We start from the raw sequence: 102,278 nt of genomic DNA, 5'->3' as shown, positions 1-102,278 counted from the left end.
ACAAAGGAGCCGCAGCCCGGGCTGGAGCAAGCGCGCGCGTGCTCGCTCGCTCTTTCCAGGCACACCTCCACCATGTTGGTAGGCTAGGCAGGACCCACCCTGGGCGGGGGCGGGAGGAGAGGCCGAGATGCCCCTGTAGCGCCCCCGCCTAGGCTTACTCATTATTTTACTCAAGGTTTTGCGCCCTTCCTGTCCCGCTTCTAGGGACGCTTTGGAACAGAATTGTGGTTCCTTCGGTTTTCCTAACGAGCATATCCACTAGAAAAGAACAGCCACGAGAGTCACGCCGCTCGAGCACCTTCCTTAAGAGGGGCAACTGAAATGCCTGCGGCTTTTTGAGGTCAGGAAAAAAATGAGGAGGAGAGACGTAAATACTAGACAGTGCGGGGGGAAGTAGATACCCCCCCCCATATTACATTTAAGGGTTACCCAATGAAGGGGTTGGCAGCAGATTCGGAGACAAACAAAAGAAAGTACTGCACGCAATGCAGAATTCACAGATGCTTCCACCAGATGTGGTGGTGATGGCTCCTAGCTCAGACATGACTGTATAGCTGCGACAAACCCGGTCCTTCGGATTCGTATAAAGCAGACGATGGAGGAAATGTGTAAAATGCAGCAGAGCTGAGCCTGTACAGCTTCATTATCTCCTACTGGGCCTCCCAGAAGCAATGGGCTAGGCACTGTTGGAAATAAGATGCTAAGCTAGATAGTACAGTGGTCTGACCCTCTTACGTTCATATTACTGTCAAAATGAAGTTGCTAGTGGTAGGGTGGGAAGGTTTGAACCCAGAACTGGGGCTTTCTCCTGTCCTGGATGGAGGTTTGTAGTTTGGGAGTGCTACTAGACACAAACCTCAGTTAAACAGGTGGCAGTGATGACCTGGGGCACCTTTCACCAGTTGTGGCTGCTGAGCCAGCTACAGCCCTCCCTGTACCAGAAAGATCTTGTAGCTGTGGTGCATGCCCTGATAACATATAGATTAGATTGCTGCAATGTGCTCTGCATGGGGCTGCCCTTGAAGAGTGTCTGGAAGCTGCAATAGGTACAGAATGCTGTGGTGAGACTGTTGACTGGAGTGGGTTGCAAGGACCATGTCACTTCAGTCTTACTCCATCCACACTGGCTCCCAATTTGCTTCTGGGCCCAGTTCAAGGTGCTGATACTGATCTTTAAAGCCCTATATGGCTTGGGGCTAGCATACTTTAAGAACTTCCTTCTCCTATATGAACCTACCCTTCAACTCCAGTCATCTTCAAAGGCCTTGCTTCTAGTTCCATCTGAGGCCAAACATGTAGTAACCTGAGAAAGGGCTGCCTTTGTTGAGACACCAAAATTTTCATACTCCCCTCTGTCCCCCCCTGTCCTTGTTTTCTGCCAGCAGGTCAAGACTTTTCTGTTTTGTTTGGCTTACCCCCAGTGAACACTTACTGGCCCTCCTGCCTGGTTGTGTTTGTTTCTATGTTGGGGTGTGTGTGTGTGCGTGTGCGTGTGCGTGTGCGTGCGCACGCGCTGTTTTAATGTTTTTAAAGCCCATAATGCCTTGATATTTGCTGCCTTGTGGACCCTATTTGGGGGAAAGGTGGCATAAAAATATTTTAAGTTGATTAATAGCTTAATAATTTGGGATTTGGAAGACTATGTATGTGGCATCATCGTCTTCAAATCAGACAGATGACTTTGAACCTGTAGACAATACTACTGTGCTATCTGTTGGTGTAGATGTGCTCCTACTGGGAGTTTTCGCACCATTTAGTATGTTCATGTCAAATTACTTATGTTTTGTTTCTGCAATGCTTCATATCTGTATTTGATTTTTTTAAATTTCTGCAATCCATACCCCATTGTATTTTTAATTGGATGTACCAGCCATTGATTGTATTGACTTACTGTGTAATCTGCCTTTAGTCTCAGTGGGAAAGTGAGACTATAAATAACAAATAAAATGGGATTTGAGAGAAAATTCCCATTGCCTCCGTGTGCGGAAATTATGCGTTTGCACGGCCTATTCTGTAGCATTCTGTGTCATCATTTCTGAGTAGGGAACACTGGGCCTGTCAGAAAGAAGTGTACTTAGCATCCACTAATATATTACAATATTATTTTTGAATAACTAAACTAAAATAAGGCATTTAGTAGTTGTTGGAATGCCTGGTGTATATTTTTATTTTTCTGTGTAATACCAGATCGAACAATGAAAAAGGACCCACAGCCCTTTTGGCCTCGGAAAACATAGTAAAGATGAAGGCATGAAGTTTTTGCAGCCCAGTCCTATTCTTGTTACTCATAAGAAACTTCTGCTGCATTCAGTGGGATTTACTCCCAAATAAGTGAACGTAAGATTACAGATTACCTCTCATCCATTGCCATGGGGAAAGGATACTATGAAAGTTCTGTTATAAGGCTGCTTTATATGCTACATTATATTGTTCTGCTTTGGAAATAATGTTTACGTTATTACATGTACTGATTGCACCTGCACATACTTATGTTATTGACATATGGGAGGAAGCTGTGGTAAACTGCACATGCACGCTATGTGTATATACAACAAAATGCATGTGAATGTCACTGCGAAGCCTGCATTTTATTTCCTGCACAAAACCAGTGCTTTCCATGTAGGAAAAGTATAAATTATGAAAAGAAACTGAGAAATCACTAAAAACAGATCTTCATTCCACAGCATCGGTCATCAATACCACGGCCCAACCCTGGAACATATACAGTAATAATGATTGTTGCATCTGAGTCTGTGCAGAAGGATCAAATGGCCATTACTGACCTATGAGGAGGTCAGGCTTCCATGCAGGTCTGTATTACCTATGCTGGGGAGTGTAACTGAGAGCATAAGCAACTGATGCTTTGAAAACTCGTTGATACTTTAAAGACCGTTAAAACTTCCTAAGAAGCAACTTTTGCATTTAATGTGTCGATTCCCTTTGTACTAGCCAAGTGGGAGAAGTAACCATCAGATTCTCTTGGGTCACAAGTACTGGGAAGGAGGAGAGGCTGATAATATTTTCAGGATTGCTTTACCTGCTTGTATGTACATGTTCATAGATTTTAGGGTTTTTCAAATTCAGTTCGGACATCGCACACACACATATTCTAAGAAAACGCCCATGGCACACCTTCTTTTCTGTCCCTCCCCTTAACCCACCCAATGCCTGGAGCACTGTGAGGCCTACCAACCCACCCTGTTCACCACAGGATAAACATCCTCTGCTATCAGATGTTTTAAAAATTGAGAATGTATTTTGAGACCTACCACGTTTCCATTAGGTGGGTTTGTTTCCCATTTGGGACCGAAGGCATGTTTTCCAGATGTCTTTATTTTATAGGACTTTCCATATGTCAGAGTCCAAAAAACAAACTGTTCAATAAATGGTCCCAAGAAATAGGCAATTCTGAAATTACTGTGGATATGAAACCTCATACTTCCAGCTCTATGGAGACACAAAGATTAAGCACACTATCTCCCCCCCACCAAACCACCACCACATTTGATCCTTTGGAGTCCTCATCTTTGATACTGGCCTAGATCCAACCACATTCCAAAAATGGAAGAGTACTTAAATCTTCTTAAACGAGGGTGGTAATTTCTGCTTACTCCCTCTTCCCACTACAGATCTCCACTATGCAGTTCCTAAAAGTCTATTGGCCCCTTCCTCAAAACAAAATTTCAAGGAGCTCAATGGGCTGCAGCAGGAAGAAGGAAGTGGTGGAAATCACTGCTCTCTAACGACACTGAATTCAAGCCAATAATTTTGAATGTATGGTTTTGCCATGTTAAAATTGAGTATAAAGAGACCACTGAATTTAAGCAGAAATTTAAGACTTAAGTTTATTTCCAGTGATCTTGCATTGCAGCGGTCAGTTGGACCTGGGCTTTTTAACAGTGCAGTCCTAAGCAGAGTTACTATCTAGAAGGGTGCTACTCTGTTTAGGATTGCACTGCAAGTTATGTATATCTTTAAGCACATTTACTTGGAAACATTCCCTTGATTGCACTAATTTCCAGCTGTGCATAAGATTATCCACCATGGAGGACTCCTAAAATTACAAGTAATCTCAAGAAGACTGCAGAGATCTGTTCCCAGGAGAAAATGGCAGAATCTTTGGCATTGCAACCCTGCTGAGCTCCCTCCCTTCCACAGACTCTGCGTTGCCCTTAAATGTCCAGGAATTTCCCATGCCACAGTTGGCAACCCTAGCTGTGCATCATCATAGACACTCAGGCAATCCAGTTGAATTTAAACCAATGGGTTAGTAGACCATGCTGATGAATCTGGAATTTGGCCAGTGGTATTTAGCTTCTAGCAGGCTTGCAATCCCCAAAAACTGAGGAGGAAAAGATCAGCTTTTGATTGAATTTTAAAGGAAATGGATTCTAATTTTCTGGATAATCACTAAATTACTTGTTTATATAGATTGCTAAAGTGCAGAATAATTCACGTCTTTTACACAAGAGCTTAAAAAAGACCTGTGGGATATGATCAGGGTTCTAACTCAGAGCACAGGGATTCCACTTAGTTGTCATGGCTAACAGCCATTAATGGATCGCGCCTCCATAGATTTGCTTAATATCGCCATCTCTAACAACATAGTCCTAAGCAGAGTTACATTCTTCTAACTGAAGTCAGTGGTCTTTGAAGGGTGTAACTATGCTTTGGACTGACTGGTCTCTACGTAAATGAGGAGAGCAGCCAAACCAGTCCACCTGCTGACAAGGGGGGGCTTTACATAATTGGATATCTATTCAGGTATACAGGAAATATAGTAAAAACCAACCTAATAAGAAGTGAAAATTGTTCCAGAAGCAATGGCATGTTTACAGATGCTGAACATCAGCAAAAGGGATGGAAGCAAGCAGCCTGCTTAAGTCCCTGAGAAATCATAGAGGGGATGAGACAGTCCTAGAATTGATTGTTTTGCTTCAGTATCTGTGCTATGTCTTGGATCCTTGCTAATGCTATGTCTTTAAACTTGTATATGTTTATCTTATGGTATTGTATTGAAATGTACTTACTTGATACTGATTGTATTAACCTCATACTGTGTAATCCGCCTTGAGTCTCAGTGAGAAAGGCGGTCTATAAATGACGTAAATAAATAAATAAATTGGGGAAGTGCAGGGGGAATTTCCACACTGTTTTCCCTTCTGGGTTTCCAGAGACTCCCAGCGTGTGCCCTTTTAAAACCATCTAAACCAGTGGCCACCACCACATTTTGTGGCAGCGAGTTCTGTATGTTAATCATGCCTTGTGCAAAGGAATGTTTTGTGTGTCCTCTCCAGTAAAAAAGTACAGAGACTCAGAGTGTAATATTATTTTTTTTTAAATCAGCAACAATAATAGACAACCTTTTATTTGGACTAACTAAACATTGTCAATGAGTGAGCAAAGCTTCTGAGTTCCCCAGAACTCTTTTACAAGCTAGATATTAAAAAAATAAAAGACTGGTGGTTTGGGTGCAATGGGAAAGCTCCATAGTCTGCAGTTTTTAACAGTCGTACGATTGAGTTACAAGAATTATGCACTTTATGGGTTGACTGTTAATATGTGATGATCGCTTTTTATAGAAGTGTGTATTAAGTACATTTGTAAAAAGCAATATTATAATTTTTAAAATTAATAGTTTAAAAATAAGATGAAGTACAGGAGGAGGAGTTATGCAGGCTTAATTAGTTTAGACTGTACTACTAAGTCCAAGACATGTTTCAGGTTGCACCAAGGGCATTTAGGACAGAGGAGCAAACAGTGGCTTTCTCCCTTTGGAGATGTATTGCAAGCAATAACTAAATCTACTGCCAAACAACGTCAGAGTTTTGACTGATTTCTAGTACCATGACATAGGAAGATCAATTTGAAAAAAATCTAATTCAACCAAGATGTAGATATCAAGGACTTGCTTCAACCAACTAGATTCTATTCTCTTTATATATGCCTGCATTTTTACCACCTGCCTTTATCTCATTCCTTAAGTCTTTTAAGTTTTCTGGTGAAGTTTGACTTCATCACTTTTTAAAGGCCTGAGTCCAACCACCTGTAAGAACTTGGTTTTTGAAATAGAAAAAGGAACCTACATCTGTTTTATGGATTTAATCTTATAGACGTATGCAGTTGGTTTCCATTCTCATAGGCTGAATCAAAAAGGTGCGGATTTTCATGTTGCAGGGCAAAGTCTTGTATTGGCACTGTGGTGGAATGTAGTGCAAACCTCCTGTTTGTAAATCATTAATAGATTTGTGAAATAAGTAGCCAAAATAAGCTCCAAGAGCCTTTGGTCACCTCCAAAGCAAGTAAGCCTGTCCTCTGGAACACTTTGACAGGTGCATTTATAAATGCTTTAGAAAAGAGCACTTCTAGCTAAGAGCATGCGAAGGAGACCTTATTTCACATCCTTCCCATGCTCTGGGGGTCCCTTAGCAAAGAAGTTGATAGACTAGCTTTAATGTAGAAGATTTTTACCTCTTTGTATTAGTATCGTTTCAGTTCTCCTTTCTGAATCAGTTGTCTGGGCCAGAAGACATAGCTTATCCTTCACAAGGCAAATGTGAACTGATTGAGACTGCGGGGCAAAAGAGTTCCCAAAGAATAAGACTCCGCCACCCCACCCATCCACAACTAATTAGCCATGGTACTATTCCATAAGCTCTTGAGACCCTCCCCATGTCATGTCGCAAACTTGAGTCATAGGTAGTGGTCCTCCTATCTATACTTTTTTGAGAAAAAAATCAATTGAAATCAACTAGTCTTCCTTTCAAGTAAAAAGAGCGTAGGGATCTTGTTGTGGATGCCTATTTCAGAAGTAGCTATGCTGTGAAGGTCAGTTTTGCATATCCCTTACCATAAAACAGACCGTAGCACCAGATCTTTAGTGTACCGATGAAGATAGTTTCAGGTGGATAGCTGTGTTGGTCTGTTGAAGAGCAAGATCCAGGTCCAACAGCACCGTAAAGGACAACTAGGTTTCCAAGGTATGAGCTTTCAAGAATCAAAGCTCCCTTTCCTCATATCTCTGAAATCTAGTTAGTCTTTAAGAAGCTAGTGTACCTGTAATTTTTCCTCAGTAGGGCCAAAAAGCAGGTGCGGGGACAGGGTTGACTTTGAAAGAGGAAAGGTGGTTAGTAGAAGGGAATGAATCTCTTCACACACTAGTCTTCTCCTGTAAATCATAGCTCCAGTAGCTACACATAACATATAGTTAGAATAGCTGTACTGAATACCAAGAGCAGCTAAGGGCCACCTGTTCTCTGGAAAGGGACACAGATCCAAGTTCTATAGACAAGAGACCATACAGTTCTTGTAGAACTCAAGAAGAGTTCTCAGGAAAAGGAGATATCAATGTGCCTGAATGACCACCATCACCATTTAAATTGTGCCAGTCTGTCTCACATATAGAACAGATCACCTTTCTATTACATTATCTCACAATTTCTCCACAAAGTCGAGCATAGAATCCGTGGCTCTCCCTTTCTCCATTTTATCTTCACACCAACCGTGTGAGGTAGGGTACAATGAAGGAGTGATTAGGCCAGGGTCACTCGATGAGTTTCATGACTGAGTGGCAATTTAAACTTAGCTCTCTCTCTCTCTCATCCTAGTTGTTTACTGTAACCTAAACCATGCAATCCAGTCAGTGAAGGCTGGAACACAATAGACAATCTCTCCATTTCTTCACATAATTGAGGGGTTGGAGAGTATGTTTGGCACAGAGAAGAGTGCCCCCTGCTGACTGAATTCCCTTGCAGTCTTTTATGCATCCCCCCCCTCCCCTCCCTATGCCAGCTCAGACATGAAGCTGTTTATCCTGAAATCTGCCATGGAAGCAGCTCATGGAATATTGCCAGCTATTTTACTGAGGCAAGTACAACTGCCAAAGTATGTCTGTCTCATATTTGTACACTGTTCTGTTATTATAGCTGAGCAGTGGTACAGGTATACTTTAAAGAAGGAAAACAATGCTCTTTAGAGTAGGGATGACTGAATAGAGGAAAATACAGCACAGTTTCAGCCTTTTTTTTAAATGATAGGAATGTCTGTGTTATCAGTTGACTAAGTGGTTTATGCTGCAATCCTAAGAACACTTTCCTGGAAGCAAACCTTATTCAATAAAATGGGACTTATTTCTGTGTAGAAGCGTTTAGGATTATTTCCTTTGTTACCACTGAATTGCGTCCACACTTCCCCAAATATAATCATTCCTTTCAAGAGAGTTTGCTAATGCCACATTATCTGGTGTTAATAGTTCTTGTCCAGCCGCCCACCCCCACCCCCATATAAGGACAGCATCAGAAATTACTTGCCTCCTCAACAAAGAATAGGGCTGAACCAGGGGCCTACAGTAGTTTGAGACAGAAAATCAGTCTTTAGCCCAGATAATGGTTAAGGTAGAAGATGTATTTCTACTAATGAAGACATGCAGATCTGGCTCCTTTAGCTGTCTCAGCAGAAGACTGCACAGGAACTGTATGTAAGCTGCTCTTTGGAGGAAAAGTGGGAGATAACAGTAATCAATGATCTGAACATGGAACAAGTAATCAGCTCAATTGTTTTTACTTTATATACCCAAACCTGCCTTCTTCTCCTTGTCTCTTTCCCTTCCCCACCAGTCTTTTTCTCCTCTTCCTCCCACGTCCCTCTCTTTCTCATCCCTCCAAAATAATTTGTGATGCCCTCATTGACCCATCTGGGCAAGATGACCCAGTTGAAGATCCAATGGGCTACAGCAGAGATGACCAACTTTAGTCTCAGAAACCAGAATCCCACCCATTGAGCTGTAAAGTCTTATTGTTGCAAGGAGAAAAGAAAATCAAAACACCTTGCAGCTGCTGTAAGACCTAGTTGCTGAGCCTCTGCCTCGTGCCTTTCTTGAAGAAAACCTCTTTTGGTTCTTAGCCTGAGGATCCTAACATAGAACTGTGAGGAAGAATTGTTGGCAGAGATGGAAAGACTATAAAACAGAAGCCTTTCCCCCCTCCTGTTTGTTTATTTACATTGTATTCTTGTATTGTAAGCTGGTTTGGGTCCTCATCTGGAACTCCAGATGTATATGTGATAGGGTTGCCAAGTCCAGGCTGTGAAATTCCTGGAGATTTGGGGGGTGAAGCCTGGAGAGGGTGGGGTTTGGGGAGGGGAGTGGCCTCAGTGGGGTATATTTCCATAGAGTCCACCCTTCAAAGCTGCCATTTTCTCCAGGGGAACTGATCTCTGCTGCCTGGAGATCAGTTGTAATTCCAGGAGATCTCCAGCTATCACCTGGAGGCTGGCAAACCTAATATTTGACCTAAAGAACCACTGCAAGAAGAGGCAATGTGGATCCAGACCATCGTGCTGGGAATGAGGATCAGTCACACACTCTCAGCCTAACCTACCTCACAGGGTTGTTGTGAGAATAAAATGGAGGAGAGGAGAACAATATCAACTGCTTTGTGCCCCCAACTAGGGAGAGAGCCAGGGTATAAATGAAGTAAAAAATAATAAAATAAAAATTTCTCTCCAGTTCCTTAGATGAAACTCTTCAGGTTCTGGAGTACGGGTCTCAGTTTCTGAACAGTTACAGAACATCATGGAGGTCAGGAGAGCCCCCACTCTCCTGGCTTTCTGCAAATGATGCAAAACCAGATTATTCAAAAAGGCTTTCTACTCAAACAGGAGAGCTGTATTGTAGGGAGGGGGTCTCAGATGCTTCACTAATGAGTTAGGGACCATAGGCTTCACCACTATGTTTCCTTGCATATTATCTGTTGCTTTAAATATGTACTATCTGTGCTTTATGTTGTTTAATGTCAGTCCTAGAATTGCTTATATTCTGTTTCAGCATTTCTTCAAGTCTTATTGGATTCTTGCTAATGCTATGTCTCTGTAAACCTGTTATTTATTTACCCGACGGCATTGTTTATGGAAATGTCCTTGACGCTGTATGGAAATGTCCTTGATACTGTATGGAAATGTCCTTGATACTGGTTGTACTAATCCCACACTGTGTAATCTGCCTTGAGTCTCAGGGAGAAAGGCTGACTATAAATAAATAAAATTAAGTAACACTAAATGCTGAATGGAAGTTTGCCAGCCTCTTTCCCACCCAATCTCTTCCTCTGTAGTTCGGCTGAATTCCCCTTTCCTCCATTCTTCTGTAGCATGAAACAAGAACATATGTGAAGGGGTGAGAGAATGAATGGACTATAGCAGTACCTCTTTGGGAAGAGGTCAGGGAATACTGTTTGGCACTCAATTTTCCCACCACAGGGCCCTCAAGGTATTAGATCATAAAAGATCAGTTAATGTACAGTCCCAGGAACAATGAGATAAGAGTAAATGCTAAGAAGTGGGGATTTTGACTGTTAAGGTTGGCATGTGGGGACTTTTTCATTACTTGACCTCTCTTCTGACCTTGTGGCTGCATCAACACAGTTCCCTCATTACCATTTCCCACGTTTTGTTTTACCTTTTCCAGCCTCCCTGTTTGCTATTTATACATTTTACAGCACCTTCTCAGTTTCATTCTCAGCTGAGAACAACCACCCAGAAGTATCAGCACTGAAACCAAGCAAATGTGCTTAAGGGTGGAGAGGATTTGGGAAGTATTCTCAAGGGATGAAGGGATCAAGAGAAAGAATGAGATTGAATGTCATTGTTTTTATGCTAGTGTGGTGAATCTAGGTTATGTAGGAGTATAAAATGTGTTAATTAAATACATCTATGAAACAATATAGGTTTTAAATGCTTCATGATCTAATAGACATTCTGTCCAGGATTCCAGTTTGATGTTGTATCTGGAAGCAGTGTAGGATAATGGTTAGACTATCAGAGTAGGGCTGGAAAGGCCCATGTTCAAGTTCTCATTCAGCCATGGAATCACTGAATAATCTCAAAACCAGACATTCTCTCTGCCTAACCTACATCACAAATTTGGCATAAGGATAACATGGAGGACAGGAAAAGCATGTATGCTTCCTTAGAGGAAGGGCAGGGTAAGATGTTATACGCGCATGATTGACAGATTATAACTTTTTACTCCTTCATGCTTGTAGAAGCTCTTTCATTAGGGAAGGCTAGATCCTGCAAAACAACTGAGCAAACAGCTGTGCATTTTCTTGTGCTTTAAAGTGATTTCTGGAAAGCCTGCAATAGCTCTGGGCTGGAAAGGACATAGTGTTGCCTATAAACTCCACCCAATAAATTGCCGAGGTATAAAGAATCATTCTGGTCCCAGTAGCTGAAAAGTCTGTGTTGCTTTGGACTATTTATGCAATTCTTGTAATACACAGAGACTGCTTGGTGGTACTCTTGGTTTTTGATTAAAGAATTGTTCTGCAAATTGAAGAAATGTGGATAGACGGCTCATTTTGCAAGTGAGCTGATATTGAGGCAAGACTAGATAACAGGAACAGGCCTACAATGTGGGTGAGAAGATGAAAAGTACCTGGCACAGCAACCCTCCACTTTGTTGTGCATTCTGGTCTGAAAAGAGACAGGTGATGAATTGCAAGTGGATAAATTAAAAAAAACCCTCTAATCATATACTCTTCTGGGAGTGGGAGAAGTACCTTACAGGCCTAGAAGTTACTACTGAATAGACTTTAAAAAGGAATGGCTTTGCCTTAATTTCTAATGGAAATGTTATGTTAAGTTTGAAGAGAGGCAACTGGCATGTTGGGAAGGAAGAGGCTTCAACAAACGGTATAAAATCTATTGTACAAGAGTTCAGAACATTACATGTTCTGAATGCTTACATTTCCATCAGGGCTCATTTCAAGGGGGAACGTGCAGGAACACAGTACCAGCAGTTCCCCAAAGAGGTCACATCAGGTGGCCCAGCCCACCTAACTCTCAGCCATTTGGGCCCGTTTCAGCCTGGATTGGGGCCGAAACAGCCCAGATTGGGCCTCTTAACAGGTGGTGGATCACTCTCCCACTCAGCAGCAGCCTGATCCTGACCATTTTGGGCCCCTTTTCAGCCATTTTCAGCCCCTTTTTGCCATTTTGGGCCCAATTTTGGCCCTGAATGGCCAGGATTGGGTCCAAAACAGCCAGGATAGGTGATGTCAGGGGGTGTGGCATATGCAAATCAGTTATGCTAATACACTTCTGGTGCTGTCAAGGGGCATGGCATATGCTAATGAGTTCCTCCAGCTCTTTTTCTACAAAATGACCCCTTGATATCATTGTAATAGGTCTATCATTGTAATAGAAACAGAGCTGGAAGGGATCCCAAGGGTCATCTAGTTCAACCCCCTGCACAATGCAGGAAATTCAGTTACTGCCCCACCCATCCCCAGTGACCCCTGCTCTATGCCCAGAGGAAGGCAAAACCCCTCCAGGATCCCTGGACCAGTCTGGCCTGGAGAAAAATTCCTTCCTAACCCCAAAGTGGTGATTGGCATTACCTTGGGCATATAAGAAATGGCCACGAGAGCCAAGCACTGGCTCATCCCTTCATGCCCTCCCATTCACAATCTGCCTAAATTCATACTGGGTCATAGAATCAGCATTGCTGTCAGATGACCATCTAGCCTCTTCTTTAAAACCTCCAGAGGACGAGAGCCTACCACCTCAGGAGAAAGCCTGTTCCACCGAGGACCCACTCTAACTGACAGGAAGTTCTTCCTAATGCTTAGCCAAAAACTTTTTTGATTTAATTTGAACCCATTGGTTCTCATCCTACCTTCTGGGGCAACAGAAAACAACAACACTCCATCCTCTATGTGACACCCCTTCAAATACTTGAAAATGGCTATCATACCACCTCTCAGTCATCTTCTATCAGCTCTTTCAACCTTTCTTCATAGGACTTGGTCTCCAGATCCCTCACCATCTTTGTTGCCCTTCTTTGAACGAGCTCCAGCTGTTCACATCCTTCTTGAACTGTGGTGCCTAAAAGTGAACACAGTACTCCAAGTGAGGTCTTACCTTCATGGCTGGTTGTATCATTTAAGCAAGCAAAAAATAAGGAAGATTTTGATCACAGGAAGTTTGGCTGTCCTGGGAAGTCCTGGGCTTAGAGCAGGCTGTCTACTGTAGGTAGTAAAGAAAGCAGGCCTGAGAGAAATTGGTTGTTGCTAAGAAGCAGTGAGGCAGCGTTTGTGATGTTTAGATAAGGAGCAATTGGAGCTCATTCATACCAGCTTGGGAGGACAGGCCAAGATGCACAATTGACTTGCCTGATATTTTAGTTAGAAAACATGTAGTTAACCTGAGAAAACACACACCTGTGTATTATCAAATTTATATGCAATTTCTTAAAGTGAAAAGAATAGAAATGTTGCTCTAATGTACATATGTCAGGAGCAGCAGTTAAATAAAAATAGCCGCATACAGAAAAGAAAATGGGGAAGTTCACTCACAAATGATCAAATCCAGACTGTATTTGGATTACTCTGTCAGCCACAACTCTTGAAGTCAAATTTTCCACAAAAACTAAAATGTCGTTATGGCTTCCACTAGTTCAGTGAATAAGAAGGCACCAGAATTCTGTTTGTGCTTCTTCCCACCTCCAATGCTTTCCCTACAATTCAACACATCTGTCAGCCATCATAAGACAGACTATGTTGTACCACTTTCATGGAAGTCTTCCTCTGCCTGCTACAAGTGTACGTAGTTAATATAAATGTGCACAAAATACCGCAAAGTTATATATCTCTGGAAATAGCTGCCTCTTTGTAGGGTTATAGGATAGCAAACAGATGTGCTTAGTGTAGCTGATTAGATGCAATGGCAGTAAGAGGGGGGTGGGTAAGAGAGAATCCTTGGCTGTGCTATTTACAAGAAACATGGAAACTATTGTACAAAGAGGAACGGAGAGTCAAAGGTGTTTTCTTTATTTTTTATTTTGGGACTTTTTGCATTGCTCTCTCTCCTCCAACTTACAGTCAAAACAACAACTTTTTGAGGTTAGGTTTGGCTGAGAGATTAAGACAGGCCCAGAGTCTCCTGATGAACTTCCATGGCAGAGCAGGGGTTCAAACCTGATCATCCCCGGTCCTAGTCCAACACTCTAACCACCACACTACACCTACTCACATGGGGACAGGGCTGTGTGATTTTCCCATTGCTGCTGCAGCTATTGATACAGGACAGCAGCAATGAGGCTTCCACATTTTCCCTGCTTCAGGCTCCCAGCAGCAGCTATTTCCCTATACCAGTAGGGCTTTTCCCCCAGTTTGTTTAATCAACAGTTTACTATAATTATATTGATATACAAATCTGTATACCAGGTTCTTTGAATTCCCAGCTTTCATTTTTTTAAAAAAAGTAAGTCTCTATCCTCTATCATTGCAGATATATGCCTTTCCTCTTATATCTCCACGACAAAAAGGGCTAGAGATTTACTTTTTCAAAATGAACTGGGAATTCCAATTATCTGATATACTTATTGTTATAAAGATAATGAATAGTCAATTTTCAAAAAGCCCCCTGGGAGAGGAGGAGGAGGGAAAATGGTTGCCATGTGGGCAGGAGTGAGAAAATCTGCATTTCTCACTCACACAGCAGCCAACCAGATTTTTCTGCAGTCTTTCCCAAAACTTCACAATAAAGCAGGATTGAGAAAAGCTGGGGAGACCCTGGGAGCCGGAGGGGTGCACAAATTCACCACAATGCTGTAGGTAAGTGGGTATAAGCCACTTCTCAACAGCATCAAACTCAGGGAAAATGTAGAAATGGCCATAGTCTCTTTCTTCCCCCTCCCCATCTGGTGCCTGCATGAACTATGGTAAAGTGGAGCTGCTACAGATCCCTGAAAATATGTTCACAATGCTGTTTTTGAATAGCTTGAAAGAAAGTTTTCTTACAAATTGTATGTGTCTTTGGCTCTACTTGGTATTCCTATCTTTGCAAATCAGTATATGAAGGTATCCACCTAAGTAATCTTACATTTTAATATTTTAAGCTGTTTGCCACCTTTAAAGAAAACCTATATAAAATGTTTTATAGGTGGTATGTGACATCAGAAAAATTAGCAAAGATGTATCCTGAAGTACCCAATAAGTGCTGGAAGAGTAAAGAGAAAATGGGCACCTTTTTCCATATATGGTAGCTATGTAAAAAAGCAAATAAATACTGGAAAGGGATACATGAATTGTTGCAAGAGGTGCTAGAAACAAATATACCCTTTAAACCGGAAATGCTCCTACTAAATATAATACCGGAGGAGTTAAATAGGGAAAACAGATATTTGATAATCCATATAATAACAGCAGCAAGAATAGTATACCGGGCTGGAACTAGGGTTGCCAGCGCCCAGGGCAACCCTTGTCCAAGACCCTCGCACGCGTGTGCAGAGCACTTGCGCTCCCGGTGCTGCGTGATGACATTTCGGTGACGTCATCATGCAGGGCAGAGTGGTGGAGGCAGCGTGCGGGGCTGGGAAGCCACCCGTGCCTTTCGCCTCCCCACAGGCAAATGGCACAGGAGGCCTCACAGCCCCCTGTACTGCCTTTCGCCTGCCCTGCAGGACAGGGGGCGGCCGGCTTGCCTCGCACCCCCTGTCCTACAGGGCAGGCAAAAGGCAGCACAGGCGTCCGCGCTGCCTTTTGCCTGCCCTGCAGGACAGGGGCGAATGGCACGGGCAGCTGCAGTGCCTTCTGCCTGCCCTGCAGGACAGGGGGCGCATGGCAAGCCGGCTGCCCCCTATCCTGCGAGGCAGGCGAAAGGCAGCGTGGGGGGCTGCGAGGCTGCCTGTGCTGCTGTCCGCTCACTCCCAGCAGCTGCAAGGCTGCCCGCACGCTCCGGGGGGGGGGCTGTGAGGCTGCCCGCGCTGCTGCCTGCGCGCTCCTGGCAGCTGCTCCCAGCGCCCCCTCCCTGGCAGCGTTGGGGGAAGACTACCCCCTGCCCCTCCCCTCGATCCAGCCCTGATAGTATATGCCAGATACTGGAAAAACACAGATATACCAACTAAAGAAGAATTGATAGAGAAAATCTTAGAGATGGCAGAAATGGACACACTGACAGAATTAATAAAAGAAAAAAACAGACTTGATGGGAAACAAAAATGGACCCCGTTTTATTGATGGGTTAAACAGAAGCATAAAATAGAGACACAACTATATGTTAGCAAAGCACAATCAAATGAATAAGGAGAGTAAAGAAGTATTAGAATTTTAAAAAGCAGACTTATAGTGATAATAGCTTAGTGGAAAATAATATAATTATGATGGAACTTGTAGAGATGAAATGAAATGTATAATATATAACATGTATCCAAAGAATGTAAGACGTTTGATCAACTTCATTATCAGAGCAAGATGGAACTAAAACAAATAAAAAATATATTAAAAATATATTTTAAGCTGTTCAGTTTGCTTTTGTACAACACACATTTATTTTAATACAAGTATTTCTGTTTGCAATGACAAACCACCGCGGCTTCTTACTTGTCATGAAAGTTTGTTGCTGTGGTCACCATAAGTTGGTTGTGACTTGATGGCATTTCTGTTTGCACCCATCTTTTCAAAAGATCCAGCCTCCATCACTTTCTAGAAGCCTGCTTCATGTTCAGATTACCTCAGGGAATTTAGAACTTTGAATAAGGCAGACGGGGGTGGGAGAGTGGGCCTTAATTTTTTTCCATATTACCTGCGTTAATTTTGTGGTTTCTCTGTTAGTTCTAAGCAGTTAGGTAATGAGAGTTAGGAAACATTAGCCCTTGTCAGTAAATTAAAATTGTCTACAGGCTTGGGTGAGTACTTTACTCTCACATACATATGTGTGGGAGGAGTATTAAAAGCTATCCAAACAATACCTCCCCCCACCCCCAAAAAACCAACCTATGCATGCTCCATCCAGGAAGGTGAACAATGTGGTTTACCTGGCTGTTCTAAAGCTGAGCTGTTCGTTCCTCCAGCTTTTACTTGGAAGTCTCTGCTCTGGATTTTCCAAAAGAGAAAAAGCTTCTACGTGGCTGCTGCGTGGCTTTCGGCAACAGGGTCCCAGATTTGTAACCCTTGACGATGAGTCTCGGGCAACACTCCAGGGTATCTTACCCCACACTTTGTGAACCTCCCCTTTACAGACACTTGTGGGTTTTTGTGTAAGCAAGGTCTCTGGGGAAATTGAGGGACTCTCCAAGTATCATTTTTGTGACAGTTTATGGTGCTGTGGATGACTTTTTTTTAATAAAACACAAGTAATTCAAAATATCAGTTTTCTAATAACTCTGCATTCCATTGCTGGACTAGTGTGAAGCCTGACTGGTCCTTTCAAAGGGAAAGAGCCATAGCCATGGGAGAGTAAACCCAGTGTACTGTAAGGAAGCAGGGGCTGAATGCAGAGCCTTTCCTGCTATTGGTACCAGGCTCTTGAAGGTATTTGGGCTTCCTTGCCCTATAATATTCCTGTTGTGACAGCAAAGTCTGGATTTGGCTGAGCAAAGAGTTCTTTCATTGCTCATTTGACAAACACGAAGCAGATATCCCGTTAAGTTGCAGGCAAATTCTGAAAATGATGAACACATAAAGGATGAACTGATGGGACACTGGAGCAGCTTACAAATAGTATTGAAATCAGGAACATCTGTGACAAGGGATAATAACACTGACTTTGTTCATCGCTCTGGGTGGGCACTAATCTTTCCAGAAGAGTGATATACAAATGACCTGTTGTTATTATTTTGTGGATTCACTGTATGATGATAACTACAACTATACAGGGGAAGGAGCCACTCACCTGCAGAATCCAGTCTGCCACATTTCCACATCTAATCATAAGTATAGGGTGGTTGTAAAGCTCATCTTGCCAGTTCACTGCATGACTAGTTAGTAACCTACAGCAAGTTGCAAAAACTAACACAGTAGATAGCCATTTATACCCGGTTACTACATAGCCTCTCTCTTGGAAAACAAAGCTATCACATAAGCCTGTTAAGGGGCATCCCTAAGCATCTTCATGGGAACTTCCGCTTGTCCTTACAAGCCTGCAATTGCAAGAGTTGCTTGCATTTATCCAGATGTAAAGTGCAATGTTCATATGCTTTATGCAAACACTCTGAGTGCTTAAATAGGGGGAGGGAGGCAAGGTAGAAGAGGGCTTCTGACAGAAGGCACTCTTACACTTGTAGAAAATAACAGGGGGTTGAAGATCAGTAGGATGCAATGGGGACTCTTAGGTCATGGCACTGGCTTTGCCTGAACCTCCAACCCAAATCCCTCCCTGCTGTAGTTGCTTCAAAGACAAAACCAGGTTGCCTTTCCCCTTCTTAACCACTTTCCACTGAAACACCATGGTGGGAGGGGGGGATTGGGCTCAAAGGAAGCTTTCCTTAGCCCAGCCTTCCTTCTACTTGTGGCAGGAGAGAAAGGGGGACAAACTGTTTGCCCCCTCCCCTTCCTTTGCCAGCTCCTTCTGGTTCCCAGTTGTATACTCTGACAGTTGCCTAGTCTTGAAGGAGGAACTGCACTCTTGCACAAGTTCCCTACTGCAGTGTTAATTGCTCATCTAATGAGGCCACTCATTTGTGCAGATTCTTTGCTTATTAGAACTTGGGAATTGTCAGAGTGAGAGTGACAGCTTAAAACAATTGGAAACAGAGCCAAAATTGACTGACCCGGCTGAAAAATATTGCTCCCACCAACCCCCAACCCCCAACAGATGTGCCAATGGTCCAAACATAGATTCCACTGACCACCACTACTGCATCTTGATGAGTGCTGATTCTAACCCTTCCTTCCCAGAAGAGGTGCAGAGAAGCATCTAGGCGCACATTTGACCTATTTCCTGAGCTGGATGAGGTTGGTGGGCAGCTCTGTGCTTCTGTGCAACTCTTGAGTTTGTGTTTAGTAAGCTCAGTAGAGGTTTTGATGGAATGTTCCCTTAAAATAAGGATATCTGGCAAGACTACTGAGATCAGGATTCTTTTTACGCTATGACACATTTGCCAACATGCGCGGCCTAACCCCACCCCAGTATGCACACAGGCACATCCACTGTGAAGGCACCAGGGCCATACAGGCCTCAGCAGGCCCTGGCAGCCAGCATCTCTCCCACCCCGAAACACATGTTGGCACACCCTTGGCTTGTTTCCCAAAGTCTGTCTCCTAGGGGCTACTGCCTACTCCACCTCCCAACAGACAGGCTTGTCAGGTGTGCCACTGTTGTCCGACAAGATGCTCCAACAGAGTCATGGCCCGTCAGCTGCCTAGTGCAGTCCGGCATCCTCAGATGACCTGAAATACAAGCATCAAGAAACACTCGTTCCCTGGATTATGGCAACAGCATTGCTGTTTGGAGTATCATACTGTTACATTGGCATTATATGTCTACAAAGATGTCACAGATAATGTAGCATCTCCCCCTCCCATGTCCTATCCTAAATCCAGTTTTGCATGATCCTGTCCTGTGTTTCATGAAACTCTCGTAGGCATGCAATCTAATTTAATCAGACTGCAGGGGGCAGAGAAAGTTAATCCCCTGGCATGGGGTTCGCATTCCCCAAAGGCTCTGTACCAGCCATGTGATATACACACCCCCGTCTAAAAGGTAAGAGGATTAAATGGCCCAGACATGTCCAATTAAAGCTCTATGAGCAGAGATGGAAAAGGTCTCCCAGAAGGCTGTAACCTGGATTGTTCCTTACGGGACAAACAGGACTGTAAAACCTCAAAGCCCAATACTCAGATCTTGACAAAACAAAAAAAAACCCTCTCTTCAACCTATTTTTTCCGAGTACTGCAAAAACAGACAGCATAGTGCCAGAGCTCTCTCCTTGGTTGGCTGTATTGCAATCTGCAAGTTGGATGAAAAAATTCTCCTTTCAGGACACTGACTCTGATGTTAATAAAGCATTTTATACACGCATATCCTCATTTCTTCTCTCCCACCCCTCCTTTGTACATACATCATTAAACTTTATTATGCTAGTTTAAAGCTTTGTAAGTTGTGATCACCAGCTCTTGCTGAAACTGGCTGACTTGTACAAGTTGTGCGGACAGGTAGCCACCCTGGTAGATGAACTTAAAGAGTTTTTACATGTATGAGTTGCCAGATTTCAATTATCTTTCCACCCTCTTTTTGTGTGTGTGGTCGGGGTATTAAATGCTTGCACACATTTATCATGTGTGAACAACCAGCCCTCTAAACCTAATCTGAGAGGAATTTGAAGGTCACCATATCCCTGTGGAGACAAAAGCGATCCTCTGGGAAGGTTCTGCAGTCCAGTTATACAGACTTCTATGAGTTAGAGAGAAAGGAGTGAATGAAGGACCTCCACCCAAAGGCCTCTTTGCATCCTTGCAAATGACAGCGCTTACCACTCAAGAAGCCATTAAGCAGCTTGTATATTTTTTTACAGTAGAACAGGTCAAAAAGTACATTTGTGTACTCAGTGCTTGTTAATTTGTATCTTGCTAATGTTGTGTCCTGCTAATGCTGTGGTTTTATTTTTAGAAGAAAGTCCCAGTACTAAGTTCATGGCTGAAAGCAAGCTCCTTTATGCACCTCCTTTATATGTCTCTCACCCCAAAATGTTATCTGGTTGGATTTATTTATTTAAAACATGTATCTTCTTAATTTTATTATTCAGTCACACAACAGATACATATTACTGTACATTAACAAAATGAAACATACAAAGAAAAACCAAAAAAGCAAATACAAATGAAATTTAAATAAAATAATTAAAAAGCAAAAAGGAACTAAATTAAAAATATTGTTAATATACAAATGTGTTGCCTAGCAACTCCCAAAATGGCCGAGATCTCAGAACATAGTTTCAGCAGGTGTTCTTTCCTCAAAGCTATGGGCATTTTTTTCTATTATTTTGGGAAGTTTCAATCCCTCAACTTTTTTTTTAAGATTTCACATTTTTCTGCAAGCTTGGGGCATCCTTCAAGTTCGTAGAGAAATTTCCCATCTGACCCTGGCTCCATTTGTGGATTTTTTGATCCACACACTGTGGCCCAGTTTGGCATTAGATATATGATCGTTTGTTTTATAGTTTTACTGTGATATTTTTGTAGCTTTATCAACTGTGTACGCAATATTTATTAAATCACATCTTTCTATAAATTTCTAGGACTAAGTAGATGATGAAAAGTTGTTTAGACTGGCAAAAGATATAAATGGATTCCAAACAGCATAAAAGGATCTGCAGCAACTCAATTAAAACATTTCTAAACTCATCATTTCTCCAATCTAGTCTGAAATCAAGTTGAGTAACAACGTAAAATTTAAAAAATAGATCAAAAACTAATACTTAAAAAAATCTACCAGAAACAAACTTTCAGAAAACCTAGAAGCAGGGAGTCTTCTAGGGTTCAGTCTCAAAAAATGCTGTGTGGCCTTAGTTTTCTTACGTACCGAGCCTCAAAGGGTTCTGGGCCTAGAATTAGGCAGTTCCATTGCTCCTCAGAAAACAGAGGCAGGCTGATAAAAGTCTTGATACAGGGACTTGAAGCACTGCTGTTACAAACCAAGTAAACAGAGAGAAGTTTGCTTGTTGCAGTTTATGGAGCAGCAGGACCAAACCCAACAGGCCACAAAAAGGTTCTGTAACCTAAGTTCTGGAGGATTTATACTGCCTGGTTGGGGATTTCGACCATGGATAATCACTCTCCCTGTAAAGAACTGCGAAGACCAGTTTACACAAGAGAGCCAGTGGGGGAAAACACTTTGAACTGCTGAACCCAACAATGGTTACTCATAGGGGAACAGTGTGTGTGCAATAGAGTTTCCAGCACAAGACTGGCAGCTGGTATGAGAGTAACCTATATTGCTGATGATGTACTGACACTCTAGCATTGACTAAACTCTGTGCTTTAACCATTTTGAATTTTGACAGAATGCTACAGCATTGCTGGCAACACAATAACAGCACTTCCAGGACACTGAGGATTGGGCTCCCTACCCCACCCACATTTTCCTCCTGCTGCCCAGCAGAGTAGTGGTAGAAATGACAAGCCGGGGGCAGGATGTCTCCTACCTGAAGCAGGAGCCTTATTGTGTGATTTGGGTTACTCTCACCCTGTAATCACAAATCTTTTTTCACTGTGGATAGTGTCCAGCTTATGAGATATAGCATATGAGATACAGTCACTTTCCCAAGGCCAGTTCCAAATGTCACCAAATTAATCTGTGTTCATGGCAGCAAAATGAGTGTTTCACAATAACCAAACTTGAAACACTATATTAGAAAACTAACATAGGTACCTTCCTATGATGAAGACAAAACTCTGTGGTTTTCTCATTGTGCTGTTCCTGTCAATTCAGAGCAGAACCACAAGTGACAAAAGGCACAGGTTGGACACTTGTCAGCTTCCCTCAAGTTTTGATGGGAAATGTAGGCATCCTAGTCTTGCAGCTTGGCTCTCTGACTGCTGTCCAATGGACTTTTCAACTGTCACTTGTCCAACATTCCGCCAAGCTGCCTACATTTCCCATCAAAACTTGAGGGAAGCTGACAAGTGTCCAATCTGTGCCTTTTGTCACTTGTGGTTCTGCTCTCAGTCAGGCAGCAATGGACCTTCCGCATTGCAGGTTTTCTTGTATCCCCCCCCCCCCGCTCTAGTCCTCTGTGGTGTCCATTCCCCCCTACACCACCATAGTTGTTTGTTTTTAAATCAGTAATTGATATAGCCCTATAACGATCTATCTCTGAGGTCTTCTGAATTCCCAGCTTTTTAAAAACTATGTCTCTAACCATTTCATTCCAAAGATTTCTCCACACTGAAAAGGAGTCTTTTTTTAATGAAAGCTGAGAATTCAGAGGTTGAGATACAGAATGTAACACTAAAATCAGTAACTGATAAATTGTTATAAAAACCCTGAAAACCCTCTAGTGACATAGGGAGGAAATGGATACCACAGGGGACTAGGGCAGGGGAAATAGCACCAATATTATTGGGACCCGGAAAGATCAAGACGTTTTCATCCATACAGCAGCCATCTTGGGTTTGCTGCAATCTTTCCTAAATTATCATAGTAGAGCAGGTTTTAGGGAAGATTTCAGGAAAGCTGGAAGGAGCATGAGAGTACCACAATATTTTGTGGAAGGGGGCAGCGGGGGCAGTGAGGAAGAAGCCTTAAATTGTAAAGGAAAACATCATTATTAATTATTAAAATGGTTGATATGTGGGAGTTACTTTTCTACACTAGTAGATATGCCTATGAGGAGGTAAATAGTCTCCTGAGAAATCTCATTATTTGTGCCATCCTATTGACAACTATAACACTTTACTTCAGTTCTTCCTTGGATCAGTTTTCCTTTGCAGAGATACATTTTTACCTCAGTATGTTAGATTGGCTGGGCTAAGAAGGTATCCCAATGGCAAAAATGAGCAGATTTCTAGATATATTTTTTTAAAATATACTTTTCTGTTTACAGGAAAATTGGTTACTAAAGTGCAGGTGACAATGTCCTAAAAGGACACAGTTGTTGAACCCCTTCTCTAAGCAAAAAACAAAAAAACTTGCAACCAGGCTGGAATTTCCCCCCAGCTTATTTCCAGAGAGATTTTTAATATTTTCCCTAGCTCCTGCACAACCTTTCTGTCAGGGAGGCTATTTTACATTTGGTACGTTTCCCTGTTCCATTTCTTTGCTGTAGCTTGCTTTCTGAGAGTGATTACATTCACAGGAGTAGCCATGTTTGTGTGTGTGTTATGTGCTGTCAAGTCGCCCCCAACCTATGGCAACCCTATGAATGAAAGATCTCCAAAACGTCCTATCATTAACACACTTGCTCAGATCTTGCCAACTGGAGGAGGTTGTTTCTTTTATTGAGTCAAGCCATCTCATTTTGCGTCTTCCTCTTTTCCTACGGCCTTCTACTTTTCCTAGCATTATTGACTTTTCCAGAGAATCTTGTCTTCTCGTGTTTTTACAATCTAAATATTGTAGTAGTCCAAAGACTAACCAGTTTATTGTGACATAATCTTGTGAAGGCCAGAGCCAACTTGATCATACACAAATGCACTCACCTAAGAGGTAGGTTTATATACTCTGTATTTCTCCTGTTGTTCAGCATTAAGGCCCCTAACTCTCTGAAATCAGGATTTATTTACCTACATGGCTGGTTCAAAAACAGACATGAAACAGATCACAGAACTCTGTCAATCTTAAAAGGCAAATTGTGTGCCCATGCATCTACAGTCTGGACATGGGCCACACAGGAAGGGAAGAGGGGGATCTAACCCTTCATTTCTAGCTTGATTTCACTAATAGAAACCAAAGTTTTCTGTTTTGTGATTGCCATTTTAAAGAGATTAGCTTTAAAAAGGCACATCATCACCCCCTTTGAAACCACTGAAAATGGTGTAGGGAGCCGTTTAGATTTGTGAAACTGAGCAGAGGTTGAAGGGATAAATCCCTTCTTATCTGCTTGTGCAGCCTTGCTGCAAATCGTGGCCATGTGTGCCGTTCCATTTTTGCAGACTGATGGTTATCTGACCTGTGCAATGTCTGTTTTGGTCCTTATGACAGCCCCTTCATGCATCTCCAAAAGTAAATTCTGTCCCACAAAACTGTATACCACAATAAATGGTACAATACAATATTTTGTATTGTATTGTATTTATGTATTGTATTACTTAAGAAAGTAATAGAAGAGTCAGTAGTTTAGAACAATTGGTGGTGGAAATTTTATTATCTCTGCTGCCACACAGTGGTAAACAGTGCTGTCAGCAGCAGGGGGGAAATTAACAAAGGAGGAACTAAAAAGACCAGGGAATGGTTGACGGAAGTAGATTAATAGCAGGCCTAAAGGAAAAGCAGAATTTTGCACTTTTCTTGAAGCATGATTATTCTTTAACCACAAAGAGCATTTTTAAAATGGACAAGGTATATTAAAGTAACTTCATGGACATTTCTTAGTATAGCCTTTCCCAGATGGTGCCGTATACCACAGAGGAACAACCCACTATATTCTTGCATTCATAACTGATGCAGACAATAAAAGAACTGTGTTCTTTGGGTGGAGATTGTCTACAAAAGGTTTTACAAAAGGCCACTAGTAGCCATGATGTCAAGGAGGAGCAGCCTAAATATAGGTTTAGAAAATCTCTTACCATCTTATTTGGGTATATTATCCCACTTCTTTCCAAGGTACCTTTTTTCCTTGAAACAACAGGTGTGGGCCATTAATAGGAAATGGACCCATCCTTGCATCCACTGCCAATCTTCAGGGTCAGGTGGCATAGTTCATTCTTCAGAACTGTCCAGAGGATTGGCTTGCAATGTCCCCAGGTGAGGACTGCAGATCTTGGCCTTGGCATCCTATCCAGGACCTCCGGAACCCCCTCCTCCACTACTCCTGAGTTGGAAATGCTTAAATGGCATAAATTGCAACAACAAAAAGAGTCTGTATTCAAATAGTGGTCATGCTACCTCCCACATCTAGAGTCATGGGGGGGGGGCATCCTTGATGCAAGTTGTATATTGCAAAACCTTTTCAACATTACTAATAAAAAGTTGGGAGCTAGAGACAACTGTATAATGCCAGCTAGAGTGCATTGTACTTACAAAGCAGGGTTTGACATCGTGGAGACCCTGTGCTACCCAATCAGGCTGCAAAGACTAGCAGCCTGTAGCTCATGAATAGCTGTTGCTCTATACAAAGTAGCTACTTTATTCCTCAGAGGTTACCTAGAGATGTCCCTCACCCATCCAAACACATTCCACATTCAAATCAACCACTGGATGGTATAATCAGCAACGAGGATACAAAACGGCTCCTCATTCTGCAGCAAGCTGTGAGAGTTGAAAGCTGCCATGTTTTTAATATATGCACATGCAAATCATATACAGGAGAATTTCCGGATCCTGCTATGACTTAAGTATCTGAAAGAAAACAGTAGAATAGTAGAATTCTTAAGATGAAGCTGTTCTGATGGTCCCTCCTTTAAAGCCTCAAGGGACTGAGCTAAGCCCCAGTATCAGCAAGCAGACCACTGGAACAACAGATTGGAAGGTGTCCCTTGTGTTTACTCTCTTGCTGCCTCGCAATTTCAAATGCCACACAAAGTCTCCAGAGTGAGACTCAATGACCTTATTTCCTTGTTGCCTTCTATGCAAACAGCAGTTGTGAGAATTATAGTGATAACATGAAGTACTTTGAACATTATAAAGCACTATATTAATTTTATTATCGTTTCTCCTTTTTTCTAGTATCTTAAGCATGGGTGTGCACACGCGCAGGCGCAAACACACTCAGCCACATTCGTCCAGGTTAATTAGCTGTCATGCTGGGTAATTGATGTTTGAATGGTAGGTACGTAAAGGTAGTCCCCTGTGCAAGCACAGAGTTATTACTGACCTATGGGGGGACGTCATATCATGTCACTTTCTTGGCAGACTTTTTACGGGGTGGTTTGCCATTGCCTTCCTCAGTCATCTACACTTTACCCTCAAGAAACTGGGTACTCATTTTACTGACCTTGGAAGGATGGAAGGCTGAGTCAGTCTTGAGCTGCCTACGTGAACCTGGCTTCCGCCAGGATCGAACTCAGGTCATGAGCAGAACTTGGGCTGCAGTACTGCAGCTTACCACTCTGCGCCACGGGGCTCCATGTCTGAATGGTATTTGCTTATTAATCACTTCACTAAACTAACAACAACAACAAAGGCTTGTCATGGGAAAATTTTGCAGTTCTCTGCATTTGAAAAAATCAGACTGGCATCTTGATGGCAAATGGTCAGTAGGGCTAAAACTAATGCAAAAAATGAGGGAGGGGAAACCAGTAGCCAGATGGAAGGCAAGGTCAGCAAGGAGGAAGGGGCACAAGTCAGGAGACAGGCACGAAAAGGCCTAAGGATTTGACCAATTCAAACCTCTGCAACGCTAGACCTCTTGTTTAAGGCAGGTCTTTACTCGACAAGAGATTTTGCTGTTGTTAAAATACATTATTTTCCAATGTGGTATCAGGGCTATTCCAGTTCCTACGTCTTCATTTGGTAGGACCCCACAAGACTACCATATATTCACTTAACTCAGGTTTAAACTTGGCAAACGGCAAGTGCACACACGCTCCAATTTTGACCGTATTAGGATAGTTTCTCCAACAGCAACAAAAATCTACTGGTTTATATTAAATGAACCACCCATGGAACAATATTTTCTCTGCATTTCTCCCCCTCCCACCCCCACCCCCACCCCCAGCAGTCCCTTTTGACCCCAGGAAGATTATTCTGAAGTTACAGGACCCAGCAGGGCATCCACGGGAGTCAGGTAGCGTGCTATGAGGATGGGGGGAAGGGGAGGAATGTGGAAAGAATCCATACACTTTCTGTCTGGTATTTCATTGGATACAAGCCTCTGTTCATTTGAAAATGAAGTTTAGATTTCTGGTATCTTTCATTGGTTCAAGGATCCTGATAAAGAAACAGAAGTTTGTGAGGGATTCATAAGGTTACTTCCACACAAGCCATTTATTCTGGAATTGTCATCATTTGTTCACTCAACAGAGAATGTAGACAGCACTGCTGGCGATCTGCTGTATTCCAGCGTTTTCTTTATAGTCTTCCTGGTTTCATAAATGATTTGTGGCAGTTTTTTTTACATACACAATTGTAGGTTTGGATTATCCAATGAGGACAAAACACTACTCAGGTTTCTCAGAGTTAATGAACACATTAAAATTTTCCTCCTGCTTCCAGCTTAATTAATTCTCTCCAAGCATGGCATTCATTATTAATTATCGGTCCTGTTTGAGCGACAGTGCTTCTCCCTGATGGGGACCTAAAGCACCTTGCATCAGCCTCCTCTCCTCTATTTTATCCTCACAACAACCCTGTGAGGTAAGTTAGGCTGAGAGTAGCTTCCCTGGCACAGCAGGGATTTGAACCTGGGTTTTCCAGATCCTAGTCTGACACTCTAACCACTACATCACACTGAATCTCTGCTTTTCACCTTGCTGGGGGAAAAACATTATTTTTAAAAAAAGTATGGAATTATAATGAAAACACTTGCAATTGAATTGACTGATAAAAGTGAAAAGCCCGTTCTTAAAGCCCCTCCCTCCAAAACAAGAACTGATTCAGGGTGGTGCAGGCAGGCAAAGTACTTAATGAGGCTGTAATCAAAGCAGTAAAAGGAAAATTGCAGATAGAATGGAAGTTTCACTGAGAGAGTTACTTCTAAGAATGCATATAGTCCCATCTTCCTCATAGGAACAGATGCTGGATTTTTATCGGAAATACAGAACTAATATTGTGCCATTCTGTTTGCACTGAATGTGGAAAAAGATTAACTGGTGAAGGTCCCCAGTGTGAAAGCAGTGCAATCTTATGCAGTTACACTAGTTAAGCTAATGGACTTAGGCCTCAGTAACTCTACATAAGATTGGCACCGTCAGCACAACTTCAGTCTTTTGTAGGGGTAATAGTAATGTAACTTTTTCAATATTGCATCTGGCTTATAAAATCTTTAAAGCCCTGGAGTTCCTTAGAAGCGTATCAGAGGCCCCTCAATAAAAGTCTGGAGAAATGAAGGACAAAATCCCCGAAAACAAAGCTCGTCCACTACTGTCAACTTTCCACTCCAAAGTTCAGGTGCAGAGGATATATCTGGAACTGTGGCTGGTGTGTTCTGGGCTCATGTGGAACAGCAGCAAAGCTAGGAAGGCCTGGCCAGCACTGCACATGAACTGTGCATGTGTGCTTTCGTTCTCATGATGAGTCAAAGATGTGAAAAAGACCATCTGAAGGAAAGGATCTAAAGACCACCAACACAGATTGCACAGGCCTGTCCATCCATCTCAGCAATCCGCACTTGGTTCTTTTCTGAATTCCACTTGCATATAGTGGAATATTTGTTTACATTTTTCATATAACAGTCCCAGCCCCAATGTTTGAATAAATCGATAAAATAAAACAAATGACACATGGAGGAAGCAGAGGCCGTTTCCTTATTAGCTATGTTTATTATGCCGCGGCTCAAGCCGCTCTGTACACAAAGCACCCAGCTGCTTTAAAGCTACTTGGTATACACTGGATTTTTTTTTTAAAAAAAGTTTTAAAATGAGCTAGAAATGGTCCTTCTATGGCCGAGGGGTGACTGACATAGGGCCACTCCCCTACTATGCTACACAGCATGGGAAGGGAGGAGGGAGCAGCACTCCACACGGGACCAAGGTCCTGCGCCTAGCCGCTGCTCCCAACTGCAGTATTTACAGCCAGGAATAGCTGGAATGTACAGGGGATGGGGGGAGAGGCAGGGAGTGAGGAAAGTAGGTAGTTGACTGCTGGGCCAGAAGTCTTGGGCAGAACAACAGGAGAAATATTTTGCATTCTCTCAGTACCTTTCATGCCAAAACAAGACACTTGGTGTCGGTGGCTGCCCCCAAGAACCCATAGTACCACAGGGCAAGGAACTTGCCATACAGGAAACACAGCTAACCTAAGCTGAATGTAGATTCAGAACAGAGAGAATATAGGTAGGGGCCAGGCATGAAAACACACACACACACACACACACACACGCACACAAAGTGGCTCAGAATACCCTGGAGACTGGAAAATCCCCATGACCATGGCTAGCATTAGCTGAAGCAACTCCCCAAATGTAGGAGTTCAAGGGGACTTGGAGGAAGGGGAATGCTGAAGAATTTAAGATGAATAAATTAACCTGGAATGTGATGAAGTGCCAAGTGTGGAGGGGGGGGCGAGGGGCACGTTTAGGGCTCAGCCCTCTGCATGGCAGTGCCAGTCTGGGCTAATGCTGCGTACCCAGTACACAAATACAATGAGCAGAATCCCACCCCAACATGGTGATGGGGAAGCAGGTGCTCGACCCAAGAGGCAGCCCCATGCAGAGGGAGGAGCAAGGGATGCAGTTCTCTCTCTGGTCCTCACTGCTCAAGACCCACCGAGAGAGGAGTGGCACAAGGCATGACATTGAATACATTGTAAAAAATAAAGCGTTTGGAGTAAATGCAAAGTTTATACAAAACTGATTTACTTTTATTTATTTATTTTTTTAAAAAACTCCCCAGAAACCTAGTTGCCAGGGCACTAGGGGTCGGGGCAGAGAGCCGGCCTGGACTCTGTGGCAGTGAGGGAATGGGGAGGCCATGCCTTCCCCCTCCCAGAGCAGGCACGTTTTTTTAAAAAAATCTTTTTACACTTAAGTTTTTTCTTATAAAAACACAATTTGGGGAACAACAGATCCCCTGAGGCAGGCACAGGCCCCAATGGGGGCCACAGAGGGACACAGGCCCTGGGATCTGCTCCACCATCCAGCTTCTCATGCAAACACTTGCATCTTAGTGGATGTCTCAGCCGCAGGAAGCTGGGTGTGGCTGGGCCCCAGCACAGAAGGGCTGGGTGTAGATTCTGACCAATCAGATAAGGAGTGAGGAGAGGGGCTGCTCCACTGCTCTGGCGACTCTGGAGAGGGAGTCAGGTAGGGGTGCTCGCTAGGCGGGTGGAGGAAGTGCTTGGGTGTTGCATCTTGCCCCTGTGTGTAACTATGTTGAGAAGGTGGGGTTGGGTAATCCTCCACCCCTGCTGCTTTTAAGTACTGTGGGGGCCCTGCACGTGGTGCCCCCTGGCCCTGGCCCTCCTGGGGTGAGACAGGTTGGTTGGTACGCATGGTGGTTGATGGTGGGGGCATGGGTTGGGTTGGCTCCTTGGTTGGTGCAGGAGGCGGGTTGGGCAATCCCTGGGAGCTGTGCCCCATGGCCATATGGCTAGGCAAAATAAGGCCTGGTGGGAAAGCCTGGCCTGGCTGGTGCAAGTTGGGATGAGAGGCAGCAGGATGCACTACTCCAATGATTGGCTGGCACTGGGAAGTGGGCACACGGGCATGCCAGTCAAACGGCATTGCCACAGGGCTTACCATCCCCAGGCTGAGCCCCATGCGGCCAGGTGGCACCGAGAGGCGGTTCATGGAGAGAAGAGTGCCATCTCCTAGATCACTGAGGCGTGCCAAACTGACAGCAAAGGGTGCCTCCATCATGCCATGGACCATGGGAGTGGAGGGCACTGACAATGAGGCACTGGCCGTGTGGAAGACCCCGGGCGAGGCAGGATTGGGCACATATGGGGAGTCCAGTGAGTCAACAGGGGACAAGGTGACAGAGCTCTCCAGGAGAGTACCTTGGCACTCGAGGTTGAGCTTCTTGCCACGTGCCTTGGCCTCTTTGCTCTCTCGTGCCAGGCTGGCACTGCTGCCTGCTGCTGCATTCTTGGCGCTAGGCCGTCGGCTCTTCTTGCCCTGGGGAGTGGGCTTGAGACTGGGTAAAAAGCTATTAGGAGGGCACATGAGAGGGGAGAGGGTGTGACCAGTAGGTAGTGCCCCCTGTGGGCTGCGCACAGTGTTGTAGTCATCCAACAGCCGGACAATGTCATGGTGCAGGCGCTCCTGAGCTACGTCACGTGGCAGCCGATCCATGTGGTCAGTGATCTCACGGTTGGCAAAGTGATCCAGCAGAATTTTGGCTGCCTCATAGCTGCCTTCACGAGCCGCCAGGAACAGTGGTGTTTCCTCCTATTGCAAAGACGACAGATTGATGGGCACATACCACAAGTGTTCTAGAGCAGGGGAAGTGACGGAGCTTGTACAGCTTGCCCTTCTTCCCCAAAACCTTACCATTAGGGCTAGCGGGAACACATTCACAACCATAGAAAGAACCCGTCCTAAGGGCAGGAACAAGCAGGGCTCTCCTAGCTACTGGGGGCACTCGAAGGTGGGAAGGGAATGAGTGCAATCAAGAACTTACTTTGCTGTCCTGCATATCCTTGTTGGCCCCATTCTTCAACAGTGCAATTGTGGCCTCTACATTGTTGACTGCTGCCGCCCAGTGCAGGGCTGATTTACCTGAGATAGAAAGAACATGGTAACTAGTTCCTTGCTGATGATTCTCAAACCCCACCAGAAGCCTTCAACTCTCCTAACACTCCTCACTCTTAAATTACTACCTCCCTCCCTTTTTTCATGCCAAATAGTCTCCTTCCATGCCTCCCATCAACATCAGATCTTCTCCAGACTAGAATCACCTTCCCAACAAATCAACTGTCCTACCATTGAGAGACATATCCAAGCAAACCTCAAGCAGTTACCAAGTTCCCAGCAGCAGCAAGAGGACCAGGCCCAAAGGATCCTGCACATTACGGCTTCCTAGTATGAGCCTCCTAGCCTAGAAGCCTATCCAATTAACTGAACATGAAATACCAAGTCATTATGTAACAAAAAAAAAATTCCATGTTGCCCTCCTGCCTCCTGTGGGGATGTACATAGGGCCTGTCAACCACAGTGGCTGTGGCCAAGCAGGACCCTCACTATCGCCCAAATACACCAAAGCAAGAAGCAGATAATGGTCAAGTAAATTCCTGCTGTGGACTAGGGAGCTACGATTGGATCTAGATTGTTTTCTGCTACCTGAATTTCCCACTAATTCTCTCTTCTGGCTGCAGGCCTCCAATCTGCCTATCATGCTGTTCCTGAGAGTCCCCTGACCCCCAGGAGCAGCATTTCAAGGACATAAATGGGCTACAGCAGGAAGGGGGAGTAGGAGCCGTGTTCTGCTAACAGAAGAAGTGCCTTGCATGAGTGGAGATTCTGGTCGAGCTCTAATTGCTAGGAAATAAGTTTGGGTGCATGAAAGTATGGCATCACTGGGACAGAAGCCTGTTGTAGCAAATGTAGTTCAGAGGAGGTCTCCTGAAAGCTTATAGTAGAAGATGTTAATATAGAACAGCCAAGCAAAGGGCTGTGTCTGATTGCTATCCAGGCTCTGGAATAAGCCATTTTACATACCCAACTCATCCACAGCGTTGACATCAGCGTGGCAGGCAATCAACTCCTCCACCATGCCTTCTACAGCCAGTCTGGCTGCCAGGATCAGTGCAGTTGAACCATCCCCCATCCGGGCATCCAAGTCTGTAGATCGATTCCGAATCAAGATCTGGCAACAACAGTGAGGCATTAGATAGGAGAGGTGCTAAAATATCCCCTCAAGGGGATGCAACCATGCACACACATGCTGAGTGCTATTAGCCCCACTACAATTCAGATCTCCTCAGCTGCTCTCGCAGTAAGAAGTACAGCCTCTCATTTTCTGTGGGGCCCACAGAAAAAAAAACCGATGGGTGACACAGAAAACAACTCCAAGGTGTTAGCAAGACAGGCAAAGTAATGAGAGAGAGATAAATCCCAGACTTAAGCCCCCTCTGATCCAGAGTGTGGAAAGGATATAGTGCAAGGATGGCTCACCTGGAAAACTCCCTGGGCATCAGCAGTCACAGCGGCATGCAGCGGTGTACGCCCAGTGTTGTCCTGCGCATTGGTATCGGCACCAGCATCAAGCAAACGCTTGGCAGCATCTGCCCGTGCATATCTGGCAGCCAAATGTAGTGCAGTCTCGCCTGTGCGATCAGTCTGAGCACTCAGGTTAGCCCCCTGGCAAATTAGGTCGGAGATTATATTGGCAGAGGAGTCATCTGCTTCTTCTTCTTCAGCCAGGTCACTCTCCATGCCGCCACCACAAAAGGAGGCCAACATAAGAGGGGTGAAACCATCTGAAAAAGGAGATCTCAATAAGGGGATGTGGGGAAAAGGAGACCCACACTCTTCTTCCTACAATATTATATATCTAGTCTGGAGCAATTCATGCTGGACTTCTTGCACAAGCAAGGAAGTCAAGCCTATTATATATCCTCTACAAAGACTACATTCCTCAGCGCTTCACACCAATTGCAGTGCAAACTGTACCTTGTGGTCTCATGCTACACCTGCTGTTCCCAATTACCTGGCCCGCGAACATTGACATCCATGCAATCTGTATCGAACTCGCCCTGGGGCGGTGTTAGGGCCATAGAAGGTGGCATGCGGATGTCTGCTGCTACTAAGTGGTGCTGTGTCCACTGACGGCAGTCCACTGGGTCTTCACAATCCATGGCTGGTTCTTCCACCTGGCAGGAAAGAACACAGGTATCCATTTGCCATGGAAAGGCTTCTATTCACCTGCTGCATCAAACTACTTGTGCCGTCCTCAAATAAGCCTGGTCCAAGGCAGCACGCTGAAAGGAACAGTAAAAATGCTAGTGCATGGACGAGAACAGGAAAAGAGAAGCGGGCCAGCTCCAAAGATGAACTGGAATCCCTTTGTGATTCATATTTTCAGTCCAAAATAGGCAATACCTTCAGTCGCTTGACCTCAGGGCATTCTGCTTCTAGCCAGTCTTCTGAGTTATCCCCTATTAGGTTCTCCTCTTTGCCAATATTCCTGAAGGGGAAAGAGGATACCGAATGAACCCGAGCAGTTCAGGACATACACTGGGGAATTTTGGTCTACACCTCCTTCCAAGATTCCACCCATGGATTGGAGGGGAACAGTTCTCGCACCACTACAATAAAAGAAAGCTGTGGCTATCTGTTCTTTGAACACTGGATGCCATCTTATACCAAGCCACACCACCGGTCCACCAAGGTCAGTACTGCCTACTCTGGCAACAGCACTCCAGAGCCTCAGGCAGAGCTCTTTCCCATCACCTACTACCTCATTTTAACTTGAGCTGCCAGGGTCTGGAACTGGGACCTTCTGCAGGCAAAGCAGATATTCTACCACAGCCCCTCCCCAAAGCCCATGCAAACCACCCGAGTGACCATGGAGAGATTTTGGGCAGCACCTCAGTATATAAGAGCTCCTTACTTCATGCCCAAGGCATCCTGGCCCACAGGTTCACGCCGGTTCTTGTTGCTACTCTCTTTCTTCAGGCCGAAACCCTCAGGAAACCAAAGGGTGCTGTGCTCTCTTTTGCGCCGTGCCACCAACACACCCAGCACAAGGATCACCAGGAGGATGAGAGCTGCTACCACCAACAATGGCACTAGCTTGACAGAATCATCCTCGACTGGCAGCCTTTCACCTGCAGCAATAATTTCACCAAATTAAAAGAATGTCAACCGCTTGCTATAACTTCCACTGGGTATCCCATTTTCAACTCAGGGCAGAAGGATCCAACACTAGACTCACCGTGAGGGTTTCTTCTCACCTGCGGATTGGAAGGTATCTTTGAATGGGCTATGTCTCCTACCTACTCTATATACAGGGTTAATGCCAACTTAATTGCAAAGATTTCCACATTCAGCTGGAGGCAGACCCCCAGTTCATGGCTTGTTAAGTTGTTAAGGTATATACACTGAAGAAAAAAAACCCTCAGTGCGATAGTAGACATGACACTGGAAGAAGCCAACACCGTTATAGAAAGCAAGAAGTGTTAAGTGAAAGGCATGTAAAGAAGTCTGTAAATAACCCCTCATCTGAACACCTGATAGTCTGACAGTTGAAAAGCAGGAGGGAAAGGTTACCTCCCAATCCACTAATGAGAAGAAACACTCACAATGAGATCAATGTTTTGTTCTCCATTAGCAGAAGGTATCCTTGAACGGGATGTTGAAAAACTGTTTCTTCCCAGGTAGGAGCCATCAAAGGACTACGGGGTGAAACTGGTTGGAGTACATATCTGCCAAAGGCAGGTTTACTAGAAACACAAAAATCTGACATGTAATGCCTCATGAAAGCTGAAGTAGATGCCCAGGTAGCTGTCTACATATCTCCCCCAGAGGTGCATTTATGAAAAGGGTAGCTGAAGCAGCGGCTTCCATACCAGAATGTGAGATAATTCTTAAAGGAGACAAAATGGTAAGTTTTGAGAAAAATTCTCATCATGCCAGTAGGACTGTAGGAGACAAAATGAGTGTTCTTCTGAAAGGAACTGTACACCCTAAGTTAATTTTGAAGGCCTGTTGACTGGAATTTGAACAACTTCTGCTTTTGAAGTGTGGGAATATATCTTGGTTTCTGTGGAACCAAGACTTTACTTTTTGGGATGGAAGTTGGATCGGTTCCTAGATTGAGTCCTTTAAGAAGACACAAAGCTCTTTCCTTGCTGAGAGAGCATCCAGCTTTGATGTCCTCTTAGGTATAGTGAGGTGGATCCTACCCCAATCCTACCACTCCACTGAACAAAGTTCATTAAAATATTTATAACCCTACCTTTCCTTTTGGTACAAGTTTGAAACCTTCCTTCAATATAAGAAGCTTAACTCCAAATTAAGTGGTTCTTCAATTGGAGTAAGAACCACTTAATTTGGAAGAAGACTCCTTAGGCAGGAGAAAGGCTACATGGAACATGGTTGGCCCCACCCTATTGATAGCCATTAGGAATGCCACCTTGAGGGACAGTATTCCTTTTTTTTTTTTTAATTAAAGGCTGTTTAACTTCAACTCCTACCTATGGACTCTGAGCAAGATTCAGAGACTAAATCCCCCTGATGTCCACTAGGGGCAAAGCTACTGGAACAAGTCTCCACAATATGGCGATTCATGGAACCTTAGGGAGGGGGGGGGGCTGGCACAATAAAAACAAGATGAGTGAAGTGTCTTCTGGAGCCCCTGCTGTGTGCAGTGGCTGGGGGCAGTGATGTGGGTTTTCTGGGAAAATCTGAACAGGAAAACTTTTCAACGTGCCCTAGTTTTTTGTTAGCTTTTTGTTGTTGTTTGCATTGTTTTCCGATTTTGTAATCTTAATTCTACTCCATTGTTTACTGAGGGTCTTTGCTACATAATTTTTTTTTTAAAAAAATTGTAAGCCTCCTTCAATTTCAGGAAGTAAATAAAATAAATCTGATCTAGCATGTTTATTCTGATTTATGTTTAACAAACAGAATTTAAAAGTTTTCCCTATACTGATTTGATGCCCCTAAACTTGAACAGAAATATCTGATTAGGAAAAAAATTAATCAAGTATGGTTAGGGTTAGCTGTGCGAAAAAGTGTGCTTTAAACACCCTATTCAAACATATTTAAAGCTTTATGTGGAAAATATTTTACTGGAATAATGCTTGTAAAAAAATTAAGGCACCATAGCATGTTCTTTCCTTACATTATTTACAGTTAAGAAAATAAGCAGGGAACTCACAAGGATTTGTTGGGGTCATTTCATTTTCTCCAGTATTCTCTTCCTTCTACTATGTTATTTTTCTCTCCTCCTGGTACCCCTATATCCTCTCCCTTTTCCTTGAGTCTTTCTCTCCTTGCTACTTACCAGCCAACCTTTATTTTATCTCCTGCCCCAGTCTTCAGTTTTATTTATTATTTATTTCATTTATACACTGCCTTTCTCCCCACTGGGAACCCAAAGCAACCTACATAATTCTCTTCTCCTCTACTTTATCCTCACAACAACCTTGTGAGGTAGATTAGGTTGAGAGAGAGTGACTGGCCCAAGGTCACCCAGTGACCTTCCATGGCAAAATGGGGATCTGAAGCGGAGTCTCCTACATTCTAGTTTGACACATTAACCATTATAACACACTGACTCTTAAGCTTTCCCTTCTTCCCTCCCCCTGGCAGTTTCTCTCTGGGACAAGTCTGGCCATGGTGCAAAAGCAGCAAGTCCCTCAGGTGAGTTAAGGTGTAGCCTCTGCCAGGCCCAGCCAAATTGCAGAAGTTGTAGAGGCGGCAGTTGCGTGGCATCAAGTTGTCTGGTAGCCACTGCTGCACTTGGGTGAGTTGCGCAAATTGCTTGGTTCAAGTTGCTGGCTGCAATGAATCCTCAAGACCAGGAGTAGACTGGGAGGTCAAAACAGTCCTGGAAAAGCCCTTCTGTTGACTAACAGGAACCAAGGATTGATGGTTGGTGATACTGTTGTGCTTGGCAAACTTCATGTCTTATAGATACAGGTACATTGTGGGGTGTTTTAACCCCCAATGCATCATTTTATTTCAGATTCTTCTGCAAATCTGCAGCTTTTCTCAGGTTTGTAGAAAGACCTGTCCTGTCGGTTCATGGCTCTAGTCACCTGATTTAAGTATCCACAGATGCGGACACATTAAGTTATATTGATGAAAGCAGTAAAACTACTGACACACAAATTTCAGCACAACCCAAGAATTGTGCATGATATGCCATGGACATGGTTGTCTTCTCATCTATTTCAACAAAATGTAACTCTTCCACAGAAGCCACTGGGGCACTTCAACACTTCCATTAGTTTCATATCAGATATAAATCTGATCCAGACCTTTTTGAACCACATTCTCTTTCACCAAACAGTGGTTTTATCAGCAAGCCTACGGGCACAGGAAACTTATCAAATTCTGGGTTTTTTCGCTAATTGTGCTTGTGACTGATTCTCCAGAAGCAAGAGAGTTTGAGAAACAGAAACAAGCTTAGCAGCAGAGTCATTTGTTAATCTGTTACTCCTTTTTGTTGTCTCAATTGAGCTGAAAGCCTTCCAGTTCCATTCACAAGTGTCTTATGCATACCCGTCCAACTTCCACAGCTCAAGAAAGGAACACTGCTATGTCCATGCGGAAAGTGAAACAAAAATTAACCAAATTAAAATTTGGTTTGCTTTCACTGGTAGATAGGGATGCCAAGCTGTTGCCTGGCACCACTTGGGAGCTTTGGGGACGAGGGTGGGGTGGACACAATGTCACACTACATGCCGGTGTCACGACGAGGTGAAAATCCAGATATGACATCAGTGCATTGGCCAAAACCCTGGTTTTCACCCAGATGTGATAATGGCACATAGTGTGACATCATGGCTACCCCCTGTTCTTTCTCTCTTCAACCCAAAAGGCAAGGGAGGGTGTGGGGCCATCCACAGAAGAATGTCCACCCAAAGCTTGCACTTGGCATCCCTAACTGTAGATAAAACAAGAATTTTAACTTTGGTTTTGATTTGACCTGCACAGCCAATCAGGTGAATTCATAAATGGATTTTTATTAGGATCATTTTATGTATCTGTGGGTTTATCCCCCTCCATTTTACAAATCAATAAAACGTGCACACACAGTTTCACACATTTCCTAGGGATAACTGCCTGAAAAAAGTTAACTATAACTTTGCAACAGCATAAAACAATGAATCTTTAGACATGGAAATTTTCTATGGAAAAATTTCCGTGGAAAAATTAAGCACCCACATATCTGGCTAGGGATACAGAGAATGTTCGTCAGACTCTATAAAGGAATGGGGTCAAGACTAATGGGACCTCCCAGAACCCCTCCTATGCTCATTAAGACCTGAGAGGAGAGAAGGATGAAGACAACTTTTCTCGCTGCCTTATCTTTTGTTGCTTCTCTTAGTGCCTTTTTTCTGTTAAAATCCTCTTTTCCATCCTTAACAACTGCTCGCTTTATCCGGATGAATAAATTAGGGTCAAGAGAAGCCCTATCAAAAATAATGGAACAGACTGGGAGGAGAAAAGGGAGATGGGATTGCAGCTGGACCTCTCTCTGGAAAGATTCACTGACTGCCCCATGGGGTCCAACAGTGACTATTCACTGCAGCTAATGAAGATCTTATTTCTGCTTTGCCACATGCTCTCAAGTCCACCAAAGCCTTGTTTGTGCCTAGGAGTGACACATTCAGGCCCTGACATTGCCAGAGTGTCAGTCTATGGAAGACAGGATACGTTGAAGCTGACTCTAAACCCTTGCAGCAAGAAATCCAGGCTCTTGGGTTTTATTTAGGTATCTTGGCTTCGCCATACATATGTCCATAGGATACACAGAAGCAAACTAAAAGCGTCTGGCTGTACACAGGCTCCTTGTTAAGAATGACGCATTGAGTACATGATACATTATATCTACCCCTCTACATGTTCCCCACCCTCGTAGCCCATCCAGCAGAACCTAATCAGTAGCGGGACGGAAGGAGCTGTCCCAAGGCTGCTGCGGCGAGCCATCCGAGATAAGCGCTCTGTCGTACTGGAATCTGGAAGGCAACAAGGGAACAGGTGCACGAGGCTATTGCAACATATATCTAAAGCTGAGTAACAGTATGGAGGGACTGTGGGCAATGGACCTGACACAGAGCCTTGGTGGTGGGGGGAGTAGACTCAGTACCTATTGCCACTGAGGAACAGAGAAAGAGCCCCCAGAGGAAAAAGGATCTCTGCTTACAACACCAACCCATGGCATTGGAGAGTGAGAGGGTGGTACCATCTAGCTGTGACCTGCACAGCAGTTAGTGCTTCACAAAAGCCACTGGGAAGAGCGCTTGTAGTGTTTCACCATCCTAGAGGCAGACAAGACAGGAGAAGAGAAAGAGACAGGAGGTCTAAGTAACAGCAAGCTCTGGAAGAAAGTTCATGTCACGGAGCAGACAGGATATGCAATTAAATTTGCAATATGCTATCTGTGGAAAGAGTAGAGGGCATAACCCATTCAAGGCATAACCCATTCAAGAGATCCCCTTGTAAAGATACTGCTTTCTCCAACTGTCCCACCCACCCACCAGAAAGTAATTTCACCTTTCACAGACTTGAGGGGATATGGGAACTCCAGGCGCTCGACAGCTGAGAGGGCAGCAAGGTAGTCAGCAGCACTGACTGCATCAGGGAAGCACTTGTCTGAAGCCCGGTAGCAGAGGCGGTTATCGATCTCCAAAGTAACCACAGACCTGGGGGGGGGGCAGTAAATGTTATATGAACTTCCTCTTTGAGCTTCACACTTCTTTGAGCTTTTAGCCACCTCAACAAAATCAACATTCCCAATTCAGCCCCTATTTCACTGAGGTCTAGCTTTTCGCATTGATGTTTATTAAGACTTTTTAAGTAAAAGGTTCTTAAGGGGAAATTTTAAATAGCATATCACAGAAAAGATTACTTATCTCAGATTTATCAATCACTTTTAAAGCTCCACTGAATGTGTGTGTCATGATTTCCCATTGCAAAAAGCTTGTTGAGGCTTCCTTTAACTTATTAGAGGTATCCCATTCATTCTAACTACGCTTGCAATGCAGTTGCTTGGCTTTAATTCCAGGTTTTGCGGCTTCCACTGATTACAGAACATCTCAGGAACACCCCCCCACACTTTTTTTTTTAAATGGAGTACTCCAGTATCACTGCCTCCAGTATCCTATGAAGGCGATGAATTACACACAATGAAAAGTACTTGGGTGATATCATATCAGAGTTCTTTGAGAATTTGTGGTTCAAAACCCATCTCATTTTGGCAATTTCTCTCTTTCTAACCCCCCTATTTAATCCTAAAATCTCTTTTTTAATTACAAATTTATTAAAATAAACAGGTTACAATCCTAAAACCTCTTCTGTGGTCACTTTTGATTTGTGGCATTTCCTCTGGAATGTCAGATAAATAGCTCAATTCTGTCCTTTCACAGGTATCTTCTTTTGTGAAGACAACTAAAAATAATTTAACTAGACCCCCAAGCCCAATTGCCTTGCGTTGCCACTGAAGGCCCTCCACAAATCCTTCTTGGTGTTTGTTCTTTGAGCCTAAAGAAGAAGACATCACAGCAGCTTGCCTGGTCACCTCTCAAAATGTGTCCTTAAACCTTTGGCTCATCTGTTTTACTCACCCAATAATCTCTCGCTCCAGCTCCCGGCGGTGTCGACCACCTGACCCATAGTACGGCTTAATCATGTAGTTGCCATTCTCATCAAGGCGGAAGCGCAAGGAAGTTCTCAAGATGGCACTAAGCTTCTGGAGGAAGATGGTGCTTGTGCGCAGCAGCTGGTCAGGGTGTAGCAGCACAGTGATGACCAACACACCATTAGCCAAGTTCTCAGGCACTTCCTTGGCACAGTCTAACCCATCCCAGCCACATTCTTCGTTGTTACAGCCCTGGTCACAACGCCCATCAGCAAAGTGGTCCGAGCAATATTTCTCATAAACGGGGCTGTGGAAGAGAAAGATGGAAATGTATCACTCCTGAGCCAAAGCTATCCTGTCCTAAGCCACAGTACAGTCCGCTTGTGCATTGTCTGTGAGGCGGCACAACAAGACACTGTGGGTCTGCAAAAGGAGTCCTTCTACAAAAATTCCACAAAGCTAACTACAGAAACTCAACCGTTTTTTAGTTGAGAGTTGAGTCTCAAGAAACATCAGTGACTTCCCAGAAGGAAATCAGGCTTGTGTACTACACCCCCAAAACACATATAAAGAGTGTGTCCCATTTTGTTAACCAAAGGTAAGACCCAACATTCTATGGCAATTCTTTACTTAAGCTACATAGGTACAATATATACAGCCAGGGCCTTCCCCATCTCAGGCTAGAGAGCAGTAACTCACTTGCAAGTGTGATAACGTGTCTTGCAGTCAAAGTTGTCATAGAGGCACTCAACACTATTGCAGAGCTCATCACACTGGCTGTTGTTGAAGAACTGCCAACACTGACGAATCTTGCACTGCTTCCAGGGGTCATCAACCAACAAAGAACAGTCGCCCCCATCCCAGTGACAGGCTGGGGTGTTGCACATTTTGTCACAATAGGAATCCCCAGCCCTTGCAGCACATTCCTCCAGGGGGCAATGGGGTTCAGGGGGCATGCGTGGACTCTGGCAACGGGAGCCAGTGAAGTCACCGATACAAATGCACTGGAAGTAGGGAGGCCTAGAAATCTCATGGCAGGCAGCCCCATTTTGGCAGGGCAAGCCAGCACAGCTACTGTTGGCACGGAGGCGGCAGTCAGGTCCAGCCCACCCAGGAGAGCAGAAGCAGCGAGCACCCAGCTGTGTGGTCCGGCAGCTGCCACCATTGAAGCAGAAGAGTTCCCGGCAGGAGAGCATGCTGCGTTCACAGTTGATACCTGAATAGCTCTGGGGAAGGACAATGCTTAGGGTTAAAACAGGAAGCCAGTCAAGCTCAAAAACCTCTTCCATCACTGACCTAGCAACAGAAATTGCTAACATAACCTTCTTACAATGGTCAGCCTGGTAAGAAAACTCTTCTTTCCTCAACAAGCCCTTGCACCTGTGTCTTAGTTCAGAAAGGAGAACTTATATTCCCAGCACTTATAAACGGGATTCTTCTTCTAGGCTCACCAGCATAGTATCTCTTTATCCCTTTAGAAATGCCATTTTTGCTGCCTTTTGTAAGGAACTGTTGTGTAGAGCGCAAATACACCAGCCCTTCTGCTTCTATTTGCATGCTCGAAGAGTAGCAAGACAGTAAGATGAGGTCATAATGTAGACAAAGCTGGTCCATGGCTCTGATCCTTAATTTATTCCTCATATGTTATACCTCCCAGTACTCTATTTCTGTATCTTGTCACCAGCTCTCCAGATCTGCTGCCCATAATCCTGCCCTTGAGACTGGTGAGGTTATAACTCTAGCTCCCCTCTTCCTATCACATGACTTCCTGTTATATAGGTTGCAGCTCAATGGTTCCCATGCTCAGTGGATCCCAGATCTTGAATGATCTTCCAAGCAGGTACTGAAAACTATTAACCTTGCATCAAATCTGCTATGTGGGTCCCCCACGAACCTTGTCATTATTACCCTGGCCTAACTCCATAAATTAACGTCTTGTGATGAACTGATCTCTTGTTCTGCATACTTGTGCTACATGACACTTACCGGGAGGCAGTGGCAGGTATATCCTAGAGGCAAATTAACTGCCAGTTTACACTGCCCACCATTCTGGCAAGGCTGAGACTCACACACATTCACAATGTTCTTGCAGTGGCGGCCTGAGGAGAAGAAATACAGAGCATCAATGGTGGAGACTTGCCAATAAACTCTCTTTCCTTCTGCACACACTACATCAAAAGCATGGCAAAGAACACCACCACCTTGCCATGCTGCATCTTAATACCCACTCTTGTAGTTGGCAGATTCTCCTTTCACATAATGGCCAAAGTCCACCTTTTCTTACATTTATTACCCTCTTGCATATTCTTCTCATATGAAGCCCAACTTAAGTCACACATTCAAGACCAAGGGGACAATTCCTTTGCTCCTTGTCCAGCTTGTACAAACACAGCTGAACAGCCATACTCTCTTGCCTGACCTACCTATTACAAGGTTACCTGGTTATATGAAGAAAGGCTCCCCTAATTGTAATGACCATAAGAATATAGTTACGGACAACTGTAAAACACACTAAGCGAGATTCTAGATGAAAACAGATAAGCTGAAGCTGTGAATAACGTTGCAATGCTGTAATAATTATGTTAGTTTATTTATTTTATTTATTTATTCCAAATTTCTATTCCTCCCTCCCTACGAGCGGGCTCAGGGCGGATAACAACATATTAAAATACAATAAAAATTCATCTACATTAAAACATCAGTGTATTTCTATTAACACACATTTAAAACAGGATAGTGGACAGTTGCAAAAAATGTTTTAAAAAGTATAGCAAGTTGAATTCCTACCCAGGACAAAGAATGCAATGCATCCATTGCAAGAAGATTAACAGGATGGCATACAATATCATTTTGGTGCTATGGACCAGTTTTATTATAAGAGACAGACTAAATGGAAAAGCAAATAAACCACACAGGATGTGCAAAGATCAAAGAAACTTCGGTTTTACAGTAATTCATTTCACAGAAGCAGTAGCTGGTCATGAAAAATATGAAAGGCAGAACAATTCAAATAGCATCTTCCAAGCAGACACATATGTTAATCTCCTTCCATTATACTGAGATAAACGGGTCACACTCAAAGCCTTGTCTAGGCAACCAAGTCATAGCTGGCATCCTGGTATGATTCAGTCAGTTGCTGCAACAATTAAACTCTAGAGTAACAAGAACTTTATTCTACCACGGTTCACTTAACAGAAAACCCAGATACTCGTTCTGGAGCTGCTTGCTAAACCAAATCTGTTTTTTTTTTAAAAAAAAGATTACAGACAGTAATAAGTATAGATGCAGAGGAGTTAGCCGTGTTAGTCTGTGGTAGCAAAATCAAAAAGAGTCCAGTAGCACCTTTAAGACTAACCAATTTTATTGTAGCATAAGCTTTCGAGAATCAAGTTCTCTTCATCAGATGCATGGTTCAGAGACTGGTCAGTCTCTGAACTATGCATCTGACGAAGAGAACTTGATTCTCGAAAGCTTATGCTACAATAAAATTGGTTAGTCTTAAAGGTGCTACTGGACTCTTTTTGATTTTGCTACCACAGACTAACACGGCTAATAAGTATGCCACAGCTTAAGAATAATCGCCATAAAGTCTTCACAAACGTAACGATTTTACCCAATATATACTCTTCCTCCTACCACGCTCACCATTGTAGTCCACCTCACATTTTCTTCCCTGAATCCTGCACATATTACACCTCATTTGCACATTTCAATTTTTCATATACTCACCAGTATAACCTGGCTTGCAAATGCACTGGTAATCACTGGCCTCCTGTACACAGTCAAGTGTATTGCGTGGGAGGCAGTGGTTTGACTGGCACTCATTTATGTCCCCCTCACAGCGCTCGCCCGTAAAGCCTGGGGGGCAGCTGCATCCGTAGCCACCCACTCGGTCCACGCACGTCCCATTGTTGAGGCATTTGGGGACCCGGCTGCTAGGATTCACAGCGCAATCATCCTCATTTATTTCACACAGGACACCTAGGATGACAATAAAGTCATCACACCAAAATCTTACAATCTAGAAAGCCCAAGCCATTTCCTCCCATCCAACTGCCTCCCTGGAAAGGCAGACAAACCAAAACAAACCAACCCCATCCCTTTATGAATGGATTACAGATTCTTCTTCCACTACCTGCCCTACAAGAACTAATTCTGAGACTGTATCCCTTCAGAAGTTGCCTTGGGCAAGCCCGTTTTCTCTAACCTGTGCCTTAAGGGAAAATCCAGAGCTCTTCCCCCTGATAACTCAAGAAGAACGTCTACTCAGAACCTAACTAGAAGAGACACTGGGAAATATGTCATCAGATCTTCCCAGAATGTTTTTCTTAAGTCAGGCAGTATCTATGCTGGGCCCCATCTCAGATGGAAGTAGTGGTGGCGGCTTTCATGTTTGCAAAGCATTGCAGATCAAAACCAACAGCCACCGCCATCCACTCCCACACACATTGTTATTAACCCTGAAATAGAAGAAAGACAGGTAAAGAAAGGATGCCTTCCAAGGCAAACAACTGCAGGAGGAGGGATTTGTTTTGACTGACGATACCATTAATCCCTCTCTTAGCCTGAGCCACTGGATTTGAATATTGTGTTTATTTATTTAGACATTTATACTCCTTCTATCCAATGGGACTCACAGCTGTTTACAACATTGTTCTTCCCACTGCTATTTTCTCCACACAACTACCACCTTGTGAATGAGGTTAGGTTGAGAGAGGGTGTTGATCCCAGGGCAATGCAGCAAGTGTCCCTGGAAGAGTGGGGATTTGAATCTGGGTCTCCCAGATCCCAGTCTGGCACTATAACCACTACACTACACTGGCTTTCTACTCTAGGAACATCTGATCAAAGATCTCCCGTTTAGAGTTTAACAATGCCTTCATTCCAAACTGCATCAGTAGAATCCAAAGCTGCTTCCCTTATTCTGGCACTGTCCTAAAATGCGGAATAAAAAATACACACTTTCCATAGCAGAGATCTCCTTACTTAGGTGCCAGTAAGCACTTACCCAGAGTCCCTGGAGGGCAAGAACAAATGTAGCGGCCAATAAGGTCAATGCAAGTCCCGCCATTCTGACAGGGGTGTGACTGGCACTCATCAATATCATATTCACAATTTTCCCCTTTAAAGCCGAGTGGGCACTGGGGTAAAAGAGAAAGAGACAAGTGAAAAAGACAAGTAGGACTCTGAAGTCAGATTTCTGAAAGGAATCTATTAAAATAACGTTTCTTCAAAATACTTAAGAACAGGTAAAAATAATACTAATTCATAAGGTTAGGAAAGATCTTTCAAGTCTTATCCTGTTTCTTTAATAAATTTATGCTTATTCAGGTTAAAATAAAATCATACCAAGGTATGTGTATACTGGTCTACTTTTATAAAGGCAAGGAAAAGATCAAATTCCATAGAGAAAACATTAAAATCTTTTTGAATGCGGTACCGATTTCTTTAATTTTAGCTACAACTTTAAAAAATGAGTGAGTATCCATCCCCCTTTGGTGAGAAGTTTTCCTCAGTGGCTTAAAATAGGAAAAACTTGTTATGACTACAAGATGGAACTGTTTGCAAGTACCACTTGTATTTGTTCCAGTAACAGAATTTCTGGCAAGAGCAAGAAGGCCATTTTGAGTAAAAGGGGATTCGGATGAAGAAAATATCAAAACAATCCATTACATAGATGACATCATGATTTTCGCTATCAACTCATTAAAATCTACAGAGAGATTACTGCATATAACTGCAGCTTATAGCATGGTTTCAAGAAATAAGGTAAAAAACAATAAATTAGAACAATTAAGAATTCAAAATCCAAAACGAAGTGCACATATACTACTAGAGGACCACAGAAGAGATGAATAAAAACCTCATTCATTGTTTTAACACTGCCCTGGATTAAGAAGGGAAATATTGGACTTGGATCCTTCAACCCAGATACAATTTTTTTTGTCTTAATGAATTGTTCTTTTTTAAGGTGAAAAAAATGTTTTTAACCATCCAAGAAAAGATGACAGAATGCTAGATAACACTGAAATCTGTGAGAAAGAGGATGGCCAACAGTCCCTGTTTTGCTAATAACTGCATTAATGTCTCCTTTTCCAACAGAAATTCAAGCGTATTTAAGAATTGTTATTACAATTTGATCTGGAGATGTAAAAAGCACAACTAGCCCAATTTATCATTTATTTGAAGGGATTTTACCCATGTTTTACAACGTTGTTATGAGTCTGAATGTCCAAGTACAGCTGTACAAAGCTAAAACAATATTGTATTTTGATAGTGAGTTGCCAAAGATATGAAATTATGAAAGGGTTTTAACCGAGAGAAACCTAGCAAGCAAATGAGTCTCTTTAATCTTAGATTAAGTGTTTCTTATCTCTTATGCAGATTGAATTGGTTTTAAACAAGAAAAATATGTTTATCATGTAAATGAGAATGATTGTAAGCATATTGGTCCAATCCAGATTGCAGCAGGGACAGAAAAATTGAGAAAAATAAAGGTATCGTATCACTGGTGTTTGACTCAATGAAAGAAATGGCCAAATAATTGTATTACTGAAAAAACAGAGAAATGAAATATTGCCAATTTAAAACTCCCCTCTCCCCACACAAATGTATCATTTTTCATTGGCCAGCCTGCAAATTGGAACAATTATAATAGTGAAACAAGGCCAATGAACCTAACTCCCCTTCTAGCACTTTGGCAAGAAGCCAGGAGCCCTGGCCTATTACAGCCCCGTGAGTCCTTCCTTACCTCACAAACGTAGCCTCCAACAAAACTGCGACAGGTGCCCCCATTCCGACACAGGCTGTGTTGGCAGTGATTAACTTCACTCTCACAGTAGCTTCCCGTGTAGCTCTTTTTGCAAATGCAATAGTGAGTATTACCAGCATCCACACAACGGCCACCATAATGACACACCTGCTCCTTGGTCACACCTATCCCACAGAAAAGAGAATTACACACTTCATGTCCAACCACATACTTTGCACTTTGCTTCCACAGAAATAATGGAATAGGTCACTAAGAACAGGCTGGAAGGAGACAAGCAGTACGGTAAGCTGCAGGGGGAAATACCCCGTCTCTTGCTGCAAGTCCTTTGTCCTCAGTACTATAAACAATTCCCTATCCAAAGTAAAACGAAAAGAAATTATTTCCTTCAGTAAATGTTTCCCAGGCTTCAATGCAGAGACTATTCTCTGTATACTTCTTGCTGCTGTGAATGCAGAAGCATTCATGGGGCAAGAGAGCAGCCGCACAGCAGATTTTCCAAACTGTTCTTTGCCTCAGGCCTGTGTGGCTGAGCATTTGGGCATTTTTTAAAAATATTATTAGAGGACTAAAGACTCAAGAGCACTGACCCACCATCACCAAAGGCACAATCAGTGTTGCTTCCTATCTTGTTCACCTCTACAAGAGGGTGCAAACTGATGATGGTAGAGGGGAAGGGGGGGAGACTCTGGGTAGATCCACATGTTCAAGCTTGCTGCATACAGGGAACCCAAGGAAAGATTAACATGCAGGAGACCTTTTTAGCAAAGGCCTTTGATTTTATTCGCCCAAGAGCAGAGGGCACTCTTACCTCTGTTTCTAGCCACTACTTCACAAGAAACATTTGGGATGTCACAGTAACGACCAGTCCAGCCTCCCGGGCAGTCACAAGACAACATAGTGCCTCTCTGTATGCAGCGGCCTCCATTCTGACAAGGGGAAGGACTACACAAATCAAGCAGAGTCTGGGGTAGCAGGAGAAAGCAAGAGAGTCAGGGGCAGAACCCATGGTAAAAAAAACCCACCCTGCCCCTACCATTAGAGAAACTCAGGCCCCTTCCCACTCCATCCACACTGCAGGCTTCTGTACTATGTCTCCCATGCTCCCCCACGATTGGGACCACAGCCCATCCAGCCCAAAGAGACCAGGGTGTCTTAAAGATGTTAAAGTAAAACAAGAAAGACCCTGACATTCTAAATAACCTGCATCCCCTTCCAATGAAGCTTGTTACAGTCACCTGACACTGAGGACCTGTGTAGCCCTGAGGGCAGACACAGCGATAGGACTGCACACCATCCTGGCACACGCCACCATTGAGGCAAGGCTGAGACTGGCATTCATTGATCTCATGCTGGCAGTGGGAGCCTGTAAAGCCAGCAAGGCAGTGGCACGTGTACGAATTCACTCCATCCTTGCATGTGCCACCATTGAAACAGGAGCTGCCAATACATGGACAAGAAAATCAGAAGTCAAGAAAACAATGAGACTACCCACCTTGGCCTTCATCTATCACAGGCTAACATATCCCCGCTAGCAAGTGTTTAGCTAAACACACTATGTAGTGATTATCACTAAGAACTATCTTAGGGAAGTTTTGATCTGAAAGTGGCAACTGTTGGAAGAACCCTTTAACATCGCCCATCTCACATCCCCTGAAACTCCTATAGATTGTTTTCCATGATCGGTCACCACACAGACACCCCAGCTTGCTCAATACAGGGGCATTATTTCCAACCGGACTGTTTGGTCAAAACTGATAGCCAGCATAACTTTCAATCTGCATCTCGGTATTCTTTTAGTATCTAATGGCACTGCAGACTCAGGACATGCCTACATAAACACTTAATTCAGTATAGTTACCTTGTGCTGTTTTTGCTAAAAGAGGCATAAAAAAGAGGAAACGATAGAAGTATAAACTTTTTTTTAAAAAAGAGGTCTTTATATACTCCGGACTCATTTCTTTACACATATATTACTAGAATGGGGCCCACTCCACCTCTTGCCACAGTGTCATTGTCCCCAAGTTCCTTTTTTTCTTAAATATCATGTTTCTTACCTCTGTCTCCACATGACTTCATTAAACTCAATGCTCCTTAAGAGAGACATGTGGGGAATGCACACTTGCATCCAAAGCATGAGAACAGTGCAACGTAACCCCCACAAGGTACTTTGTGGCTCTGTCCTTTGGAATGGTCCTTGTGCCATTCTGCCAGTTGGCCCTGCTAAGCAACCTACCAGGGCACAGAACAAGCCACTTTCCCAGGCTGCGCTTGCAATGCACTCAGGGCCACCTGGTCCCGTGTGAACCTACTCGACCGTCCTCAGGGGCCCTGCTTTGGGTGCCCCCACCATCTGAGATTAGGCACGTGTGGCAACCTGGGAAAGGGCATTCTCAGCTGTGACATCGAACCTTTGGAGCTCCCTCCCAGGGAGATTCACCTGTGTCCCTCTATCGTTGTCTTCCACCAGCAGGTGAAGACTTGTTTGTTTTGTTTGGCATTTCCTCACTAACTCTTATTAATCTTCTTCCCTGTTCAGGTGTCTTTCTGTGTTTATATTTTTATCATATTATGTTTAATATATGCTATATATGTGCTTTTTAATGTCTGAAGAGTTTTAATGTTCAGCACCTCAGGGACTCCAAACTGAGGGGGAAGGTGGCATAGAAATGTTTTAAATAAATAAGACTAACCAAGTTTATTGTAGCATAAGCTTTCAAGAACCACAGCTCTCTTCGTCAGATGCCTCTGTGGTTCTCGAAAGCTTATGCTACAATAAAATTGGTTAGTTTAAAGGTGCTACTGGACTCTTTACTATTTTGCAACTACAGACTAACATGGCTAACTCTTCTGGTTAAATAAATAAATCATCTCGGTGCAGTTTGGCTCACCTGTCAGTGCAGTCCTGCACATTGTGCTCACAGTGTAAACCAGCCCAGCCTGGTGCACAAGTACAAGTGTAGCTGTTGACATAATCTGTACAGGTGGCCTCATTGTGGCAAGGGTTGCTCAGGCACTCGTTGATCTCACTGGCACAGTGCAGGCCTGTGAAGCCGGGCAGGCAGGTGCACTTGAAGGAGCTGATGCCGTCCTGGCAGGAGCCTCCGTTCAAGCAAGGATCTGTTGGCAGGGGAAAGCATATTCAAAGTGATCTGGGTAAGCTGTCTACAAGCAACTCCTAATACAAACAAGTTAAGTTCTTTGTCTCTGGCAATTCTATACATTAAAAATTACATACACAAAGAGAGTCTGGAAGTCAAGAGTGAGGAGGCAAGCTACTGAAATCCCATAAGCAATGAGCACAGAACATAAAAAGACATTTCCAAATTTCATTTAAATTAATAGTATATGACATTTAAGCCCCAATGTGACTTACACCCGCCTAACCTATTCTTCATCGCAGGCTCTCTCAACAAATCTCACAACCATACCATTTCTAGCCAAAATAAAATCCAAAACTTGTAACCAGTTCATGCTTGTACAAAATAAACAAGCTTGCGCAAAATCTTACTAGTTTATAACCATTTAACTTTAATTAAAATTCAACTACAACCAACCAACGCACAGACCAGAAGAAAACAATCTTTTGCAAGATTAATAGACTTGGAATCCAGCTTGGAAAGTCAGATGACTGTATTTCCCATCCCATTAATTTTGGCACAACATTTCCTACTGAACTACTGCCCAGTTTTCCTTGCAATATAGTCTTAACAAAATAGTCAGCAGTAGCTTCAACAGTAGTTCTCAATCCAATGTCCCCTCTTGTTCCTCAGTGAACTCACTAGGTGTGCAGTCATCAACATCTATCTCGCAGTTGGTGCCAGTGTAGCCAGGTCGGCATGCACATCTGTAACTGCCAAGTGTGTTGGTGCAAGTGCCCCGGTTTCGACACGGGTTCTGGTCACACTCGTTAATGTCTTTGTGGCATCGCTGCCCTATTGAGATAAGGAAAAAAATTACAGTTTTTTTAATTTTACTTCTGCAACTTCTGTACCACAATTCCATCCAGTGCCAGCCCAGATAGTATATACAATTTGAGGTTTCATTGCTATAAGTGATGCACAAAAACTACCACTATTATTACAAAACTAAAATATTGAACAAGTATGTAGACAAATAGAGTTGAACTCCCAAATATGGAGGAGGGAAAGAGGAAAGGGGTGCACACTTTACAGCACCTTGCCAGCCTGGTGCACAACCGCAGGTAAAACCCTCATAGTCAGGTGTGTGGTCACAGACACCATTGTTCTCACATGGATTGGGGAAACAGGGAGCCAGCACATTCTCGCAGTTCCGGCCTGTAGGGAGAAAGACAGGCCCACTATGTAATATAGGTTTCCACTTGCCCATCAGCCAGAACCAAATATTCCCAGTTAGTAATATTCATTCAAAAGTACATACATATGAAGTTCAACAGCACAAAACCTAGCCGCATGCTAGTATCAACAGGAATTCTGCTTTGACACAATTCAAGGGCTTTTCCAAACAGTTTATAGAGCAATAAATGCTAAATTGTTGTACAAGATCCAAATGCCTTTCCTCAATTAAGCACTTCCATTTGTGCCACATTTTCCCCAGCACACAAACAACAATAGACTGCTCCTTGGAAAATGCAGCTCTTTCCTCATCAGTGGATGCCACTGTAATCTGCAATATAATGTTGCCAAATGACACAGAAACGTATTGAATGGTCTGTGACGTCATTGATGGGAATGGGTGATTCAGGGTTCTGCCGCATCCCTGTTGCAGTCAGCACTCAGCCTGAACAGAGAACGGACCTTTATCGCTCATTTACTCTCAACATGATTCTTGAGACTTTGCTTTGATGCTAGTTAGTTTCAGTTTCTCTCTGAGCACTTCCCCTCTCAGACACCTGAACACACATTAACCTTGATGGGAAAAGAAACAGCAGCACAAGTACTTTCTCTTCTCTCTTATGAGAAGCCCTGTTCTCACAGCACTGCCTTTCAGTCAGAACCTGCAGAACTAACCCACAAATGGCAAAAACGCCAGAATACCAGCAAAGGCCCTGCAAAATAGCCATCCATATAGAATGGTCGCCGTTCATCGGTTCTCCCTTTCCCACTTACAGTTCTGGAAGGAGGCCACCTACCCAGCCAAGGTGGGCTTGGTTCCTTTGCTTGTTTACCTTCCTTCAAGGTTCTTTTTTATTTCAACAGGTTAGTCACAGGTTATACTGAACAAATATGAAAAATCTCTCACGTTAAGAAAGTCAACTGTCCTAACTTCTAGCAACACAATGATATAATTACAATAAAATCTATGAACAGACCCATCGCAGTTACAACAGAGACCACTAACTTATTGTTACGACACAACTGTTCATAATAAAGTTTAGCTACAAAGAGAGCAAAATACGGTGCTCCACGCATGAGTTTTAAATTGCATTTTGTTTGGTTTTGCTTAGATCAACATTTAAATCACGATTCAGCATGAAGAATGGATCCACTTTTCAGGCAGGGTTTTTTATTGATACCACTACACTGGAATTTTTTTTTTTTAGCAAACCCCAGGCACATCCCACCTGACCACCAACTCCACCACAGGAAACTTTCACTTACCAGTGTAAGGCAAGTCACAGAGGCAGGCATAGTTGGCAATACCATCAATGCAGGTACCCTTATTGAGACAGGGGTTGGAGGCACAGTCATTTATGTTGGTTTGGCAATAAGTCCCTACAGAAGAGAGGGAGAAAAATCTTAGGGCCCCAGTAAGCACAGAGAGCCAAGGTCAGGGGCGTTCCACCAGCTTTTGATGCAGAAAAAGCTGAAATCTTTACAAAAAATACACTGGTGGGGTTAAACCCTCCCAATTGACAGAAGCAGCACCTGTCGCTTTAAGAAAGGAATTTGCACAATGGCTGTTACTAAGCAATCACAACAGCATTGCCAGCCTTCAAGCCTGATTTCTGTCAATAAAAGGCAGGGGGAGTAGGGACAGGGAGGGCTCATTGGGGCCAGGCCTGACAGCAACCACCCAGTCATTTGCTACCATGGATCTTGCATAACTCAACCAAGCCTGGCTGCTTGGCTACTGTTCAGCAGCAACCAACCCATGATAGCCGGAATGGTATAGTGGTTAGAGTTTCAGATTAGGATCTGGAGAGGCTACGCTGGTTTTCAGGAACAGGAAAGAGAAAATAGTGGGGGAGGAAGAAATGAGTTGCCCCCTAATCCCATGTAAAAAATGTGAACACAAAATTCAAAGTGCAAATGCCTGCCATTCATTTTAGAACTAAATAATGATCAAACATGCAGGGCTATGAATGTTAAAGGGATGGCATAGTTACGAACAGCAGGCCAAGTATGAACCAGAAGGGTTGGGATCATCACATGGGTAGTAGTAGTAGTAGTACCCTGGAGTAGAAGAACCACTAGATGGAACTTAGGTGTGACATAAGGTTCAGGAATAGGCATGAAAGATGCAGGTGAGCATACCCTGGAAGCCCTCTTTACACTTGCAACGATAGCCATTGACATAGTCAGTGCAAGTGCCTCCATGCTGGCATGGATTTGATTCGCACTCGTTGCGGTTCACGTCACAGTTGGTGCCTGCCCAGCCTGGCTCACACTCACATCTGTAGCTATAAAGAAAGGCAGGAGAAAGCACAGGACTGAAATTTCTTATAAATTCCAAAAATCTCTACCTACTGTTTACCCAAGCCCATTTGACTGGCCTATAAGGACTGGCTTAACAATCTCTTGTCTTCACAGCTGTTTCAAGATAACAGCAGGAGATCATCCTGCCTACTGCAGGTCCAGCAGCCCATCTGAAAGTCATCCTGCTGTGAAACACACTCTGGGGACCAGCCTTACCCATTGATGTCATCGTGGCACATGCCATGCACACAGGGGCTGCTGCTGCACTCGTCCACTTCTGAATAGCAATGTGGATCGTGGAAACCCTCAGGGCAGAGACAAGAGAAGCCATCTTCACCATCCACACAGGTGCCACCATTCTTGCAGGGATTGGATGCACATTCATTGATCTCTACGTTGCACAAGGGACCTAAAGGAGATTGGGGACTGCTCAGCCATGGAACAGCCAAGGGCGACTTTCTCTGCTCTGAAGGCAGTTGGACCAGCATAACTTTGCCTCTTACGCCAGACCTATGCTCGGTTCCCATTTGAGCAGCACCACCTCGAGTTCTGCCTTACATGCAAGTTCAAATATGACACTGCTTCTTGAGCAAGCGCTGCAAATGTTGAACCACGCTCTCCTCTCTGCTTCCTCTCTCCACCCCCATCAATAAACTCTAACCAGCCATCACCTGTGAAGCCTGGCTTGCAGATGCAGTCATAACGGTTGATGCCGTCACGGCAGATGCCATAATCACAGGGGTTGCTGGCACAGTCGTCGAAGTTCATCTCACAGTTCACACCTTAGGGAGAAAGACACATCAGAAGCCTGGGCAACACTACAGGCACATCATCAGAATCCTCCACGGGAGAGAGGGAACTCCTTCCTGCAAGGTGTGCTGAGCTGACCATGGAAGAGAACACTAGGAAGGGGAGGTTGCCATGGCTCATCATCTACCGCCTGGCAATGCGGCACGTACTGCAATGATCCGCAACAGATAGGACACAACCAAAAAGAAGAAACGATGTCCTACCTGAGGTTCCTGGCTGGCAGTGGCACAAGTATTTATTGACCAAATCAATGCACTTGCCACCGTGCTGACAGGGATTGCTGTGGCATTCATTGATCTGGTTCTCACAACGGTAACCGGTGTAACCAGCTGCACATATGCAGGTGAAGCTTGCGATACCATCCACACACAAGCCATGGTGACAGGGATCTGGTGAGCAGTCATCGATGTTCCTCTCACACAGAGGCCCCTCAAAACCTGCGCAGGGAAAGCAGCATCAGTATGGTTCAAAGCAATCTGCACACCCAGGACACCAGGAAAGGTCCGCTCCTCCATTTTTCAAAAGACAAGATCCACTGATCCACATAATCCCAAAGTCTGCTATTTCAGATGCTGCCTCTCTGAAAAGATGTGTCCAAACACCTAAATTGAGTCCGCCAAATGTATGTCTTCTTTCTAATAATTTTTTGTCCTGGATTACTTTACAAACTTTTTGTTAAGAGACTTGAAGTTTCCAAAGATTGATAGCAAATTGTTGGACAAAAAGCAAAACAGATACTGATCTATAACTTGTCAGATAAAAGAAACTCTTCACTCTTATCAAACCAGTCAGGAAGAGTAATTAAGAAACTTGTCTGAAACACTACCTCAGTCACTGAACAGTCTTGTCAACACCCTTAGCTTTCCCTCCCCTCAAGGGTACATTCAGACATACATAGTTTCTATGGACCCATACCCTCACCTTTTTGTCCAGACTTGTAATCTTCTTCAGAGAGAGGTGCTCAAAATCAACCATTTTTCCTGCTTCCAGGAGAAGCCAGACATGCAAACTGGTTGTTTTAACTTGTGACAACCCCCTCCCCCACATCTGTACATATCCCTAAACTGTGGTTGCATGTAGGGTTTTTTTACAGTCAGTTCGATAATATTACTATGCAGAATTCTGCCTTCTAACCTTGAACTGAACTTGGATATGGAAAAGAAAATGGAAAGCCTGCAAGTACTAACTTGCTCATCCTTGGGATCAGGAATACAGAAGCCTCACCCAGTGCCGAAACCAAATAAAAGAGATGAATGGTCATGAATCAGGCCCTGCCCACCTACTACTTTCCCTCATGCTTCAGATATCCTTCCCTGAAAAGTACTCAAGCAAAGGCTTGGGAAAGGATCATGGCCGACAAAGCCTGAGCTTTTTATGGCTAGACCAAGCATGCCTTTTAAGAAAGTCAGGTGTTAAAGAGGATTTAGGCAAAGCTTCCCATTGCTGTGTCAGGATCTAACAGTTCTTGGACACACATCACCACACAATTTTCTCCTTCGAATCAGCTTCATTCCACCAGTACAGGAGGAGATTGCCAGACACGTGGTTTGACACATAAAGCTGCCTTATAGAGAGTCAAACCACTGATTCGTATAGCTCACTCTTGTTTGCTCTGACTGTCAGAGGTTTTCCAGGGCCTTCGGCAGAGGATCCAAAAACTTGTTACCTGAGATATTTTAGTAGGAGATGCTGGAGATTATGCAAAGAAGCTTCTGCATGCAAAGCATGTGCTCTATCACTGGGCTCTAGCACCATCCCTAAGCTACAGTCCTGTCTTCGTGTATCAAATACCATAAATTACTACACCCCCAAGTCACCTTCTGTACAACGGCACTCATAGGCATTGGGCCGATCCACGCACTTGGCACCGTTCTGGCAGGGTGTACTGGCGCACTCATCAATGTCAATCTGGCACATAGAACCAGAGAAGCCTGAATTCAGAGAGAGAAAAGAGGAATAAACATATAAAATGGACCAATGAAACAACAAATGTGCACCAATTCTGACAAGGTTTACATACATACCCCACCTAGCCCAATACGGGGGGTGGAAACAGCCTGCTGACAAGTGTGGAAACACTGCTACTATTTATCCACTTTGATACACAAAATCCAGAACCATCTGTACCATATGTACAAAGGAGCTGCTGAGTGGGTCAGTACTGTTCTAGAAATACTGCCTCTATAGCTATCCCTGTTTCCCCAGCTGGGCTCCTCATAGGACTATGTAAGAAAAACCAATGAACTCAGAAGCCCCCAGCTGTTACCAAAAGAGAAAAGCAGTTTGAAGACGAGACAAGTACAGTCTGGGGGGAAAAAACCTAACTAGGCTGGCAAAAGGGCTGGTGCTTGTCCAGGCAAAGAGTGTCCAAAATAGGTATGTGGCTAGATCAAGCCTGGCATAAAATTGACACTTTGGGCTGGAACCTCCAGCTACAGGGAAGAAAAGTGGGCTCACACTGGCAGGAAGAATTCTGTGGAACAGATAACCCCTCAAGCTCCAGCTGGCTTGCACAGCTCAGCCCTACCACCAGAGCCCATAGCAAGGGCTGTCAATGCTCCCTCCCCACTCTCCACAGGGGGCTTTGCGGTGTCTGCCCCACATGTAAATTGGGTTCAGGGGCCTGTGTGACAGCCTGGGGAACAAAGATGCCATTGTCCTGGCTCCCACACAGCACGCTATAGGCCTGTCTGTCAATCAACCCTAGAAGCTAGTGAATGGAGGACAGGGCCCCCCACCCGCTCAGTAGCAGAGAGGCTGGGCAGGGCCTGGGGAATGAACTGAATGCACCTCCTAAGGCCTCGGCTGTGTCCCAAACACCAACAACTGCACGCCAGACTCCTAGCTCTGCAAACGACTCCTCAGCAAACTTCCCCACAATGCAAGGGATGAGAGGAAGCACAAGGGGCAGTGTGAGCATATGAAAACGACTTCACAAGTCTGCTACGAGGCTCAGATTCAGCACACCCTGCTGAGTTCATGCCAGAGGCAGACACACCCTGACTTCAAGAGAAAAAAAATGGGTGGGAAGAAAGAATAGAAATTAGGCTCCCTACAAAAGGGCAGATCTTTCCCGACCTTCTAAAAGTGAAGACTGGATGAGCTTCAGGTGTGTATACACCCTGCCTTATACACATGCACAACACACACGCATACACACACAAAACACAACACTTTCAGGCAAGTAGGGTTCAAGCTTACCCAAGGGCATCTCTAGTGCTATGGGGTCCCGATTCTTTTCCTGGCCAAAAGATGAATGTCCTGTTGGCAAAATGCCTAGGCTTACCTGAGGGACAGGTGCAGCTGAATCCATTGACAATATCCTTGCAGACACCCCCATTGACACAGGGGTTACTCTCACATTCGTTGATGTTGATTTCACAGTAGGTTCCACTGAAACCTGCAGTCCGAAGAAACCGTGTTACAAAGCCCAGCCCCATCCCGACTGGGACTCTTCCAGCCTACGCCATACACGTGGCATGTCTACTGCACACAGCAACAATGCTGCAAGGGCCCAGCCGTCCTGGCAGGGTCATGGCCAGGAACACTAGCTTACCACATGAATACAGGTGCACCCCAAACTGTGACAATTTACTTCCAGTGCAAAACCCAAGGCATGCATTAAATCCTGGAAAAATCTACGTATTCCTCCCCCCTACCCCCGCAGAGCAATGGTTAACCCTCATGATTCCCAAGACAAGTTTTAAAAGGTGAATACAGTTTTCACCATTAGAAGGTTATGAATATAAATGGGCAGAAACACTGTTCCCATTTTACCTAATTCCCTGACCTTATCTACGACTTCCCAATTCCATCTTCCCCATCACTATCTTCTCTGCTCCTGTGCTCTGTCTTCTCCTCTAGGCTATCACCATGTCTCCATTTTGTAATCAGGGCACATTTAACTGAACAGAACTGTGTCAAGGAAGCTGTTGCCACTTTTACTGACGATGAATGGAGCTTCCATCATTATATTTGTCCAATTAATTTCTAAGAGCCTGCATAATCTATGTCACTGCTTTGTTTATTCTGGATTTTAGTTTCAGACTTGCACTAAAACAAAGGTCCTGTTGATGCTCCTTCAATGAGAGAACCAATCAAAGAACAGAAGGCACAACCTTCTGTTCAGTGATAGAAAAGGAAACTAGCAGTGCCATGCTAGAAAGTTATACTTTTAAGCCCATCGGCTTCAGTGGGCTTAGAAAGGTGTAACTCTGTTTGGATGGCACAGTAAAAAAACAGTATCTTCTATCTCACACATACTGAACATTATACACATGCATTTCATATGTCTTGTACTGAATCAGACTACGGTAGTTCGCATTGTCTATTCTAATTACCTTCTAGCTCTCAAAGGTCATCTCTCTGTCATCCATTTCTAACTGGAGAAGACTGAACATGCAAGCAAAGCATGTATGCTAATGACCTACTGACATGCTTCCTTCTGAAGAGGCAACAAGATGCTATGGAGATGACAAAGGCAACTGCAGTCCAAAAGGGGCAAATCACAAGAGAGAGACTCTAGACGTCCAATACATTAGGACAGCACGGGAGAAGTGAGGGCCTCACTACAGAAGAACGGAAGCCTTATGCCCAGGTTGTGTTGCTAAACTTGTCCACCTGCTTGTTTCTTCTTATACCAGGCAGGACCGTTCCAAAGTGACAAGTGCTGCTTTAAGGCCCAGCGATACATCTCAAGCTTTGACCTTCCTAGATAGCATAAAAACATTATGTATATTTCTGTTTTGAGTCCCAACCAGGGAGAAAAGCAGAAGACAAAGTAATAAATTAAAATAAATAGGAAGAGTCTGCTGCTAAGCAGTACTGCAGGCATCTATTGAGATACAATCATTTTCCTTGGATACTTGAGACGGATCATGGCTGATAACAGTCTTGTAATATCAATCTCAGCTTCTGTGTGGGGCACACTCACACACCCATGTACACTTCTTTCCATGTTTAGGACTATCAAAGTGAAGTTACAGAATCTTCTCACTTGGAAAATGGGTAAAGATTGCACTGAGATGCACAAAGCTTGCTCAAAAATTACAGCCATTAAAATGCTGCATTCTTCGGCTATTCCCTCAGAGACTGATATATGACCTGGCTTCTAGGGCCACTGTATGCATTATTTTTTTCCAACCTGAGATGCTCTCATGCAAGAAAAAACAAACAAATCAATACCATACATAGTGCCAATATTTGAAGTTAAAACTTTTGCTATAGTTATACATACCTAGAAACTCATGTGCAGAACAGCTTCCAAACATGGGATGAGAACAAATTAAATGTTCTGGCTTACCTCCAAACATGATAATGTATGTACTTCTTTCTCACTTGGATTTAGTGAATTAAAAATTGCACAATATATACTCCCGATTTGCACAAGATATACTCCTGAATAGCACAAACAGCAGCCCCATTCCACCTGTTCTAGACTATCAGAGCCATGTTCCCCAAAGTCCAAAAACCTAAATGATGGTGATATAATGTCACTACATAGCATGTAATCTGTAATCCCACAGCCTAGAATCTTCTTGATGAGAACACCTACTTGCACACACTCCCTGCCCTTTCCGGAGGCATTTGGAAGAGTGAATGAGATAGAAAGAGAAGCCCCTGGGCAACTTCTCAGCGACTTCCCCCATTGACAAAATAACCAGAGCTGGGAATTGTGTCAGAGGTTGCAGTGACCACAGGAGGGAGGCAGGAGGTGAGTCCTAAAGGGTCATACAGGTCTAGGGTTTGCATCAGTGAAAACAGGGGAGAAGGGGCCAAATAGAGGAGCTTGGGACAGACGGGTGACATTTTTGTTTGTCTTGATTAACAGAGTTGAGATTTCAGACAGATAGAGGAGAGAACAAGTGGAACTGCAGGGACCTGCAGACTGTGAGGACCGTAGTTCACACCACAGGAGACTGAGACTCAAAGACAAGGCACTAATGCATGTGGATTCAAGAAATCAGGAGTATATTCACAAGGATATATGGTTTGAGAAAAGTGCTGCAACAGGAACAGTGCAATCCTATACAGACTTGCTCCAATCAAGCCCACTGATTTCAAAAAGTTCAGGCTGGAATAACACCGCTAATGCCTCAGTCAAAAACCTCTCAGCTTATGGCTGCAGGAAAGGATTTGCTAGGAGAGAACACTGTGATGTTCTTGCCTATCAGCTCCTCATTTCTTAAGCCTCTTGTCAAGGATCTAGACCAAGCGCGCCAAATCTACCACTGCATTCTAATCAGATCAGTTTGCAGGGCTGACTCCCAGCAGAAAAGCTACGCTAAACCAAATTTCCTAACCCCCTAGTCCAAAGCCATTCCCAGTGAGAAGGACCCTCCCCTCCCCCAGGTTTTCACAAAACAGCAAGCATTAGCCAATGAGTGAGCAAGCAAGGAGAATGTTCCTCCCCATATGGGGTAACGGAAGCACAAAGCACAGCCAATTCACAGTGCCCGCCAGGCCAGCCCTACCATTAATATTCCAGGCACAATGCTGCACTCCCACTGTCTGTACGAACACTGCACTGATTTGCACAGCACCCCAGTCCTACCGCACAGCCACAATGGGGACAGCCATTCAGCCATCCCTCACTTTCCAAGAATTCCTTCGTATAGTTCTGAATACTTGCCTCAGCTCCATAACCGCACCTGAGGATCTCTGAAAGGCTGTGAGGCTAAGGTCAGGACAAGTATCACAACAACTGGTACAGTGGAGGGAAACAGAATGCCAGCAGTATATTCATCCCAAGCTCTATGTGAATAGCTCAGTATTCACCATGCTAGTTTCCTCCATGACACAGCCCTTCCGCACAGACTACATTTTCCATCTAAACTGGAAGTGCTAACCAACCTGCACTGTTTTCCCAATAACAGCAAACACAAGCATACGAAGGAGCTGAAGAGACTCAGGTTAGACCATTTCTAATCACCATAGCCATCACCATGACAATCTAGCCATCGACCCTGTTTCAGTTATGTCCCCAAAGGTTGGGAATCTTACTGAAAAGTAAGATTCTGAAAAGGCTGTGGAACTGAAAAGTATCCAGCTCTGAGCTAGGAAGGAGAAGCAGTATGCTCTAAAAAATGCTCTAATTATATACACCAAAAGAAGCAACAGGCACAGCTAGTGTGACTCAGGAGTGCCAGTTTCCAAAAAACATACCTGTTCCATTACCTGAAATGAGTGAAAAACAAAAGATAGTTCTTCAAATAATCAGAGATGAGACCTCTTGGTATCTCAGTGTACATTACTAGAGCATGCCTATAGAAAGCAGCCAACTACCTGGGCAAAGAGTGTCAGTTACTGTATATCATTTTACAAAGCACATTTAGGCAGCTAGTCTGCCTCCAGCAGGGATCTGACCCCCAGACTTCCACACCCACGTTCAGCTACCTGCCCATCCTTTCCACCCATATTGTTCCTCCCTCCCTCCAGCCGCACACAAAATCAGGGACTGCCTCTCAGACGCTGCTTCAGTAGCTGATGATGTGGGAACCCACCTGACATGCAGATGCAAGTAAATTCACCAATGCGGTCAAGGCAGGTAGCATCATTCTGGCAAGGCATGGAGAGGCACTCATTGATATCTGTTTCACATCGTGGGCCTGTGTAGCCCCGCCCACATTGGCACTGGAAGGACCCCTGAGTATTCACACACTTCCCAAAGTGCTCACACGGATTGGCTCCTGGAGATGGTAAAGGCACACAAAGTGAACGTGGCTGTACTAAAATGGTATCCCCTCAATGTTAATTTCAAGGATAAACGCAGCCGAGGAACAAGAAAGGCATTCCAGCTAAGGCCAGCCACTGTAAAATTCTTTTCCTTGCCAATATGTCAAAGTTAGTCAGGGCCCGATTTAATAACCCATTGAACACCCAATAATAGAGTGGTATTCCTATCTCTCCCCTTTCACTTTGCAAAAATAAGAGTGGTGCAATATTCTCACCAATGGAACACTCATCTACATCTTGGTCACAAGCGCCTCCTGTGAAACCTGGTGGGCAGGTACAGATGGCACGGCCATTCATTGGGTTGGTGTCACAGATGGCATCTTCGTGGCAAGGGTTGCTGACACAGGCATCATCCAAGTGACAGAGAAGGCCTAGAAGTAAAGCAAAGCCATGACAGGCAACCACCATGATAGCAGCAAGCAGAAAGGTGTAGGAATTCAAGGGAGAAGCAATACTGACTTCTGCACTCTCCATTGCAATCTCTTTCCATTCTAGAAAAACACTCCGTTCATGTTACCCAATATCCCATCCACCCATTCTATTACTTTCAGAACCCTGCCCAAACTTTCTAAATTCTGCACACATCTGCTGAACAGAACAATACACAACGTTGGAGCATTATGGAAGGTAGAAGCTAGCTACCTGTCTTGCCCATTGGGCACGCACAGTAGAAGGAAGCCACACGATCATGGCAGGTAGCACCATGAAAGCAGACAGCTGTCTGACAGTCATCAATGTTCTCACTGCAGCTCTCCCCTGTCCAGCCATTGACGCAGACACAGGAGTGACCTCCATCTGTATTGAAGCAAGTGCCTCCATTGTGGCATGCATTGGGCTGCAGTTGGCATTCATCCACATCTTCAGTGCAAAACTGACCTAGGATTCCAAACAGAGGATAAGTCTGTCTGTGCTAAAAACCTTACAAACCAGGGCCACCTTCTCTCCCTCCCTCCTACTCCCAACTCCAAGCCACTTTGCTCTTCTTTCCCCTGAAATACCCAAGGCTAGAGTCGGCACAAATGGTTTTTGTTTCATCAAATTACAAAGTACCCTTACAAAAGACATGTGCTCTCATTCACAGGCAGGACAAAGTTAATATCTTCCAAAACCGGAGTGAGGAAAGGTTTTATTCTATACTCTAGCCAGACCCTCTGACATTTATTTAGCCAACACCCCATGGGCAAGAAAAACAAATGATCACATACACTACAAACGGTAACACCCTTTCCCCCATTTCAGCACTGTAAATAGCATGAATCAAGTTCAGGCTCTCAGATGGCTATTACCTGTCCACTCTGGAGGGCACTGGCAGTTGTAGGTGTTGACGCCATCCACACATGTGCCTCCATTCATGCACATGTGGTCTGGACAGTCATCAATGTTGATCTCACAGTTGTGGCCCTCAAAGCCTGAGGATAGAGAAGAGAAGACTTTAGCCAGGTTGGCAACCATAGAAAGGCAAATGCCACAAACTCCCACGTATAATGTTCAACCAAGGTTTCAAGGTTTCTGAAATTATAGGTCCAAGTTTTCCCACCAACTCAACTGTACCGGCATCAATTCATAAATCCAATTTAGACAGAGCTCATAAGCTTCCCTCCCCTCTTCTGAGACCCGTTTTCTCGTCAGATCTCAGAATAAAAAAGGAGAAAGAAGTAGCCACGTATGCCTCTGCATTCTGGATCACACAGGCAAAGCTGTAGTTTCAGCAGCAACAACTGCTGTCTGCCAATTCTTCCCACCTCCCCCTGGATTGTTTCCTTCCTGCCCCACCAAAGCCCTCAACAGCTTCCCATGAGCTTCCTGTTAGGAGAAGAGAAAAATAAAACACAGCGCAGCCTATGATCTGAACAGGTTCTAGGCTTATGTTCCAAGTGCCATTCAACATCCCCTACCCTAACCGTCCTGAGGGGTCTTTTCATCCTGGATCTGCCTGCCCAGCACATCCTTACAGTAACATCAAATAACCAATTCCACAAGCTGCTCACTCACCAGGCAAGCATGCGCACTCATAGCTGAGTTCCCCTGTCTGGCGGCAGGTGCCCCCATTGAGACACTGAGAAGGTGCACAGGGGGTAGAGATGCTTTCACAGAGCTGCCCTGTATAGCCAGCCTGGCACTGGCAACGGAAGGAGCCTGGGGTGTTGAGGCAAGTACCCCCATGCTGGCACAGACCAGGCACTCGACATTCATCCACATCGTTCCGGCAGTTCCGGCCTTGGTAGCCAAGAAGACATGTACAGTTGTAGCGGCCGTTCCAGTTGGTACAGCGGCCACCATTGACACAAGGCTTGCTCGCACAAGCATCAAGAAGGGAGCAGTCCTGACCTGTAAAAGGAAGACAGATGACCTAATGAAGCTGGGGTCTGAAAGGATGTTTGGTCTTCCTTGGAAAGCTCAGTTCTCACAAACAATCTGCAGGGGCTCACGCTGGAGATCTCCCACCCTTGTGGCTCAGTATTCCACCAGGGGGGGAAAAGCCTCTAGAACTTCTGCAGGCAATCCTTTCTGCCAATACACCACACTGTGTTCTTACCTCGGAAACCCTTGGGACAGGTGCACTGGTAATGCACAGTGCCATCACGCAGGGTGCTTTCACACGAGCCCCCGTTGGCACAAGTTGACTGGTGGCAAGGGTCCTGAAACTGACAGTGCTCTCCAATCAGTCCAGGCTGGCAGCTGGCAAAAGAAAGAGAGTTTACAGTTGACATCAGACATTCACCATATGATCACAGTACACTGAAGCCAGTCTAGAATCTGAAGTCCCACACCTTACAATTATCAGGAAAGGTGCACAGGGAAAACAGGACAGCAAGGTGCAACAAGATGATAACTTCTGTACAGAAGTTATATACAGGATAGTGGAGGATTGCAGTTAGAACATGCTCAGGCAACCACCTAATACTCTCAGAGCGGAACTACAAGTGACAAAAGGCACAGATTGGACACTTGTCAGCTTCCCTCAAGTTTTGATGGGAAATGTAGGCAGCTTGGCGGAATGTTGGACAACTGACAGTTGAAAAGTCCATTGGACAGCAGTCAGAGAGCCAAACTGCAAGACTAGGATGCCTACATTTCCCATCAAAACTTGAGGGAAGCTGACAAGTGTCCAACCTGTGCCTTTTGTCACTTATAGTTCCGCTCTCAAACTGCATTCAAATTTCCCTGGCTGCACACTGCCTGTTATTTACCTCTCCAGGAGACAGCAGGCAACAAAATTAAATTTCAAAGCTCTTGCTGGAGCATAGGCCAAACGAAATTAGGAGAAAAGGCATGGAAAGAAGAGGACTGTGCAGAGATACATCTCCCATGGACGCCCGAAACTACACCAGCACAAGTAATTCTAAAAATAACTGTCACAAGAAGCCCCGAACACCCATGGTCCTCAGAACAAGGTCACAGCTTCTTGATACAAGGAGTGGTGAGTGTACTCTTCTGTCATACCTAGGTGATGAACTAATGCAATGAGCAGTTAGCCTGAACTTTCACCGGGCTCCATGCTCCCCTTTCCAATACATCTAATATATCAGGAGCTCCACTCAAGCAACTTAAGAGCTCTACACAGTGACCCACTTTTTCCTCTGCTGAGAAACTATTCCCAAAAACAACTTTCTAACTAATGCACTCCACTTGTGCATGTCATCTGCAAATGTATCTGCCCACAGTCACCCCATGCCAAGCTGAAAATAGGGATCTTAAACACTGGCCTTCGGTCAGGTTCCTACCCAACCATTTCCTCTTACCAGCAAATTCTAGGCAGATCTAAGAAAGGAATACTTCCCACCCAGTATAAGATTTCATCAGCAGAGTTCACCACAAAACATTGGGTGAAGGCAGGAATTGAGTGTGGCTGAAGGAAGGACCAGATGTTTATACATATAACAAACAACTCAGCTCTCCGCTATTGAGCGCTGCCAGCATGCTGAGAATGCATACGCCCTTAAGGCAGGACTGAAGGCTAGCTTGGAGTGAGATGGTCATTGTGACTAATTTATCTGTAACTGCTGCCTATTGGCTCAGGCACCTTCTTTATAGCATACAGTACTGTTAAAGGACAGAATGCAATGTATGTAGGAGCCTGCACAATTCTTATATCCAAACCTGCAGTAAAACTACAAATACTGCATCTGACAGCAGTTAGATTCCTTTTTTAAAAAGGCCTAACCCCCAAAGCGCTGAAGAAAACTTTGAATGTGTCTTTCCAGGGAATGAGAGTAGAGATTCCAGTAACTGGGGATGAGTTCCTAATTGTTCCTCATAACTGCTGATTCCTCCATTCAACTATTTCTACCTACCCACTAAGAATCCTTTCAATGCCAATCTTCATTCCTACAGCAAGCCTAGTTTTCTCATTCCAAGCTCCCCACCGCCCATAAAACTCAGTTCAGGAACCCAGGCAAGCTGCATAGAGTGGACTATGAACAAGAATCAAGAATTTGTAACCGGCCAGCTCTTCCTGGAAACAAACAGTTGGAACTTGGGGGCATCCCTTTGGTTGCTGGAAAGTACAGTTGCGTCAGCTGCTTCTCACCCAGCAGAATATTCTCAGTATCTAGAATGGTAGGTAGAAAGAATTTCCCACTGGCCTACACATAAAAAATACAGCAAGGCTCATCAGGGGAAATGCTGCCTGACCTTGGAAGGGTAATCCATTTTTAATTAAACCAGTTACCACCACCACCCCCAACTTGCACAGATCTATGGAAGCAGGAAGAACAATGGATATAGGTGTACTTTTCTCTCATCCTTCCTCTACAAATCTCAAGTTCACTCTGGAAGGATGCAGCAGGTTGTGGCAAACAGGCTCATCCTGCCACTCAAAAGACACTAATGGTTCCGAGAGTGACAGGAAGGAGTTGGGTGGCACAAGGGGTGCTGGTGTGTGGATTACACAGCTCCACTCTTTAATCCCTGGCCATCCTAGAGTCTTTCAAAGCATCTCCCGATCCAGACTCGGCAGGCGGCCCCTGTAAATACCATCCCCGGACCCCTCTCCCCCACCCTCTGCCCACAGCTTGCCATTGCCATGGCAACACAAAAAGCCTGTTTGTTCTTCTGCCCAAGCCTGAACAGCAAGTCCCAGGCACCGGCTGAGACAACAGCCAGGGCCTTACAGTCCAAAGAGGGATCAGGCAAGGAATGGGAATGTCCAACATGACACCTCTTTGCTGTCACATGAGACAGACAGCTCCCTGGGCAAAAACTCAAGCCATGCTGTGGGGATTTGTCAACTGACCAAAGTTTCTCAGCAGCCTAAATCTAAGTATATGTTGGGAATTTTGTGTGAGAAGTGGCCAACTAAAAGTTAACCCAGGCTTATCAGCAGACTGCTGACTAGTCCCCGTTGCTATGGGAACTAGAGAGAGAAAAAGTGAAAGGGGGACAATTGAAAACTGTTAGCTGTGGAGAGATTTGTCTGAAAGCAGTGGAGGCTCTGTCTGAAAGATGAGAAAGTCCTTCCTGAAAATCCAGAGGAAGGCCTGCAGAAAGATCGAAGCCATCTGCCTGCAGAAGCCCAGGAAGATGGCCCAACATCTACACACAGCCTGGCTGGTAAGGGCCCTCATCAGAATCCAGAAGTAGTAAAAGGGACTGTCACCAAGACAGAAGGGTACCAGCTAGGGTTACCAGTACCCCAGTGGGAGCGGGGACCCCCTGCTCCCAGCCTCCACCCCCTGCCACCAATCACCTGGCTGGCGGGGGGGGGAGTACAGGGAATGGACCCAGGAGTTCCAGAGCTTGCGACAGCACACTCCAAAGCACTTCCTTGCCATGCTGGGAAAGACGGCATTCTTGGCACAAGGAAGTGAAGGCCCCCCGACCCTCCCCCTGGTTTGGGCTCCAGGGGACCTGGCAACCCTAGTATCAGCACAGCCCACCACTTGGGAGGAACCCCCCCTGCAAAAAGAACCACCAGAAACAGCTACAGCTCGTCTTTGTGTATATAAAATAGTGCGACTGCAGAGTCTATTATGATTTTATTTCACCCTTTTGTTAGGCAAATTGATTGGCTAACATATTAGCCACAATACATAATTGATCCAGCTTTTTAGCTACAGAATTACTATACTATTGTTTATTTATCCAAATTCAGAATTCTGATGTCAAAATAAATCTAACCCCTATTTAGTTCTGGTTGAAATCTGTTAAAAAACAGAAAAATGAAAGAAATCCATATAGTGACTATTTTACCTGAGGAACTAGTATCAACAAAAATATCACACACACATATTTTTTCCACAAGCCTTGCACCTACTCATACAATGAAACTGCTTTTTAATCCAGCATTCGGTTTCTCCACTCAGCTATACTACACAGTCAGCCTCCCCCAAGTCTGTGCAAATCATGGTAGGACTGGATCTCCAAGTCATATTCAAATCCCTCCCTTACATACACCCTTAGAGCCAGACAAAATGCAATAGCTATGCCTGACTCACCAGCAGTCTGGTAGTTCCCTTCCCCCTTCATGCACCCTACCCCTAATTTGCCATGAATTGTAATTATACCTGAGGTTTTATTGATAGGTATAGAAGGTCCATTTGGAACAAGGGCAGCGACGCCATAGTGTAGCAACTGCCTTGACTTCTATCAAGCAATGCAACCCATCTTATAGTTCCCTGCCAGGTCACGTACATTTAAAAGCATTTGGCAATATAGCCATAAATAAGGATCAAAGAAGGCATGCATGAGCCCAGAAAACCCTCCGCCATTTTATCTACGGCTATGCTAACTGAATCGTAAAGAATCCAGTAGCACCTTTAAGACTAACCAACTTTATTGTAACATAAGCTTTCGAGAGCCACAGCTCTCTTCGTCAGATGAGTCCTTTCTGCTTCATCTGCATCTGACGAAGAGAGCTGTGGCTCTCAAAAGCTTTTGCAACAATAAAGTTGGTTAGCCTTGTGCTACTGGACTCTTTACTATTTTGCTACTACAGACTAACTCGGCGAACTCCTCTGGATCTGAAACAAGCACCCATACGTTTACAGGCCAGAAAGCCACAGCATCAGCTTAATGGCTGGTTCACCGGCTGCCTGCTTTCCTCTTCCAGATGGGGTGAATTTATAGTTCTTAAAAATGAAGCCTCATGGGTACAAGATGCTTTTAAGACAACTGGATTCTATGAAACCAGACCAGAGATACTTGGCACAGTTCCTTGTAGCCTAAGCAGATGATGTTTTCACTGGGAAGACGCGTCATTCTCCAAAACAGAATGGCCGGGGAAGAAGAATTTTCCTCTTGAAAATGAGACTCAATACGGTTGCTCAAGTCATCAATAGCTATTTGCAATGTTGGCACAACCCCATGGGACACCTGCTCTCTGTTTATAGCACCCCAAATGACCAAGTATGACTATAAGGGAGGGGTGTGTGCTGGGAAATAGAGCAAACCATGTATAGTACAGGATATATTGACGGCAGGAAAAAAACAAACAGTCCTTGGCAAGCCAAATATGTGTCTCAGGATGAGCATACATAATACATTTGTTCATGTTTGTCTGTCTGTCCAGAAATGGACTGTAATCAATGGAGATTCTTTGCATCCTACAGGACAATATCAATGGTACAAAGGAAGTACATACATCTTCAGCAAAACATCACCCTACACTAACAAGTAAAGCCCTGTTCATCTATTAAACACTCCCTTTTGCCCTTGGGCAGTATGAGGGCAATCTCACTTACCAACTTGGGGTAGCTAGCTGTCCCCAAAAAGAAAGCCTCCTCTTTCAGCACTAGGAGCCAAGCCCTGGCACTGTTTCCCTGCGTGCTTACATCCGGGGAGGAAAACTTAGTTTCTATACCTCTCTCCTGAAGCAGTGAATCATCAACTTTGTCTGCGCACGTCACTTAACACTCTGTGACTCAACCCTCACCCCAGGGCTGCGCAGGCGGCAATAGCAGGCCTACAACCATATGCCAAAATCGAATGTCTAAAGTCTGCTTCAGGCACTAGAGAAAGAAGACATTCACACACCCATCCAAGCAAAGAAGACAGCAGTTTTTCCCAGCACAGCTCATTGAAGAGAATTTGAATAAAGTCATCAGCACAGAACAGCCACGGGGAAGAGGAGAATGCAGGGAATCTTCCAGCCTCCCATATTCCTTCCCTGGGCTCCTGGGTTTATTCCTAGTACTGATGGGTTCCTGTGTTCTCTTCCCAGGCACGACACCTTCACAGTTTCTACAGCCCTGCTTTGCTGTGTTTGGCATGGAAGACACCAGGACTCTTCCCTATCACGCCATGAGCTAGAAACATTTACTGTTTTATCTACAAGCAAAATTAGACCAGCACCTGGAATACATTCAGGCCTCCACTAATACCATTTCCACAATGAGCGACTTGCCCCAGATGTAATGCCAATGGGACGTGGTGGTTTTCCCACAATACTGTGTTGCTTCCGTGCACCATTGAGTTCTCCTTGACCTTTCTGCAATCTTTCCCAAACTTGCTATACTGCAGGGTTTAAGGAAAGAACAAAGCCAGGTTGGCTGCCGTGCAAGTGGGAAAGTCTGGATTTTCCTGGTCCTACCAACAAAGCAGCAATTTTCCCTGCTCCAATTGTCAGAGCAGTGATCCTGCTCCCCCATAAGCCACAAGGGGGCTTTGGTTTTTTTTTATTATTAAATTAGCATATTGATATACTGATATATCGGTATGCCACTACAGGTTTAAAACAGTCCTCAGAAAAAGTCTCTCCTAGTATATGTGTGGGTGGCTGGAGAAGATAAAATGTGGGGAATGCTGCATTGGCAGCTACAGCAACACGGGGACTCCCATAGGAAAGTGATGCAGTGTAGAAAAGACCTAAATAATCAAACACAACACATGCACACCCCCTCTCAATCAAAATGCAATCCCTATGGGCAAAGGATAGTTGCTATATAACCCCAAACAAATATGGAAAATGAAAAAATATAAAACCAATGGCAAATAGTAACAATTCATCAGAGGAGTAAAAAAAATATTGCCCCTACAACACTTTGTGGGGAAAGGGTTGCAGTGTTCCCTTCTCTTTCTCTTCCTTTCAAAGCCGGCTGTAGCAATTCCCAGTGTTAGATCTACAAATATTACTCCAACAATAAGAATGATGGCCTGGCACTGCCTGTTGCCATTATACCAGACAAAGGAGTAGAGAGAGAAATGTGAGGTCAGGGCTCTCTTATTTCTAGGAACAGAAAAAACTCCTTGCAACTTATACATGTTTTTAAGCCTGCCTACACACCCAGATTCCCAGTAAAAGGAGCAAGCAAGCAAACTAGGTGCTATTTCAGATGCAGCAGGGCAAGGAGTAACTCACAGTGCCATCCTAAACAGAGTTACATACTTATAAGTCCATTGAAGACAGTACGCTTAGAAGGGCGTAACTCTGCTTAGGATGGCATTGTCACTCTTTTTTTGTGCTTACTGTGTACATTCAAAGGGGAAACTTGCATCTCTCTTTACAATGAAGTATCTGAGCTCCACATGCATGCAGAATGTATGCTTCTCATCACAGGGGCAATGCGTAAATTTCCCTTTCACATGTTAAACAGGAAGCATGGACAAGAAGAGCGTAAGTGACTCACTCACCCTCTGAGTTATGCCTGAAACTGAACCAAACCTCCACACTGTATAACTGCTGTTTTAGACGGAGATATAAATAAAGGAGCAACTTGCCTTTTCATTGCTTCTCGACTCTCCTGCAATCTGTCACCTTCTAGCATCAATAATCAGGGCAGGAAGAAACAGCAATGAAGTGCCAACAAGGATTCTGACAATAAAACCCCCTAGCATATAAAATTTGGGTTTGGGGCTCCACATTGACACTAAGGCCCCTTCGGTAGTATTGCCCTTTAGTGTTGCTTCAGCCTCCTAAAAGTGAGTTTTGGGGGGCAGAGTGTCTAAGCATTTGCTTACTATTTTTATATGAATGCATTTGTATTATAGCAATTTTTTTTAAATAGCAAGTGCCAGCGGTTAAAAAGGTGAAGGTTCTGTACTGCAGGCCTGTACTGTACTGTACTGTACTGTAATGTCACAGCTGCAAGCAGCCAATGCAGGTTTAAATCTGACGGATCAGATTAGTGGAGGGGGAGGTGTTGAATTTAGACCACAGTTTCATCTCCTGAACAGCTGGCCAGAGAATTTTAACCTTTCTGAAAGAGCTCTGAAGATACAGAACACCTAGCAGAGGTAACGTAACAGACTGGGAAATGCAAGATAAGCAATACAGAAAGGGTTGGCAAAGCCTCCTATGTCATGAACTGCTTCACAGGCTACTCCTCCGTACCGAGTGAGTCAATAGCGCTTCGCCAGACTATACATAAAAAGGTGACACTGCAATTGTATTGCAAGTCAAAAAGACAAGTCACAAGCTGCAAATCTGTCATAAATTGGGCCTTCAGAAAGATGGGAGGACAACAAGTACACACTAAAATGCAACTGTTCAGCAGCAATGCTACCTGAAGCCTATAAAAAAATCTGACTATGTCCATCCTAGAGAAAATGGGTAGTATGGATGCTACTGCTTCACAAATTAGTAACAAAAGCAAGAACTCCAAGAAACACAGTCCCAGCTCTAACCACAAAGCAATGACAAGACAGGTACATAAATAGCTGCCCCCTTGTACTCCAATACAAACAGGAATTCTATGTTTTGAAGCATAAAGCGGCACTTGTGCAAAATCCTGCTGTTTGCAATCGTAGGTCTGAAAAAAAGAGACATCAAAGACTGCAGCAACTGCTGGACCAATTTATTAATTTTCCATGCAAGCAAAGTGATGCTTAATTTTTTACAACAAAAACTTATCATATACAGAACAAAATGGGTCTTCAAACTGGATTCAGAAAAGGAAGAGGCATTAGAGATCATATTACAATTTTATGATAATTACTGGAGCACACCAAAGAATTTCAGAAAGAAAATTAGTTTGTGTTTGATAGATTACAGCAAAGATTTTGACTGAGTGGATCATGGAAAACTATAAACACTTTTAAAAGAAATGGGTGTGCCACAACATTTGATTTTTAATGCACACCCTGTATTTCAGACAAGAGGCAGAATAAGATCAGAATAAGGAGAAACAGAATGATTTCCAACTGGCAAAGGTGCCAGACAAGGATGTATACTATCTCCCTATCTCATCATTCTATATGCAAAACAAACTGGATTAGATTTAGATTGAGGGGGAGTGAAAATTGGTGGAAGGAATATTAACAATTGGAGATATGCAGATGACATACAAAAAATACTAAAGACCTGAAACAACTACTGATGAAGGTTAAAGGAGAAAGTGCCAAAGCAGGATTACAGCTGAATATCAAGAAGACAAAAGTACTATTGAGGAATTACAGATGTTTAAGGTTGACAATGAAGAAACTGAAATTGTTAAAGAAGGGCAGACATGAACAAACTAGAAATTAATCCTTAAGGATAAGGATATTGCTGGAGACCAAGATCAAAATAATTCATACTATGGTATTTCACATTACTATGTATGAATGTGAATGCTGGACAATGAAGAAAACTGAAAGGAAGAAAATAGATTCATTTGAATTGTAGTTTTCTGCACAGGTTTATAAGTGTTGGCCCCACACGACTTCATTTTATCCTGATTTCTGCATTCAATTTTTTTGCCTTTAGTTTTTGCTCTTTTTTACTGTTCTTGTTGTTCCCTATTTTTCCTAGTTCTTTTGAGACCACTTTACCTCATGTTTTCTGGAAGCAGATTTTGAATTGATTTTTTTCCCTTCTGCAAATGTTTCTTTCAGTTTTGTTTGTCCCACTCACTCTCCCCTACTCTAACCCACTTTTCAATGAATGGTCATTCATCATCGAATCACTCCTCCCTACCTCCCTCACCCCCGGTTTTATTTTCTATCTTTTAATTGTTATTTTTATGGCAGTGTATCAGCCTATCATTGTAATAATGCATGCAGCAGATTTTCTAAATTCTCAGCTCTCATTTGAAAAAAAAAAAACCTCACAAGCCCCTTCCCATGCAGAGATATAAGGGAAAAGGCATATCTCCATAAAGGAACAGGCTAGAGACTTACTTTTTTAAAATGAGAGCTGGGAATTCAGAAAATCTGCTGCATGTAATTTTTATGGTAGGTTGTTATAATGCTATGAAAATGATTATTTGTTTTAAAAAAATTGCAAAAACCCTGGGGATTTGGGGGTGGCCGCTTCCAGTGCCAGAAAAAGCAGCATCATTTGAAAAGCATGTCGTTGCTGTTGCTCCAGGCTCCATCCCAACAGAGGTTAGTTTGCCCCGCCAGTACCAGTCTCCATCTCCTAGCTCTGGGTCAGCCCGGATGGGGCTCTCTGGTTTGGACTGCGAGGGGGAGCTCAGGTTTTTTAAAAGCACTCTCCCTTGAAAAACCTGGTTATTCAAGACACATGCATATCAAAATAAACCAACTCCACAACTATAACAATGCAAAGGGAAGACAGACATGCAGAGTAACTGTACCCAAACCGATTCCAATGCTTGGGGATCAACTGCTATGAAAATCAGGAGTAAGTCGAGTATGCAGAAAAGCTCATAGTGTTGGAAGAGAGTTTTGTTACCAATACCATGGACTGCTGGAAAGACTAATAACTCGGTTCTAGATCAAATCAAGCCTGAATTTTCCTTAGAAGTGAAAATTGTACTTTGGTCACATCATGAGAAGACAAGACTCAATGGAAAGGGCAATAATGCTATGAAAAGTTGAAGGCAGTAGGAAAAGAGGAACACCCAAAATGAGATGGCTTGACTCAAAAAACAAAGCCACTGCTGGCCTTCAGTTAGCAAAATGTGAGCCAGGCTGTTAATGACAGGATGTTTTGGAGGTCATTAACTCGTAGGATAACTCATAACTTGGAAGCAACTTGACAGCACATAACACACACAATCATATGAACCGGCTTGAAATTTACTGTTGAGAGAAACTCAAGACAGGCTCTTATATGAATGATATCTGTGGTCAAGTCCTCTCACTGGTTAATGATTTTATTTTTATTTTAATAAATTTTTTATTTTTCATAGCTACAAAACACTACACAAAACTATCACAAGGAAAGGGGAGAGGGAAGGGACAAAGGGGGGGTGGAAAAAGAAAAGGGAGGGAATGAACTACAAACACTAAACACTACACTTCAATGTTTCCCTTCATACTGTCAATACAAAAATAGCTCCATAAAATAATGATGGAGTGGTTAATCATACAGAGAATAAACATTTCAAATTCTGGTTAAACTTTCCTCCCCCTTCTAGGTCCCGGACGCAATTCTCTCTGTGCAACTGCTGTTGCGATGCTCTCCTCCTCCCCCCCCCCTCCGGCTCCTCCTTTTCTTCGTTCTTGGTGCAGCAGAGTTCTGGGTTTTTATTCTCAAAATCCTTTAGTTGATCTTCTGATAATATCTTATAGGCCTGATCTTTATATCTGAACCATATTCCTTCCGGGAATAACCATTTGTACTTTATTCCATGGTCCCTCAGAAGTGCTAACTGGTTAATGATTTTAATGCCAGGCTTTGGGTTTTTGTTTTTCTTACAATTTACCATTGTCTGCTGTTTTTATCTGCCTTGTTTTAATCTTTACATTGAGTGATTTTATAAAGGGCTGAAGTTTTCATCTTAAGGTTACTTGCTAATGTTATCTTGTATTGCTTTGTGTTACTTTGTATTTTTAATTTTATTTCTGCAGAGATCTTGTAAGTTGCCCTGAGTAACAGTAGAAGGGTGGAGTATGAATATAGCAAATAAATGAATCTTTACCTTGAAACAAGAGATGAAAGCCCAGAAGCAGGAAGCAAGCTTTGAGCCCAAATATTGAAGCTGATTACAGAGGCATTTCAGGATCCTCAATGAAAAGCAAGTATAAAAAAGATACTTTCCCAACAATTAACCATCAGTCATCAGAAATTACAAAGAAACTGTACCTGATGCAGGAGGCTACAGCTATGGCATCCATGCAAGGGTGCTGTCTGGCTCTGGATAATGAATCCATTGTTATAGCCAATGGATGCAGGGTTTCAAACCTCAATCTTGGAATATCTATTTACTATATTTCCTACATTTATAGTCTGCCTAGAATAGTCTGCCTATCTCAATGAAATAGTCTGCCTGTCTCAATTGAAATTCAATGAACTTCAAATTGGATTACACAGTGCAAGTAAATAAATCAGTAAAAAGCAATACAGCAACAATAGTCCAAACAGCAGTAATATGCCCTAAAACATGGTGGCATGGTCAGCAATCCCTTTCTCTTTATAAAGTGCCTTCCTGAACCATTCTAAAGCCTACGGAATACTCTATAGCCCAACAGAAAAGCCTTACTGAGCAACTCCGTTTTACAAAGTCTTCAGAATGACGGACAGAAGCACAGGAATCCTCTTGACCTCCTCAGACAGACCATTCCACAAGGTGGGGGTAACAACAAAGAATGCATGTGTACGAGTGGTTGTTGATACCGCCTAATTGCAGGGCAGCACCCACAGAAGGCTCTGATCAGATGAGCAAAGCTGCTGCGGCACAACATAGGAGGAGAGATGGTCCTGCAGATATAAGGGTCCAAGGCCATACAGGGCTTTGTATGTAATAGACAGTACCTTAAACTGAACCCAGTAGCTGATGGGCAGCTGGTGGAGTGATGGCAGAATGGGCACAACGTTCATGCTCCATCTAACCCTGATAAAATAAAGGTGGGATGCTAAAATGTTATTGTCCTGGCCCTGAGAAGGTTTACTCAGAAGAAAGTCCTTCCTTGCTTGAATGGTATCTAATCTCACGGATGAGGCACAGGATTTCATCTTAAGTGAGCTAAACCATTTCATTTAAACCATTTCATTTCATGGAATTTTAGTTTTGGCTGAAAAGGTGCTCTCTCCTACTCCCAAAAAGTGAATTTGCTCTTTTTGAGTAGAATTATTAAGGAAGGTTTGTGAAGGGAAAGAGGTGCCAAAGGGTGAAATTTGTGCAGAAATCTCCTCCAGCTTCTAAACTTTTAGTAGAAATGGTGCATACATTTTGGGAAGATATATTTTTCTGAAAAATGTGAAAGACCAAAAGAGGTTTGGGGGGGGGAGGCGTTGATGTATTTTCTCTTTTAGACTGGTAAGTGAAATGCCTTCAAACTAAGGTTTTAAAAAATTGTTTTAGCTTATCTTTACTCCCTTAAAATGATTTCTAATAGCTATGCAAGACAATTTACAGTATGAGGCAATTACACTTCCTATCTACTATTGACATTCACAGATCTTCTTGAGTGCTTGATATTCTGCAGCATGTGAAGGAAACTGGTTTATGTTTGGATATATACACACCAAATCTGCATTCAATCATCACATCGAGCCACTATGCCTGAATGTGCACAAAACACTGCTTGTTGCCAGACTCGCACATGCTCCTTGCTCCTCTTTTCTCACTCAGAGTGTAATCAAGGAATCCAGGTTTAAAACTAACTCTATTTTAATCTCAGCTTTGGGGAGGAGAGAAAACTAACTTTTTTGTTAAAGCACACTTCTGCTTTTGTACATCGTGGCTAATCAGATTAAATTTTCAGCCAGGATTCCTTCACTGCCCTCTGCCCAAAAAGGGAGCAGGGGCAGACACAACAACCCAGCAACAAGCCAGGTTTGAACACATGCAGACTTAATGTCAGCTTGCCAGGGCAACAGAATGCAATTCAAATCAAGAAATCGAGTTTGTTCGGTGCACCAAGTTATTTTAAATTCTATTTTTATTTTATGTCAGCAGTTACTGTAGGCAGACTCTGGAGAATGAGGGAGTATAAATATTTTAAATAAGCCAATAAGAAACAAGCTAACATGTGGAGGAGAAGAGAAACTTGTTTCATTCTGGACCATGGAGATAAAAATGAAAGCTCAGAATTAGGCACTACTATCTTCCTGAAGAAAGTGATTCTGATTGGAGAAAGATCCAGAGGAATTAGTCGTGTTAGTCTGTAATTGCAAAATAGTAAAGAGTCCAGTAGCACCTTTAAGACTACCTAACTTTATTGTAGCATAAGCTTCTGAGAACCACAGCTCTCTTCGTCAGATGCATCTGACGAAGAGAGCTGTAGTTCTCGAAAGCTTATGCTACAATAAAGTTCATTAGTCTTAAAGGTGCTACTGGACTCTTTACTGATTGGAGAAAGTAACTTGAGATAGTATTATTTTGAAGGATATATTATGTATTGTTTAAATGAAATGGGGCTAAATCCATCCACAGCTACTATGGCATTTACACGATTGAACAAGATGGATGTTGTTATAAAGCAAACTGGAGTGAAACATTTTCAAAGAGCAGGAAGCAGCTGGAAAGTGGAACTGTTCCTTGTGTTATGTACAACAACCCCACTGTTGCCTCAGGTAAGCAATGGTGCAGGTTTTCATATTGTGTTCCTCAGTAAAAATGCAGTGTGTATGGAAACAATCCAGATTATAAAAACTTATTCTCAACTGGCACAAATTAAGGCACACCTAAACTTGTTGCTGTATTTCCAAGGATGGGTATAGTAATTAATGTCTGAATAAAACTAAGACGTTTACATGGTTTATATATTGTTGTGCATAATATATTTTATGTTCTTCATATAATGAAGTAAGAAAATAAGTAGTGAACGTGTTCTAAAGTTTCCCAAAACCCTTTGTGGGTGGTTCCATACGAGGTGATAGATCCGAGAGCTGTTGATAATGAACAACAATGTTTAACGTACAAAGAAATAACTAAAACTGAAGTGTCTAAACTTAGAATAAAGACGCAAGAGGAACTATCACCGAACTACGATTGGTTCCAGTATAGACAGATCAGAGATTTGTATAACTCGGACTCTGTAAAGGGAGGTATACGAACAGAGAATTCGGAACTAGAGCAGACCCTTTTTAAAGAGGACAAGAAAAGAATATCCAAGGTATACCAAGTATTGTTGAAATGGTATACCGAGGATGAGACAGTTAAAACACAAATGGTGAAATGGGCTATAAATTTTAATAAAGAAATAACAATGGAGGCATGGGAATACTTGTGGAAAACTACAATGAAGACAACGACATGTATTAATATTAAAGAGAACATTTTCAAAATGATCTATCGTTGGTACATGACACCAAAGAAGATTGCGCTAGGAAACTTGAACACTTCTAATAAATGCTGGAAATGTAGAAAGCATGAGGGCTCCCTCTATCATATGTGGTGGTCGTGTGAGGTAGCTAGGCAGTTCTGGGGGGAAATAATAAGAGAAATGAGTGAAATTTTACAGTTTCAAATAAATAAGAACCCAGAACTCCTGCTGCTAAACTTGGGAATGGAGGGAATCCCAGCCCACCATAGGACGTTGATATTTTATATGACTGCAGCAGCTAGACTTTTGTATGCGCAGAAATGGAAAGTACAAGAAGTGCCAACTATTGAAGATTGGATCTACAAATTGCTGTATATGGCTGAAATGGACAAGATGACAAGAAAACTGAGAGATCTGGACTCAGGGCAGTTTAACACAGACTGGGAGAAGCTGAAACAATATCTGGAGAAGAAGTGGGAGGTGGGAGGAAAACTGTGGCAGTTTGAGAACTACTGAAGTACAATAAAAGTATAAAAGAGAGGGGTGACTTTACCGGGGGAGGAAGAGAAATGTGAATTTATAAGCAGTTAGATTAATTAATTGATTGAGATATATATAGATATGTAAAGGTTAATTGATAGAATATTGATAGAGAATAATTAACGGTTTAAACATGAGGATTGAGTAATTAACAATATTTTTTTTTTACTTGATAAGACTTATATGCACCAAACTGAATGTATAGAAGAGTTAAAATGACTGACTATGTGATGAGTTATATAGAAATACTATAAAAAGAAGAAATGATTAATATAGAGAGAACAAATCAAATTGTTTGATTTAAATGTGGGAAATTTTTATGGTTTATGACATACAGAAATATTCAAAACTGGAAAATGGGATAAATTGTTTATCTAAAGAAGTATAGTTTGGATGTTTAGTAAGTAAAAGAGTTAAAGATGTACTGCTTAATATAATGGAGAATATATATTTGTTTTAGATAGAGGAAATTAATAGAAGTAAGGGAAAAGGGACAGAGGGTGGGAAAGCTGTTGGAAGTCAACAAAAGGGGGGGAAAGGGAGGGGGTTAGAAACGAAAAATTAGGGGATAATTGAATGCAATGTAATGTAAAAATATTAATGTTCTAACCCAATAAAAATTTTACAAAAAAAAAAAATAAAGTTTCCCAAAATCTCTCCACTCCCGCTTTTCCCACAGCTTCAAGGTATCCAGGAATTTTTCATGTATGTTCCTCTAACACTCCACGAGGATCAGAAACACGAAGGAAAACAGAGAGGAGGACAAGAATCCTGTACCTTTAACTCCTATGCAACAGAGGGAATTTTATCAAATGCAGTTTCCCTTGCTCCTGTGTGATACTGCAGTTGTTAAAATTATCGGTAAAGACACAGGAGCCCTGTCCTGCTTTGCATCTGTCAACTTTTCAAACAGACATACACTTCAAAAAATATATAAGCCAAGAAGCTCGAATGCCTATAGTGTATGTCAAATTCAGTGGTAGAATCTGTATTTTCTGTTTCATGGCCATATATGTTTCCACCCCATCTGTACTTCATCTCTTCCCCACCACAAGGTCCAGAAGCATTCAGTTTTCCTCCTTACACTCCCTTTGTGCTAGCTACACCTCCTGTTTATCAAGCAGGCCTATTCACATCCCCTGAAACAAGTGTAACAAGCCCTAATCCAAGCCCCACCCCTTCTTTACCAAGACACAAGAAAAGAGAGGAGGCAAAACCAAAATTGGAACCACCCATTGTCCACTTCTTGGGATTATAGAGCCCACAAGAGCCAAAAAGTGACCGCCCCTGTAAGAGGCCTCTCTGCAGGTGTTTTAGTTGGGGGGGGGAAGAGTGTTTTTTCCCCCTTCAGCTCTGGGCACTCCTAGGTCTCCCCACCCAACCTGTCCAACAGGTTTCAGACCACACTGCCAAGAGCTCCCTTCCCTTTTCTTCCTCTCACCTAAATCTCTTGCAGAACACATTCAAAATTCCCCAGAACCCCCACTAACACTGCTGAGCCCTGGCAGGCTTAGCTAAATGCCCATCTCTGTGCTGGACGGTGGCGCGTTGGCTACGGACTCCAGAACAGGGCTTACAGCTGACTGGAAGTGTATTCATGTCCTATCACATCCCATCCAGGGATCCAGGCCAGGCATTGGGCCTCCCGGTGATTCACCTGTTCGGGGTGTGGCAGCTGCAGGCAGATCCACCTGTCCTGGATTCCAGCACAGGCAGCTAGGAACTTGCTGCATTAGTTCTTACACCTGCTAGTTTAAAAAGGCAACTGAAGGAAGCAGGAGCAGCCCCGTACTCACTGAATGCAGTAGAACTAGAAAATGTCATGCCATATGACTCAAGCAGCAGCACCTTGGGCACAAATGCAATCTGGTGCTTAAATCATCATTTTGCCATAAGCACAATGAAATGGAGAGACTGCCCAGGCCGTCTCGCCATTTCAATCTCTGCCTATGTAGCATGTCACCGAAACACAAAAAAGCATTAACTATACTGCCAAAATCAGTTCTGAACACTACTAGCAGCAGCCGCAACTCACCTGTTCCCCCCACCCTTTAGAACTTTACCTGCCAAAAAATATTAGTGGCAAGTAGACCTAAGGGATTTCAGATTTATGAAGACAACAAACATCCATGTAGACAGATCCTGATTACAACTTCCCAACAAGAGAAGTGAGTTCTTTCTCGGGCAATGTTTCTTAGCTCACAATGGGCCTGTATTAAGATGGTCACAGTCACCTGGAAGTCACTTTTAACTTATCCTTCCAGGTCAGCTTTCACGGGGGTTCTCCTTCTTTAGCCTCTTAACAATCCTACAGGACAGTTCAGGCCAAGAGATGCTGACTGGCTAACAGTCAGCTAATTAACTTTATGGCTGATGAGAAAGTCAAATCTACATCCCCTACAGTCCAAGTCCAGTACTCTACCCACTACACCACACTGGTTGTAGTTGAATCGCACCATCAAGTTATTCAAAGGGCCCGTAGCAAACAGTGGTCACGGCCATCAGAAGTACACTGAAGAAGCTAAATGTGCAGCCGTCAGCAGGAACCACTCCCCATCTCCACAGGTCCAGACATGCAGTAGCTGAGAAGGGTGCTTCAGTCTTTGCTTACTCTGGTGCCTGACACAGCATCTTGACCTTGGCAATAGTAGGACAGTGTATACCCCTTTCCTCAAATGCTACTAACACTCACCTCACAATATAGCCTATCAAGAGCTTCCAGGCCCCACATTCCTCCACTATCCTGGCACCTGCGAGCACTGCTCTCTTATCCAAACAATATTTCACAATGAAAACATGCTGCTCCCAAACTGCACTGTTCTCTCAAGCAATGACCCCACCCCAAAGAGATTCAAGGCACTAGATGTTATTGAGCCTGCAGCTCAAACTGTAAGGAAGCACTACTTACATGCAGGCAGCAATCCCATTGGAGTAAACAACACAGGTCCCACCATTCTCACAGGGCTTGTCACCATCCAAGCACTGTACAGCTGTAAGGAGAGGAGAAGAAGAAGCTCAGTTAGTGTGTGCGCAACAGTGAAGATGGCAAAAAATAATACTCAAGGCCACAGACAGAGCTCTCAACAGCTATGAGCCATGACAGATCAATTAAACCCTATTTGCCCCAGCTGCTGACAGGGAGAGGGGGGCTGTTAGCTTCATGCTATGAGCTTGCAGAGGCACCTGGCTTGCCACCCTTGGAAACAGAATACTGACCTGGATGGTGTAAGTCCAGGAAGGCAATGCTTATGTCTAATGTTCAAGCCCACCCTTTATCCCAGAATAAAAGGAGTCGCCTCATGTTGATCCTTTTGCCTTTTCATTCCTCAAACACAGTTGTTTGTTCTCTCTTTTCCTTTATGGCAAGGCCAGTATGTGTTTTATTCAAAAATAACGACAGAGACTGAGGGGCAATGCCATGAAAAACTCATTGGTCCCACAATCTTTCTTAATAACAATCAGCTATGGAACCATTAACAGTTGTTAGCGTCAGGTGTCAGAATGCACACACCACACGCACATGCTTATGAGATGGGGGGTGGAATGATGAGTAGCTGAATCTCTGAGCAGCTCTGAGCAGCTAAAGCTACAGAGACTTCTTTGATTGAAAGGATGAGGCAGACCGGAATTCTCACAAGGATGTTCTGCACTGGCTTAGTTAACACAACCTTTTCCTATCTGGAACTTCGGCCCTGTATCAAAGGGAATTGTGTTGCTAATCTAAAAGTTACTCTCCTCAGACAAGGAACTTCAAAAGAGAAATCCAAGGCTTTGAAATCTGTAACTTCCTATTGTACCCACGTATCTCGCATTAGAATTTATGTCACTCCTACTTTGCCTATCTAACAACAATTGAAGGTGGCCCTCACCCACTCTGACTGAACTGATTACTCTTCTGATTGGATCTTCATTTCAAACCAGCCTCTCTTTATAACATCTGTGCTCCTCCCTGCCCTTCTGTTGTGAATATAAAAGCATCACTCTAATGGATATGCACTTCCACGCATCTGATGAAGTGAGGTCTGAGTCACAAAAGATTGTGGAGGGATAAAGATGTGATTAGTCTTTCAGGTGCCACTGGATCTGTTTTATTTTATATCTACAGACTGGTTTCATTGCACAAAATGGAAACTATGTCTTAGCAGATTCTATTGTCTCCTCTCGTTTCACACGGTTAGGGACACCCACCAGGATTTGGAACCCCATGGAATGCACCCTTTCTACCTAAGTTGTTCAGGAACAATGAGGACATCAGTAACAAAAGAAGGGGTCCAGTCCCTAAGCAAGATGGATTAAGACAGTCTATATCTCCAGCTAAGAGAGTTCCCCGTCTCTGATCTACAACTGCCAGGCCTCACTAGAACTGTATTCCCTCACAACAGAAGCACATTTGAATCCATTTCAAAACCCTGTCCCAGTGCCACACAAGCAGGACTTCACACCACATACAAGCAGAAGAGGAAATAGTACTTCACAGAAGGAACACCGGGCATTTCTGTATAGCCATGAAGGGTTTGACAAGTGCAGGAGCTACTCAATGTGCCTGATCACTATTCACTCCATACCACAGCTCCCAATACCCAGAAGTCAGAGAAACGTATTAGTAGGATCATGGAATTGCCCTAGAGCTTCACTAACCCTATCACCTGTCACTGACAAGGGCCCACAGCTCTTCACAGATCAGTGCAGACATCCCTGTTTGATCAAAGGGAAACTATTATGTTAGGACAACCCTCAGGAAGCTTTACTCTATCCCATCTACTAATGAAAAGATGAGAGTCTAACAGCACAGAGAAGAGAGGAAACTCCGCTGCCTGTAGTTTCTCCTCCATGCACAGTGTGTCGGCATGAGTGGGTGGGAGGAGCTGAAGTAAATTACTCAAACTAAGTCAAGCCAAGCACGTTTCTCGATGGGGCCCAGGCTAGGGGAAATAAATTGCAGGTACCCATCTCTGCCAGCCGTATAAGTGGGGTGCTCAAGCGCCTTCTGAAATAAAGGCAATTAAGAAATCCATTCCCAAAGAAACTCCTTCTGGCTCAAGGGATGCTCTTGGTGCTCTGGGCCTTCGGAAGAATGAAAACGCAGCGGAGGACAAGGACACAGGCTGAAACCCCTCCTCTCTCAGAGCAGAGGGAAGATGGAAGGAGCTGGGGCCCAGGCATTTCACTCACTCTCAGCCATTTTCTAGAGACCCACTTGCAACAGAGTGCGTGCCCAGCACACAGATCAGCCCCAGACAATGCCTCTCTCCCCTCCCCCGCCACCCCTTACTCTGTCGGCACACAGAGCCAGCTACAGGACTGCCACAAAATGCATTCCCACTGCCCAGTAAACCCCTGCATGCACACTATATTAATATACACACTCTAAGCGTACCTGTGGTGCTGTGGTTTACATCATCCCCACAATTTTGAAAAGATAACCAAAGGCTACTCAAGAATGGAGTCTCCTGACCTTCCCGAGTACACACACAACCCTTTCTAAAATGTATCGACCATAGTCACATGCACAGAATGAAGCAGCATTCCCACACAGCCAGCAAGCACAGTAACAAAAGATATTCCAAACACACTTGCATATGCATGCATGGACACCCACTGCATCAGGATTTCATAAAGGCTGAGATCCCTAAGGAGCCCCAGGTCACAGATGAAATTCCAAAATGCTCATCACCCTGCAACTTCCAGTGTGCTGACATATACAAAATACTTTGCATGTTAATAGGTACACACACCGTCTCACAAAAGCACAAAAGACACATGCAAGCAAAAAAAAACCAGTAAGAAAGAACTCCATCAGAATGCATTCCTGACACACTCAACAAAAATCCCACAATTTCCTCTTTTCCAATGTGCAGAGCCAAGTTTGAGCCAGTGGAATGCACTCTCATATCCCGTTACACTCACAAAATCTGCAGTCCGTATCCCTGAACACACTCAAGAATCTCTGCAGCCAACATTCCAACATATATACACTTTTCAACACCCATGCAAAATCACCCACATGTAGAGGGCCTCGCTTCCACAGCATGGAGTTCAGCTTACCTCTCATCTCCTAATCTGGACAGAGGCAGGCCCATCTAGAACTAGACAGCTGAAAGAGTGTAGAAAAGCAAGGAAAGCTGCTTTCAGGCCTTCCCTTTATCTGATTGAAGTGCAAAGCAAAGAGAATACATTCCCAATCCAACTCACCTACTTTCTCCCAATACACAGCACGGGAAGAGATGGCTCCTCAAATCATAAAGCGTTCTGATTTCCCACCTCCCCAAAAGAAGGGCAAAACCTGCACACAAGCAACTGACAAAAGTTCCCTAATCAATCAGTGCTGAAGGTTGGCCTAAATTTGCTGTTTTAATGTGTTAAATAATGCATATCTTGACATGTGGTGTCTCATTTTTTAATAGAGGGAGTTTGGCTTTATGGTGCTATTATGCTCACTGTATCTATATTTCTAAACTGTACTGAAAGGTGGTATACATTTTAAAAAAAATAAATAACCACCAGCCCCCCAAAAGGCTCAGCTCTGGAAGGATCTGGTATTCTACCAGACTGTTCAGAAACAAATTGGAAGACAAATTGGTTTCAGATGGTTTAAACAGTGACCAGGAAAAAGAAGTAGCAAAAGTCAGCCATCAAGTCAGTGGCAATCCAGAAGCCCTAGCTAGCTCCCAGTGCCTTGGCCACTCAACCTCTGCGTTCTTTGCAGGGACAGACTAGAAAACAAAGGGCTCTCTCTCCCTTCCCCACCAGCAAGCAGCCTTAACCTGGTCACAGTAACTTCTTTTTAAAGTATCTAACTCTTGGACTTGGAAGTGCCTAGTGGAATCTTAATAGCCATGAAGGTTAGACAAGAATTCCTTATCCCTCTCCACAGCTAGCAGAAAAACTAAGGAAAGTTACCAATTCTACATAAATATGCATTTATGTCATTTACACAGCATGCAAGTCTTTGTTTTTCAGGGCACAGAATGAACTGTCTCAGTGCACAGTTCTGCATATACACCTGCCATAATGTGAAAGGAAGGGCACTCTTCTTAAATGCCAGATGCTATAATTAAGACCTGATTTTCTAGATTCAGTGTATTATTTGTGACATGTTGGTCCACAGTGTAATACTTTCTCTTACAAGAGTTTTTAATCAGATATCTAGTAATACTTTGTTTCAGAATTTCTTCAGCTCTGTATTGGATTTCTGCTGGTTTTAAATCTTTGCAAATGTGCATGTATATACCCTATGACATGTTTATTGAAATGACTTTGAAACTGACTATACCGCCTTGAGTCTCAGTGAGAAAGGTAGACTATAAATAATGTAAATAAAATAAAATAAAAGCAACCCTGTAGTCTGAAGCAATGTAGACACTTCTTCAGTCATTTAGAAAACTCTTCCCTGACTCAGTGATTTCTGTTTCCCTAACCATGCCAACGTTCCTCTCTAAATCAGAAACCCCTGATCTGCATTTTGTGTTCACACAAGAACTCAGAAAGAATCTAATTTCACTCCAAATTATTTTACCTTGTCAAAAATGCTGTTTTAACAGTTTCTTCCTTCAACAAGATCAGAAGCAACTTAACTAATTTTTTGGTTCACTGTGCAACAGTTGGCATCTTTGCTAGTAAGTTACTGGTATCTGAATCTCTTGGAAATTCATTTTGCTAGCCAAGTATTTGTAGCCCCAGAAACAAGCAGGCAGCAATGGGTGCTTTAAAGTGGGTTCAGGATTAACTCTCAAGAGGAAAGTGGATTAGCCACTTTCAGCGTTGGAAATACCAACGGCAAAGCAAATTACATTTTTTTTAACACCCAGTACAATTATACCAGAAAACTAGCAATACAATCCCAGTGTTACACCTTCTAAACCCATTGATTTCAGTGGATTTAGAAGGGTGCAAGGATGGATTAGATACAGTGGATACTTGCAATGCCAGTTTCTAGGTCAGTTTCAACGTAGCTAGTAGGTCACACTGTTAGTGCTAGGAAGACCTAAATCTCAATTTCATAAAGTAATCTGTAGCAAACTTTGGTCATTTCAAGACTCTCTATCAGGCATACGCATTTTTGGCATTAGGACTGTATGACCCTGAACGCTGTAAGTTGTTTCTAAACAGGACACGCAGTTCCGCAGTGCCTTATGCATGCATTTTTGTACAGCAAAATCATTACCAGACAGATTCATATGATCTCAGCCATTTCACACGAGTTAAACCGAACAAATGTGTGTCCCACTTACCACACTTGTACAATCTCTTACATGTATGTCAAACCACCACACATTGTTCCATGCTTTTATGTGGCAGACATTTCCTGAGTCTACACTCACGAGTAGAATTACACATGTAGTTTTGGGATTCTTTCTTCCTAAATAAATACATACACGATGCAGAAACTGTGTTTCTAAGGGCAAGAATGGCACAGAGAAAGCGAGGGGCTATTTAGCTTGTCCCTCTTGTGCCATTTCCAGAACCCATATATCAGAACTCTAAGCTGCTTTTATCTCAACTGGGGGAAAACCAATAAATGCCCATAAGTTTTTCCCAGCAACTTGAAGAATTTTGGCAACAGACAGTGTGAAGGAAAATAATGTCATAGCCCTGTAGCAGCCTCCCCCTTTAAGTCACAGTACTAGCAGTTGCAATGTTTAAAAAAAGAAACAGTTTGGGGGGAAAGAATTAGAAATACAGACAATATGAAGTTGCATCCAGAGTGAACATTATAACACCCGAGGGAGACTCGTATGCCTTTGAAGACACATGGTGGACAACTGCTAAAGAGATGCACCCAATCACAGCTCCCTTGTGCCTAAGCGGTGCATGTCCCATGTGCTTATGGACAGGCATCACATCAACCACACTGTGGTATTTGCCATAAGACAAACTCTTGCCACATAAAAAGTAAAGCGGCCTTTATTGAGCTGGAGGCCTGCAGCTGCTGCTAACAGAGAGGGTCCATTCTATATGTTTACCAACTAGGCAAACACCTCTTAGTCTGGAAGGTCAATGAAATACTCCATTGATCAAGGCACAAGTGTGAATGGGGCAACAGGAATAAAGCAAGACTCATACTCGCCTAAGCAGACCCCAATTACAACCTGTCATGATGTCCAGTGCCATGTTAATGACAAGATCAGCACAACAGGGTATCTGTGGTACCACAACAGACATAGGCTGCATCCACGCACAACTGAACATCATTCTCAAATGGACTGTCTTGTAAACACAGGAATATTCAGTGGCAAATTATTGTTATAGCACAATCTCCAATGACTTGAGGAGACAGCCATAGTATGTCACGCTGAGTTCCTTTGAGATCTGACATGCTCCTGATGAGGCATCATGGTGTAGCCAATAATATTCTTGATGTACCATTTGCGTTTGGCAAATTCCTTCCTTTGCAAAGATGGATGCCAACCAAATGGCCCAGGAATAAATCCTTCCAGATAGCAATACATTTGTGTGAATACATTTCTGGACACTGTTTATTACATTTGTATTCTAACCTTCCTCCAGAGGTGTGTTTCTCCTCAAAACCATGAAGTCTTTGGTCAACTTCTGTATACTGCAGAGGCATTCTGTCACCCAGGTATTAGCTGGGGGCTGGAAAAATCCACTAAAGAGGGTCAGACTCCACCATGAAGCAGTTAAGAACTTCACAAATATAGAACACTTGCTGAGGAACAAGGTGTTTCCTGAAAAGGTCACATTGGCAGCAAGCCATTTCTTGTACTGCTATCAATACAATCACATTTCTAAGAAATACGTACGGAGTCTCACTGCTTCTTTTTCTTACAAATTAAACCAAAGTATGGTTGAAATTTAGTAAAGCCTCCAGGTGGTAGCTAAAGCTAAAACTGCTTTAGAGGCAGGAGTCTTAATACAGCCCTTACACTTGGGACACTTCTTCTGAAGAAAGAACACCTCCTTCTCCACAGATATCCGATCTGGGCAAGTTCCTTGACATGAGATTCCGTTATAAGCCAGCATTCCCATCACTCAAGCAAGAGGGAGAATCGTTATCTATCTATCCATCCCCTTCCTCCAAGGAACTCAGGTCAGTGTAAAATGCTTCTCTTGTCCTTCATTTTACCTTCACAACAACTCTGTGAAGCTGCTGTGAAAGAGTGACTGACCCAAGGTCACCCAGTAAGGCTTACAGATGAGTTGGGATTTCAATCTGGACCTTCTTTATACAACAGTCTAACTAGTTAACCATTATGGCTCTCAACCCTGTAAGGATAACATGAAACATTGGAGAAAATAAGAATGAGATAATATCTTCGGAAGGTTATGCATTTACACAACTCAAACTTGGATAAACTTCTTACCCTTCTAAGGGACAGCAGCTATACAGGTTCCAGCCGAGGGGCAGGATCACAATTGTTCCACACTCTAGGAAGAGTTAATGCCAGTGTGGGAGGGAGGGTCAACTTCCCCGGAGAACAACTTCCAGGGACCATCAAGCCACTCTGGATATTCACGAGATCAGTAATGGTGCACTAATTTCCCTGAAAGACAGCTTGCGCAACAACTACTAATTTTGCCTGCAGTGGCACATTGCAGTTGAGTGCTGGCATTTCAGTTGTCAGTGGGTTGATAATGAGACTCAACAGGCTTGGCCAGTGTCCCGTGTGAACAAAGTGTGCATCCTCTAGAACACACCTCCTCTGTAGCTTTCCTGGGTTCCCTGGCAGAGGCAGGGGGTTCTTCAGCAGGCAAGTCAATATGGAAATGAGGACTTGAAGGTAGAAAATTTTGAAAGCTATTGCCCTACGGCGATAACATCTATTTTGGAAGCTCACCTGCACCATCCAAAAGACATCAAGACCTACAGGATCATTTCACAAAATAACAACACCAATGTGAGAGTCTCATGGGAAAACCTTCCACGACTCCTCATGTTACTTTAACACAGACCACACAAGACATGCGTGCCACCCACATATCTTGGCTACCACGAAGGGTGAGGCTGACTGATTTCAGGTCCTTTCAGCGAGCTGCATACATTTTGTATTTTTTTTAAATCAAAGTTATATGCCAAGGTATATTGAATTCTGAGCCCAGAAAAGTGAAAATCAAAAACCCATGCAACTTATGCAAACTGAGCAAATTTGCATAAGTGCAGTGCAGTCCTAAGTAGAGTCACACCTTTCTAAGTCCACAGAAATAAATGAGGTTAGAAGGGTGTAACTCTGTTTAGGACTGTACTGACAGTCTTCCTTCGTTAGTCATGGGAAGAGGCAAACAGTAAAGCAAAATTAAACCTCTATTCCCAGACCAGTGGAAGTTCTGCTCAACCTCTTCTGTGGTTTTGACATTTCATCAGGCTTTGTCCAACCCTACAAGTTTTCAAACCTATCTTTGCAGGACTATTGTTTCAAAACTTAGTATTGGATCCAAAAGATGCTAATTCAACACCCAATATCCATTTTTATGCTCATACAGTACATTCACAGAAAGCACCTAAGGGGGGCAGCAGGACCAATCCTCTGTTAGTCACCATTATACAGTCCAAGTACAATTCAGGCTAGGAAAGGAGCCAGTGATGCAAGTCGGAAGAGTGATTGCCCAAGTGTCAAGGACAGCAGGATACCTTTCCCAGCAGTTCCATGCGCATTTCCAAAGACGCCTGCCATCTTTCAGGCCAATGCAAGAATGAGGGCTTATTTCAGCTTAAGGCGCAAGTCACATGCCCAAATTTGAACTTATTTTTCTGTCCATTCTGGCTTCATCACCAGGACTGAACGCACACATGGGAGTTCCACAGCGCACACCAATTTTGATCCCACTACATCCATTGCTCACACTTCAAGAAATTATTTGTAGTTGCACGTAGGAATCCTTAATGAAACCACCAGACTGCTTTTGTCACAAGCATATTCAGTACAAGATGATTAAAAAATGTGCGTATATATGGAAAAAAATAAGCCCTCAAAGTGGCTGCTTGTAATAAGACTGTGGAGAGGCTCCAAGCTCTCGCCAGCTGCCTTTGCAGTGTCTTTGTTAACTGGCTAGCAATGTGGGCAGAATAAAGGGGCAGAGAATTGAATGGCCTGCCGGCTGGCCCGCTATTGCATCTGGAGGAGCTGCAGCAGGGAGGCAGCTGCTGTATCTCAACAACCCTCCACTTTGAGCACAGGCTGATTCACCTAATAGAAACTGCAAGGGGGGGTCACTGTGCCCTGGAAAAAGCCCCAAGGAAACTAGTAGGATTAGATTCATTCCATTACTGCTTGGTCAGACAAGGTCTCCGCATCTCAAAATTCCCCCCTACACAATGCTAAGGGAATACTGAGACAAACCTCCCAAACTAGCACCAATGCTAAGCGCTAGAAGCTGGGTCAATGTTTTCTTGGTTCCAGAAGGAACATTTTCACACTCAGATGTCATCACAAAGGCTGAGAAAATAAGGGAAGAATTTCATACCTACACAAGGGGCGTCTGTAATAGTAAAGTTGTGTTGCATCACGGACCTGTAGGCTGGGGAAGACATGGCTCCTTTTAAACCTGAGACTGTGAAGGGAATCATCGAGCCAAAATGGATCTGGCTAGAGTTAATGACCAAGGTGAATTCAACAAATGGGTTTCACCAATGCATCTCCACATTCAACACAGTACTGTAGGTCAAGTAATTAACTGCATAGCTGAAGAATTGTTTCAAAAACAAAGTTACACATGTTTAAATGCTAACAGTGGAGTTCCTGCTCCTTCCAATCAAACAGCAGAGTTTTGATTGATTTTTTTTTAAGATCTAGATTTATACTTTTCATCAGCAGACTACACCTGTTTCAGAGAGGACAGACTTTTTCCACAGTAGAGCACAATTCATATGGTATAAAATTCCTATACATTTATGCACAGGAATTAACGTGAAACATGCATATCCTGACTGAGCATGCAGATTTTTCATGGCATCAGCATGTGGTGCACATTGCTGGAAAGCCAAGACCAATTACTACGGGGGGGGGGGGGGCTCTTCTGCGTCTGGTCATGTGAAGCGGCCCTCAGATGGAGGGCTTCATCAAGCCAGGCACTTTACTACAGGTCATCACATTGTTATCAGTGCAGCCAGGCAGAAAAGAATGAACAGCCCTGGAAGAGACAAAATGTCTGGTTTGCAGACATTAATCTGGATGAGAGTTAAGTGTTTGGCCCAAAGCTTCATACCCAAAGTATAGCAGAACTAACAGCAGAACCCAGGGCTATTTCTCTCCCACGCAGGGCCCTTCCCACTAAAGAAACTTCCAGCCCTTGTGTGACCCTCATCTGGCACAGCCCGCACCAACCAGAACTGCATCCTGCCAATTCAAGCCCAGGAAACGGAGCCAGATTTGGTCTCCTATCCTCCATTTCCTAGCCTTCAAGGCTCTCCAAGCCGCTGTTCTGGAAGGTTTAAAGGAACACATCCCCAGTCACTTTGCACTATTTATTCTCAAATACTCTGGTGGTATTCAAACTTTTCGAGTACGGCTCAAAGCAACAGCTTCAAGCCCCTGTCTGGCGCAAGACCGCCAAGATTTCAGCAGCGCTGCGGTGGAATTGCTCAACCAAGAACAATGCCCTGTCTATGTCCAGCCAAGCAGCAAGCTGGCGGGGAGGGGAGGAGGGGATTCATATTCCCGGGCATCCACAATTCACAGCATCCCAGCCTCATGCATAGGACTGGCTTCACATTCCCACGGCGCCACAGAACCCACTGGCTGGGAACGGTTTAAGAAGCAAGGCCAAATCCACTAAACCAGTCAGATGGCTTCATGGGAGAGTGAAACCCATGCTGAATAATAGCTCTACGTTCTATTTACCTTTTGCAGCAATTATCTCATCCCTGGCATACTGCTGCACGTTTCACTGGGCAAAGCAAGTTGCTGCATGACACCCAATTAAATCATCTTATCTCCTGCTTGCATCTACTTTTCTTCCCAGCGCACAAATGGGAAAAGCCGGCTATGTGGGGGAAGCATGTTTCATAGTAGGCTGAGCCACTCTGAGTCTCCAGAGCCTGGGAACCGGCTGGCCCAGTTGCTGAGCTGTGCACTCCCTAGCAGAGCTTCAAGATGAGTTTCTTGTTTCACAAGCAAGGATCTCCAACTTCAAGGCAAGGCAGAAACCTGGTACGTTAGCCTCTGGATCAACCATGCCTGGTTTGTAACACACAGTGAAAGGGCATTGGCTTGGAGGGCACTTGGACAGCTTCATGGGAGTCAACCGCAATAAAAGTTTGTACATCTAGCAGAATGTGAAGGGCGGGGGAGAGGGCCAACAGCTGCTGCCACATCTGTCCAGATCATCAACACCCTTCTCTGGCTGTTCAATGCACAACAAAAGCACCATCAAATTCAATGCCAATGCACAGGTTAGCCTTCAAAGGAAGACATTTTCATAGTAATCACAGAGGAAAACATGAGACACAAAGCACAAATTTATCAGCCACTCTTCTCATCCTTATGCATGCCTCTTGTAAGCATTCAATACCCAACTATTATGAGCCATCTCTCCTGTAGAAACAGACCAGGCATGCCTTACATATTTACACATTTCAAAAGTGCCTTGTCTGTACAATGCACACATCATGTGTGCATTGTACATTTTAAACACACCAGTACATTCCAGTACATTTTAAACACACCAGATGCTTACATTTAAGCACAACTGGCATATCCCAACTGCTTCCCTTGTCCTCTGCTACACAAGCATATACGGCACAGCACACTACAGCACAACCATACTTCACACTCCGTGAATGACAACTGTGTTTAACAGAAAGCTGTACATTTTTCTCTCCCATAGCGAGGTCGAGCTAAAGATTTCATGTGTAGAGGCAGAGAAAAAAGGCTACAGAGAAGCCAGATCCTTCCGAAATCCACTCTCCAGGTTTTCCAGCTGCGCCGGGCTGGGAAGCTGGAACTGGATGGCGAAGAAAGTTTGCTTCAAGTAAATAAAAAGTGTTAAGATTGTTTCTCCTGTATCGCAAATCAGTGCCGGTGATTTACCCTCCTCCCCCCCCCCGCCACCAGTCTAATCGCTGGTCCCTCTCCCCCTTCTCTCAATGTGGACTCAAACAACGATCATTTATTTTCTTTGTGGTCGGACTCCGGTTCAGCAACCCTTTTCTACCCCCTCCTTCTCAAGGGTGGGGGGAGAGAAAAGGCAAGGAATAAGCCTAGGCGAAACCAAGAAAATAACTTCAGTGCCTGAATCGGGGGCTCAAAGCACCGCGGAGAGCCACGAAACGGGGAAGACAATGTCCCTGCGAAGTTTTCAGAAGTTTGCAAAGTTCAGAAGTTTGCAAAGAGGAAACGGAGAGGCCACAGCCCGTCCCAATGCCGCCCGAGGCGGGTAAGCCTCTCGCCACGCACTCCCCAGCCCTCCCAAACCTTGGGGTCTCACCCCCCACGCGACATCCCCGAAGCGCCCTACCTGCTCCCAGCGTCAGCCGCGCCAGCAGCGCCATGCCCAGAAGGCTGCAGCCCAGCCATGCCCGCCACGGGCCCCCGAGCCGGGACGCCAAGCCCATGCCCCCCAGTCCTGCTGCCACCCTATAGATCCATGGAAGGGGCCGAGCTCGAGCTCCAGCCAGACACCCGAAAGCGCGGCGGCGCCTCCTCCCGCTCCCGGACCCTGGGAAACTTCTCGGAGTTGAGAGCGGGGCGGGGCGACCCCGCTGCCCGGGGGCGGGGTCCGCACCCAGCCCGCCCGGCCTGGCCCGGCTCGGCTCCCACGCTCCCTCCTTCCCTCCCTCCCTCCTTCTCTGGCGGCTCCCGCGCTGCCTTCGCCCCCACCCCGCTTTCCGCCTCATCGGCCCCCTCCGCCCGCGCCGGGATGGGACGAGTGCGTGAAGTTAGAGAGGGCGCCCGGCTGAGAGGGCGCCTTCCCAGTCCTGCGGGCCTCCCCGCCCGTGGGGGGATCGCGAGGGGGAAGGGTCTCTCCCAGAACCGACCCCCCTCCCTTTACGCATGCATATTTGCACACGCGCCCCCGTAAATGTGAGCGGGCTTGTGGAGGGGGGGGGGGGCTTGACGTTTTGCGGCCGGGAACACTGCGGAGCGTCGGTTCTTTGGTGCCACCGGGGGGGGGGGGGGGTGTTCGGAAGAGAGGGCGAAAGGGGATGGAAGTACAACGGGGGGAGTGGAAAAAATAGCCTCGCCCGGGAAAATCGCGGGATGGCTTGGCTGGGGTCATCCCTCGAGCCACCAGGCCGCTTTGCATTTTCCCACACGCGATCCACTAAACCTCTCCAAACGTGACCAAAAAAGTTGCTGTTTTCATGAGCATCCAAATTCCCCAAGGAGAGAAAAAGTTTCCGTCCGTCCCCCAGATGACGGGCGGAGGGAGCAGCTCAGAGCAGCGTCTCCTGTTTCCAGTGGCACAAACCCAGGAGCCTGGGTTCGTTGCAGACGGGGGGGGGGGCACAAAGAACACTCTGAGCCCCTTCCAGAAATTTAGTATTTCTTAATCTTTTGAAATCTCTGGATAGTTAAATATATTTATATTGATCTATCATGAAAAAAACCATTGTACAAACCTTTCCTAAAAGGAGAGGTAGTGATTTAACACTGTAATAGATCACAGGGGTCCCAACATGGCACCTGTGGGCGCCATGACACCCACCAGTGGCTTTATGTAAAGTAAACCTGTACAAAAATCGAGTGGTATTCTAAAAACACAGTAGGACTGGATTCCATCTAAACACCACCAACTGCAAGGCTAAAATGTTTGATGCACTTATTGGGCCTTGAAGTCATAAGATCTTTCCAATATTTTTATAACTCAAATGGAAGTTGATCATGACATCAAGTTTTGTTCACTTTTCAAAAATCATTTTAAGTCCCTGTGAAAATCTGGCCAGAATTTCTCTTATTGTAAAAATGTGAAAGAGCTCTCACCACTTCTTCAGCACTGTCATTGTTGCAAGTAATAGTGCAGATTTAAAATGGCTGCATGCCTGAGGGCTTATAGGAAGGGGATAGCCAAGAAAAGAAGCATCTTTCCCTTTTTCTTTTGCATGAGTGTGTTAGATGTCTGCAAAATTAAAACATATACTGCCAGATGAGGGTTTCTTAGCTAGCTCAATATGTATCCTGATTTTATAGTAGTAAAAAAATTAACCCTATTATAGTAAAACAGAATTTCTGCCTGAAATATTGAAGAGCTATCAGTGTTATGCATAATTCACCTCCCAGACATTTTGTGGTTGACTCCGCCTCCTATGGCAGCCATTTTGTAGTTGTACCCACTACTCTGTGTCAGAGTTGTGAAGGTGCCTGCAGGCTGAAAAAAATCTGTGTTCCAGAAATGAAGCTACAAATTATTGCTGGCAATTCCCTGAAAAATACAGTATCAGGTAGTTGTAGTGAAAAAACAACCCAAGACATTATGGATAATTAGGAATAGATATATGATACTGGGAAGGGGTGCTAGCTAAATTAATGGTTTGCCATACCATAGGTAATTTCTGGTAACCACCTCAAGTAACATTGATCAAGTTTAGAAGTTCACACAGCTGATCACTGTCACAGCATGTAGGTTGATAACAGACAGTTTAAAGGACTTGGTAAATCAGTGGTTAGAATGAATAAAGTAGTATCCACCTATCCAAAAGAGGGAAAAAACAGATGGCATGGAGAATCTCCAGTGAGAAAGGCTACACAAGACCTTCAGCCTCTTGTTTGTGAGGATCATTTGATTGTTAGATAGCTCACAGGGAATTCAATAACTCAGGGGGAGTCTGATAACTCGGGGATAATGACAAAGTAGCTCTGCTCTGGAGGAGACTTCACCTGGCATTCCCTCGGTAGCCATGGGCAATTTCAGCTGCTATAAAGTACTTGCAGTTGGTGCGAGGTCTCTGTGATTTACTCAGAGCCTGTAGCTCCCTAAACCTTAAGGGATAACTGGGTGAGACTCTAGGATCCATAACCAGGTGAACTATTACTCTTCCAGCGTATCTCCTCTCCCCACCCCAACCCGCTCCAATTCTTGCCTTCCTTTTCAGGCAAATAGCTGAGCAGGGCCCCAATTCAGTTTGCAGCTATTGGAGGGAGAGGGGAGTTGAAAGTGTTAAATCCTCTCACCATCACCTCCATGCTGTTGTCACTCTAAACCATCACCACCATCCTATTAGCTCTGGAATATCAGATTAATAACACGTCGTATGTTCCAAGTGCTTTACATGCATTAGTAATACTTGAACACCTAAATCTTACTACCCCACCTTGGTTAATTTTGCTGTGAGTCCTATGACCGAAAAGGGTATCATATATCAAAGACAAGAGTACCTGTTTTGATGCACTGGGGCAGAGAAATCCAACCATGGGCAAAAAATAGCAAAAATGGTCCAACCATGAAATGTGCAGACTTTTGAGTTTCATAGAACTATTCCCTGGCCAGAATGTTTGTTAAACATCATGCCTGAGGAAGAAATCTGTGACACTTGAAAGCTCATACATCTTGGTTGACCCTAACAAAGTTATTACATTTTGTTAAGTCCAAATGCTTGCAGTTCTGCCTAGTTCTCTGAGGTGTCTATCTGCAGGACGCCCTGAGCCAATGGCCAATGATGGGAGAAGGGAAGGTGCCCGAGTTTTAGCAGTGGAACCAGCCTCAGCCAGGCCTATTCCCTGCTACAGGCAAGTTACTTACATCTGGCTGCCTGGCTGCTTTCCATAGGAATGATCAGAGAGCTGAGGCCAGGGACTTTCAGGAATGTTCAGGCTGCCACTTTATGCATACAGGGTTCCCACTCATCCTTTGCCAAGGCTCTCAGAGGGGAAGAGAAGCAGATCAACCCCCTCCCCTGAGCTGGGACTCTTGACCAAACAGATCCTGTTTCTGGACTTTTGTTCTTCCCAATCCCAGTATGTGACAATACCAGTCTTAGTTCCCAAGACTCCTTACGCTGATTCTCAACACCATATGAGACATAGATTCCATGCAGAGCTGGTTATCAGTGGCTGGCATTGATGGATGGGCAGCTGTTGGCTGGGAGGGCAAGCAGCAATGGTGGCTCCAAGCAGCAAGAGCCACTGCCATGTTGCCTGCTTTCTGTTTCTGTCTGAATGAGGAGGAGAGAAGGACAAGGCAATGGTGGTGGTGGGGCACCCCTGGCCCTACCGTTTGTATAACCTACTGTTTGTGTCCAGGGTAATCTTGGATCCACATTGAAGCAGCGTGAAGAGTACCTCACTCTTTACCCCCACATCAAGATTTGAAAGCATATTGATAGTAGTGCAGTAACATTTATATGTTTATTTAAATAATTTGAGTCCCACCACTTTATCAATTTAAAAATACACACACAATATGGAAATGCAGTAAAATAACTGGATTTGGTGATAATGTGAAAGCATTACTTGACCCCTACAGCAAGACTCCATCATGTATAGAATTACAGAATGAAAGCAGCCCTGGCTGGCTATAGACACCAACTCAAAAGAAACATGTAAGAGTACCTTTTTAGAGAAGGAGTTCAGGTCACATGTCCCCACTTGTGAAATCACTGAGGTTAGGTTTGTGTTTGTGAGCAAAAAAGACTGAGAAGCAAGAGTTCCTGACTCCACTCTGATGTAGCTTGCGTAATTCTAGTCAGCTCCAACACAATAACACCACCTACTCCTGCCACCTGTATTTGGATGCTAGTGAGCTACAAAGGAAAGATAAGACTTGGAAAGAGATTGAGCTGGATTAATTAGGAGCCTTTGATTGTCCTGAAAAACCAAAGAAAGGACCTAACCATGCACGATTCCATGTTCAAAACAAAGATCAAAACTACTGGGCAAATTAAAAATAAGTTGTTTTAGAAATGCTTTAGAAGTAAGAGAAAACAAGGCCGATTACGAACGCAGATGGGTAGCGATATTGGTCTACAGCAATAAAATAAACAGGCAATTTAGACTAACAACATTTATTCTAGCATGAGCTTTTGTGAGTCAGGGCTCACTTCAGTGCGTCTGATGAAGTGAGCTCTAACTCATGAAATGCTGGAATAAATGTTGGTAGTTTTTAAGGTGCCACTGGGCTCCTGTTTTATAAAACTGAGCACAAAAACTACTTTGAGGCTTTGTTTTGATGTTCTTTATTTAAATAATAACAATTTGTGATTTGGAGTGGGCTAAAATTTCATCTAAAAACAAAGAAAAAGTTTCTACTGGAGTTTCCGTGTGTCATAAGATGCACGTTTAAGTCAATATTCAACAGCAACATTGGCAGTGGAAGCAGGAATGTGTCGATGGATTTCCTGATATTAACCGAGAATTTGAAATACTGAGAACAAGAATCTACATGAAGACTGCAAAATCATAGAATTTAATAGCCCCGTGAGTTTGAATAACAGAAATAGGATTACACTAGGCTGCCTCCAGATCAGCGCTTATTTAATTTCACTTCTGTTTTGCTTTTCATCACCCTAGACTAACCCTTTACCCAGTTTCCATACATGCAAACTTCCTACATTTCTTAGATTTTTAATTTTTCTTAATACTGAGTTGCATCTGCATGCACGTATAGCTATGTGCCCATTGTATTGCATGTAGTATCCCAGAAAAGGAAAAGAAACCATGACAGATATGTAACGTAGCTGAGTTCAGACAGAGACTATATATCAGCCAGGATTTAACTTCTACTAAAATAACTTGTCTAAGAGCCAGTTTGCATCTACTGCAGCAGCTGGGTTTGCCATTCATCCACTATGTCTTCCCAGCAACAACCCAAAGGAGACAGGTATGTTTGCCATGTTTTCTCAGTGTGTTCACAGATCTGTTTCCTATTGACTCATTAAACTGGACAAACAGCAAATTCATTGTGTGAACTGGCCCTAAAGTGAATGGATGGAAGAATGCAAATTTACCATACAAAAAATTTAAAAGGTTCCAACAATGAAGGAAGAAGGATAGGGTAAAGACCAGAAAGAGGAATAGCACAACACTTCTGTCCAGACCAATTTCTGGCAGGTTTGTTCCTCTTTAAATAATAAAAAGTTGCACCCAAATCAGGAAGTGGTGCACAGTGTGACAGATCACAGAACAATGCTGCAGACTGGGGCCTCTCCTTGTATCATTTTCTATAGTAGATTTTCTCTCTCGCACACATGTAGAATGCTGGTCTAAGTTTCTCCAATAGTAGAAAATAAAAAGCCATGTGCTTCATGACTAATAGTAAATAGTTCGGCTATCTTAAGTCAGAAAGGTCAAACAAGGAAAAAGACTTTCAGGTGTGGGTCAATTGTGATTGTTGTGGTCACAGACCAGGCAGATTACACTGTTTGGATCTTGCATTTCTAGAAGGAAACATGACATATTAGCATTATTATTCAGTGCCCTGTAAAAGAGCATTGATCAATGAAATCACAGAATTTGCAAATAGGAGTATGCAAGGCAACACATCCTAAATCTGACCATGAGGACCGTAAGAAGGATTTCATTGGGAAGCATTGGGAGAGTGATTATTAGACCATGAAAGTAGTCTTCCTAAAAAGGAGCATACAGTTTTCAGATTCTGAAA

General features: G+C 43.8%; 1 protein-coding gene across 2 annotated transcripts; it reads right to left on the bottom strand.

Moving 5' to 3' along the window:
- Window positions 1-12,540: 12,540 nt before the first annotated feature.
- LOC129327012 (neurogenic locus notch homolog protein 2-like) lies at window positions 12,541-96,392 on the bottom strand. Of its 2 annotated transcripts, XM_054975391.1 has the most exons (34): window positions 96,201-96,392; window positions 83,698-83,779; window positions 65,752-65,894; window positions 65,208-65,543; window positions 64,502-64,624; window positions 63,858-64,091; window positions 63,431-63,586; window positions 62,984-63,169; window positions 58,768-58,881; window positions 57,299-57,412; window positions 55,685-55,918; window positions 55,343-55,453; window positions 54,888-55,080; window positions 54,510-54,655; window positions 53,634-53,747; window positions 52,230-52,349; window positions 51,834-51,986; window positions 50,943-51,171; window positions 49,290-49,491; window positions 48,863-49,016; window positions 48,034-48,218; window positions 46,291-46,423; window positions 45,012-45,263; window positions 43,269-43,381; window positions 41,982-42,508; window positions 41,269-41,589; window positions 40,199-40,347; window positions 34,581-34,797; window positions 34,070-34,154; window positions 33,678-33,840; window positions 33,143-33,447; window positions 32,687-32,834; window positions 31,650-31,747; window positions 28,831-31,417 (listed from the first exon to the last, which is right to left on the bottom strand). In XM_054975391.1, exons 1-34 carry the CDS (start codon window positions 96,295-96,297, stop codon window positions 30,173-30,175), a joined length of 7,182 nt encoding a protein of 2,393 aa, XP_054831366.1. In that variant the 5' UTR covers window positions 96,298-96,392; the 3' UTR covers window positions 28,831-30,172. The 2 variants fall into 2 exon arrangements, with proteins under 2 accessions (XP_054831367.1, XP_054831366.1); XM_054975392.1 differs by lacking the exons at window positions 28,831-31,417; window positions 31,650-31,747; window positions 32,687-32,834; ... (2 more) ...; window positions 34,070-34,154; window positions 34,581-34,797 and adding an exon at window positions 12,541-12,879.
- Window positions 96,393-102,278: the final 5,886 nt, after the last annotated feature.

Source organism: Eublepharis macularius, chromosome 4 (genome assembly GCF_028583425.1).
Source record: "Eublepharis macularius isolate TG4126 chromosome 4, MPM_Emac_v1.0, whole genome shotgun sequence".
Taxonomy (NCBI): domain Eukaryota; kingdom Metazoa; phylum Chordata; class Lepidosauria; order Squamata; family Eublepharidae; genus Eublepharis; species Eublepharis macularius.
The sequence above is the reverse complement of the archived record's forward strand: the minus strand, read 5'-3'. Positions and strand labels throughout refer to the sequence as shown.

Excerpts from the sequence above, each read along its gene's own strand:
- LOC129327012 (XM_054975391.1), bottom strand. The coding sequence starts at position 96,297 with ATGGGCTTGGCGTCCCGGCTCGGGGGCCCGTGGCGGGCATGGCTGGGC. Across the intron at positions 57,413-58,767 it reads CAGCTGCACCTGTCCCTCAG|GCTTCTCTGGTTCTATGTGC; the intron begins GTAAGCCTAGGC and ends CTCTGAATTCAG. Across the intron at positions 53,748-54,509 it reads GTGTAAAGAGGGCTTCCAGG|GGACTTATTGCCAAACCAAC; the intron begins GTATGCTCACCT and ends TCTCTTCTGTAG.